Source organism: Pseudophryne corroboree, chromosome 1 (genome assembly GCF_028390025.1).
Source record: "Pseudophryne corroboree isolate aPseCor3 chromosome 1, aPseCor3.hap2, whole genome shotgun sequence".
NCBI lineage: Eukaryota > Metazoa > Chordata > Amphibia > Anura > Myobatrachidae > Pseudophryne > Pseudophryne corroboree.
The window spans coordinates 311338837-311483015 of record NC_086444.1 but is presented as its reverse complement, the minus strand read 5'-3'; the positions used below and the strand labels follow the sequence as shown (position 1 = coordinate 311483015).

At 48.8% G+C, this 144179-nt stretch overlaps 2 protein-coding genes across 4 annotated transcripts; one reads left to right on the top strand and one right to left on the bottom strand.

The window, feature by feature from the left end:
* Positions 1-31781: 31781 nt before the first annotated feature.
* On the bottom strand, positions 31782-116069 carry RILPL2 (Rab interacting lysosomal protein like 2). 3 transcript variants are annotated; one of them, XM_063964502.1, is made up of 5 exons: positions 115843-116069; positions 67764-68101; positions 53244-53395; positions 52904-53017; positions 31782-32605 (listed from the first exon to the last, which is right to left on the bottom strand). In XM_063964502.1, the coding sequence occupies exons 2-5, from the start codon at positions 68076-68078 to the stop codon at positions 32584-32586; spliced, it is 603 nt and encodes a 200-aa protein (XP_063820572.1). In that variant the 5' UTR covers positions 68079-68101; positions 115843-116069; the 3' UTR covers positions 31782-32583. The 3 variants fall into 3 exon arrangements, with proteins under 3 accessions (XP_063820572.1, XP_063820571.1, XP_063820573.1); XM_063964501.1 differs by having other exon boundaries at positions 115887-116066; XM_063964503.1 differs by having other exon boundaries at positions 67773-68101; positions 115887-116057.
* A 52-nt stretch (positions 116070-116121) lies between these two features.
* SNRNP35 (small nuclear ribonucleoprotein U11/U12 subunit 35) lies at positions 116122-139499 on the top strand. Its single transcript, XM_063964500.1, has 2 exons — positions 116122-116250; positions 137435-139499. Exon 2 carries the CDS (start codon positions 137438-137440, stop codon positions 138233-138235), a length of 798 nt encoding a protein of 265 aa, XP_063820570.1. The 5' UTR covers positions 116122-116250; positions 137435-137437; the 3' UTR covers positions 138236-139499.
* The last annotated feature ends 4680 nt before the right edge of the window (positions 139500-144179 follow it).

Here is a 144179-nt window from a genome sequence, read left to right as displayed (position 1 = left end):
TGGCACTATTAGGGGCATATGTGCATCTGGCACTGCACTACTGGCGGCATATCTGAATCTGGCACTATTGGAGGCATATGTGTATCTGGCACTAATGGGGTCATATGTGTATCTGGCACTGAACTATTGGGGGTGTATGTGTATATGGCACTGCAGTATTGGTGACATATGTGTATCTGGCCCCCCATATGTGTATCACGCCCCCATTTTTTATTGGCCACACCCATTTTTTGGAGCACACACACAGTACCATTAACACATTTTTTTCTACTTGCACAACTGTAAATATGTATATATAATATGTGGAAGGCCTCCTGAGCCTGGGATAACTGCTGGGGAGGGAGCGGGGAACACGCAGAGACCTGAAGCACAGGCAGCAAAATGCGTTTAGTGGTTCTCGGATTTCACTGAATTTTTTAATGTGGCCCACACTGTCTTAAAGGTTGAAGACCCCTGCCTTAAACCATAGTGTCTGGCAATACCTGGTGTGCCGAGCTGCCTGTGCATTGCCTGGGATGGAGGGCGGAGGCTCGCTCAGCAGGCAGGAGCTGGCACTGGTGTCCGGCACCACAATGCAGTACAGGGAAGAAACTGAAATTAAACTGCAATTCCCAGCCAGGCCAGGCACTGCTGATGTCTCCACAGTGTGCTAAGGATTACTATGTAGGCATGATGCGAAAAGGGAACTGCTACTGTGTGGGCATGATGTGTATAAGGGGTACTACTATGCAGCGTAATTTGATTAGGGGGTACTATTGTATAGTCATGCTCCTTTCCCACAAGATCATGACCCTTTTTTGCACATTTACCTTCCCTATTTAAAATATGGGGGCGCCAGTCCCATACTTTGCCAGGGGCACCTGGACCCCTAGATACACCTCTGAGAAACTGTGCCCAGGAGAGATGGACATTTCGAGGAAAGAATTTATGAACACGGTGAGTGTCATACCAGCTCACACCACGAACATACCGCAGAACGTGGCATTCAATAGAAAACCAGCCTACGGCATGAAAAAGACCCAGCCACATGCTGAGAGAACCTGTGTGCCAACACAACCAATAATAAGACACTGCATGCCATGGCATGAACCTCGCCAGCAACAGTCTGACAGAGAAGAAATACCACTAGAGTGTAACCAAAAGCAATAACTGCAGACACAGTACGCACTGGGACGGGCGCCCAGCATCCTCTACGGACTAAGAGAAAAGGATTTACCGGTAGGTACTAAAATCCTATTTTCTCATACGTCCTAGAGGATGCTGGGGACTCCAAAAGGACCATGGGGTCAATACCAAAGCTCCAGAACGGGCGGGAGAGTGCGGACGACTCTGCAGCAACGATTGAGCAAACAAAAGATCCCCCTTAACCAGGGTATCAAACGTGTAGAGCATAGCAAAAGCGTTTGAACCCGACCAAGTATCCACTCGGCAAAGTTGAACCGCCGAGACTCCTCGGGCATCCGCCCAAGAAGAGCCCATCTTCCCAGTATAATGGGCCTCCACCGACTTCGGTGATGGCAATCCATCCGTAGAACGAACCTGCCAAACCTCATCACAGATCCAGCAAGTAACCGACTGCATAACACAGTCACCCAACCCATGCTGGGAACATACCAGACAACAGAGCTCCTGTTTCTCCAATCTGAGCCAAACTGGCGACCTAAATATTCAAATCCCTGGCTACATAGAGAGAATTTTAATCAGCTAATGCCTAAGTAACCACCGCATCAAAAAAGGCCAATTTCTGCGATACCCAGAAACCACTCTTGGCAGAACTACTAACCGAGTTCTCAATTCCTCTTTATCCACATGAAAGATCAAACAAAGCTCTTGTGAGACAAAACCACCACTTCCGACACCCGCCTTGCGGATGTCAAAGCCAAGAGCATGACCACTTTCCAAGAGAGAAATGTTTGTAAAGAAATTATTAGGCCACACTGCACTGAAATGGAGCCCAACTTTAGGCTTGCATCCACACCGGTTTGTAAAGTATGGATAAGAACGACCTAGCTGAATGTCTTCTATAGGAGCCTTTCTGGATACACACCAAAACCCATAGTTACGCCAACTACGGTGGTAAAGCTTAGCCGTTACTTCTTTCTTAGCCTGAAGAATTGAGGAAATGACTTCACTGGGAACACCCTTTCGGCTTAGGATATGGCATTCAACCGCCACGACGTCAGACGCAGCCGCGGTAAGTCTTGAAACACGCCCTGATCTTGTTGCAACAGATCCTCACGTAGAGGAAGAGGGCCGGAATCTTCTATGAGTAAATCATGAAAAACTGGATAGCAAACCCTCCTTGGCTAGACCGGATCCAAGAGGATCGTGACTAAAAACACCCACGGTGTCACAAGGTTGTCCACTGCTACAGCTTGAGCGTCCCATGACCTGGAACCATATCCCTGAGGCCTCTCATTGAGGAGAGACGTCAACATATCCAATGCGACAATCCTCAAAGACTTGTCACGTCTGGGAAAACTTCTCGATGATGACTGAATTTCTCCCGGATGGAGATCGCGTCAGCAGAGGAAATCCATTTCTCCGTCGTTCACCTCCGGAACGAAGACTGCGAATACAGCGTTTACCAGACTCTCCACCCAACGGCAAACTTGTGCATCTTCTGCCATTGCCGCATTGCTCCTTGTTCCGCCATAGCGGTTTACTTACGCCACTGCTGACAAGCCGTCTAGCAGAACTAACACGGGCAGAACACGAAGAATACGTTTTGTCGAAACTAACTCTTAATTCAAGAAAGTTTATAGCAGACAAGCTTTCCAACTTGACCTTATCCGCTGGAAACACGTCCCTTGCAAGTACTGTTCCTCCGACTCGGAGATCTGTATGCATGGACACCAGGATCTACACCCGGAACCCGAACCTTCATCCCTCTAGAAGGAGAGAACCGAGCAGACACCACAGGAGCGATGTCCTGGCCGTTAGGATTATATTCAGGTGCATGTGCAGGTGAAACCCGGACCACATTTCCAACTGGTCTCTTGAAAATCACTCTGGCATTAGAGCCGCTCACCAAAAAAGGCCTCTCAGGTCGCACCCAACCGGTTACGTAACGGAACATCCTGATGAAGTGTCACAGTAAAGCCGATCCAACTCTGGATCTTCAGACCTCTTTTCACCTGGAAAAACACCGAACTTTAACCGGTCATTTTCTACTCTGAAACCCACCTCCGACATCTGTGTCGTTGGAAACAACAGCCAATCCCTGTGTCGAAGAACAGTCAGAGAGGAACAACGATTTGCACCTTTATACAGGGACAACCGGACAACGTCCTGATCCTGACGCACCTCTGTATGGCGTTGCGTACTATCTTTCCTTCCAGAGTGGAACGGCAAGAACTATTAGAAAAACAGTAAGGGCAAGCAACCGCAACTCAGAATGTTCCCCTTTGGATTCTATAAATAACCCACAGGTCCTAGTCTATTCCAGGACCAACTGAAAAATAGTAGACGAGTGCCCATCGGAGTGGGGACCAGCCCGATAGACTCAGCGACCAGTGGTGGATGTGGAGGAAACAGACAACGACATCCACTACTGCGAACCCAACAAGGCTGCAGAACTCTTACCTTTTCACCTTCCACTGTCTGCACAGAAAGGAAACGACTGCATCCCACAAAAGAATGCGTCACCAACCGTTGTGAAGGAGACTACCTCACGAAGTTAGACTTACCAGAGGAATCCGCCGAGATTAACGGACCATAGGGCACCAAACAGCTGTATACCTTCCTCCATCATCTCCCGGAGAGATCCTCCGCATTCTTCCGGTCACACCTCTGTCACGTGGCAGCCTGCTGCAATGTTATAAGGTAGAACAAACATAGACAAGCCTACCCACACTGGGTAGGGTAAATCTATCGGATGCCTACCCGAATAAAACACTCCCACAAGAGCATACAGCGCAACAAGGTCAAAGTATAGAAAATAAGAATTTACTCACCGGTAATTCTATTTCTCGTAGTCCGTAGTGGATGCTGGGACTCCGTAAGGACCATGGGGAATAGCGGCTCCGCAGGAGACTGGGCACAACTAAAAGAAAGCTTTAGACTACTGGTGTGCACTGGCTCCTCCCACCATGACCCTCCTCCAGACTTCAGTTAGGATACTGTGCCCGGAAGAGCTGACACAATAAGGAAGGATTTTGAATCCCGGGTAAGACTCATACCAGCCACACCAATCACACCGTATAACTCGTGATACAATACCCAGTTAACAGTATGATAACAACTGAGCCTCTCAACAGATGGCTCAACAATAACCCTTTAGTTAAACAATAACTATATACAAGTATTGCAGACAATCCGCACTTGGGATGGGCGCCCAGCATCCACTACGGACTACGAGAAATAGAATTACCGGTGAGTAAATTCTTATTTTCTCTGACGTCCTAAGTGGATGCTGGGACTCCGTAAGGACCATGGGGATTATACCAAAGCTCCCAAACGGGGCGGGAGAGTGCGGATGACTCTGCAGCACCGAATGGGCAAACTCAAGGTCCTCCTCAGCCAGGGTATCAAACTTGTAGAATTTAGCAAACGTGTTTGACCCCGACCAAGTAGCTGCTCGGCAAAGTTGAAGAGCCGAGACCCCTCGGGCAGCCGCCCAAGAAGAGCCCACCTTCCTCGTGGAATGGGCTTTTACCGATTTAGGATGCGGCAGTCCAGCCGCAGAATGTGCAAGCTGAATCGTACTACAGATCCAGCGAGCAATAGTCTGCTTTGAAGCAGGTGCACCCAACTTGTTGGGCGCATACAGGATAAATAGCGAGTCAGTCTTTCTGACTCCAGCTGTCCTGGAAACATAAATTTTCAGGGCCCTGACTACGTCCAACAACTTGGAAGCCTCCAAGTCTTTAGTAGCCGCAGGCACCACGATAGGTTGGTTCAGATGAAAGGCTGATACCACCTTAGGGAGAAATTGGGGACGAGTCCTCAATTCTGCCCTATCCATATGGAAAATCAGATAAGGGCTTTTACATGACAAAGCCGCCAATTCTGATACACGCCTGGCCGAAGCCAAGGCCAACAACATGACCACTTTCCACGTGAGATACTTCAATTCCACGGTTTTAAGTGGCTCAAACCAATGTAACTTTAGGAAATCCAACACCACGTTGAGATCCCAAGGTGCCACTGGAGGCACTAAAGGGGGCTGAATATGCAGCACTCCCTTAACAAAAGTTTGAACTTCAAGTAGTGAAGCCAGTTCTCTCTGGAAGAAAATCGATAGAGCCGAAATCTGGACCTTAATGGAACCCAATTTTAGGCCCATAGTCACCCCTGACTGTAGGAAGTGCAGGAAACGGCCCAGCTGAAATTCCTCCGTTGGGGCCTTCCTGGCCTCACACCACGCAACATATTTTCGCCATATGCGGTGATAATGGTTTGCGGTTACTTCTTTCCTAGCTTTAATCAGCATAGGAATGACTTCCTCCCGAATGCCCTTTTCCTTCAGGATCCGGTGTTCAACCGCCATGCCGTCAAACGCAGCCGCGGTAAGTCTTGGAACAGACAGGGCCCCTGCTGCAGCAGGTCCTGTCTGAGCGGCAGAGGCCATGGGTCCTCTGAGATCATTTCTTGAAGTTCCGGGTACCAAGCTCTTCTTGGCCAATCCGGAACAATGAGTATAGTTCTTACTCCTCTTCTCCTTATTATCCTCAGTACCTTTGGTATGAGAGGAAGAGGAGGGAACACATAAACCGACCGGTACACCCACGGTGTCACTAGAGCGTCCACAGCTATCGCCTGCGGGTCCCTTGACCTGGCGCAATATCTTTCTAGCTTTTTGTTTAGGCGGGACGCCATCATGTCCACCTGTGGCCTTTCCCAACGGTTTACAATCAGTTGGAAGACTTCTGGATGAAGTCCCCACTCTCCCGGGTGGAGGTCGTGCCTGCTGAGGAAGTCTGCTTCCCAGTTGTCCACTCCCGGAATGAACACTGCTGACAGTGCTAACACGTGATTTTCCGCCCATCGGAGAATCCTTGTGGCTTCTGCCATCGCCGTCCTGCTTCTCGTGCCGCCCTGTCGGTTTACATGGGCGACCGCCGTGATGTTAAGAATATTTAATAAGAATATACTGATGAATCAGTATATTCTTTCGCCGGGCGCTTTAACAGGGCTGTTTTCCCAAAGCAGCTGTTAAATAAAGGTGATAGTCAGTCACCACATAAACAAACAAAAACAATAAATAAACAGCGCTATCAGGTGCTGGTATTTAAAACAATGAATACATTTAATAAGATTGAATCAATAACATAAACACATGTTAAAATCAGATAAATCGAACAAGCCTCATAAGCCAGTGGTACGACCAATGAAAACCTTCTATGGACTCGTGTAAAGGCCAATTGGCAATAGGATTGTTCCAATGCTTTAGTGTATCTTATCCTGCACGGATGACCATAAGATAGTTACCAGATCCTGAGTGGAAGATGGCAGGGTATTCCACCTAGCGCGGTGATGATGATTCTGTCCTGCGCAAATGAGAATGGTGGTTCTCCCTTTTTATTCAATGTCCACATGTATGGATCGGTCTCTGGATACGTGGATGTTGGATGGGTCAGAGCTCTGAAGACCACTAAGGGTCGTCCCAACACTTGTATATCCAATTTTCAGGAAAGGCAATGGGTGGTAAATTCCATAGATTCACTGGCCTTGGCGATGTCCTGGTCGTAGGCTGGCAACCTAACGCGTTTCACTGTCTGTTTGGCAGCTTTATCAAAGGTAGTGTACTAGAGGCTCACTTCCCCTTATATAGGGGATTTAATAAAACAATAACCAGCACCTGGATAAACATTGATTATGTAATTTTATTTAAAACAGTCCCAAATTATCTAGGGAGCAGCAGGAGAACAGACTATAAAGTAATCATATATTTTAATTAAAAAACGAAGTTCATAAACTACTAGAAAAGTGCTTTTTTATCAAACATATTCAAACATGCGATCATGTGATCTTAAACACATGACCGCTCTATCCCTTATTATTGGCTCTTATGCACAACAAATCCGGTCGCTATAGTAACTGTGGAATCCCCAATCAGGCTCCCGGATATTTACGCCCATATTAGGAAATCCGGCGACGTCAAACTTCCGGTCACGTGTCTATAATCACGTGATCGGACCCATTGATATAGCTAATATGTGATCCCCGTTCTAACTTCCGGATGTCTATAATCCTACTCAGGCGTCCGATGACCTCATCTTTCCGGTCACGTGTCCGTGACCACGTAATCTAACCACGCCTTGCAGCGCCCAGATCCCGATAATGACGTCTCCATTTCTGCCCCGAGTATACAGAACACAGACATCATATCCCCGATCACGTGGGCCTAGTAACATGATCGGATAAAGACCCATGATGTCACTATAATCACGTGATTGAGCCGCAATACATAACAGAAAAAGAAACGGAGAGAAGAAGAGAAGAAAGCCCTTGTTTTTGTTTACCGCCGTGATGTTGTCTGACTGGATCAGTACCGGCTGGTTTTGAAGCAGGGGTTTTGCCTGACTCAGTTCCAGAATATTTATGTGTAGGGAAGTCTCCTGACTTGGCCATAGTCCTTGGAAGTTTCTTCCCTGTGTGACTGCCCCCCAACCTCGAAGGCTGGCATCCGTGGTCACCAGGACCCAGTCCTGCATGCCGAACCTGCGGCCCTCTTGAAGATGAGCACTCTGCAGCCACCACAGCAGAGACACCCTGGTCCTTGGAGACAGGGTTATCCGCCGATGCATCTGAAGATGCGATCTGGACCACTTGTCCAACAGGTCCCACTGAAAGGTTCTTGCATGGAACCTGCCGAATGGAATTGCTTCGTAGGAAGCTACCATCTTTCCCAGGATCCGCGTGCAGTGATGCACCGACACCTGTTTCGGTTTTAGGAGGCCTCTGACTAGAGATGACAGCTCCTTGGCCTTCTCCTCCGGGAGAAACACTTTTTCCTGTTCTGTGTCCAGAACCACCCCCAGGAACAGTAGACGTGACGTAGGGACCAGCTGTGACTTTGGAATATTTAGAATCCAGCCGTGCTGTTGTAGCTCCTCCCGAGATAGTGCTACCCCGACCAACAACTGCTCCCTGGACCTCGCCTTTATCAGGAGATCGTCCAAGTACGGGATAATTAAAACTCCCTTCTTTCGAAGGAGTATCATCATTTCGGCCATTACCTTGGTAAAGACCCTCGGAGCCGTGGATAGACCGAACGGCAACGTCTGGAATTGGTAATGACAATCCTGTACCACAAATCTGAGGTACTCCTGGTGAGGATGGTAAATGGGGACATGCAGGTAAGCATCCTTGATGTCCAGTGATACCATGTAATCCCCCTCGTCCAGGCTTGCAATAACCGCCCTGAGCGATTCCATCTTGAACTTGAATTTTTTTATATATGTGTTCAAGGATTTCAAATTTAAAATGGGTCTCACCGAACCGTCCGGTTTCGGTAGCACAAACATTGTGGAATAGTAACCCCGTCCTTGTTGAAGTAAGGGCACCTTTACTATCACCTGCTGGGAATACAGCTTGTGAATTGCCTCTATCACTGCCTCCCTGCCTGAGGGAGTTGTTGGCAAGGCAGATTTGAGGAAACGGCGGGGGGGGACGTCTCGAATTCCAGCTTGTACCCCTGAGATACTACTTGAAAGATCCAGGGATCCACCCGTGAGCGAGCCCACTGATCGCTGAAATTTTTGAGACGGGCCCCCACCGTACCTGGCTCCGCCTGTGGAGCCCCAGCGTCATGCGGTGGACTTAAGAGGAAGCGGGGGAGGACTTTTGCTCCTGGGAACTGGCTGTATGCTGCAGCTTTTTCCCTCTACCTCTGCCTCTGGGCAGAAAGGACGCGCCTTTAACCCGCTTGCCCTTATGGGGCCGAAAGGACTGTACCTGATAATACGGTGCTTTCTTTGGCTGTGAGGGAACATGGGGTAAAAATGCAGACTTCCCAGCAGTTGCTGTGGAAACGAGGTCCGAGAGACCATCCCCGAACAACTCCTCACCTTTATAAGGCAAAACTTCCATGTGCCTTTTTGAGTCTGCATCACCTGTCCACTGCCGAGTCCATAACCCTCTCCTGGCAGAAATGGACATTGCACTTATTTTAGATGCCAGCCGGCAAATATCCCTCCGTGCATCTCTCATGTATAAGACTGCGTCTTTAATATGCTCTATGGTTAGCAATATAGTGTCCCTGTCTAGGGTATCAATATTTTCCGACAGGGAATCTGACCACGCAGTTGCAGCACTGCACATCCATGCTGACGCAATAGCTGGTCTCAGTATAATACCTGTGTGTGTATATACAGACTTCAGGATAGCCTTCTGCTTTCTATCAGCAGGTTCCTTTAGGGCGGCCGTATCCGGAGACGGTAGTGCCACCTTTGACAAGCGTGTGAGCGCTTTATCCACCCTAGGGGATGTTTCCCAACGTGACCTATCCTCTGGCAGGAAAGGGTACGTCATTAGAAACCTTTTAGAAATTACCAGTTTCTTATCGGGGGAAGCCCACGCTTCTTCACACACTTCATTTAATTCCTCAGATGGAGGAAAAACTACTGGTAGTTTTTTCTCTCCAAACATAATACCCTTTTTTGTGGTACCGGGGGTAACATCAGAAAATAAGAATTTACTTACCGATAATTCTATTTCTCGTAGTCCGTAGTGGATGCTGGGAACTCCGTAAGGACCATGGGGAATAGCGGCTCCGCAGGAGACTGGGCACAAAAAGTAAAAGCTTTAGACTAGCTGGTGTGCACTGGCTCCTCCCCCTATGACCCTCCTCCAAGCCTCAGTTAAGATACTGTGCCCGGACGAGCGTACATAATAAGGAAGGATCTTGAATCCCGGGTAAGACTCATACCAGCCACACCAATCACACCGTACAACTCGTGATCTGAACCCAGTTAACAGTATGATAACCGTAGGAGCCTCTGAAAAGATGGCTTCCAACAATAAACAACCCGATTTGTTTGTAACAATAACTATATACAAGTATTGCAGACAATCCGCACTTGGGATGGGCGCCCAGCATCCACTACGGACTACGAGAAATAGAATTATCGGTAAGTAAATTCTTATTTTCTCTGACGTCCTAGTGGATGCTGGGAACTCCGTAAGGACCATGGGGATTATACCAAAGCTCCCAAACGGGCGGGAGAGTGCGGATGACTCTGCAGCACCGAATGAGAGAACTCCAGGTCCTCCTCAGCCAGGGTATCAAATTTGTAGAATTTAGCAAACGTGTTTGCCCCTGACCAAGTAGCTGCTCGGCAAAGTTGTAAAGCCGAGACCCCTCGGGCAGCCGCCCAAGATGAGCCCACCTTCCTTGTGGAATGGGCTTTAACAGATTTTGGCTGTGGCAGGCCTGCCACAGAATGTGCAAGTTGAATTGTACTACAAATCCAACGAGCAATCGTCTGCTTAGAAGCAGGAGCACCCAGCTTGTTGGGTGCATACAGTATAAACAGCGAGTCAGATTTTCTGACTCCAGCCGTCCTGGAAACATATATTTTCAGGGCCCTGACTACGTCCAGCAACTTGGAGTCCTCCAAGTCCCTAGTAGCCACAGGTACCACAATAGGTTGATTCATGTGAAACGCTGAAACCACCTTAGGGAGAAATTGAGGACGAGTCCTCAATTCCGCCCTATCCGAATGAAATATCAGGTAAGGGCTTTTATAGGATAAAGCCGCCAATTCTGATACGCGCCTGGCTGAAGCCAGGGCCAACAGCATTACCACTTTCCATGTGAGATATTTCAAATCCACTGTGGCAAGTGGTTCAAACCAATGTGATTTTAGGAACCCTAAAACTACATTGAGATCCCAAGGTGCCACTGGAGGCACAAAAGGAGGCTGTATATGCAGTACCCCTTTGACAAACGTCTGAACTTCAGGCACTGAAGCCAGTTCTTTTTGGAAGAAGATAGACAGGGCCGAAATTTGAACCTTAATGGATCCTAATTTTAGGCCCATAGACAATCCTGCTTGCAGGAAATGTAGGAAACGACCCAGTTGAAATTCCTCCGTAGGGGCCTTCTTGGCCTCACACCACGCAACATATTTTCGCCAAATGCGATGATAATGTTTTGCAGTTACATCCTTCCTGGCCTTGATCAGGGTAGGGATGACTTCATCTGGAATGCCTTTTTCCTTCAGGATCCGGCGTTCAACCGCCATGCCGTCAAACGCAGCCGCGGTAAGTCTTGGAACAGACAAGGTCCCTGCTGGAGCAGGTCCTTCCTTAGAGGTAGAGGCCACGGGTCCTCCGTGAGCATCTCTTGCAGCTCCGGGTACCAAGTTCTTCTTGGCCAATCCGGAGCCACGAGTATCGTTCTTACTCCTCTCCTTCTTATGATTCTCAGTACTTTTGGTATGAGAGGAAGAGGAGGGAACACATATACCGACTGAGACGGGACGCCATCATGTCCACCTTTGGTTTTTCCCAACGGTTTACAATCACTTGGAAGACTTCTGGATGAAGTCCCCACTCCCCCGGGTGGAGGTCGTGTCTGCTGAGGAAGTCTGCTTCCCAGTTGTCCACTCCCGGAATGAACACTGCTGACAGTGCTATCACATGATTTTCCGCCCAGCGGAGAATCCTTGCAGCTTCTGCCATTGCCCTCCTGCTTCTTGTGCCGCCCTGTCTGTTTACGTGGGCGACAGCCGTGATGTTGTCCGACTGGATCAATACCGGTTGACCCTGAAGCAGAGGCCTTGCTTGACTTAGGGCATTGTAAATGGCCCTTAGCTCTAGGATATTTATGTGAAGAGACGTTTCCATGCTTGGCCACAAGCCCTGGAAATTTCTTCCCTGTGTGACTGCTCCCCAGCCTCTCAGGCTGGCATCCGTGGTTACCAGCATCCAATCCTGAATGCCGAATCTGCGGCCCTCTAGAAGATGAGCCTTCTGTAACCACCACAGGAGAGATACCCTTGTCCTTGGAGATAGGGTTATCCGCTGATGCATCTGAAGATGCGATCCGGACCATTTGTCCAGCAGATCCCACTGAAAAGTTCTTGCATGGAATCTTCCGAATGGAATCGCTTCGTAAGAAGCCACCATTTTTCCCAGGACTCTCGTGCACTGATGCACTGACACTTGTCCTGGTTTTAGGAGGTTCCTGACTAGCTCGGATAACTCCCTGGCCTTCTCCTCCGGGAGAAACACCTTTTTCTGGACTGTGTCCAGAATCATCCCTAGGAACAGTAGACGTGTTGTTGGAATCAGCTGTGATTTTGGGATATTTAGAATCCACCCGTGCTGACGTAGCACTACCTGAGATAGTGCTACTCCGACCTCTACCTGTTCCCTGGACCTTGCCCTTATCAGGAGATCGTCCAAGTAAGGGATAATTAATACGCCTTTTCTTCGAAGAAGAATCATCATTTCGGCCATTACCTTGGTAAAGACCCGTGGTGCCGTGGACAATCCAAACGGCAGCGTCTGAAACTGATAATGACAGTTTTGTATCACAAACCTGAGGTACCCTTGGTGAGAAGGGTAGATTGGGACATGGAGATAAGCATCCTTGATGTCTAGAGATACTATATAGTCCCCTTCTTCCAGGTTCGCTATCACTGCTCTGAGTGACTCCATCTTGAATTTGAACCTTTTTATGTAAGTGTTCAAAGATTTTAGATTTAAAATTGGTCTCACCGAGCCGTCCGGCTTCGGTACCACAAACAGCGTGGAATAATACTCCTTTCCTTGTTGTAGGAGGGGTACCTTGATTTTCACCTGCTGGGAATACAGCTTGTGAATAGCTTCCAATACTGCCTCCCTGTCGGAGGGAGACGTTGGTAGAGCAGACTTCAGGAACCGGCGAGGGGGAGACGTCTCGAATTCCAATTTGTACCCCTGTGATACTACCTGCAGGATCCAGGGGTCCACTTGCGAGTGAGCCCACTGCGCGCTGAAATTCTTGAGACGGCCCCCCACCGTGCCCGAGTCTGCTTGCAGAGCCCCAGCGTCATGCTGAGGACTTGGCAGAAGCGGGGGAGGGCTTCTGCTCCTGGGAAGAGGCTGCATGGTGCAGTCTTTTTCCCCTTCCTCTGCCCTGGGGCAGGAATGAGCGGCCTTTTTCCCTCTTGCCCTTATAGGGACGAAAGGACTGGGTTTGAAAAGACGGTGTCTTTTTCTGCTGAGAGGTGACCTGGGGTAAAAAGGTGGATTTTCCAGCCGTTGCCATGGCCACCAGGTCCGATAGACCGACCCCAAATAACTCCTCCCCTTTATACGGCAATACTTTCATATGTCGTTTGGAATCCGCATCACCTGACCACTGTCGCGTCCATAACGTTCTTCTGGCAGAAATGGACATCGCACTTACTCTAGATGCCAGGGTGCAAATATCCCTCTTTGCATCTCGCATATATAGTAATGCATCCTTTAAATGCTCTATAGTTAATAATATACTGTCCCTATCCAGGGTATCAATATTTTCAGTCAGGGAATCCGACCAAGCCACTCCAGCGCTGCACATCCAGGCTGAGGCGATCGCTGGTCGCAGTATAACACCGGTATGTGTGTATATACCTTTTAAGATATTTTCCAGCCTTCTATCAGCTGGTTCCTTGAGAGCGGCCGTATCAGGAGACGGTAACGCCACTTGTTTTGATAAGCGTGTGAGCGCCTTATCTACCCTAGGGGGTGTTTCCCAACGCGCCCTAACCTCTGCCGGGAAAGGGTATAGTGCCAATAATTTATTAGAAATCAGCAGTTTTTTATCGGGGGAAACCCACGCTTTATCACACACCTCATTTAATTCATCTGACTCAGGAAAAACTACTGGTAGTTTTTTCACACCCCACATAATACCCTTTTTTGTGGTACTTGTAGTGTCAGAAATGTTCAATGCCTCCTTCATTGCCGTGATCATGTAACGTGTGGCCCTACTGGACATTACGTTTGTCTCGTCACCGTCGACACTGGATTCAGTATCCGTGTCAGGGTCTGTGTCGACCATCTGAGGTAACGGGCGTTTTAGCGCCCCTGACGGTGTCTGAGACGCCTGAACAGGCACTAATTGATTTGTCGGCTGTCTCATGTCGTCAACAGTTTTTTGCAAAGTGCTGACATTGTCACGTAATTCTTTAATTACTACCATCCAGTCAGGTGTCGACTCCCTAGGGGGTGACATCACTAACACAGGCAATTGCTCTGCTTCCACATCATTTTCCTCCTCATACATGTCGACACAATCGTACCGACACCCAGCACACACACAGGGAATGCTCTGATAGAGGACAGGACCCCACTAGCCCTTTGGGGAGACAGAGGGAGAGTTTGCCAGCACACACCAGAGCGCTATATATATACAGGGATAACCTTATATAAGTGTTACTCCCTTTATAGCTGCTGTATTATATATTAGCTGCCAATAGTGCCCCCCCTCTCTTCTTTTACCCTGTTTCTGTAGTGTAGTCTGCAGGGGAGAGTCAGGGAGCCGTCCTTCCAGCGGAGCTGTGAAAGAAAATGGCGCTCGTGTGCTGAGGAGAAAGGCTCCGCCCCCTTCACGGCGGCCTTTTCTCCCGCTTTTTTCAGGAAACTGGCAGGGGATAAATGCATCCATATAGCCCAGGAGCTATATGTGATGCATTTTTTTTAGCCATATAAGGTTTTTATATCGTTTTTATTGCGTCTCAGGGCGCTCCCCCCCAGCGCCCTGCACCCTCAGTGACCGGAGTGTGAAGTGTGCTGAGAGCAATGGCGCACAGCTGCAGTGCTGTGCGCTACCTTATTTGAAGACAGGAACGTCTTCTGCCGCCGCTTTCTCCGGACCTCTTCGCTCTTCTGGCTCTGTAAGGGGGCCGGCGGCGCGGCTCCGGGACCCATCCAGGCTGAACCTGTGATCGTCCCTCTGGAGCTAATGTCCAGTAGCCAAGAAGCCCAATCCACTCTGCAGTCAGGTGAGTTCGCTTCTTCTCCCCTTAGTCCCACGATGCAGTGAGCCTGTTGCCAGTAGGACTCACTGAAAATAAAAAACTATTTAAACTTTTACTTCTAAGCAGCTCAGGAGAGCCACCTAGCTTGCACCCTTCTCGTTCGGGCACAAAAATCTAACTGGGGCTTGGAGGAGGGTCATAGGGGGAGGAGCCAGTGCACACCAGCTAGTCTAAAGCTTTTACTTTTTGTGCCCAGTCTCCTGCGGAGCCGCTATTCCCCATGGTCCTTACGGAGTTCCCAGCATCCACTAGGACGTCAGAGAAATGTGCAACACATTTTTCATTGCCTCAATCATGTAACGTGTGGCCCTATTGGAAGTTACATTAGTCTCATCGTCGTCGACACTGGAGTCAGTATCCGTGTCGACATCTGTGTCTGCCATCTGAGGTAGCGGGCGTTTTAGAGCCCCTGATGGCTTTTGAGACGCCTGGGCAGGCACAGGCTGAGAAGCCGGCTGTCCCATATTTGGTATGTCGTCAAACCTTTTATGTAAGGAGTCGACACTGTCACGTAGTTCCTTCCACATAACCATCCACTCAGGTGTCGGCCCCGCAGGGGGTGACATCACATTTATAGGCATCTGCTCCGCCTCCACATAAGCCTCCTCATCAAACATGTCGACACAGCCGTACCGACACACCACAAACACACAGGGAATGCTCTGACAGAGGACAGGACCCCACAAAGCCCTTTGGGGAGACAGAGAGAGAGTATGCCAGCACACACCAGAGCGCTATATAACACAGGGATCCCACTATAAATGAGTGTTTTTTCCCTTATAGCTGCTTATATTATATATACTGCGCCTAAATTTAGTGCCCCCCCTTCTCTTTTTTACCCTTATGTAGCTTGACACTGCAGGGGAGAGCCAGGGAGCGTCCTTCCAGCCGAGCTGTGAGGGAAAAATGGCGCCAGTGTGCTGAGGGAGATGCCCCTTTTCCGGCGGACTTCTCCCGCTTTTTCTGGAATTCTGGCAGGGGTATTTTTACACCTATATAGCCTTCCTGACTATATATGGTGTAGATTTGCCAGCCAAGGTGTATTATATTGCCCTCAGGGCGCCCCCCCCCCCAGCGCCCTGCACCCATAAGTGACCGGAGTGTGAGGTGTGCATGAGTAGCAATGGCGCACAGCTGCAGTGCTGTGCGCTACCTTGTTGAAGACAGAAGTCTTCTGCCGCCGATTTTCCGGAACACTTCTTGCTTCTGGCTCTGTAAGGGGGCCGGCGGCGCGGCTCCGGGACCGAACGATCGAGGTCGGGTCCTGTGTTCGATCCCTCTGGAGCTAATGGTGTCCAGTAGCCTAAGAAGCCCAAGCTACCTCCAGTCAGGTAGGTTCGCTTCTTCTCCCCTTAGTCCCTAGCTGCAGTGAGTCTGTTGCTAGCAGATCTCACTGTAAAATAAAAAACCTAACATATACTTTCTTTCTAGGAGCTCAGGAGAGCCCCTAGTGTGCATCCAGCTCAGCCGGGCACAAGATTCTAACTGAAGTCTGGAGGAGGGTCATAGTGGGAGGAGCCAGTGCACACCAGTAGTCTAAAGCTTTCTTTTAGTTGTGCCCAGTCTCCTGCGGAGCCGCTATTCCCCATGGTCCTTACGGAGTCCCAGCATCCACTTAGGACGTCAGAGAAATAAAATTTCACTTAGCTGCCGGCGTATGATCTCTTGCGACCGGGCTCTGCGTCGGCCAGGAGTTGACTGTCATAATTTTCTCCCCGCGATGTGAAGAGAAGAATATTCGGACTCCTTGAGAGGATCGAATCAACTCGTCACGGCTAATCTAGAGCTTAATCAACAGGGCGACCAGTACATGATAAGAATACCATTATTTCAGCATTCATGTATATACATCACGTAATACACAATAAAACACATATATCCTAACCATGCATATATAAACCTATATCTACACATATACACATATAGATATAACCTATACGCAAGTGGATTGTCCAGACCTGTCAGGTCCCTAGTGACAGTAATGTGTTGTGAATGTGTATGACCATGCACTGACATAGCCCCGATGTGGATCTACTAGGAACGTTAAGGTCGACAGAAACTTAGTAAATGTCGACAGCAAGGAATAGTAAGCGGGCAAAAAATAATCACGGAACCCCGAAGGGTCCGAGGGAAGGATACAAATACAATTCTGATAACACTCCCCCCACATATACCCATAAAAATATATATATATATACATATATATAATAAGATTTTACTTACCGATAAATCTATTTCTCGTAGTCCGTAGTGGATGCTGGGGACTCCGTCAGGACCATGGGGAATAGCGGCTCCGCAGGAGACAGGGCACAAAACTAAAGCTTTAGGATCAGGTGGTGTGTACTGGCTCCTCCCCCTATGACCCTCCTCCAAGCCTCAGTTAGGATACTGTGCCCGGACGAGCGTACACAATAAGGAAGGATATTGAATCCCGGGTAAGACTCATACCAGCCACACCAATCACACCGTATAACTTGTGATCTAAACCCAGTTAACAGTATGACAACCGTAGGAGCCTCTGAACAGACGGCTCACAACAATAACAACCCGATTTTTTTGTAACAATAACTATGTACAAGTATTGCAGACAATCCGCACTTGGGATGGGCGCCCAGCATCCACTACGGACTACGAGAAATAGATTTATCGGTAAGTAAAATCTTATTTTCTCTGACGTCCTAAGTGGATGCTGGGGACTCCGTCAGGACCATGGGGATTATACCAAAGCTCCCAAACGGGCGGGAGAGTGCGGATGACTCTGCAGCACCGAATGAGAGAACTCCAGGTCCTCTTTAGCCAGGGTATCAAATTTGTAGAATTTTACAAACGTGTTCTCCCCCGACCACGTAGCAGCTCGGCAGAGTTGTAATGCCGAGACCCCCCGGGCAGCCGCCCAGGATGAGCCCACTTTCCTTGTGGAATGGGCCTTGACAGATTTAGGTTGTGGCAAGCCTGCCACAGAATGTGCAAGTTGAATTGTGCTACAAATCCAACGAGCAATCGTCTGCTTAGAAGCAGGAGCACCCAGCTTGTTGGGTGCATACAATATAAACAGCGAGTCAGACTTTCTGACTCCAGCCGTTCTTGAAATATATATTTTCAATGCCTGGACCACGTCCAACAACGTGGAATCCTCCAAATCGTTAGTAGCCGCAGGCACCACAATAGGCTGGTTCAGGTGAAACGCTGATGCCACCTTAGGCAGAAAATGAGGACGCGTCCGCAGTTCTGCCCTGTCCGAATGGAAAATCAGATATGGGCTCTTATATGATAAAGCCGCTAATTCTGATACTCTCCTGGCTGAAGCCAGGGCCAGTAGCATGGTTACTTTCCATGTAAGATATTTCAACTCCACCGATTTGAGTGGCTCAAACCAATGGGATTTGAGAAAATCCAAAACTACATTAAGATCCCACGGTGCCACTGGAGGCACAACCGGGGGCTGTATATGTAGTACTCCTTTTACAAAAGTCTGGACTTCAGGAACTGAAGCCAATTCTTTCTGGAAGAAAATCGACAGGGCCGAAATTTGAACCTTAATGGACCCCAATTTGAGGCCCATAGACAATCCTGTTTGCAAGAAATGCAGGAATCGACCCAGTTGAAATTCCTCCGTGGGGGCCTTCCTGGCCTCACACCACACAACATATTTTCTCCAAATGCGGTGATAATGTTGTGCAGTCACCTCCTTCCTGGCTTTTACCAGTGTAGGAATGACCTCTTCCGGAATGCCTTTTTCCCTTAGAATTCGGCGTTCAACCGCCATGCCGTCAAACGCAGCCGCGGTAAGTCTTGGAATAGACACGGTCCCTGCTGAAGCCGGTCCCGTCTTAGAGGTAGAGGCCACGGATCCTCCGTGAGCATCTCTTGAAGTTCCGGGTACCAAGTTCTTCTTGGCCAATCCGGAGCCACGAGTATCGTTCTTACTCCCCTTTGCCGTATAATTCTCAGTACTTTTGGTATGAGAGGCAGAGGAGGAAACATATACACTGACTGGAACACCCACGGTGTTACCAGAGCGTCCACAGCTATTGCCTGAGGGTCTCTTGACCTGGCGCAATACCTGTCCAGTTTTTTGTTGAGGCGGGACGCCATCATATCCACCTTTGGTTTTTCCCAACGGTTCACAATCATGTGGAAGACTTCTGGATGAAGTCCCCACTCTCCCGGGTGTAGATCGTGTCTGCTGAGGAAGTCTGCTTCCCAGTTGTCCACTCCCGGAATGAACACTGCTGACAGTGCTATCACATGATCTTCCGCCCAGAGAAGAATCCTTGCAGCTTCTGCCATTGCTGTCCTGCTTCTTGTGCCGCCCTGTCTGTTTACGTGGGCGACTGCCGTGATGTTGTCTGACTGGATCAACACTGGCTGACCCTGAAGCAGGGGTTTTGCCAGACTTAGAGCATTGTAAATCGCTCTTAGCTCCAGTATATTTATGTGAAAAGACATCTCCAGGCTTGACCATACTCCCTGGAAGTTTCTTCCCTGTGTGACCGCTCCCCAGCCTCTCAGACTGGCATCCGTGGTCACCAGGACCCAGTCCTGTATGCCGAATCTGCGGCCCTCTAACAGATGAGCACTCTGTAACCACCACAGAAGAGACACCCTTGCCCGTGGTGATAAGGTTATCCTCTGGTGCATCTGCAGATGCGATCCGGACCATTTGTCCAACAGATCCCACTGAAAAGTTCGTGCGTGGAATCTGCCGAATGGAATCGCTTCGTAAGAAGCCACCATCTTTCCCAGGACTCTTGTGCATTGATGCACAGACACTTTTCCTGGTTTTAGGAGGTTCCTGACAAGTTTGGATAACTCCTTGGCTTTCTCCTCCGGAAGAAACACCTTTTTCTGAACCGTGTCCAGAATCATTCCCAGGAACAGCAGACGTGTTGTCGGTGTCAACTGAGATTTTGGAAAATTCAGAATCCACCCGTGTTGTTGCAGCACTAGTTGGGCTAGTGCTACTGCGTCCTCCAGCTGTTCTCTGGACCTTGCCCTTATCAGGAGATCGTCCAAGTAAGGGATAATTAATACGCCTCTTCTTCGAAGAAGAATCATCATTTCGGCCATTACCTTGGTAAAGACCCGAGGTGCCGTGGACAATCCAAACGGCAGCGTCTGAAACTGATAATGACAGTTTTGCACCACGAACCTGAGGTACCCTTGATGTGAAGGGCAAATTGGGACATGCAGGTAAGCATCCTTTATGTCCAGGGACACCATAAAGTCCCCTTCTTCCAGATTCGCTATCACTGCTCTGAGTGACTCCATCTTGAACTTGAATTTCTGTATGTACAGGTTCAAAGATTTCAGATTTAGAATAGGTCTTACCGAGCCGTCCGGCTTCGGTACCACAAATAGCGTGGAGTAATACCCTTTTCCCTGTTGTAGGAGGGGTACCTTGACTATCACCTGCTGAGAAAACAGCTTGTGAATGGCTTCCAATACCGTCGCCCTGTCTGAGGGAGACGTTGGCAAAGCAGACTTTAGGAACCGGCGAGGGGGAGACTTCTCGAATTCCAACCTGTAACCCTGAGATACTACCTGCAGGATCCAAGGGTCCACCTGTGAGCAAGCCCACTGTGCACTGAAATTCCTGAGTCGACCCCCCACCGCTCCTGAGTCCGCTTGTACAGCCCCAGCGTCATGCTGAGGGCTTTGCAGAACCCTGGGAGGGCTTCTGTTCCTGGGCAGGGGCTGCTTGCTGCCCTCTCTTACCCCTTCCTCTGCCCCGGGGCAGATATGACTGTCCTTTTGCCCGCTTGTTCTTATAGGACCGAAAGGACTGCGGCCGAAAAGACGGTGTCTTTTTCTGTTGGGAGGGGGTCTGAGGTAAAAAGGTGGATTTTCCGGCAGTTGCCGTGGCCACCAGATCCGATAGACCTACGCCAAATAATTCCTCCCCTTTATACGGCAATACTTCCATATGTCGTTTGGAATCCGCATCACCTGACCACTGTCGCGTCCATAAACTTCTTCTGGCAGATATGGACATCGCACTTACTCTCGATGCCAGAGTGCAAATATCCCTCTGAGCATCTCGCATATAAAGAAAAGCATCCTTTAATTGCTCTATAGTCAATAAAATACTGTCCCTATCCAGGGTATCAATATTTTCAGTCAGGGAATCCGACCAGACCACCCCAGCACTGCACATCCAGGCTGAGGCGATGGCTGGTCGCAGTATAACACCAGTATGTGTGTATATACTTTTTAGGGTAGTTTCCAGCCTCCTATCAGCTGGATCCTTGAGGGCGGCCGTATCAGGAGACGGTAACGCCACTTGTTTTGATAAGCGTGTGAGCGCCTTATCCACCCTAGGGGGTGTTTCCCAGCGCGCCCTAACCTCTGGCGGGAAAGGGTATAATGCCAATAACTTTTTTGAAATTAGCACTTTTCTATCTGGGTTAACCCACGCTTCATCACATACATCATTCAATTCCTCTGATTCAGGAAAAAATAAGATTTTACTTACCGATAAATCTATTTCTCGTAGTCCGTAGTGGATGCTGGGAACTCCGTAAGGACCATGGGGAATAGCGGCTCCGCAGGAGACTGGGCACATCTAAAGAAAGCTTTAGGACTAGCTGGTGTGCACTGGCTCCTCCCCCTATGACCCTCCTCCAAGCCTCAGTTAGGATACTGTGCCCGGACGAGCGTACATAATAAGGAAGGATATTGAATCCCGGGTAAGACTCATACCAGCCACACCAATCACACCGTACAACTTGTGATCTGAACCCAGTTAACAGTATGATAACAACGAAGGAGCCTCTGAAAAGATGGCTCACAACAACAATAACCCGATTTAGTTAACAATAACTATGTACAAGTATTGCAGACAATCCGCACTTGGGATGGGCGCCCAGCATCCACTACGGACTACGAGAAATAGATTTATCGGTAAGTAAAATCTTATTTTCTCTGACGTCCTAGTGGATGCTGGGAACTCCGTAAGGACCATGGGGATTATACCAAAGCTCCCAAACGGGCGGGAGAGTGCGGATGACTCTGCAGCACCGAATGAGAAAACTCCAGGTCCTCCTCAGCCAGGGTATCAAATTTGTAGAATTTAGCAAACGTGTTTGCCCCTGACCAAGTAGCTGCTCGGCAAAGTTATAAAGCCGAGACCCCTCGGGCAGCCGCCCAAGATGAGCCCACTTTCCTTGTGGAATGGGCTTTTACAGATTTTGGCTGTGGCAGGCCTGCCACAGAATGTGCAAGCTGAATTGTACTACAAATCCAACGAGCAATAGTCTGCTTTAGAAGCAGGAGCACCCAGCTTGTTGGGTGCATACAGGATAAACAGCGAGTCAGACTTTCTGACTCCAGCCGTCCTGGAAACATATATTTTCAAGGCCCTGACCACGTCAAGTAACTTGGAGTCCTCCAAGTCCCTAGTAGCCGCAGGCACCACAATAGGTTGGTTCATGTGAAAAGCAGAAACCACCTTAGGGAGAAATTGAGGACGAGTCCTCAATTCTGCCCTGTCAGAATGAAACATTAAGTAAGGGCTTTTATATGATAAAAGCCGCCAATTCTGACACACGCCTGGTTGAAACCAGGGCTAACCGCATCGTCACCTTCCATGTGAGATATTTTAAGTCCATAGTGGTGAGTGGTTCAAACCAATGTGACTTAAGGAACCTCAAAACAACATTGAGATCCCAAGGTGCCACTGGAGGCACAAAAGGAGGTTGTATATGCAGTACCCCTTTTACAAATGTCTGAACTTCAGGTACTGAAGCCAGTTCTTTCTGGAAGAAAATCGACAGGGCCGAAATTTGAACCTTAATGGACCCTAATTTTAGGCCCATAGACAGTCCTGTCTGCAGGAAATGGAGGAAACGACCTAGTCGAAATTCCTCTGTAGGGGCCTTCTTGGCCTCACACCACGCAACATATTTTTGCCAAATGCGGTGATAATGTTTTGCGGTTACATCCTTCCTGGCTTTGACCAGGGTAGGGATGACTTCATCTGGAATGCCTTTTTCCTTCAGGATCCGGCGTTCAACCGCCATGCCGTCAAACGCAGCCGCGGTAAGTCTTGGAACAGACAAGGCCCCTGCTGGAGCAGGTCCTTTCTTAGAGGTAGAGGCCACGGGTCTTCCGTGAGCATCTCTTGAAGTTCCGGGTACCAAGTCCTTCTTGGCCAATCCGGAACCACGAGTATCGTTCTTACTCCTCTCCTTCTTATGATTCTCAGTACTTTTGGTATGAGAGGCAGAGGAGGGAACACATACACTGACTGGTATACCCACGGTGTCACCAGAGCGTCCACCGCTATTGCCTGAGGGTCCCTTGACCTTGCGCAATATCTGTCCATTTTCTTGTTAAGACGGGACGCCATCATGTCCACCTTTGGTTTTTCCCAATGGTTTACAAGCAGTTGGAAGACTTCTGGGTGAAGTCCCCACTCCCCCGGGTGGAGGTCATGCTGAGGAAGTCTGCTTCCCAGTTGTCCACTCCCTGAATGAACACTGCTGACAGTGCTATCACATGATTTTCCGCCCAGCAGAGAATCCTTGCAGCTTCTGCCATTGCCCTCCTGCTTCTTGTGCCGCCCTGTCTGTTTACGTGGGCGACAGCCGTGATGTTGTCCGACTGGATCAATACCGGTTGACCCTGAAGCAGAGGCTTTTCTTGACTTAGGGCATTGTAAATGGCCCTTAGTTCCAGGATATTTTTTGTCTCCAGGCTTGACCATAAGCCCTGGATATTCCTTCCGTGTGTGACTGCTCCCCAGCCTCGCAGGCTGGCATCCGTGGTCACCAGGACCCAGTCCTGAATGCCGAATCTGCGGCCCTCTAGAAGATGAGCACTCTGCAACCACCACAGGAGGGACACCCTTGTCCTTGGTGACAGGGTTATCCGCTGATGCATCTGAAGATGCGACCCGGACCATTTGTCCAGTAGGTTCCACTGGAAAGTTCTTGTGTGGAATCTGCCGAATGGGATTGCTTCGTAGGAAGCCACCATTTTTACCCAGAACCCTTGTGCATTGATGCACTGAGACTTGGTTCGGTTTTAGGAGGTTCCTGACTAGCTCGGATAACTCCCTGGCTTTCTCCTCCGGGAGAAACACCTTCTTTCTGGACTGTGTCCAGGATCATCCCTAGGAACAGAAGACAAGTCGTCGGAACCAGCTGCGATTTTGGAATATTGAGAATCCACTCGTGCTGCCGCAACACTACCTGAGATAGTGCTACACCGACCTCCAACTGTTCTCTGGATCTTACCCTTATCAGGGAATCGTCCAAGTAAAGGATAACTAAAATTCCCTTCCTTCGAAGGAATATCATCATTTCGGTCATTACTTCAGTAAAGACCCGGGGTGCCGTGGACCATCCCTACGGCAGCGTCTGAACTGATAGTGACAGTTCTGTACCATAACCTGAGATACCTTTGGTGAGAAGGGTAAATTTTGACATGAAGGTAAGCATCCTTGATGTCCCGAGACATCATGTAGTCCCCTTCTTCCAGGTTTGCAATCACTGCTCTGAGTGACCCAATTTTGAATTTGAACCTCTGTATGTAAGTGTTCAAAGATTTTAGATTTTAAAATCGGTCTCACCGAGCCGTCTGGCTTCGGTACCACAATAGTGTGGAATAATACCCCGTTCCCTGTTGCAGGAGGGGTACCTTTAATATCACCGGCTGGGAATACAGCTTGTGAATGGCTTCCAAAACTGCCTCCCTGTCAGTGGGAGACGTCGGTAAAACAGACTTTTGGAAACGGCGAGGGGAATACGTCTCGAATTCCAATTTGTACCCCTGAAATATTACCTGAAGGATCCAGGGGTCTACTTGCGAGTGAGCCCACTGCGCACTGAAATTCACTGAGAACGGGCCCCCACCGTGCCTGAACTTGTAAAGCCCTAGCGTCATACTGAGGGCTTGGCAGCGGTGGAAAAGGGTTTCTGTTCCTGGGAACTGGCTGATCTCTGCAGCCATTTTCCTCTCCCTCTGTCACGAGCAGAAAAGAGGAACCCTTTTGTCCGCTTGCCAACCAGGACTGCGCCTGATAATACGGCGTCTTATTTTGAGAGGCGACCTAGGGTACATCCCCTTTTTTAAGGCAATACTTCCAAATGCCGTTTGGAATCCCTGACCACTTTACTAGAATACAAAACACTTATACTTGATGCCAGTCGGGAAATATTCCGCTGTGCATCATGCATATATAGAAAAGCATCTTTTAATTGCTCTATAGGCAATAATATACTGTATCTAGGATATCAATATTTCCAGTCAGGGAATCCGACCACGCCACCCAGCACTGCACATCCAGGCTGAGGCGATTGCTGGTCGCAGTATAACACCAGTATGTGTGTAAATACATTTTAGGATACCCTCCTGCTTTTTATCAGCAGGATCCTTAAGGGCGGCCATCTCAAGAGAGGGTAGAGCCCTTGTTCTTACAATCGTGTGAGCGCCTTATCCCCTGTAGGGGGTGTTTCCCAACGCACCCTAACCTCTGGCGGGAAAAGGTATACTGCCAATAACTTTTTAGAATTATCAATTGTTATCGGAGGAAAACCCACGCATCATCACACACCTCATTTTATTTTTCAGAGTCAGGAAAACTATAGGAAGTTTTTCCTCACCAAACATAATACCCCTTTTTTGGTGGTATTCATATTATCAGAAAAGTGTAAACATTTATCATTGCCTCAATCATGCAATGTGTGGCCCTATTGGAAATCACGGTTGTCTCTTCACCGTCGACACAGGAGCCAGTATCCGTGTCGGCGTCTGTATCTGAGGTAACGGGCGCTTTAGAGCCCCTGTATGAGACGTCTGGACAGGCACAAGCTGAGTAGCCGGCTGTCTCATGTCAACCACTGTCTTTTATACAAAGCTGACACTGTCACGCAATTTCAACAGTACATCCACTCAGGTGTCGACCCCCTAGGGGGTGACAACACTATTACAGACACTCTACTCCGTCTCCACATCATTTTTCTCCTCATACATGTCGACACAAAAGTACCGACACACAGCACACACACAGGGAATGCTCTGATAGAGGACAGGACCCACTAGCCCTTTGGGGAGACAGAGGGAGAGTTTGCCAGCACACACCAGAGCGCTATATATATATACAGGGATAACCTTATATAAGTGTTTTTCCCTTTATAGCTGCTGTATTGTTAATACTGCGCCTAATTTGTGCCCCCCTCTCTTTTTTAACCCCTTTCTGTAGTGTAGTGACTGCAGGGGAGAGCCAGGGAGCTTCCCTCCAACTGAGCTGTGAGGGAAAATGGCGCCAGTGTGCTGAGGAGATAGGCTCCGCCCCTTTCTCGGCGTCCTTATCATCCGTTTTTTATATGTTTTGGCAGGGGTTAAATGCATCCATATAGCCCAAGAGTTATATGTGATGCATTTATTTTAGCCATATAAGGTTTTATCGATTTATTGCGTCTCAGGGCGCTGCCCCCCCAGCGCCCTGCACCCTCAGTGACCGGAGTGTGAAGTGTGCGGAGAGCAATGGCGCACAGCTGCGGTGCTGTGCGCTACCTTATCTGAAGACAGGATCGTCTTCTGCCGCCGATTTCACCGGACCTCTTCGCTCTTCTGGCTCTGTAAGGGGGACGGCGGCGCGGCTCCGGTGACCCATCCAGGCTGAACCTGTGATCGTCCCTCTGGAGCTAATGTCCAGTAGCCTAAGAAACCCGATCCACTCTGCACTCAGGTGAGTCCGTTTCTTCTCCCCTTAGTCCCACGATGCAGTGAGCCTGTTGCCAGCAGGTCTCACTGAAAATAATAAACCTAAACTAAAACTTTCACAAAGAGCTCAGGAGAGCCCCTAGTGTGCACCCTTCTCGTCGGGCACAGAAATCTAACTGAGGCTTGGAGGAGGGTCATAGGGGGAGGAGCCAGTGCACACCAGCTAGTCCTAAAGCTTTCTTTAGATGTGCCCAGTCTCCTGCGGAGCCGCTATTCCCCATGGTCCTTACGGAGTTCCCAGCATCCACTAGGACGTCAGAGAAACTACAGGTAGTTTTTTCACCCCCCACATAATACCCCTTTTTGTGGTACTTGCAGTATCAGAGATATGCAAAGCCTCCTTCATTGCCGTGATCATATAACGTGTGGCTCTACTTGAAAATACGTTTGTTTCTTCACCGTCGACACTAGATTCAGTGTCCGTGTCTGGGTCTGTGTCGACCGACTGAGGTAAAGGGCGTTTTACAGCCCCTGACGGTGTCTGAGACGCCTGGGCAGGTACCAACTGGTTTTCCGGCCGTCTCATGTCGTCAACTGATTTTTGTAATGTGCTGACATTATCACGTAATTCCATAAACAAAGCCATCCATTCCGGTGTCGACTCCCTGGGGGGTGACATCACCATTACCGGCAATTGCTCTGCCTCCACACCAACATCGTCCTCATACATGTCGACACACACGTACCGACACACAGCAGACACACAGGGAATGCTCTTATCGAAGACAGGACCCCACTAGCCCCTTTGGGGAGACAGAGGGAGAGTTTGCCAGCACACACCCAAGCGCTATAATATATATGGGAACAACCTTATATAAGTGTTGTATCCTTATAGCAGCTTAAATATATAAAATATCGCCAAAAAAAGTGCCCCCCCTCTCTGTTTTACCCTGTTTCTGTAGTGCAGTGCAGGGGAGAGTCCTGGGAGCCTTCCTCACAGCGGAGCTGAGCAGGAAAATGGCGCTGTGTGCTGAGGAGAATAAGCCCCGCCCCCTATTCCGGCGGGCTTTTCTCCCGGAGTTTGTAATATCTGGCAGGGGTTAAATACATCCATATAGCCTCAAGGGCTATATGTGATGTATTTTTTAGCCATAAAAGGTATTATACATTGCTGCCCAGGGCGCCCCCAGCAGCGCCCTGCACCCTCCGTGACCGTTGTTGTGAAGTGTGTGACAACAATGGCGCACAGCTGCAGTGCTGTGCGCTACCTTCATGAAGACTGAAAAGCCTTCTGCCGCCGGTTTCTGGACCTTCAATCTTCAGCATCTGCAAGGGGGGTCGGCGGCGCGGCTCCGGGACGAACCCCAGGGTGAGACCTGTGTTCCGACTCCCTCTGGAGCTAATGGTGTCCAGTAGCCTAAGAAGCCAATCCATCCTGCACGCAGGTGAGTTGAACTTCTCTCCCCTAAGTCCCTCGATGCAGTGAGCCTGTTGCCAGCAGGACTCACTGAAAATAAAAAACCTAAAAACTTTTTCTAAGCAGCTCCTTAAGAGAGCCACCTAGATTGCACCCTGCTCGGACGGGCACAAAAACCTAACTGAGGCTTGGAGGAGGGTCATAGGGGGAGGAGCCAGTACACACCACCTGATCCTAAAGCTTTAGTTTTGTGCCCTGTCTCCTGCGGAGCCGCTATTCCCCATGGTCCTGACGGAGTCCCCAGCATCCACTTAGGACGTCAGAGAAATATATATATATATATATATATATATATATACATACATACATACATACACACACACACACAGGTACAAGGCAATAACAGCCTGACCATTTTTTTCCCCAGGAAATACCGTTGATGCCGACAGGGCATCCCCAAACAACTGTATCTCCCCTATCGTGTTTACTGTTTTAATCACACAAACACCAATACTGCTAATACTGAATTTCCCGAAAAAAGTACTGCCATGCGCCGGCGAAGCCGACAGTTATCCCCTTTTTTGACAGCAGGGATTAGTAACCCGGCAAAATTACCATCTTGCTACCCCAGGCGGTCCGAGGGAAGCAACGTACAACTGTATATACAAGGTATAAGTCAGATACCGCATGTCCATTTACCCTGGCGACAACCGACGGTGCCGACAGGGTCACCCATTCCATAAAATATTTACTTTTTATGTTGGAGCGAGTACTCACGTGCATCGGCGATGCCGACAGGGAACCCCATAGGATTTTATAACAGAACACTCTCACCTGCTGACACAAGTGTACCAAAATGGGTATATCTGAGAGGGGGCACACAGACATTACACACAAGAATGAATTCATGGACATTCTCAACTCAATTAGTGGTATGTAAGTGCAACATAACACTATAACACTATGCCCCCCCCCCCCCCCCCCTTGTTTGTGCCTGACAAACTTCTTGGCGGGGACAGAAGGGAAAATGGCGCTGACTCTATGTGTGAGGCTATGCCCCGCCCCCCTCGGCGTGCTATAGCTCCCCTATATACTAAAAAGCCAGGTCGAGCACCATATAAAAACACTATACACTTACAGAAACCAATGCTGCCCAGGGCGCCTCCCCCCCCCCCGGCGCCCTGCACCCATGGAAGCCGGCGGGGGGAGAATGGCGCGCAGTGCGCTATAACGCGCCGGCGGGGGTCTGTATACGGAGCCACGGCAGCACACGCTTGTCAGTTTAAGAAAGAAAAAAAAAAAACTAACTCGCTGCCCAGGGCGCTCCCCCCCCCCCCGCGCCCTGCACCCGTGTAAGCGGCGGCGGCAGATCTAAGGCGCGTAGCGCTAAACCACGCTGGCGGGGGAATGAAACACGGTGCTCAGGCACCGAAATGCTTTTAATGCCAGACTCAATAAGAAAACCAGTAACTTGCTGCCCAGGGCGCTCCCCCTTCAGCGCCCTGCACCCTGTGAGTGCGTTGGTGTGTGGGAGCATGGAGGGTAGCACGATCGCCGCATGTTACTTCCGTTACTGAAGTCTTCTGCCGTCACTGAAGTCTTCGGTTCTTCACATACTCACCCGGCTTCTGTCTTCTGTGAGGGGGTGACGGCGGGCTCCGGGAACAAGCAGCTATGCGCACCAAGTGATCGAACCCTCTGGAGCTAATGGTGTCCAGTAGCCGAGAAGCAGAGCCTTTAAACTAAGAAGAAGTAGGTCTGACTTCTCTCCCCTCACTCCCACGCTGCAGGGAGCCTGTAGCCAGCAGGTCTCCCTGAAAATAAAAAACCTAACAAAGTCTTTTAGAGAAACTCAGTAGAGCTCCCCTAGTGTGTGACCCATCACTCCTGGGCACAAAGTCTAACTGAGGTCTGGAGGAGGGTCATAGAGGGAGGAGCCAGTTCACACCCAGTTTAAGTCTTTATAGTGTGCCCAAGCTCCTGCGGATCCGTCTATACCCCATGGTCCTTTTGGAGTCCCCAGCATCCTCTAGGACGTATGAGAAATCTATTGACCCTGGTCTGTATGATGGATTTTGCCATTGGATTACTGCCTGGACTGACTCTCTCTCATTTACTGGACTTTGTTATTATACAGTATTAGTGCTTGGATTACAGCAGTTGCCTGTAAACCAGACTCTGCTGTCTGGTGTTACCCCCAACTTCAGCTTTAGTATTGCTTGGTTATTGTGCCTTCTATGTCTGCCTTAGGTTTCTCTGAACATTACTACAAGTTCAGTTACAATTTTTTTTCCTTTCCAGATACTCCTAGTTTCCATACACCTGTTGTTGTACTTGGTGCTGAGATAAAATTACTATTGAAATTTTGGGGACAAACAAGTACCATGGAATACACTGCGTCCCAGGGAAGGGGGGTTCTAAAAAGGTAAGGCCTTATTAAGACTGGTTATAATAAATTTAGCACATAAGGAAATATAACAGCTGTCTCGAAGTAACGAGTCTGGGAAATAAACAAAACTAACAAAAGTTTAAAAGAGAAAAAGCATCTTTAATTCCAAAATTACCATTTATCATGATTGGCAAGGCAAATTTTATAAATTAAACAATCCTCTGCCACCACTTTCTCTATAATATTATCATTGCATGGCAGTGGTGGACCAACAACCACCATTGAAAAGGACATCAGCCATCTTATTGTACAGAGCTTGTACTTCCCCACTCCCAGGTGGTGATAGTGAATGGGCATGAGGTGTGAAAACTAGAGGGATGCCCTGCCGTACCCTTCTCGCTCCCACTGGCTGCCTGCCAGAACTGATACTTCCCCTGGATAAGGAAGGTCTGCCGCCTCCCAGCTCCCCAAGAACATCCTATACCGTTCTGTTGGTGGAGATGGTTGAACCAGGCACTCTTTCCTGTCCCCAGGAGTGGTTCTGCGACTCAGTACTCCAGAAACCAGTGATACAGGACATGAGAGATCATGATAGCACAGACCTTGAGACCAGCAAACAGCTTCACGGTAACATAAAAGGTTGCAAATTCACAAAATAGGATCCACTGTAACACCAGAAAATATCTGACACAATATAATAAACAATCAACCTGCAAAAGACTCCAAGTGCTGCAGCACAACATACTGACTTACCATAAACAGTATCTACTGTATGTAAATAATGTGCTGTAGTGTTTGTGCCTATAAGTATTTGCTTTTCTAGAACACAGTCACTGATTGTGAACCCAAATAGTCTGACTATTGGTTACGTGTTAAATGTGTTCCTCTAAGCATAACTCTGTGTATACACATTTAAAGGATTCAGTAAGATTTACCTACAGGCAGGATGATGGCTGTCAATATCCCGACAGCGGCATCGCACCCGCCAGAATACCAGCAGCGGTGCAAATGCAAAGAGTCTCTTCGTGGACACCCACAAGTGGGAATAGTCCTGTTGCATGGGATTCCAGCTGGCGGCATCGTCGGCTGTAGGGATTCCGGCATCGGTATCCTGACCAACGGGATCCCAACAGCTGGCAACTTAAACGCATCCCAATTAGTGGAAGTGTAGAGAGCAATTTCATAGCTACAACAGCCCCAATCTTTCCAGAATTCTCCGTAGAAACTTCCAGTGTTATTTCTGATAAAGCCCATAGTGCCGGTCATATCCTCTCTATTCTGCATGCAAGGCCACGCTGACAGTGCCAGCACTATAACATACAGTAGGTAAATCATTTGGACACAGTTTGAAAATTCCACTTTTATTGGCAGTAGAGGAATAATTTAAGGCATATTCATAAAAATATTCTGAAAAATGAATGGTTGGCTGTATATGAAAGCAAAGGTGTCTGAAAATATAGATTTCATAGGTATATTAAATGTTCTGGACACCTTATACATTATACCTTATACCATGTACAATGTCATGGTGAATAGCAATTTAAGTCACATTCATCACTTCAACAGTAACACTATTACATATAGAGAAACATTGTAGGCATATCTGGTCACATACAGGTTTTAAAAACTGTAAATTAAAAGGATCAAGCAAGTTCATAGCCAAATAATGGTTGAATGAGCCGCTGTAAATATACAGCGTCAAGCTGTGCATAGCCGATAGTCCAAACCGGTTTTCTTAAATGTGCCGTTTAGGACTTAATGTCTTGGTCCACTTTTGGTAACAAAAAATAACATACATGTACCCGCACACTTACATTTTATCAGGAGATGGTAATACAAACTAGCGCCTGTGCGCTACATCTGTCTCCAACACCTTTGGTCATGAAGTCTGCATACAATCTTCTGCCATACACTAGTGTATCATGTAAGAAACATAACATTTCTTCCAAGGTTACGGTTATCTCCTCTCTCCAGCTTCATATTATATAATTTATAGAAATGTGCATATATTGTATAGAAAGCTTTTATAAGTCCAAAGTAAAATCCAGTTTCTGGAATCATTTCAGTAAGAGAAATCACAACTATTTTACATTCATCTCTAAAAGAATACGCAAGGCAATAGACAGAGGAAAACATGAATGCGCTTCTTACACTTGTTTAAAGGAAAACCTGTTTGGGGAAGAACAAAAAAGAAATCACAATTATACTAAAGAAAAGACAAATGTGACAATCTCCAGACGACATTCACAGTTTTATTCTTAGATCATTAGAGTGACTTGGTCATTACTGTAACCATGGTCCTGTTGTTTTACTATAGTAACTGGATATTATTACAGGATGTTTAGTAACAGAGCAGCTAAGTAGCATTATGATATTTAGCTGTATGATATAATTTGTTGTATTCCATGTTCATAAGGTGTAATTGTTTGGTTTAGAACTTATAAGGGAATGCTTAATCGGTGCGCATATTGGGGGTCATTCCGAGTTGTTCGCTCGTTGCCGATTTTCGCAACGGAGCAATTAAGGCAAAAATACGCATGCGCATGGTACGCAGTGCGCATGCGGTTAGTATTTTAGCACAAAACTTAGTAGATTTACTCACGTCCGAACGAATAATTTTCATCGTTGAAGTGATCGGAGTGTGATTGACAGGAAATGGGTGTTTCTGGGCGGAAACTGACCGTTTTCTGGGAGTGTGCGGAAAAACGCAGGCGTGCCAGGATAAAACGCAGGAGTGTCTGGAGAAACGGGGGAGTGGCTGGCCGAACGCAGGGCGTGTTTGTGAAGTCAAACCAGGAACTAAACGGCCTGAACTGATCGCAATCTGTGAGTAGGTCTGGAGCTACTCAGAAACTGCTAAGAATTTTCTAATCGCAATTCTGCTAATCTTCGTCCGCTATTCTGCTAAGCTAAGATACACTCCCAGAGGGCGGCGGCCTAGCGTGTGCAATGCTGCTAAAATCTGCTAGCGAGCGAACAACTCGGAATGACCCCCATTGGGGGTAATTCTGAGTTGATCGCAGCAGCAAGTTTGTTAGCAATTGGGCAAAACCATGTGCACTGCAGGGGGGGCAGATATAACATTTGCAGAGAGAGTTAGATTTGGGTGGGTTATTTTGTTTCTGTGCAAGATAAATACTAGCTGCTTTATTTTTACACTGCAATTTAGATTTCAGTTTAAATACACCCCACCAAAATCCAACTCTCTCTGCACATGTTATATCTGCCCCCCCTGCAGTGCACATGGTTTTGCCCAACTGCTAACAAATTTGCTGCTGCGATCAACTCAGAATTAGGCCCATTATCTGGTTATAATGGAATAAATCATAGCTGTCAAAGTAGTTCTGTAGATAGGGCTGCCTTCCTGTTCTATCTCATTCATTTGAGCAGCAACAGCTAACGACATCCCCCGTTAGTCCTGCATGTAGGGCCGACAGAGGATGTCACTGACGACCCGCAGGAGCGTGCATCATCAGCGTCATAGTGGGTAAACATTAGACGATGTGCCCGATATGTTGGTCCGATCTGCTGGATCAGACGACATATAGGGCCTAATTCTGAGTTGATCGCAGAAGCAACTTTGTTAGCAATTGGGCAAAACCATGTGCACTGCAGGGGGGGCTGATGTAACATGTGCAGAGAGTATTAGATTTGGGTGGGGTGTATTCAAACTGAAATCTAAATTGCAGTGTAAAAACAAGCAGCCAGTATTTACCCTGCACAGAAACAATATAACCCACCCAAATCTAACTCTCTCTGCACATGTTATATCTGCATCCCCTGCAATGCACATGGTTTTGCCCAATTGCTAACAAACTTGCTGCTGCGATCAACTCAGAATTACCCCCATAGTCTAGTGTCGTCCAGCTTACCTCTACTGACTCTTACAGGCCATGCATTACACTGTGTATACACACAGTCGCAGATACAACTAAGATGCACGGTATTACAATTGTCTTTAAGATGTGATGGGTGTTCCTGTGCGGTGACTGGGAGGTGGCTATTCAGACGCATGGAAATAATCCGTCTTATGGATGTGTAAAAGGAGTGTCGCAAGCGTGTCACTGGTGGTTGTGTACACAGACGTTTAATCGCTCACACTGAAGGCCATACACTTGTACACTAGGGGAAGGGCTGATACTGGCATTAGCGTATAGTCAAAGACACACAGCTGTACCCCAGGGGAAGGGCTGATACTGGCATTATCATATAGTCACAGACACACAGCTGTACACCAGGGGAAGGGCTGATACTGGCATTAGTATATAGTCACAGACACACAGCTGTACACCAGGGGAAGGGCTGATACTGGCATTATCATATAGTCACAGACACACAGCTGTACCCCAGGGGAAGGGCTGATACTGGCATTATCATATAGTTACAGACACACAGCTGTACCCCAGGGGAAGGGCTGATACTGGCATTATCATATAGTCACAGACACACAGCTGTACCCCAGGGGAAGGGCTGATACTGGCATTAGTATATAGTCACAGACACACAGCTGTACACCAGGGGAAGAGCTGATACTGGCATTATCATATAGTCACAGACACACAGCTGTACCCCAGGGGAAGGGCTGATACTGGCATTATCATATAGTTACAGACACACAGCTGTACACCAGGGGAAGGCTGATACTGGCATTAGCATATAGTCACAGACACACAGCTGTACACCAGGGGAAGAGCTGATACTGGCATTATCATATAGTCACAGACACACAGCTGTACCCCAGGGGAAGGGCTGATACTGGCATTATCATATAGTTACAGACACACAGCTGTACACCAGGGGAAGGCTGATACTGGCATTAGCGTATAGTCAAAGACACACAGCTGTACCCCAGGGGAAGAGCTGATACTGGCATTATCATATAGTCACAGACACACAGCTGTACCCCAGGGGAAGGGCTGATACTGGCATTATCATATAGTTACAGACACACAGCTGTACCCCAGGGGAAGGGCTGATACTGGCATTATCATATAGTCACAGACACACAGCTGTACCCCAGGGGAAGGGCTGATACTGGCATTAGTATATAGTCACAGACACACAGCTGTACACCAGGGGAAGAGCTGATACTGGCATTATCATATAGTCACAGACACACAGCTGTACCCCAGGGGAAGGGCTGATACTGGCATTATCATATAGTTACAGACACACAGCTGTACACCAGGGGAAGGCTGATACTGGCATTAGCATATAGTCACAGACACACAGCTGTACCCCAGGGGAAGAGCTGATACTGGCATTATCATATAGTCACAGACACACAGCTGTACCCCAGGGGAAGGGCTGATACTGGCATTATCATATAGTTACAGACACACAGCTGTACCCCAGGGGAAGGGCTGATACTGGCATTATCATATAGTCACAGACACACAGCTGTACCCCAGGGGAAGGGCTGATACTGGCATTAGTATATAGTCACAGACACACAGCTGTACACCAGGGGAAGAGCTGATACTGGCATTATCATATAGTCACAGACACACAGCTGTACCCCAGGGGAAGGGCTGATACTGGCATTATCATATAGTCACAGACACACAGCTGTACCCCAGGGGAAGGGCTGATACTGGCATTATCATATAGTTACAGACACACAGCTGTACCCCAGGGGAAGGGCTGATACTGGCATTAGTATATAGTCACAGACACACAGCTGTACACCAGGGGAAGGGCTGATACTGGCATTAGTATATAGTCACAGACACACAGCTGTACACCAGGGAAAGGGCTGATACTGGCATTAGCGTATAGTCACAGGCACACAGCTGTACACCAGGGAAAGGGCTGATACTGGCATTAGCGTATAGTCACAGACACAGAGCTGTACACCAGGAGAAGGCCGATACTGGCATTATCATATAGTCACAGACACACAGCTGTACACCAGGGGAAGGGTGAAACAGGCATTATCATATAGTCACAGACACACAGCTGTACACCAGGGGAAGGCTGATACTGGCATTAGCATATAGTCACAGACACACAGCTGTACGCCAGGGAAAGGCTGATAATAAGATTTTACTTACCGATAAATCTATTTCTCGTAGTCCGTAGTGGATGCTGGGACTCCGTAAGGACCATGGGGAATAGCGGCTCCGCAGGAGACAGGGCACAAAATAAAAGCTTGAGATATCAGGTGGTGTGCACTGGCTCCTCCCCCTATGACCCTCCTCCAAGCCAGTTAGGATACTGTGCCCGGACGAGCGTACATAATAAGGAAGGATATTGAATCCCGGGTAAGACTCATACCAGCCACACCAATCACACCGTACAACTCGTGATCTGAACCCAGTTAACAGTATGATAATTTTAAAGGAGCCTCTGAAAAGATGGCTCAACAATAATAACCCAAATTTTTTGTAACAATAACTATATACAAGTATTGCAGACAATCCGCACTAGGGATGGGCGCCCAGCATCCACTACGGACTACGAGAAATAGATTTATCGGTAAGTAAAATCTTATTTTCTCTAACGTCCTAAGTGGATGCTGGGACTCCGTAAGGACCATGGGGATTATACCAAAGCTCCCAAACGGGCGGGAGAGTGCGGATGACTCTGCAGCACCGAATGAGAGAACTCCAGGTCCTCCTCAGCCAGGGTATCAAATTTGTAGAATTTAGCAAACGTGTTTGCCCCTGACCAAGTAGCTGCTCGGCAAAGTTGTAAAGCCGAGACCCCTCGGGCAGCCGCCCAAGATGAGCCCACTTTCCTTGTGGAATGGGCTTTTACTGATTTTGGCTGTGGCAATCCTGCCACGGAATGTGCAAGCTGAATTGTACTACAAATCCAACGAGCAATCGTCTGCTTTGAAGCAGGAGCACCCAGCTTGTTGGGTGCATACAGGATAAACAGCGAGTCAGTTTTCCTGACTCCAGCCGTCCTGGAAACATATATTTTCAAGGCCCTGACAACGTCCAGCAACTTAGAGTCCTCTAAGTCCCTAGTAGCCGCAGGTACCACAATAGGTTGGTTCATGTGAAATGCAGAAACCACCTTAGGTAGAAATTGAGGACGAGTCCTCAATTCCGCCCTGTCAGAATGAAAATTTAGGTAAGGGCTTTTACATGATAAAGCCGCCAATTCTGACACACGCCTAGCTGAAGCCAAGGCCAACAGCATCGACACCTTCCACGTGAGATATTTTAAATCTACCGTAAACAATGGTTCAAACCAGTGTGATTTTAGAAATCTCAACACAACATTGAGATCCCAAGGTGCCACTGGAGGCACAAAAGGAGGCTGTATGTGCAGCACCCCTTTCACAAATGTCTGAACTTCAGGTACTGAAGCCAGTTCTTTCTGGAAGAATATCGACAGGGCCGAAATTTGAACCTTAATGGACCCTAATTTTAGGCCCATAGACAGTCCTGTTTGCAGGAAATGCAAGAAACGACCCAGTTGAAATTCCTGTGTAGGGGCCTTCTTGGCCTCACACCACGCAACATATTTACGCCAAATGCGGTGATAATGTTTTGCGGTTACTTCCTTTCTGGCTTTTACCAGAGTAGGGATGACTTCTTCTGGAATGCCCTTGTCCTTCAGGATCCGGCGTTCAACCGCCATGCCGTCAAACGCAGCCGCGGTAAGTCTTGGAACAGACAAGGCCCCTGCAGTAGCAGGTCCTGTCTTAGAGGTAGAGGCCACGGTTCGTCCGTGAGCATCTCTTGAAGTTCCGGGTACCAAGACCTTCTTGGCCAATCCGGAACCACGAGTATAGTTCTTACTCCTCTCCTTCTTATGATTCTCAATACTTTCGGTATGAGGGGCAGAGGAGGGAATACATACACTGACTGGTACACCCACGGCGTTACCAGAGCGTCCACTGCTATTGCCTGAGGGTCCCTTGACCTGGCGCAATATCTGTCCAGTTTTTTGTTTAGACGTGACGCCATCATGTCCACCTTTGGTCTTTCCCAACGGTTTACAATTTGGTGGAAGACTTCTGGGTGAAGTCCCCACTCTTCCGGGTGAAGGTCGTGTCTGCTGAGGAAGTCTGCTTCCCAGTTGTCCACTCCCGGAATGAACACTGCTGACAGTGCTATCACATGATTTTCCGCCCAGCGAAGAATCCTTGCAGTTTCTGCCATTGCCCTCCTGCTTCTCGTGCCGCCCTGTCTGTTTATGTGGGCGACTGACGTGATGTTGTCCGACTGGATCAACACCGCCTGACCCTGAAGCAGAGGTTTTGCTTGAATTAAGGCATCGTAAATGGCCCTTAGTTCTAGAATGTTTATATGAAGAGATGTTTCCATGCTTGACCACAAGCCCTGGAAATTCCTTCCCTGTGTGACTGCTCCCCAGCCTCTCAGGCTGGCATCCGTGGTTACCAGGATCCAATCCTGAATGCCAAATCTGCGGCCCTCTAGTAGATGAGCCCTCTGAAGCCACCACAGGAGAGAGACCCTTGTCCTTGGCGACAGGGTTATCCGTTGATGCATCTGAAGATGCGATCCGGACCATTTTCCCAGTAGATCCCACTGAAAAGTTCTTGCATGGAATCTTCCGAATGGAATCGCTTCGTAAGAAGCCACCATTTTTCCCAGGACCCTTGTGCACTGATGCACTGAGACCTGTCCTGGTTTTAGGAGGTTCCTGACTAGCTCGGATAACTCCCTGGCCTTCTCCTCCGGGAGAAACACCTTCTTCTGGACAGTGTCCAGAATCATTCCTAAGAACAGTAGACGTGTCGTTGGAATCAGCTGCGATTTTGGAATATTTAGAATCCATCCGTGCTGACTTAGCACTACCTGAGATAGTGCCACTCCGACTTCTAACTGTTCCTTGGTTCTTGCCCTTATCAGGAGATCGTCCAAGTAAGGGATAATTAAGATGCCTTTTCTTCGTAGAAGAATCATCATTTCGGCCATTACCTTGGTAAAGACCCGAGGCGCCGTGGACAATCCAAACGGCAGCGTCTGAAACTGATAATGACAGTTTTGTACTACAAACCTGAGGTACCCTTGGTGAGAAGGATATATTGGGACGTGGAGATACGCATCCTTGATGTCCAGCGACACCATATAGTCCCCCTCTTCCAGGTTCGCTATCACCGCTCTGAGTGACTCCATCTTGAATTTGAACCTTTTTATGTAAGTGTTCAAAGATTTTAGATTTAATATTGGTCTCACCGAGCCGTCCGGCTTCGGTACCACAAATAGTGTGGAATAATACCCCTTCCCCTGTTGTAAGAGGGGTACCTTGATTATCACCTGCTGGGAGTACAGCTTGTGAATGGCTTCCAGAACTGCCTCCCTGTCGGAGGGAGACTTTGGTTTTGTCTGAGTCTGCTTGTAAAGCCCCAGCGTCATGCTGAAGACTTGGCAGAAGCAGGGGAGGGCTTCTGCTCCTGGGAAGCGGCTGCATGGTGCTGCCTTTTTCCTCTTCCTCTGCCCTTGGGCAGAAAAGAGTGACCTTTTGCTCACTTGTACTTATGGGAACGAAAGGACTGAGTTTGAAAAGACTGTGTCTTTTTCTGTTGATGTGAAGTAACCTGGGGTAAAAAGGTGGATTTTCCAGCCGTTGCCGTGGCCACCAGGTCTGTTAGACCAGCCCCAAATAACTCCTCCCCCTTATACGGCAATACTTCCATGTGCCGTTTGGAATCTGCGTCCCCTGACCACTGTCTGGTCCATAATGCTCTTCTGGCAGAGATGGACATTGCGCTTACTCTTGATGCCAGGGTACAAATATCCCTCTGCGCATCACGCATATATAGCAATGCATCCTTTAAATGTTCTATAGTTAACAGAATATTGTCCCTATCCAGGGTATCAATATTCTCAGTCAGGGAATCCGCCCATGCGACTCCAGCACTGCACATCCAGGCTGATGCGATTGCTGGTCGCAGTATAACACCAGTATGTGTGTATATACTTTTCAGGATATTTTCCAGCCTCCTATCAGCTGGTTCTTTGAGGGTGGCCGTATCAGGGGACGGTAACGCTACTTGTTTAGATAAACGTGTGAGCGCCTTATCTACCCTAGGGGGTGTTTCCCACCGTGCCCTAACCTCTGGCGGGAAAGGGTATAGTGCTAATAACTTATTAGAAATTAGCTGTTTTTTATCGGGGGAAACCCACGCTTTATCACACACCTCATTTATTTCCTCAGACTCAGGAAAACTATTGGCAGTTTTTTCACACCCCACATAATACCCGCCTTTGAGGTATTTGTAGTGTCAGAAAGGTTCAATGCCTCTTTCATTGCCGTGATCATGTAACGTGTGGCCCTACTGGACATTACGTTTGTCTCGTCACCGTCGACACTAGATTCAGTATCTGTATCTGGATCCGTGTCGACCCACTGAGGTAGCGGCCGTTTTAGGGCCCCTGAGGGTGTCTGAGACGCCTGAACAGGCACTAATTGATTTGCCGGCTTTCTTATGTCGTCAACAGTTTTTTGTAAATTGCTGACATTATCACTTAATTGCTTAAACACAATCATCCAGTCAGGTGTCGACTCCCTAGGGGGTGACATCACTAACACAGGCAACTGCTCCGCCTCCACCTCATTTTCCTCCTCATACATGTCGACACACGCGTACCGACACACAGCACACACACCGGGAATGCTCTGATAGAGGACAGGACCCTACTTAGCCCTTTGGAGAGACAGAGGGAGAGTCTGCCAGCACACACCCAGCGCTATATATATACAGGGATAACCTTATATAAGTGTTAATCCCCTATAGCTGCTGTTAATCTAGTTATTTGCTGCCAAAATGCCCCCCCTTCTCTTTTTTACCCTGAATCAGATGCAGTACTGCAGGGGAGAATCAGGGAGCCGTCCTTCCAGCGGAGCTGTGAGGGAATAATGGCGCCAGTGTGCTGAGGAGATAGGCCCCGCCCCTTCACGACGTCCTTAACTCCCGCTTTTTTGTGTAAAATGGCAGGGGAAAAAATACATCCATATAGCCCTGGAGCTATATGTGATGTATTCCTTTTGCCAGCTAAGGTATATGTGTGTTATATTGCGTCTCAGGGCGCTCCCCCCCAGCGCCCTGCACCCTCAGTGACCGGAGTGTGAAGTGTGCTGAGAGCAATGGCGCACAGCTGCGGTGCTGTGCGCTACCTTAGTCTTGAAGACAGGATGTCTTCTGCCGCCGCTTTCACCGGACCTTCGTCTCTTCTGGCTCTGTAAGGGGGACGGCGGCGCGGATCCGGTGACCCATCCAGGCTGAACCTGTGATCGTCCCTTTGGAGCTAACGTCCAGTAGCCTAAGAAGCCCAATCCACTCTGCACTCAGGTGAGTTCGCTTCTTCTCCCCTTAGTCCCACGATGCAGTGAGCCTGTTGCCAGCAGGACTCACTGAAAATAAAAAAACCTAACTAAACTTTTATTCTAAGCAGCTCTGGAGAGCTACCTAGTTTGCACCCTTCTCGGCCGGGCACAAAAATCTAACTGGCTTGGAGGAGGGTCATAGGGGGAGGAGCCAGTGCACACCACCTGATATCTCAAGCTTTTATTTTGTGCCCTGTCTCCTGCGGAGCCGCTATTCCCCATGGTCCTTACGGAGTCCCAGCATCCACTTAGGACGTTAGAGAAACTGGCATTATCATATAGTCACAGACACACAGCTGTACACCAGAGGAAGGGCTGATACTGGCATTATCATATAGTCACAGACACACAGCTGTACCCCAGGGGAAGGGCTGATACTGGCATTAGTGTATAGTCACAGATACAGGGCAGGATGTACTATAATTAATCGCCGCCCCCCGCAGCGATGCTAATCGCATATGTACTAACATATGCGATTAACATTGCAATGCGGTATAGGAGGCCCCCTGCGATGATGTCTGCGGGGGTCTCCGTCCCCTCCCAGACCCGGGAGGTGATGTGTGCAGGGAGTCCCCGGGCTCCTCCTCCTTCCCCCTTCAGCTGGAAGGAGACAAGGCTGTGCTGTGAGGGAGAAGGAGGAGGGGGGCCGCAGCAGCAGCATGTTACTGGACACACAGGTATGCCGGGGGAGGGAAGTAGGACTGAGCGGCGCGGGGCGGCAGCGGTAAGAAGCCCATAGGCTTCTATAGGGTATCGCCATAAAAAGATGGCGATACCCTAAGGGCCGAAAACGCGGCGGCCGGGGGTTAGTACATATGAAATTGCGGTAAAACAGGGTTTTTACCGCATTTTCCCTTTAGTACATCCCGCCGACACAGCTGTACCCCAGGGGAAGGGCTGATACTGGCATTAGCATACAGTCACAGACACACAGCTGTACCCCAGGGGAAGGGCTGATACTGGTATTAGCGTATAGTCACAGACACACAGCTGTAGCCCAGGGGAAGGGCTGATACTGGCATTATCATATAGTCACAGACACACAGCTGTACCCCAGGGGAAGGGCTGATACTGGCATTATCATATAGTCACAGACACACAGCTGTACACCAGGGGAAGGGCTGATACTGGCATTATCATATAGTCACAGACACACAGCTGTAGCCCAGGGAAAGCTGATACTGGCATTAGTATATAGTCACAGACACACAGCTGTACACCAGGGGAAGAGCTGATACTGGCATTAGCGTATAGTCACAGACACACAGCTGTACACTAGGGGAAGGCTGATACTGGCATTATCATATAGTCACAGACACACAGCTGTACCCCAGGGGAAGGGCTGATACTGGCATTATCATATAGTCACAGACACACAGCTGTACACCAGGGGAAGGCGGATACTGGCATTAGCACATAGTCACAGACACACAGCTGTACACCAGGGGAAGGGCTGATACTGGCATTATCATATAGTCACAGACACACAGCTGTACACCAGGGGAAGGGCTGATACTGGCATTATCATATAGTCACAGACACACAGCTGTACCCCAGGGGAAGGCAGATACTGGCATTAGCACATAGTCACAGACACACAGCTGTACACTAGGGGAAGGCTGATACTGGCATTAGCGTATAGTCACAGACACACAGCTGTACACCAGGGGAAGGGCTGATACTGGCATTATCATATAGTCACAGACACACAGCTGTACACCAGGGGAAGGGCTGATACTGGCATTATCATATAGTCACAGGCACACAGCTGTACACCAGGGGAAGGGCTGATACTGGCATTATCATATAGTCACAGACACACAGCTGTACACCAGGGGAAGGGCTGATACTGGCATTATCATATAGTCAAAGACACACAGCTGTACCCCAGGGGAAGGCAGATACTGGCATTAGCGTATAGTCACAGACACACAGCTGTACACCAGGGGAAGGGCTGATACTGGCATTATCATATAGTCACAGGCACACAGCTGTACACCAGGGAAGGCTGATACTGGCATTATCATATAGTCACAGACACACAGCTGTACCCCAGGGGAAGGGCTGATACTGGCATTAGCATATAGTCACAGACACACAGCTGTACCCCAGGGGAAGGGCTGATACTGGCATTATCATATAGTCACAGGCACACAGCTGTACCCCAGGGAAAGGGCTGATACTGGCATTATCATATAGTCACAGACACACAGCTGTACCCCAGGGAAAGGGCTGATACTGGCATTATCATATAGTCACAAGCACACAGCTGTACCCCAGGGAAAGGGCTGATACTGGCATTATCATATAGTCACAGGCACACAGCTGTACCCCAGGGGAAGGGCTGATACTGGCATTAGCGTATAGTCACAGACACACAGCTGTACCCCAGGGGAAGGGCTGATACTGGCATTAGTATATAGTCACAGACACACAGCTGTACGCCAGGGGAAGGCTGATACTGGCATTATTATATAGTCACAGACACACAGCTGTACCCCAGGGGAAGGGCTGATACTGGCATTATCATATAGTCAAAGACACACAGCTGTACCCCAGGGGAAGGGCTGATACTGGCATTATCATATAGTCACAGACACACAGCTGTACACCAGGGGAAGGGCTGATACTGGCATTATCATATAGTCACAGACACACAGCTGTACACCAGGGGAAGGCTGATACTGGCATTAGCGTATAGTCACAGACACACAGCTGTACACCAGGGGAAGGCTGATACTGGCATTAGCGTATAGTCACAGACACACAGCTGTACGCCAGGGGAAGGGCTGATACTGGCATTAGCGTATAGTCACAGACACACAGCTGTACGCCAGGGGAAGGGCTGATACTGGCATTAGCATATAGTCAAAGACACACAGCTGTACGCCAGGGGAAGGCTGATACTGGCATTAGCGTATAGTCACAGACATACAGCTGTACACCAGGGGAAGGCTGATACTGGCATTAGCATATAGTCAAAGACACACAGCTGTACGCCAGGGGAAGGCTAATACTGGCATTAGCGTATAGTCACAGACACACAGCTGTACCCCAGGGGAAGGGCTGATACTGGCATTAGCATATAGTTACAGACACACAGCTGTACCCCAGGGGAAGGGCTGATACTGGCATTAGCGTATAGTCACAGGCACACAGCTGTACCCCAGGGGAAGGGCTGATACTGGCATTATCATATAGTCACAGACACACAGCTGTACACCAGGGGAAGGGCTGATACTGGCATTATTATATAGTCACAGACACACAGCTGTACACCAGGGGAAGGCTGATACTGGCATTAGCGTATAGTCACAGACACACAGCTGTACACCAGGGGAAGGGCTGATACTGGCATTAGCATATAGTCACAGACACACAGCTGTACACCAGGGGAAGGGCTGATACTGGCATTAGCGTATAGTCACAGACACACAGCTGTACACCAGGGGAAGGCTGATACTGGCATTATCATATAGTCACAGACAAACAGCTGTACACCAGGGGAAGGGCTGATACTGGCATTAGCGTATAGTCACAGATACAGGGCAGGATGTACTATAATTGATCGCCGCCCCTCGCCGCCTACCGCAGCGATGCTAATCGCATATGTACTAACATATGCGATTAAAATTGCAATGCGGTATAGGAGGCCCCCTGCGATGATGTCTGCGGGGGTCTCCGTCCCCTCACAGACCCGGGAGGTGATGTGTGCAGGGAGTCCCCGGGCTCCTCCTCCTCCCCCCTTCAGCTGGAAGGAGACAAGGCTGTGCTGTGGGGGAGAAGAAGGAGGAGGGGGGCCACACCAGCAGCATGTTACTGGACACACAGGTATGCCGGGGGAGGGAAGTAGGACTGAGCGGCGCGGGGCGGCAGCGGTAAGAAGCCCATAGGCTTCTATAGGGTATCGCCATAAAAAGATGGCGATACCCTAAGGGGCGAAAACGCGGCGGCCGGGGGGTTAGTACATATGAAATTGCGGTAAAACAGGGTTTTTACCGCATTTTCCCTTTAGTACATCCCGCCGACACAGCTGTACCCCAGGGGAAGGGCTGATACTGGCATTAGCATACAGTCACAGACACACAGCTGTATCCCAGGAGAAGGGCTGATACTGGTATTAGCGTATAGTCACAGACACACAGTTGTACACCAGGGGAAGGCTGATACTGGTAGTCACAGACACACAGCTGTACACTAGGGGAAGGGCTGATACTGGCATTATCATATAGTCACAGACACACAGCTGTACACCAGGGGAAGGCTGATACTGGCATTAGCGTATAGTCACAGACACACAGTTGTACACCAGGGGAAGGCTGATACTGGCATTAGCGTATAGTCACAGACACACAGTTGTACACCAGGGGAAGGGCTGATACTGGCATTATCATATAGTCACAGACACACAGCTGTACACCAGGGGAAGGCTGATACTGGCATTAGCGTATAGTCACAGACACACAGCTGTACACCAGGGGAAGAGCTGATACTGGCATTAGCGTATAGTCACAGACACACAGCTGTACACCAGGGGAAGGCAGATACTGGCATTAGCGTATAGTCACAGACACACAGCTGTACCCCAGGGGAAGGGCTGATACTGGCATTATCATATAGTTACAGGCACACAGCTGTACATCAGGGGAAGGCTGATACTGGCATTAGCGTATAGTCACAGGCACACAGCTGTACACCAGGGGAAGGGCTGATATTGGCATTAGCATATAGTCACAGACACACAGCTGTACACCAGGGGAAGAGCTGATACTGGCATAGCGTATAGTCCCAGACACACAGCTGTACACCAGGGGAAGGCTGATACTGGCATTAGCATATAGTCACAAGAGTACCCTTGTGCACCAGGGGAAGGGCTGATACTAGCGTTATCATACTGTCACAGACTCACACTTGTAAACCAGGGGAAGGACTGATACTAGCATATACTCACAGGCGCGACTTAGCAAATGATGCTAAAGCGGTCGTAGCAGCGTCCAACTAGGAATCAGCCCCTAAGTATTTGCATTTTCACATTAAAATAAGAATTTACTTACCGATAATTCTATTTCTCGGAGTCCGTAGTGGATGCTGGGGTTCCTGAAAGGACCATGGGGAATAGCGGCTCCGCAGGAGACAGGGCACAAAAAAGTAAAGCTTTACTAGGTCAGGTGGTGTGCACTGGCTCCTCCCCCTATGACCCTCCTCCAGACTCCAGTTAGGTACTGTGCCCGGACGAGCATACACAATAAGGGAGGCATTTTGAATCCCGGGTAAGACTCATACCAGCCACACCAATCACACCATACAACTTGTGATCTAAACCCAGTTAACAGTATGACAACAGAAAGGGCCTCTTAAAGATGGCTCCTTAACAATAACCCGAATTAGTTAACAATAACTATGTACAAGTATTGCAGATAATCCGCACTTGGGATGGGCGCCCAGCATCCACTACGGACTCCGAGAAATAGAATTATCGGTAAGTAAATTCTTATTTTCTCTATCGTCCTAAGTGGATGCTGGGGTTCCTGAAAGGACCATGGGGATTATACCAAAGCTCCCAAACGGGCGGGAGAGTGCGGATGACTCTGCAGCACCGAATGAGAGAACTCCAGGTCCTCCTTTGCCAGGGTATCAAATTTGTAAAATTTTACAAACGTGTTCTCCCCCGACCACGTAGCTGCTCGGCAGAGTTGTAATGCCGAGACCCCTCGGGCAGCCGCCCAAGATGAGCCCACCTTCCTTGTGGAGTGGGCTTTTACAGTTTTAGGCTGTGGCAGGCCTGCCACAGAATGTGCAAGTTGAATTGTGTTACAAATCCAACGAGCAATCGACTGCTTAGAAGCAGGTGCGCCCAACTTGTTGGGTGCATACAATATAAACAGCGAGTCAGATTTTCTGACTCCAGCCGTCCTTGCAATGTATATTTTTAAGGCTCTGACAACGTCCAACAACTTGGAGTCCTCCAAGTCGCTAGTGGCCGCAGGCACCACAATAGGTTGGTTCAGATGAAATGCTGATACCACTTTAGGGAGAAAATGCGGACGAGTCCGCAGTTCTGCCCTATCCGAATGGAAGATTAGATAAGGACTTTTATAAGATAAAGCCGCCAATTCAGATACTCTCCTGGCAGAGGCCAGGGCTAGTAACATAGTCACTTTCAATGTGAGATATTTCAAATCCACCTTTTTCAATGGTTCAAACCAATGGGATTTGAGGAAATCTAAAACTACATTTAGATCCCACGGTGCCACCGGAGGCACCACAGGAGGCTGTATATGCAGTACTCCCTTGACAAAAGTCTGGACCTCAGGGACAGAGGCCAATTCTTTTTGGAAGAATATTGACAGGGCCGAAATTTGAACCTTAATGGATCCCAATTTGAGACCCATAGATAATCCTGATTGCAGGAAATGTAGGAAACGACCCAGTTGGAATTCCTCCGTCGGAACCCTCCGATCCTCGCACCACGCTACATATTTTCGCCAAATGCGGTGATAATGTTTCACGGTGACTTCCTTCCGTGCCTTAATCAAGGTAGGAATGACTTCTTCTGGAATGCCTTTCCCTTTTAGGATCTGGCGTTCAACCGCCATGCCGTCAAACGCAGCCGCGGTAAGTCTTGAAAAAGACAGGGACCCTGCTGTAGCAGGTCCCTTCTCAGAGGTAGAGGCCACGGTTCGTCCGTGAGCATCTCTTGAAGTTCCGGATACCAAGTCCTTCTCGGCCAATCCGGAACCACTAGTATTGTTCTTACTCTTCTTTGCCGTATGATCTTCAATACCTTTGGTATGAGCGGCAGAGGAGGAAACACATACACTGACTGGTACACCCAAGGAGTTACCAGTGCGTCCACAGCTATTGCCTGTGGATCTCTTGACCTGGCGCAATATTTGTCCAGTTTCTTGTTGAGGCGAGACGCCATCATGTCTACAATTGGTCTTTCCCAACGGTCTATTAACATGTTGAAGACTTCTGGATGTAGACCCCACTCTCCCGGATGAAGATCGTGTCTGCTGAGGAAGTCTGCTTCCCAGTTGTCCACGCCCGGGATGAACACTGCTGACAGTGCTATCACGTGATTCTCCGCCCAGCGAAGAATCTTGGCAGCTTCTGCCATTGCACTCCTGCTTCTTGTGCCGCCCTGCCTGTTTACATGGGCGACCGCCGTGATGTTGTCCGACTGAATCAACACCGGCTTTCCTTGCAGGAGAAGTTCCGCCTGGCTTAGAGCATTGTAGATTGCTCTTAGTTCCAGAATGTTTATGTGAAGAGACTTTTCCAGACTCGTCCATACTCCCTGGAAGTTTCTTCCTTGTGTGACTGCTCCCCAGCCTCTCAGGCTGGCGTCCGTGGTCACCAGGATCCAATCCTGAATGCCGAATCTGCGGCCTTCTAATAGGTGAGCCTTCTGCAACCACCACAGAAGTGACACCCTTGTCTTTGGTGACATGGTTATTCGCAGGTGCATCTGCAGATGCGACCCTGACCATTTGTCCAACAGATCCCTTTGGAATATTCTTGCATGGAATCTGCCGAATGGAATTGCTTCGTAAGAAGCCACCATTTTTCCCAGGACTCTTGTGCATTGATGTACTGACACTTTTCTTGGTTTTAGGAGGTTCCTGACCAGATCGGATAACTCCTTGGCTTTTTCCTCTGGAAGGAAAACCTTTTTCTGAACCGTGTCCAGAATCATTCCTAGGAACAGCAGACGAGTTGTCGGGATTAAATGGGATTTTGGAATATTCAGAATCCACCCGTGTTGTCTTAGCACCTCTTGAGATAGTGCTAAAGCTGTCTCCAGCTGTTCTCTGGACCTTGCCCTTATTAGGAGATCGTCCAAGTATGGGATAACTAATACGCCTTTTCTTCGAAGAAGAATCATCATCTCGGCCATTACCTTGGTAAAGACCCGAGGCGCCGTGGACAATCCGAACGGCAGCGTCTGAAACTGATAGTGACAGTTTTGAACAATGAACCTGAGGTACCCCTGGTGTGCGGGGTAAATCGGAACGTGTAGATACGCATCCTTGATGTCCAAGGATACCATAAAGTCCCCTTCTTCCAGGTTCGCTATCACTGCTCTGAGTGACTCCATCTTGAACTTGAACTTTTTTATGTAGAGGTTCAAGGACTTCAGATTTAGAATAGGCCTTACCGAGCCATCCGGCTTCGGTACCACAAATAGAGTGGAATAATACCCCTTTCCTTGTTGTAATAGGGGTACTTTGACTATCACCTGCTGAGCGTACAGCTTGTGAATGGCTTCCAACACCCTCTCCCTTTCGGAAGAGACTGTTGGTAAGGCAGACTTCAGGAAACGATGAGGAGGATCCGTCTCTAATTCCAACCTGTACCCCTGAGATATTATCTGCAGGATCCAGGGGTCTACCTGCGAGTGAGCCCACTGCGCGCTGTAATTTTTGAGACGGCCCCCCACTGTCCCCGAGTCCGCTTGAGAGGCCCCAGCGTCATGCTGAGGTTTTTGCAGGAGCCGGGGAGGGCTTCTGTTCCTGGGAAGGAGCTGCCTGTTGGTGTCTCTTCCCTCTTCCTCTGCCTCGTGGCAGGTACGACAAGCCCTTTGCTCTCTTATTTTTGTAGGAGCGAAAAGGCTGCGGTTGAAAGGTCGGTGCCTTTCTCTGTTGGGGAGTGACTTGAGGTAAAAAAGTGGATTTCCCGGCAGTAGCCGTGGCCACCAAGTCTGATAGACCAACTCCAAATAACTCCTCCCCTTTATACGGCAAAACCTCCATGTGACGTTTTGAATCCGCATCGCCTGTCCACTGTCGTGTCCATAAGGCTCTTCTGGCTGAAATGGACATAGCACTCACCCGAGATGCCAGTGTGCAAATATCCCTCTGTGCATCACGCATATAGATAAATGCATCCTTTATTTGTTCTAACGACAGTAAAACATTGTCCCTATCTAGGGTATCAATATTTTCAATCAGGGATTCTGACCAAACTACTCCAGCACTGCACATCCAGGCAGTTGCTATAGCTGGTCGTAGTATAACACCTGCATGTGTGTATATATTCTTTTGAATAACTTCCATCTTTCTATCTGATGGATCCTTAAGTGCGGCCGTCTCAGGAGAGGGTAACGCCACTTGTTTGGATAAGCGTGTGAGCGCCTTGTCCACCTTAGGGGGTGTTTCCCAGCGCGCCCTAACCTCTGGCGGGAAAGGGTATAATGCCAATAACTTTTTTGAAATTATCAACTTTTTATCAGGAGCAACCCACGCTTCATCACACACGTCATTTAATTCTTATGATTCAGGAAAAACTGTTTGTAGTTTTTTCACACCATACATAATACCCTGTTTTACGGTATCTGTAGTATCAGCTAAATGTAACGTCTCCTTCATTGCCAAAATCATATAACGTGTGGCCCTACTGGAAAATACGTTTGAATTTCTACCGTCGTCACTGGAATCAGTGCCCGTGTCTGGGTCTGTGTCGACCGACTGAGGCAAAGGGCGTTTTACAGCCCCTGACGGTGTTTGAGGCGCCTGGACAGGCATTAATTGATTGTCCGGCCGCCTCATGTCCTCAACTGACTGTTTAAGGGAAGATAAACCATCACGTAATTCCACAAATAAAGGCATCCATTCTGGTGTCGACCCCCTGGGGGGTGACATCTGCATATTTGGCAATTGCTCCGCCTCCACACCAATATCGTCCTCATACATGTCGACACCACGTACCGACACACACCGCAAACTCACAGGGAATGCTCTAATGAAGACAGGACCCACTAGCCCTTTTGGGGAGACAGAGGGAGAGTCTGCCAGCACACACCACAAAGCGCTATATATACAAGGGATATCCTTATATTAAGTGCTCCCTTATAGCTGCTTTAATATATATATATATAGCCATTAATGTGCCCCCCCTCTCTGTTTTACCCTGTTTCTGTAGTGCAGTGCAGGGGAGAGACCTGGGAGCCGTTCTGACCAGCGGAGCTGTGACAGAAAATGGCGCCGTGTGCTGAGGAGATAGGCCCCGCCCCTTTTTCGGCGGGTTCTTCTCCCGCTATTTTTCCAGTCAGGCAGGGGTTAAATATCTCCATATAGCCCCTATGGGCTATATGTGAGGTATTTTTAGCCTTGTATAAGGTTTATATTTGCCTCTCAGAGCGCCCCCCCCCAGCGCTCTGCACCCTCAGTGACTGCCCAGTGAAGTGTGCTGAGAGGAAAATGGCGCACAGCTGCAGTGCTGTGCGCTACCTTATGAAGACTGAGGAGTCTTCAGCCGCCGGTTTCCGGACCTCTTCACGCTTCAGCATCTGCAAGGGGGTCGGCGGCGCGGCTCCGGGACCGGACTCCACGGCTGGGCCTGTGTTCGATCCCTCTGGAGCTAATGGTGTCCAGTAGCCAAGCAGCAAATCCACTCTGCATGCAGGTGAGTTTACTACTTTCCCCCTAAGTCCCACGTTGCAGTGATCCTGTTGCCAGCAGGACTCACTGTAAAGAAAAAAACCTAAACTAAACTTTCTCTAAGCAGCTCTTTAGGAGAGCCACCTAGATTGCACCCTTCTCGTTCGGGCACAAAATCTAACTGGAGTCTGGAGGAGGGTCATAGGGGGAGGAGCCAGTGCACACCACCTGACCTAGTAAAGCTTTACTTTTTTGTGCCCTGTCTCCTGCGGAGCCGCTATTCCCCATGGTCCTTTCAGGAACCCCAGCATCCACTTAGGACGATAGAGAAATTATATATATATATATCTACACATATTTTTGTGAAGTTGCCCACTAACATGATAGGTTCTTTAGGGATAGACCATTGAATCTAATATTCTAGAACACCTGATTTCATAACTAAAAACAGGTCCTCAGAAGTCTTCCATACTTGTCACTAGGCTGCGGCCTGGGTGGTTAGGTTTAGGCTGCGGGGAGCAGGGGTTAGGTATAGGCACCCTCAGGGAGGGTTAGGGTTAGGCTTTGGCTCTACCGGGGAGGATTAGGTTTAGGCTGCTAGAAGGATTAGGTGGCCAGTGGGGAAAGGTATATATACTTACCGTCCCCTGTCAGGATTCTGATCACCGGGATGCCACGGTTGGTATTCTGATCGCCGGCATCCCAACCGCCGGCATTTCAATGCCGACCCCTGTTATAGTATGTGCAATATCTGGTGTAATATAAAGATACTTACAGGCTTTTTATTGATGATTTTTCTTTACTGCTTTCACTTGACCTCGGAGAGCTGGTGATTATGGATTCATCTTCCAGTGTCACAATATGATCCTCCGTTGGAGGAATTATACCACTGTTGGAGAGAAGGTTTCCTATTACTACTAATCAGCAGGTTGGCAATAGCAGTGTGATTGCAGTTTTCCAGATGTACTGCAATACATTAGAACATCATTTTGTTCCTGTCTTTTTCACTGCGTTTATTCCGGTAGGATTGCAGTGGACAGGAAGATTTGCGAACACCTTCATCTCGAATTACAAAGAGGTATGTTATTCCATAGAGGAAAGCATGGGAGTATTACCTTTTATAGCACTGCAACTCATCTTGGGCAACCAAAAGCTGAATCTTCAGCTTGTTCCGCTCCTGTAACACATCCCTTAGCTCCTGCAGGGTAAACCGTGGTCGATTTGGGTCTGTGAGATCTATAATCATTTTATCAGGTCCAAGGTCTGTCTGGAAAATGGAATAGATGGTGCTTTACTACACATATGGTATCCAAAATGCCCAAACCCAAATTAGACAGAGGGCTGAACTCAGTGGGTAAATAACAAAGAGGTACGAGTGGTCAGTAAGAGGAAATCCCACATACAAAGACTTTCTCTCTCATCATCATTAAGATGCAAAATATGTATTGTTTACGTCATTGCAATGCAACATGATACATTTCCACCGCAGTTTAAAATAAGAATTTACTTACCGATAATTCTATTTCTCATAGTCCGTAGTGGATGCTGGGACTCCGTAAGGACCATGGGGAATAGCGGCTCCGCAGGAGACTGGGCACAAAAGTAAAAGCTTGAACTAGCTGGTGTGCACTGGCTCCTCCCCCTATGACCCTCCTCCAAGCCTCAGTTAGGATACTGTGCCCGGACGAGCGTACATAATAAGGAAGGATATTGAATCCCGGGTAAGACTCATACCAGCCACACCAATCACACCGTACAACCTGTGATCTGAACCCAGTTAACAGTATGATAAACGAAGGAGCCTCTGAAAAGATGGCTCACAACAATAATAACCCGAATTTTGTAACAATAACTATATACAAGTATTGCAGACAATCCGCACTTGGGATGGGCGCCCAGCATCCACTACGGACTATGAGAAATAGAATTATCGGTAAGTAAATTCTTATTTTCTCTAACGTCCTAAGTGGATGCTGGGACTCCGTAAGGACCATGGGGATTATACCAAAGCTCCCAAACGGGCGGGAGAGTGCGGATGACTCTGCAGCACCGAATGAGAGAACTCCAGGTCCTCCTCAGCCAGGGTATCAAATTTGTAGAATTTAGCAAACGTGTTTGCCCCTGACCAAGTAGCTGCTCGGCAAAGTTGTAAAGCCGAGACCCCTCGGGCAGCCGCCCAAGATGAGCCCACCTTCCTTGTGGAATGGGCTTTTACAGATTTTGGCTGTGGCAGGCCTGCCACAGAATGTGCAAGCTGAATTGTACTACAAATCCAACGAGCAATCGTCTGCTTAGAAGCAGGAGCACCCAGCTTGTTGGGTGCATACAGGATAAACAGCGAGTCAGATTTCCTGACTCCAGCCGTCCTGGAAATATATATTTTCAGGGCCCTGACTACGTCCAGTAACTTGGAGTCCTCCAAGTCCCTAGTAGCCGCAGGCACCACAATAGGCTGGTTCACGTGAAACGCTGAAACCACCTTTGGGAGAAATTGAGGACGAGTCCTCAATTCTGCCCTATCCGTGTGAAAAATCAGGTAAGGGCTTTTATAAGATAAAGCCGCCAATTCTGAGACACGCCTGGCTGAAGCCAGGGCTAACAGCATTACCACCTTCCATGTGAGATATTTTAATTCCACAGTGGTGAGTGGTTCAAACCAATGTGATTTTAGGAACCCCAAAACCACATTGAGATCCCAAGGTGCCACCGGGGGCACAAAAGGAGGCTGTATATGCAGTACCCCTTTGACAAACGTCTGGACTTCAGGCACTGAAGCCAGTTCTTTTTGGAAGAAAATCGACAGGGCCGAAATTTGAACCTTAATGGACCCTAATTTTAGGCCCATAGACAGTCCTGTTTGCAGGAAATGTAGGAAGTGACCCAGTTGAAATTCCTCTGTAGGGGCCTCTTTGGCCTCACACCACGCAACATATTTTCGCCAAATGCGGTGATAATGTTTCGCGGTTACATCCTTCCTGGCCTTTATCAGGGTAGGGATGACTTCTTCTGGAATGCCTTTTTCCTTCAGGATCCGGCGTTCAACCGCCATGCCGTCAAACGCAGCCGCGGTAAGTCTTGGAACAGACAAGGTCCCTGCTGGAGCAGGTCCTTTCTTAGAGGTAGAGGCCACGGGTCCTCCGTGAGCATCTCTTGAAGTTCCGGGTACCAAGTCCTTCTTGGCCAATCCGGAACCACGAGTATAGTTCTTACTCCTCTCCTTTTTAGGATTCTCAGTACTTTTGGTATGAGAGGCAGAGGAGGGAACACATACACTGATTGGTACACCCATGGTGTTACCAGAGCGTCCACCGCTATTGCCTGAGGGTCCCTTGACCTGGCGCAATATCTGTCCAGTTTTTTGTTGAGACGGGACGCCATCATGTCCACCTTTGGTTTTTCCCAATGGTTTACCATCTCTTGGAACACTTCTGGATGAAGTCCCCACTCCCCCGGGTGAAGGTCGTGTCTGCTGAGGAAGTCCGCTTCCCAGTTGTCCACTCCCGGAATGAACACTGCTGACAGTGCTAACACATGATTCTCCGCCCAGCGAAGAATCCTTGCAGCTTCTGCCATCGCCCTCCTGCTTCTCGTGCCGCCCTGTCTGTTTACGTGGGCGACTGACGTGATGTTGTCCGATTGGATCAATACCGCCTGATCCTGAAGCAGGGGTTTTGCTTGACTTAGGGCATTGTAAATGGCCCTTAGTTCCAGAATGTTTATATGAAGAGATGTTTCCATGCTTGACCACAAGCCCTGGAAATTTTGTCCCTGTGTGACTGCTCCCCAGCCTCTCAGGCCGGCATCTGTGGTCACCAGGATCCAATCCTGAATGCCGAATCTGCGGCCCTCTAGTAGATGAGCACTCTGCAGCCACCACAGAAGAGACACCCTTGTCCTTGGCGACAGGGTTATCCGCTGATGCATCTGAAGATGCGATCCGGACCATTTGTCTAGAAGATCCCACTGAAACGTTCTTGCATGGAATCTTCCGAATGGAATCGCTTCGTAAGAAGCCACCATTTTTCCCAGGACCCTCGTGCACTGATGCACTGACACCTGGCCTGGTTTTAGGAGATTCCTGACTAGCTCGGATAACTCCCTGGCCTTCTCCTCTGGGAGAAACACCTTTTTCTGGACTGTGTCCAGAATCATTCCTAGGAACAGGAGACGTGTCGTTGGAATCAGCTGCGATTTTGGAATATTTAGAATCCACCCGTGCTGACGTAACACTAACTGAGATAGTGCTACTCCGACTTCTAACTGTTCCCTGGACCTTGCCCTTATCAGGAGATCGTCCAAGTAAGGGATAATTAAAACGCCCTTTCTTCGAAGAAGAATCATCATTTCGGCCATTACCTTGGTAAAGACCCGAGGTGCCGTGGACAATCCAAACGGCAGCATCTGAAACTGATAATGACAGTTTTGTACTACAAACCTGAGGTACCCTTGGTGAGAAGGGTAGATTGGGACGTGGAGATAAGCATCTTTGATTTCCAGAGACACCATATAGTCCCCTTCTTCCAGGTTTGCTATCACTGCTCTGAGTGACTCCATCTTGAATTTGAACCTCTTTATGTAAGTGTTCAAGGATTTTAGATTTAAAATTGGTCTCACCGAGCCGTCCGGCTTCGGTACCACAAACAGCGTGGAATAATACCCCTTTCCCTGTTGTAGGAGAGGTACCTTGATTATCACCTGCTGGGAATACAGCTTGTGAATGGCTTCCAAAACTGCCTCCCTGTCGGAGGGAGACTTTGGTAGAGCAGACTTCAGGAACCGGCGAGGGGGAGACGTCTCAAATTCCAGTTTGTACCCCTGTGATACTACCTGCAGAATCCAGGGGTCCACTTGCGAGTGAGCCCACTGCGCGTTGAAATTTTTGAGACGGGCCCCCACCGTGTCCGAGTCCGCTTGTAAAGCCCCAGCGTCATGCTGAAGACTTGGCAGAAGCAGAGGAGGGCTTCTGCTCCTGGGAAGAGGCTGCCTGGTGCAGTCTTTTTCCTCTTCCTCTGCCCCGGGGCAGAAATGAGTGGCCTTTTGCCCGCCTGTACTTATGGGAACGAAAGGACTGAGTTTGAAAAGACGGTGTCTTTTTCTGCTGAGAGGTGACCTGGGGTAAAAAGGTGGACTTTCCGGCCGTTGCCGTGGCCACCAGGTCCGATAGACCGGCCCCAAATAACTCCTCCCCTTTAAACGGCAATACTTCCATATGTCGTTTGGAATCCGCATCCCCTGACCACTGTCGCGTCCATAACGCTCTTCTGGCAGAAATGGACACAGCACTCACTCTTGATGCCAGGGTGCAAATATTCCTCTGTGCATCACGCATATATAGTAATGCATCCTTCAAATGCTCTATAGTTAGTAATATACTGTCCCTATCCAGGGTATCAATATTTTCAGTCAGGGAATCCGACCACGCAACTCCAGCACTGCACATCCAGGCTGATGCGATTGCTGGTCGCAGTATAACACCAGTATGTGTGTATATACCCTTCAGGATATTTTTCAGCCTTCTATCCGCTGGTTCTTTGAGGGCGGCCGTATCAGGAGACGGTAACGCTACTTGTTTAGATAAACGTGTGAGCGCTTTATCTACTCTAGGGGGTGTTTCCCAACGCGCCCTAACCTCTGGCGGGAAAGGGTATAGTGCCAATAATTTATTAGAAATTAGCACTTTTTTATCGGGGGAAACCCACGCTTTATCACACACCTCATTTAATTCATCTGACTCAGGAAAAGCTACTGGTAGTTTTTTCACTCCCCACATAATACCCTTCTTTGTGGTACTTGTAGTGTCAGAAATTTTCAATGCCTCCTTCATTGCCGTGATCATGTAACGTGTGGCCCTACTGGACATTACGTTTGTCTCTTCACCGTCGACACTGGACTCAGTATCCGTGTCTGGGTCTGTGTCGACCCACTGAGGTAACGGGCGTTTTATCACCCCTGACGGTGTCTGAGACGCCTGGACAGGCACTAATTGATTTGTCGGCTGTCTCATGTCGTCAACAGTTTTTTGTAAAGTGCTGACATTGTCACGTAGTTCTTTAAATACAACCATCCAGTCAGGTGTCGACTCCCTAGGGGGTGACATCACTAATACAGGCAATTGCTCTGCTTCCACATTATTTTCCTCCTCATACATGTCGACACAATCGTACCGACACCCAGCACACACACAGGGAATGCTCTGATAGAGGACAGGACCCCACTAGCCCTTTGGGGAGACAGAGGGAGAGTTTGCCAGCACACACCAGAGCGCTATATATATCTATAGGGATAACCTTATATAAGTGTTACTCCCTTTATAGCTGCTGTTTATAATTTAGCTGCCAATAGTGCCCCCCCTCTCTCGTTTTTACCCTGATTCTGTAGGGACTGCAGGGGAGAGTCAGGGAGCCGTCCTTCCAGCGGAACTGTGAGGGAAAATGGCGCTTGTGTGCTGAGGAGATAGGCTCCGCCCCTTCACGACGGCCTTATCTCCCGCTTTTTTCTGGAAAACTGGCAGGGGTTAAATACATCCATATAGCCCAGGAGCTATATGTGATGTATTTCTTTTGCCATCCTAAGGTATTTCTGTTTTTATTGCGTCTCAGGGCGCTCCCCCCCAGCGCCCTGCACCCTCAGTGACCGGAGTGTGAAGTGTGCTGAGAGCAATGGCGCACAGCTGCAGTGCTGTGCGCTACCTTAGTTGAAGACAGGAACGTCTTCTGCCGCCGATTTCACCGGACCTCTTCGTTCTTCTGGCTCTGTAAGGGGGCCGGCGGCGCGGCTCCGGGACCCATCCAGGCTGAACCTGTGATCGTCCCTCTGGAGCTAATGTCCAGTAGCCTAAGAAACCCAATCCACTCTGCACGCAGGTGAGTTCGTTTCTTCTCCCCTTAGTCCCACGATGCAGTGAGCCTGTTGCCAGCAGGACTCACTGAAAATAAAAAACCTAAAATAAACTTTTACTCTAAGCAGCTCAGGAGAGCCACCTAGCATGCACCCTTCTCGTTCGGGCACAAAAATCTAACTGAGGCTTGGAGGAGGGTCATAGGGGGAGGAGCCAGTGCACACCAGCTAGTTCAAGCTTTTACTTTTGTGCCCAGTCTCCTGCGCAGCCGCTATTCCCCATGGTCCTTACGGAGTCCCAGCATCCACTTAGGACGTTAGAGAAAATGAAATACCTCAAAACATTATCTGATCTGTTAATCTAGCTAGTAAATGTGAAATATACACTTACAACTGATATAGAACAAATTCCATATGTAAAGGCTGCTAATAGGTTACAAAGGGGACACAGTCACCATCTTGACATTCAACATGTCAACAACAGAATCTGCAGAATGTCAACATATTCACAATGTCGGCATCTGAACTGCAGACATGTGAAATGCTGACGTTTCGCAGAATGCAGACCTTTGGGTTAGGCTGCAGAGTAACGGTTAGGATTAGCAATAGAGGTTTGTGTAATCACCAAAATAAACTGATGGATCACCTGACACAGCTGGACCCGTACGATACCGCCGCAGCTTCGTGACCTACTGTTTTGTCAATATTCTGAGAATGTCAATATTTCTTCAGTGTCGACATTCTCATGTCAACAAAATATACAGAACCCATTACAAATTGCCAAAGGACAATCTACAGTATTCAGATTATTTGGGGGATTATTTCTATGTGAATGAATCAACACTGAACGCAAATCAGTCTATTAACTAACTTGTTATCTTTCACACTAAATTGTATGTTAACATTGTGGAGTGGCTACTTTAAGTTTAAATCTTTATCTTACTATTATTATTATTTTTATATAAACTAAGGGGTGTATTCAATTGGTGCTGGTATTTCCGACAGCCGGAAATACCGGCACTTTTCGACAGGAATACCTATTCAATGAAAGTGCACTTTTTTCCGACTGGAAAAACCGGCACTTGTCGAAAAACACCTGGATCGGCGGATTAGCAGCGGATCCACGTGTTTCTGTCGAAAACACGTCTGTTTTCAACAGTTTTAGGGTAATGCAAATTCGACATTTGAATCTGCATTGTCGGAATGCTGGCCGTTTCCGGCCAGCATTGAATAGTGAATTGTTGGATCCTCTCCGTAGGAGAGGATCCGACATTCATTGAATACACCCGTATATTGCAAAAAATAAGAATTTACTTACCGATAATTCTATTTCTCATAGTCCGTAGTGGATGCTGGGAACTCCGTAAGGACCATGGGGAATAGCGGCTCCGCAGGAGACTGGGCACAAAAGTAAAAGCTTTATGACTAGCTGGTGTGCACTGGCTCCTCCCCCTACGACCCTCCTCCAAGCCTCAGTTAGGATACTGTGCCCGGACGAGCGTACATAATAAGGAAGGATCTTGAATCCCGGGTAAGACTCATACCAGCCACACCAATCACACCGTACAACTTGTGATCTGAACCCAGTTAACAGTATGATAAACGTAGGAGCCTCTGAAAAGATGGCTCACAACAATAAACAACCCGATTTTTGTAACAATAACTATATACAAGTATTGCAGACAATCCGCACTTGGGATGGGCGCCCAGCATCCACTACGGACTATGAGAAATAGAATTATCGGTAAGTAAATTCTTATTTTCTCTGACGTCCTAGTGGATGCTGGGAACTCCGTAAGGACCATGGGGATTATACCAAAGCTCCCAAACGGGCGGGAGAGTGCGGATGACTCTGCAGCACCGAATGAGAGAACTCCAGGTCCTCCTCAGCCAGGGTATCGAATTTGTAAAATTTAGCAAACGTGTTTGCCCCTGACCAAGTAGCTGCTCGGCAAGTTGTAAAGCCGAGACCCCTCGGGCAGCCGCCCAAGATGAGCCAACCTTCCTTGTGGAATGGGCTTTTACAGATTTTGGCTGTGGCAGGCCTGCCACAGAATGTGCAAGCTGAATCGTACTACAAATCCAACGAGCAATCGTCTGCTTAGAAGCAGGAGCACCCAGCTTGGTGGGTGCATACAGGATAAACAGCGAGTCAGATTTTCTGACTCCAGCCGTCCTGGAAACATATATTTTCAGGGCCCTGACTACGTCCAGCAACTTGGAGTCCTCCAAGTCCCTAGTAGCCGCAGGCACCACAATAGGCTGGTTCATGTGAAACGCTGAAACCACCTTAGGGAGAAATTGAGGGCGAGTCCTCAGTTCTGCCCTGTCTGAATGAAAAATTAGGTAAGGGCTTTTATATGATAAAGCCGCCAATTCTGAGACACGCCTGGCTGAAGCCAGGGCTAACAGCATGACCACTTTCCATGTGAGATATTTTAATTCCACAGTGGTGAGTGGTTCAAACCAATGTGACTTTAGGAGACTCAACACTACATTGAGATCCCAAGGTGCCACTGGAGGCACAAAAGGAGGATGTATATGCAATACCCCTTTGACAAACGTCTGAACTTCAGGCACTGAAGCCAGTTCTTTTTGGAAGAATATTGACAGGGCCGAAATTTGAACCTTAATGGACCCTAATTTTAGGCCCATAGATAGTCCTGTTTGCAGGAAATGCAGGAAACGACCCAGTTGAAATTCCTCTGTAGGGGCCTTCTTGGCCTCACACCACGCAACATATTTTCGCCAAATGCGGTGATAATGTTTCGCGGTTACATCCTTCCTGGCCTTGATCAGGGTAGGGATGACTTCATCTGGAATGCCTTTTTCCTTCAGGATCCGGCGTTCAACCTCCATGCCGTCAAACGCAGCCGCGGTAAGTCTTGGAACAGACAAGGTCCCTGCTGGAGCAGGTCCTTTCTTAGAGGTAGAGGCCACGGGTCCTCCGTGAGCATCTCTTGAAGTTCCGGGTACCAAGTCCTCCTTGGCCAATCCGGAGCCACGAGTATAGTTCTTACTCCTCTCCTTCTTATGATTCTCAGTACTTTGGGTATGAGAGGCAGAGGAGGGAACACATACACTGACTGGTACACCCTCGGTGTTACCAGAGCGTCCACCGCTATCGCCTGAGGGTCCCTTGACCTGGCGCAATATCTGTCTAGTTTCTTGTTGAGACGAGACGCCATCATGTCCACCTTTGGTTTTTCCCAACGGTTTACAATCACGTGGAAGACTTCTGGGTGAAGTCCCCACTCCCCCGGGTGGAGGTCGTGTCTGCTGAGGAAGTCTGCTTCCCAGTTGTCCACTCCCGGAATGAACACCGCTGACAGTGCTGTCACATAATTTTCCGCCCAGCGAAGAATTCTTGCAGCTTCTGCCATTGCCCTCCTACTTCTTGTGCCGCCCTGTCTGTTTACGTGGGCGACTGCCGTGATGTTGTCCGATTGGATCAATACCGACTGACCCTGAAGCAGAGGCCTTGCTTGACTTAGGGCATTGTAAATTGCCCTTAGTTCCAGGATATTTATGTGAAGAGACGTTTCCATGCTTGACCACAATCCCTGGAAATTTCTTCCCTGTGTGACTGCTCCCCAGCCTCTCAGGCTGGCATCCGTGGTCACCAGAATCCAGTCCTGAATGCCGAATCTGCGGCCCTCTAGAAGATGAGCACTCTGCAACCACCACAGGAGAGACACCCTTGTCCTTGGAGATAGGGTTATCCGCTGATGCATCTGAAGATGCGATCCGGACCATTTTTCCAGCAGATCCCACTGAAAAGTTCTTGCATGGAATCTTCCGAATGGAATCGCTTCGTAAGAAGCCACCATCTTTCCCAGGACCCTTGTGCATTGATGCACTGACACTTGTCCTGGTTTCAGGAGGTTCCTGACTAGCTCGGATAACTCCCTGGCCTTCTCCTCCGGGAGAAACACCTTTTTCTGGACTGTGTCCAGAATCATCCCTAGGAACAGTAGACGTGTTGTTGGAATCAGCTGCAATTTTGGAATATTTAGAATCCACCCGTGCTGACGTAGCACTACCTGAGATAGTGCTACTCCGACCTCTAACTGTTCCCTGGACCTTGCCCTTATCAGGAGATCGTCCAAGTAAGGGATAATTAAGACGCCTTTTCTTCGAAGAAGAATCATCATTTCGGCCATTACCTTGGTAAAGACCCGTGGTGCCGTGGACAATCCAAACGGCAGCGTCTGAAACTGATAATGACAGTTTTGTACCACAAACCTGAGGTACCCTTGGTGAGAAGGGTAGATTGGGACATGGAGATATTTAAAATCGGTCTCACCGAGCCGTCCGGCTTCGGTACCACAAACAGCGTGGAATAATACCCCTTTCCCTGTTGTAGGAGGGGTACCTTGATTATCACCTGCTGGGAATACAGCTTGTGAATAGCTTCCAATACTGCCTCCCTGTCGGAGGGAGACGTTGGTAGAGCAGACTTCAGGAACCGGCGAGGGGGAGACGTCTCGAATTCCAATTTGTACCCCTGTGATACTACCTGCAGGATCCAGGGGTCCACTTGCGAGTGAGCCCACTGCGCGTTGAAATTTTTGAGACGGGCCCCCACCGTGCCTGAGTCCGCTTGTAAAGCCCCAGCGTCATGCTGAAGACTTGGCAGAAGCGGGGGAGGGCTTCTGATCCTGGGAAGAGGCTGCCTGCTGCAGTCTTTTTCCCCTTCCTCTGCCCCGGGGCAGAAATGAGTGGCCTTTTGCCCGCTTGCCCTTATGGGGACGAAAGGACTGAGTTTGAAAAGACGGTGTCTTTTTCTGCTGAGAGGTGACCTGGGGTAAAAAGGTGGATTTCCCAGCCGTCGCCGTGGCCACCAGGTCCGATAGACCGACCCCAAATAACTCCTCCCCTTTATACGGCAAAACTTCCATATGTCGTTTGGAATCCGCATCACCTGACCACTGTCGTGTCCATAAACTTCTTCTGGCAGAAATGGACAGCGCACTTACTCTTGATGCCAGGGTGCAAATATCCCTCTGTGCATCTCGCATATATTGTAATGCATCCTTTAAATGCTCTATAGTCAATAATATACTGTCCCTATCCAGGGTATCAATATTTTCAGTCAGGGAATCCGACCAAGCCACTCCAGCGCTGCACATCCAGGCTGAGGCGATTGCTGGTCGTAGTATAACACCAGTATGTGTGTATATACCCTTTAGGATATTTTCCAGCTTTCTATCAGCTGGTTCCTTGAGGGCGGCCGTATCAGGAGACGGCAACGCCACTTGTTTTGATAAGCGTGTGAGCGCCTTATCTACCCTAGGGGGTGTTTCCCAACGCGCCCTAATCTCTGGCGGGAAAGGGTATAATGCCAATAATTTATTAGAAATCAGCAGTTTTTTTATCGGGGGAAACCCACGCTTTGTCACACACCTCATTTAATTCATCTGATTCAGGAAAAACTATGGGTAGTTTTTTCACACCCCACATAATACCCCTTTTTGTGGTACTTGTAGTATCAGAAATGTTCAAAGCCTCCTTCATTGCCGTGATCATGTAACGTGTGGCCCTACTGGACATTACGTTTGTCTCGTCACCGTCGACACTGGAGTCAGTATCCGTGTCTGGGTCTGTGTCGACCATCTGAGGTAACGGGCGCTTTAGAGCCCCTGACGGTGTTTGAGACGCCTGGACAGGCACTAACTGATTTGCCGGCTGTCTCATGTCGTCAACAGTTTTTTGCAAAGTGCTGACACTGTCACGTAATTCCTTCCATACGACCATCCAGTCAGGTGTCGACTCCCTAGGGGGTGACATCACTATTACAGGCAATTGCTCCGCCTCCACATCATTTTCTTCCTCATACATGTCGACACAATCGTACCGACACACAGCACACACACAGGGAATGCTCTGATAGAGGACAGGACCCCACGAGCCCTTTGGGGAGACAGAGGGAGAGTTTGCCAGCACACACCAGAGCGCTATATATATACAGTAATAACCTTATATAAGTGTTTCTCCCTTCTATAGCTGCTGTATTTGTATTATCTGCCAATTAGTGCCCCCCCTCTCTTGTTTTACCCTGATTCTGTAGCAGGACTGCAGGGGAGAGTCAGGGAGCCGTCCTTCCAGCGGAGCTGTGAGGGAAAATGGCGCTTGTGTGCTGAGGAGATAGGCTCCGCCCCCTTTTCGGCGGCCTTTTCTCCCGCTTTTTTTAGGAAAACTGGCAGGGGTTAAATGCATCCATATAGCCCAGGAGCTATATGTGATGCATTTCTTTAGCCATATAAGGTTTAAAACGTGTTTTATTGCGTCTCAGGGCGCTCCCCCCCAGCGCCCTGCACCCTCAGTGACCGGAGTGTGAAGTGTGCTGAGAGCAATGGCGCACAGCTGCAGTGCTGTGCGCTACCTTATTGAAGACAGGAACGTCTTCTGCCGCCGATTTTTCCCGGACCTCTTCGCTCTTCTGGCTCTGTAAGGGGGCCGGCGGCACGGCTCCGGGACCCATCCAGGCTGAGCCTGTGATCATCCCTCTGGAGCTAATGTCCAGAAGCCAAGAAGCCCAATCCACTCTGCATGCAGGTGAGTTCGCTTCTTCTCCCCTTAGTCCCACGATGCAGTGAGCCTGTTGCCAGCAGGTCTCACTGAAAATAAAAAACCTATTTAAACTTTTACTCTAAGCAGCTCAGGAGAGCTACCTAGCATGCACCCTTCTCGGCCGGGCACAAAAATCTAACTGGGGCTTGGAGGAGGGTCATAGGGGGAGGAGCCAGTGCACACCAGCTAGTCATAAAGCTTTTACTTTTGTGCCCAGTCTCCTGCGGAGCTGCTTTTCCCCATGGTCCTTACGGAGTTCCCAGCATCCACTAGGACGTCAGAGAAACCTGTATTTATTCCTCTATAATGTAATAAAGTTCACTATTTCCTATCTAAAACTACCACTAAAACTCTCCTATATGATCTCATTCTACCTCACCAGGACAACTGTAACCTGCTGGATCGTATGAGCCATTTCCTTACACTGCAAGAAGTTCTGTGGAAAAGCTGTATCATGGTCATATAGCGATTTTTGGTTTTACTATTGATAATAAAAGTGTACACATATATTTTTAGCTAGCTGTATCTTTTGTTAATAATGTTTATAATTTAGTATCTTAATTATTGCTGTCTCAATATCCATTTCTTTCAACTGTTACCAGTCTTAACCCTTTACAGGAGCACTTATTTCTCCACAAGTCTATAGAAGATTTCCACTGTCCTCTTAAAGCTGCATCTTCTTAACACAATTATTTAACACTGCTGTAATACACCAAAAAACACTTGTGGATTGCACCTCACCTCTGGATCCATAACCCTCCACCTCCGTCACCGTCTCAAACACATCTCTATCAAAAGCAAAACCAATACAAAATTCCACCTCCTAAAATGACAGCATTGCTGCAATCTCCTGCCTAAAAGCTAGATACACCCTAAAGGATAGTGTGTGCCGATCTGATAAACGTTCCGATATCGAAAATGGGATCGAGAGAATACAGCCTGGGCAGCACATGCTATATCGTTCTTTTGATCAGGGGCGTTTTGACATTTATTGTCGGAAAACACTCTAACGTTCCTGCATACACACCATAAAATTATCGGTTTGATCAGTCAATTTTGGGCTTATCGGCCCAATAATTGTATAGTGTGTACCTAGCTTAAGGATGTGCATAATTAATCTATATTAAACTGCCTTTTTCCTCCTTATAGGCCCTACACACTGGCCGATTTTCTGAAAGATATGAACGATCTCGTTCATAAATGAACGAGAACTCGTTCATATCTTTCAGTGTGGAGACTCCAGCGATGAACGATGCGCGGCCCCGCGCTCGTTCATCGCTGGTCTCCCGTCGGCTGAGCATGCAGGCCAATATGGACGATCTCGTCCATATTTGCCTGCACTTCAATGCAGCCGCGTGACGGGGGGAGTGAAGAAACTTTACTCCCCCCGTCACTGCCCCCCCGCCGCCGGGTCGCTCGTCGGCCGTTTCGGCCGTCGGGCACCTCGGCGGCGCATCGTCAAATGTGTAGGGCCCCTTACTATAAGCTCTTGGACCAGAGTTCTTTGATTAACTGTAATAATTAAATTAAAAGGATATTACCATCACTCTGGAAATTCTAATTGATTAGAGTTGGGGGTTGGTGGAAGCCAACATTCCCTAATTCATTAAAATTGGAAACCATACTGCATTTCACAGAATGTTCTCTGCTGAAGCTCAAAAATAAGACTGGAAATATATTATAGGATTCCTGAACATGGCCGCCCTTTACACATTTATACATAAAGAAATATTTCATTTTAACACTATCCAGGTATGCCTGACTAATTGAAAACTAACCATATAGTAATTCCATTCAAAACAAACATAAATGACACAGATTCTATGAAACTCAATATGATGTAATGACCAGAGAAGTGCTCTACTCGGGTTCCGGTATGTAATAGCGCCAGCCTGGATGCTGAATGTCACTATCCCGAGATCGGCATAACGAGCGCTGTTAAGCCGGCAGGGTGGCGAGGGTAACGAAGCGCCTTGCAAGCTGAGTGGCGTGCTACGTTTTCTACAGGTTCTATTCTCCCTCTATGGGTGTCGTGAATCACCTAACTCGCCTATATACCGGCGGCGGTATAGTGCCCCCGTCGGGATCCAGACAGTCGGTATGCTAACCGCATACCCTCTGCTCTACTTTACTAGTATTAATGATGTGAGAAAACTAGATTTACATATCAATAACAAGAACGTGCCAACAAGATAAAAGTAAAACAACTCTTGCTAAAATAACACCTGGGATACCTGACCAGCTGGTGGACTTTCTCTCATTAGCCTGTCAACCTCTGTCTTTAGGTTATCTCGTTCCATCGTCAGCTCTTCAGTGACAAGACTTGACTGGTTCACCAGAGTCTCCAGAACCTCGAGAACACGAACAATCTTAAATTGAAGATCAGCCACAATGTCTGATACACCACGTGCCTCTCTGCTGATCTTCAGGAGATCCTTGCCTATTACATGTGAAATATCATACACATCCTCCACTGTCATTTGGAATGGATCCTTATCCAATGCCGTGTCTGGCGACATGTCCTCTGGTTCATTTTCCATGTTCTCTGTGCTTCACACACTCCCTGACAAAGACACAAACAAAATGCTACCATTCAAACTGCGTGATTAGGAAATAAGTGCATATATAGTAGCATAAAAAAAGGCAATAAAAACCAAAAGACCTAAATCATTTTGAAGGTTGTGCAGGATTTAAAACAAATGGTAACAACAGTTACACGCTATTTACCCATGATTGTGTGTCTTCCTCTGATAGTGTGCAAAATTTGTGGATGACAAAGCAGTCATTGGATTAATTTCTGGTGAGAATGAGGCGAGTTATTGAAGGGAAAATAAGAATTTACTCACCGGTAATTCTGTTTCTCGTAGTCCGTAGTGGATGCTGGGAACTCCGTAAGGACCATGGGGAATAGCGGGCTCCGAAGGAGGCTGGGCACTCTAGAAAGATCTTAGACTACCTGGTGTGCACTGGCTCCTCCCACTATGACCCCCCTCCAAGCCTCAGTTAGGTACTGTGCCCGGACGAGCGTACACAATAAGGAAGGATTTTGAATCCCGGGTAAGACTCATACCAGCCACACCAATCACACCGTACAACTCGTGATATGAAACACAGTTAACAGTATGAAACAATAGAGCCTCTCAACAGATGGCTCAACAATAACCCGATTTAGTTAACAATAACTATGTACAAGTAATGCAGATAAACCGCACTTGGGATGGGCGCCCAGCATCCACTACGGACTACGAGAAACAGAATTACCGGTGAGTAAATTCTTATTTTCTCTAACGTCCTAGTGGATGCTGGGAACTCCGTAAGGACCATGGGGATTATACCAAAGCTCCCAAACGGGCGGGAGAGTGCGGATGACTCTGCAGCACCGAATGAGAGAACTCCAGGTCCTCCTCAGCCAGGGTATCAAATTTGTAGAATTTTGCAAACGTGTTTGCCCCTGACCAAGTAGCTGCTCGGCAAAGTTGTAAAGCCGAGACCCCTCGGGCAGCCGCCCAAGATGAGCCCACCTTCCTTGTGGAATGGGCATTGACAGATTTTGGCTGTGGCAGGCCTGCCACAGTATGTGCAAGCTGAATTGTACTACAAATCCAACGAGCAATAGTCTGCTTAGAAGCAGGAGCACCCAGCTTGTTGGGTGCATATAGGATAAACAGCGAGTCAGATTTTCTGACTCCAGCCGTCCTGGAAACATATATTTTCAGGGCCCTGACAACGTCTAGCAACTTGGAGTCCTCCAAATCCTTAGTAGCCGCAGGCACCACAATAGGCTGGTTCAGGTGAAACGCTGACACCACCTTAGGGAGAAACTGGGGACGAGTCCTCAATTCTGCCCTATCCATATGGAAAATCAAATAAGGGCTTTTACAAGACAAAGCCGCCAATTCTGATACTCGCCTGGCAGAAGCCAAGGCCAATAACATAACCACCTTTCATGTGAGATATTTCAGATCCACGGTTTTTAGTGGTTCAAACCAATGTGATTTTAAGAAAAACTCAACACCACGTTGAGATCCCAAGGTGCCACAGGAGGCACAAACGGGGGCTGACTATGCAGCACTCCTTTTATAAATGTCTGAACTTCAGGTACTGAAGCTAGTTCTTTTTCTGAAAGAAAATCGACAGAGCCGAGATCTGTACCTTAATGGAACCCAATTTTAAGGCCCATAGTCACTCCTGCTTGCAGGAAATGCAGAAATCGACCTAGTTGAAATTCCTCTGTTGGGGCCCTTTCGGCCTCACACCATGCAACATATTTTCGCCATATGCGGTGATAATGAGTTGCTGTAACCTCTTTCCTGGCTTTAGTAAGCGTAGGAATTACTTCCTCCGGAATGCCCTTTTCCTTCAGGATCCGGCGTTCAACCGCCATGCCGTCAAACGCAGCCGCGGTAAGTCTTGGAACAGACAGGGCCCCTGCTGCCGCAGGTCCTGACTGAGTGGCAGAGGCCATGGGTCCTCTGATATAAATTCTTGAAGTTCTGGGTACCAAGCTCTTCTTGGCCATCCACGAGTATCGTACTTACTCCTCGCCTTCTTATTATTCTCAGTACCTTTGGTATGAGAGGCAGAGGGGAGAACACCTAAACCGACTGGTACACCCACGGTGTTACCAGAGCGTCCATAGCTATCGCCTGAGGGTCCCTTGATCTGGAGCAATATCTTTTATAGCTTTTTGTTAAGGCGGGACGCCATCATGTCCACCTGTGGCCTTTCCCAATGGTGTACAATCCTATTGGAAGACTTCTGGAGGAAGTCCCCATTCTCCCGGGTGGAGGTCGTGTCTGTTGAGAAGATCTGCTTCCCAGTTGTCCACTCCGGGAATGAACACTGCTGACAGTGCTAACACATGATTTTCCGCCTATCGGAGAATCCTTGTGGCTTCTGCCATCGCCATCCTGCTTTTTGTGCCGCCCTGTTGTTTACATGGGCGACTGCCGTGATGTTGTCTGATTGGATCAGTACCGGCTGGTTTTGAAGCAGAGGCCTTGCTGGCCTCAGGGCATTGTAAATGGCCCTCAGATCCAGAATATTTATGTGTAGGGAAATAAACTGACTTGACCAAAGTCCCTGGAAGTTTCTTCCCTATGTGACTGCCCCCCAGCCTCAAAGGCTGGAATCCATGGTCACTAGGACCTAGTCCTGTATGCCGAACCTGCGGCCCTCTTGAAGATGGGCACTCTGCAGCCACCACAGTAGAGATACCCTGGTCCTTGGAGACAGGGTTATCAGCCTATGCATCGGAAGATGCGATCCGGACCACTTGTCCAACAGGTCCCTCTGAAAAGTTCTTGTATGGAACCTGCCTAATGGGATTGCTTCGTAAGAAGCTACCATTTTTCCCAGGACTCGCGTGCAATGATGCACCGCTACCTATTTTGGTTTCAGGAGGTCTCTGATTTAGAATCCACCTATGCTGTTGTAGCACTTTCCAAAATAGTGCTACCCCGACTACCAACTGCTCCTTGGACCTCGCCCTTATAACGAGATTGTCCAAGTACGGGATAATTACAACTCCCTTTTTTTTGAAGGAGTATCATCATTTCGGCCATTACCTTGATAAAACGCCCTCGGTGCCATGTACAGTCCAAACGGCAGTGTCTGGACTTGGTAATGGTAATCCTGTACCACAAATCTGAGGTACTCCTGGCGAGGATGGTAAATGGGGACATGCAGGCAAGCATCCTTGATGTCCCGGGATACCATGTAATCCCCCTCGTCCAGGCTTGCAATAACCGCCCTGAGCGATTCCATCTTGAACTTGAATTTTTTTATGTTCAAGGATTTTAAATATAAAATGGGTCACACCGAACCATGCGGTTTCGGTACCCCAACCCGAGTGGAATAGTAACCCCGTCCTTGTTGAAGTAGGGGCACCTTGAGTATTACCTGCTGGGAATACTGCTTATTAATTGCCTCTAGCACAGCCTCCCTGCCTGAGGGAGTTGTCAGCAAGGCATATTTTAGGAAACGGCTGGGGGGAGACATCTCTAATTCCAGCTTGTACCCCTGAAATACTACTTGGAAGAAACAGGGATCCACCTGTGAGCGAGCCCACTAATTGCTGAAATTTTTAAGGCGGCCCCCCACCGTACCTGGCTACACCTGTGGAGCACCCGCGTCATGGTGTGTACTCACAGGAGGCGGGGGAAGAATCTTGATTCTGGGAACAGGCTGACTGGTGCAGCTTTTTCCCTCTACCCTTGTCTCTGTACAGAAAGGAAGCGCCATTTGACCCGTTTGCTTTTCTGAAGCCGAAAGGACTGTACCTTTTTCTGTGAGGAAACCTGAGGTAAAATTATTTCTTCCCAGCAGTTGCTGTGGATACGAGGTCCCAGAGACCATCCCCAAATAATTCCTCACCCTTATAAGGCTCTCTATGCGCTTTTTAAGTCAGCATCACCTGTCCAGTGACAGGTCTCTAATACCCTCCTGACAGAATGGACATTACATTTATTTTGGATGCCAGCCGGCAAAATATCCCTCTGTGCATCCTCCATATATAAGACAACGTCTTTAATATGTTTTTATGTTTGCCAACTATTATCCCTGTTTGACAGGGTCACCAACCACGCTGCAGCAGCACTATCTGCAGGTCTCAGTCTAGTACCTGAGTGTGTAAATACAGACTTCAGGATAGCCTCCTGTTTTTTATCAACAGGTACCTATTAAAGTGGCCGTATCCTAAGACGGCAGTGCCACCTTTTTTGACAAACGTGTGAGCGCCTTATCCACCCTAGGGGATATCTCCCAGCGTAACTTATCCTCCTGGCGGGAAAGGGTACGCCATCAGTAACTTTTTTATAAATTACCAGTTTCTTAACGGGGGAACCCACGCTTTTCACACACTTCATTTATTCATCTGATGGGGGAACAAAACACTGCCTGTTTTTTCTCCCCAAACCTAAAACCCATTTATAGAGGTTAAAGTCAGAAATGTATAACACATTTTTTATTGCCGGGATCAAGTCCCGGATTGGATTGTGTATATGTCTCCACCTTGTCGACACTGGAGTCAGACTCCGTGTCGACATCTGTGTCTGCCATCTGAGAGAGCGGGCGTTTTTGAGCCCCTGATGGCCTTTGAGACGCCTGGGCAGGCGCGGGCTGCGAAGCCGGCTGTCCCACAGCTGTTACGTCATCCACCCTTTTATGTAAGGAGTTGACACTGTCGGTTAATACCTTTTACCTCTCTATCCACTCTGGTGTCGGCCCCACAGGGGGCGACATCACATATATCGGCCTCTGTTCCGTCACCATATAAGCCTCCTCATTCAACATGTCGTCACAGCCGTACCGACACACCGCCGACACACAGGGAATGCTCTAAACGAGGACAGGACCCACAAAAGCCCTTTGGGGGGACAGAGTGAGAGTATGCCAGCACACACCAGAGCGCTATATACTGCAGGGACTAACTGAGTTATGTCCCCTATAGCTTTATATCTATATATATAATGTATACTGCGCCTAAATTTAGTGCCCCCTCTCTCTTTTTTTAACCCTTGTAGACTGCAGGGGAGAGCCAGGGAGCTTCCCTCCAACGGAGCTGTGAGGGAAAATGGCGCCAGTGTGCTGAGGAGATAGGCTCCGCCCCTTTTTCGCGGCCTATTCTCCCGTTTTTTATGGACTTCTGGCAGGGGTATTTACCTCATATATAGCCCCTGGGGCTATATATTGAAATATTTTTGCCAGCCAAGGTGTTTTTATTGCTGCCTCAGGGCGCCCCCCCCCCAGCGCCCTGCACCCTCAGTGACCGGAGTATGAAGTGTGTGAGAGGAGCAATGGCGCACAGCTGCAGTGCTGTGCGCTACCTTGGTGAAGACTGAGTCTTCATGCCGCCGATTTTCCGGACCATCTTCTTGCTTCTGGCTCTGTAAGGGGGACGGCGGCGCGGCTCCGGGACCGAACATCAAGGCTGGGCCTGCGGTCGATCCCTCTGGAGCTAATGGTGTCCAGTAGCCTAAGAAGCCCAATCCGGCTGCAAGCAGGCGAGTTCGCTTCTTCTCCCCTTAGTCCCTCGCTGCAGTGAGCCTGTTGCCAGCAGGTCTCACTGAAAAGAACAAATTCTAAGACTATAACTTTCTAAGAGCTCAGGAGAGCCCCTAGTGTGCATCCAACCTCGGCCGGGCACGAAATCTAACTGAGGCTTGGAGGGGGGTCATAGTGGGAGGAGCCAGTGCACACCAGGTAGTCTAAGATCTTTCTAGAGTGCCCAGCCTCCTTCGGAGCCCGCTATTCCCCATGGTCCTTACGGAGTTCCCAGCATCCACTAGGACGTTAGAGAAATTGAGAATTTGGTGGCCTGGAGTGAGGTTAATCACTGGTTAAGTAACTGGTGATGGATGTCAGGCGTAGTTGTGATTTCTCACTACTCCCAGTATCTATAAACAGGTTAAATATTGAGGTTGTTCATTCTTTTAAATTCTTAGGCATCCATGTTTCCCCCAGTTTATCGTGGGTGGTTAATACTCAGGCAATAGTTAAAAAGATACACCAACGCTTATTTTTCCTTCGCCGTCATAAGGCTGCAGGCTTGGGCGTTGGTACGTTAATGAATTTTTATAGATGTGCTATTGAGAGTGTTTTAACCTATGGAATTATAGTTTGGTACGGAAACTGTACCACCCATGAGCAAGGAGAGTTGGAGCGCTTGGTTCGCTCAGCTGGTAAAATTATTGGGGTCCAGCTGCACACTGTTAAAGATCTCTTTGCAGCAAGATTGATAAATAGAGCTAGGAGTATACTGTCTGATTCTAGCCATCCGTCTGCTTATCTTTTTACTAAGTTACCCTCTGGTAAGCGTTTTAGATCTTTGAAGGCACGCACAAATCATCTACGGAACAGCTGCTTTCCAACTGCCGTGCACACTCATTGTGAATAATGTGTGCTATTGTGTGCTCTTTTATACCTTTTTTATTATCAGTTGGTGTGTTGTACAAATTGAATTTCGTTGTCAACTTTTGTTTGATAATGATAATAAATGTATCGTATCGTAGATCATGTTGGGCGTTAATCGAGCATATTAGTGTTAGGGTGCTAGGATTTTACATAAATACCAGTGTAAGTAACGAGCTCCAGAACTCCAGAGTGCTGAGATAAGCAGGCGTGTAAAGCACCCAAATGTCACTAGCCTTAGGTCACATGTGTTATTTCTAGCATGTTTAACACATTTTTTAGATATTACATAAATACATTAAAATGGTGACAGAATTTCAGGCGTGATCCTATAGGCTCCTTCATCGCTGTCAACACTTCTATTATGGTCCATTTTGACCTTTGAAATAATAATAATAACACTGAATGTACCCGAACTTTGAAACACATCTACAAAAATATATACAACCTCATGTTTTTTAAAATAAAAACACTTACATACAAACTATATAACTATATATCTAAACACAAATGTAGTACCGATATAATACAAACATTATAAGGTTTGTTTATGCTGGTGCAGTAATTGCATGACAGTAAACAATATTTTAGTTTTTTTTATTACGGCTGTTTGATAACCAAAATGAAATACAAAATGTAAACAAACACTATGGGGTGTATTCAATAAGAGTCGGATCCATTCCGACATGCATTTGTCGGAATTGATCCGACATGCCCTATTCAATGAGAAGCCAAATCTGTCGGATTTGGCCGTTCCTTGTGCCCTGCCTCTGCTGCTGCTGTCAGCAGCTCCCCGTGTGTGATTTCACAGGGAGCCGCTGGAGGGAGCCTTGGGAGGAGCTGCCCGCCGGTACTCTCTCTCCCTGCCTCGCACTGCTCCCCGTTTCCCCACCTTAATCTGACTTTGTTAAAAGTCGGATTGAGGTTGTTGGAAACGGGGCCAAATCCTGTCGGATTTGGCCCCATTTCCGACAGAAGCACGCAGATTGGCAGCTATTCCGCCGATCCACGCGTTTTCGGACAAGTCGGGAATCCAGACTTGTCGGAAAAAATCAGCCCCTACTGAATAGGGTGGAACCCCTTCTGACCTAAATCAGTCGGAAGCTGCCGTCTTTCCGACAAGATGGCAGCTTCTGACTCTTATTGAATAAACCCCTATATAATAAATTCACTTGCCATGATAAATTGAAAAAAAAAAAAAAAAATTATAGGTTTAACCAGGACATAGCCAATTTGGTGAAAGTAGCCATAAAATGAAGTACCCTTGATAACTACAAAATTAAAAGAAATAGTTAACAAGTAGAGAATATGTTATTTTTTATCTAACATGGACTCCATCGCTGACAAATGGTTAATCATCTGGAAAATAAGATTTTACTCACCGGTAAATCTATTTCTCGTAGTCCGTAGTGGATGCTGGGGACTCCGTAAGGACCATGGGGAATAGACGGGCTCCGCAGGAGACTGGGCACTCTATAAGAAAGATTTGGTACTATCTGGTGTGCACTGGCTCCTCCCTCTATGCCCCTCCTCCAGACCTCAGTTAGGATACTGTGCCCGGAAGAGCTGACACAATAAGGAAGGATTTTTGAATCCCGGGTAAGACTCATACCAGCCACACCAATCACACCGTATAACTCGTGATATTATACCCAGTTAACAGTATGAAATATAACTGAGCCTCTCAACAGATGGCTCAACAATAACCCTTTAGTTAGGCAATAACTATATACAAGTATTGCAGACAATCCGCACTTGGGATGGGCGCCCAGCATCCACTACGGACTACGAGAAATAGATTTACCGGTGAGTAAAATCTTATTTTCTCTAACGTCCTAGTGGATGCTGGGGACTCCGTAAGGACCATGGGGATTATACCAAAGCTCCCAAACGGGCGGGAGAGTGCGGATGACTCTGCAGCACCGAATGAGAGAACTCCAGGTCCTCCTCAGCCATGGTATCAAATTTGTAGAATTTTGCAAACGTGTTTGCCCCTGACCAAGTAGCAGCTCGGCAAAGTTGTAAAGCCGAGACCCCTCGGGCAGCCGCCCAAGATGAGCCCACCTTCCGTGTGGAATGGGCTTTTACTGATTTAGGCTGCGGTAAGCCTACCGCAGAATGCGCCAGCTGAATAGTGCTACAAATCCAGCGCGCAATCGACTGCTTAGAAGCAGGAGCACCTATCTTGTTGGGTGCATACAGGACAAAAAGCGAGTCAGTCTTTCTGACTCCAGCCGTCCTGGAAACATAAAGTTTCAAGGCCCTGACTACATCCAGTAACTTGGAATCCTCCAAGTCCCCAGTAGCCGCAGGCACCACAATAGGTTGGTTCAAGTGAAAAGCAGATACCACCTTAGGGAGAAACTGGGGACGGGTCCTCAATTCTGCCCTATCCATATGAAAAATCAGATACGGGCTTTTACAAGACAAGGCCGCCAATTCTGACACACGCCTGGCCGAAGCCAAGGCCAATAGCATGACCACTTTCCACGTGAGATATTTCAGATCCACAGTTTTAAGTGGTTCAAACCAATGTGATTTTAGGAAACTCAACACCACATTGAGATCCCAAGGTGCCACAGGAGAGACAAAAGGGGGCTGAATATGAAGCACTCCCTTTACAAAAGTCTGAACTTCAGGCAGTGAAGCCAGTTCTTTCTGGAAGAAAATCGACAGGGCCGAAATCTGGACTTTAATGGAACCCAATTTTAGGCCCATAGTCACTCCCGACTGTAGGAAGTGTAGAAAGCGACCCAGCTGAAATTCCTCTGTTGGGGCCTTCCTGGCCTCACACCACGCAACATATCTCCGCCAAATACGGTGATAATGGTTTGCGGTTACTTCTTTCCTGGCTTTTATTAGCGTAGGAATGACTTCCTCCGGAATGCCCTTTTCCTTTAGGATCCGGAATTCAACCGCCATGCCGTCAAACGCAGCCGCGGTAAGTCTTGGAACAGACAGGGCCCCTGCTGCAGCAGATCCTGTCTGAGCGGTAGAGGCCATGGGTCCTCTGATATCATTTCTTGAAGTTCCGGGTACCAAGCCCTTCTTGGCCAATCCGGAACCACGAGTATCGTTCTTACTCCTCGCCTTCTTATTATTCTCAGTACCTTTGGTATGAGAGGCAGAGGAGGGAACACAAACCGACTGGTACACCCACGGTGTCACTAGAGCGTCCACAGCTATCGCCTGAGGGTCCCTTGACCTGGCGCAATATCTCTTTAGTTTTTTGTTGAGGCGGGACGCCATCATGTCCACCTGTGGCCTTTCCCAACGGTTTACCAACAGTAGGAAGACTCCTGGATGAAGTCCCCACTCTCCCGGGTGTAGGTCGTGTCTGCTGAGGAAGTCTGCTTCCCAGTTGTCCACTCCCGGAATGAACACTGCTGACAGTGCTAGTACGTGATTTTCCGCCCATCGGAGAATCCTTGTGGCTTTCGCCATCCTGCTTCTTGTGCCGCCCTGTCGGTTCACATGGGCGACTGCCGTGATGTTGTCTGACTGGATCAGTACCGGCTGGCTTTGAAGCAGGGGTCTTGCCTGACTTAGGGCCTTGTAAATGGCCCTTAGTTCCAGAATATTTATGTGTAGAGAAGTCTCCTGACTTGACCATAGTCCTTGGAAGTTTCTTCCCTGTGTGACTGCTCCCCAGCCTCGAAGGCTGGCATCCGTGGTTACCAGGACCCAGTCCTGTATGCCGAATCTGCGGCCCTCTAGAAGATGAGCACTCTGCAACCACCACAGTAGAGACACCCTGGTCCTTGGAGACAGGGTTATCATTTGATGCATCTGAAGATGCGATCCCGACCACTTGTCCAAGAGGTCCCACTGGAAGGTCCTTGCATGGAACCTGCCGAATGGAATTGCTTCGTATGAAGCCACCATTTTTCCCAGAACTCGTGTGCAGCGATGCACCGATACCCGTTTTGGTTTTAGGAGGTCTCTGACTAGAGATGACAGCTCCTTGGCTTTCTCCTGCGGGAGAAACACTTTTTTCAGTTCTGTGTCCAAAATCATCCCCAGGAACAGTAATCGAGTGGAAGGAACCAGTTGTGACTTTGGAATGTTTAGAATCCAGCCATGCTGTTGTAGCACTTCCCGAGATAGTGCTACTCCGACCAGTAACTGCTCCCTGGACCTCGCCTTTATAAGGAGATCGTCCAAGTACGGGATAATTAAAACTCCCTTTTTTCGAAGGAGTATCATCATTTCTGCCATTACCTTGGTAAACACCCTCGGTGCCGTGGACAGTCCAAACGGTAGTGTCTGGAATTGGTAATGGCAATCCTGTACCACAAATCTGAGGTACTCCTGGTGAGGAAGGTAAATAGGGACATGCAGGTAAGCATCCTTGATGTCCAGGGATACCATGTAATCCCCCTCGTCCAGGCTTGCAATAACCGCCCTGAGCGATTCCATCTTGAACTTGAATTTTGTTATGTAAGTGTTCAAGGATTTCAAATTTAAAATGGGTCTCACCGAACCGTCTGGTTTCGGTACCACAAACAGTGTGGAATAGTAGCCCCGGCCTTGTTGAAGTAGGGGTACCTTGACTATCACCTGCTGGGAAAACAGCTTGTGAATGGCCTCTAGCACAGCCTCCCTGCCCGATGGAGTCGTCGGTAAGGCTGATTTGAGGAAACGGCGGGGGGGAGGCGCCTCGAATTCCAACTTGTACCCCTGAGATACTACTTGAAAGATCCAGGGATCCACCCGTGAGCGAGCCCACTGATCGCTGAAATTCTTGAGGCGGCCCCCCACCGTACCGGGCTCCGCCTGTGGAGTCCCACCGTCATGCAGCGGATTTGGAAGAAGCGGGGGAGGACTTTTGGTCCTGGGAACCTGCTGTGTGTTGCAGCTTTTCCCCCCTTCCTCTGCCTCTAGACAGAAAGGACCCGCCTTTTCCCCGCCTGTTTTTCTGGGGTCGAAAGGACTGTACTTGGTAATACGGTGCTTTCTTAGGCTGTGAGGGGACATGGGGCAAAAATGCAGACTTCCCAACCGTTGCTGTGGAAACAAGGTCTGAGAGACCGTCCCCGAATAACTCCTCACCCTTATAAGGCAAAACTTCCATGTGCCTTTTAGAATCTGGTTAGCAATATAGTGTCTCTGTCTAGGGTGTCAATATTTTCCGACAGGGAATCTGACCAAGCAGCAGCAGCACTGCACATCCAGGCTGAAGCAATAGCTGGTCTCAGTATAACACCAGTGTGTGTGTAAATAGATTTTAGGATAGCCTCCTGCTTTCTATCAGCAGGTTCCTTTAGGGCGGCCGTATCCAGAGACGGTAGTGCCACCTTTTTAGACAAACGTGTGAGCGCTTTATCCACCCTAGGGGGAGTTTCCCAACGTGACCTATCCTCTGGCGAGAAAGGGAACGCCATTAGTAATTTTTTTAAATCACCAATTTTTTATCGGGAAAAGCCCACGCTTCTTCACACACCTCATTCAACTCCTCAGATGGGGGAAAAACTATAGGTAGTTTTTTCTCCCCAAACATAATACCCTTTTTTGAGGTACCTGGATTTATATCAGTAAGGTGCAATACCTCTTTCATTGCCTCAATCATGCCACAAATGGCCCTAGTGGACATTAAATTTGACTCATCGTCCTCGACACTTGCATCAGTATCCGTGTCGACATCTGTGTCTGCCATCTGAGGTAGTGGTCGTGGCCTTTGAATCGTCTGGGCAGGCACGAGCTGAGAAGCCGGCTGTCCCGCATTTGGCATGTCGTCAATTTTTTTATGTAAGGAGTCGGCACTTGCACGTAATTCCTTCCATAAATCCATCCACTCAGGTGTCTGCCCCGCAGGGGGTGACATCACATTAATAGGCATCTGCTCCGCCTCCACATAAAGTCTCCTCATCAAACATGTCGACACAGCCGTACCGACACACACACACACACACACACACACACACACACACACACACACACACACACACACACACACACACACACACGGAATGCTCTTACAAGGAGACAGGACCCCACAAAAGCCCTTTGGGGAGACAGAGAGAAAGTATGCCAGCACACACCAGAGCGCTATAATAATACAGGGACTAACTGAATTATGACCCTTTATAGCTGCTTATTATATTAAACTGCGCCCAATTTTAGTGCCCCCCTCTCTTTTTTACCCTTTCTGTAGTGTAGACTGCAGGGGAGAGTCAGGGAGCTTCCTTCCAGCGGAACTGTGAGGGAATAATGGCGCCAGTGTGCTGAGGGAGAAGGCTCCGCCCCTTTTTCGGCGGCCTTTCTCCCACTTTTTTCTGTAATCTGGCAGGGGTAATTACCACATATATAGCCTCTGGGGCTATATAATAAGAATTTACTTACCGATAATTCTATTTCTCGGAGTCCGTAGTGGATGCTGGGGTTCCTGAAAGGACCATGGGGGGATAGCGGCTCCGCAGGAGACAGGGCACAAAAGTAAAGCTTTTACAGGTCAGGTGGTGTGTACTGGCTCCTCCCCCTATGACCCTCCTCCAGACTCCAGTTAGGTACTGTGCCCGGACGAGCGTACACAATAAGGGAGGATTTTGAATCCCGGGTAAGACTCATACCAGCCACACCAATCACACCGTACAACTTGTGATCTAAACCCAGTTAACAGTATGATAACAGAGGAGCCTCTGAAAGATGGCTTCCTAAACAATAACCCGAATTAGTTAACAATAACTATGTACAAGTATTGCAGATAATCCGCACTTGGGATGGGCGCCCAGCATCCACTACGGACTCCGAGAAATAGAATTATCGGTAAGTAAATTCTTATTTTCTCTATCGTCCTAAGTGGATGCTGGGGTTCCTGAAAGGACCATGGGGATTATACCAAAGCTCCCAAACGGGCGGGAGAGTGCGGATGACTCTGTAGCACCGAATGAGAGAACTCCAGGTCCTCCTTTGCCAGGGTATCAAATTTGTAAAAATTTACAAACGTGTTCTCCCCTGACCACGTAGCTGCTCGGCAGAGTTGTAATGCCGAGACCCCTCGGGCAGGCACCCAAGATGAGCCCACCTTCCTTGCGGAATGGGCCTTAACAGATTTAGGCTGTGGCAGGCCTGCCACAGAATGTACAAGTTGAATTTTGTTACAAATCCAACGAGCAATCGACTGCTTAGAAGCAGGTGCACCCAACTTGTTGGGTGCATACAGTATAAACAGCGAGTCAGATTTTCTGACTCCAGCCGTCCTTTAAATGTATATTTTTAAGGCTCTGACAACGTCCAACAACTTGGAGTCCTTCAAGTCGTCTGTAGCCGCAGGCACTACAATAGGCTGGTTCAGGTGAAACGCTGATACCACCTTAGGGAGAAAATGCGGACGCGTCCGCCGCTCTGCCCTATGTCGAATGGAAAATTAAATAAGGGCTTTTATAAAACAAAGCCGCCAGTTCAGATACTCTCCCGGCCGAAGCCAGGGCCAGTAACATAGTCACTTTCCATGTGAGATATTTCAAATCCACATTCTTTAGTGGTTCAAACCAATTGGATTTGAGGAAATCTAAAACTACATTTAGATCCCACGGTGCCACCTTAGGCACCACAGGAGGCTGTATATGCAGTACTCCTTTGATAAAAATCTGGACCTCAGGGACTGAGGCCAATTCTTTTTGGAAGAATATTGATATGGCCGAAATTTGAACCTTAATAGATCCCAATTTGAGACCCATAGACAATCCTGATTGCAGGAAATGTAGGAAAACGACCCAGTTGAAATTCCTCCATCGGAGCACTCCGCTGCTCGCACCACGCAACATATTTTCGCCAAATACGGCGATAATGCTTCGCGGTGACTTCCTTCCTTGCCTTTATCAAGGTAGGAATGACTTCTTCCGGAATGCCTTTTCCTTTTAGGATCTGGCATTCAAACGCCATGCCGTCAAACGCAGCCGCGGTAAGTCTTGAAAAAGACAAGGACCCTGCTGAAGCAGGTCCCTTCTCAGAAGTAGAGGCCACGGATCGTCCGTGACCATCTCTTGAAGTTCCGGGTACCAAGTCCTTCTTGGCCAATCCGGAGCCACTAGTCTTACTCCTCTTTGCCGTATAATCCTCAATACCTTTGGTATGAGAGGCAGAGGAGGAAACACATATACCGACTGGTACACCCAAGGTGTTACCAGCGCGTCCACAGCTATTGCCTGCGGATCTCTTGACCTGGCGCAATATCTGTCCAGTGTTTTGTTGAGGCGAGACGCCATCATGTCCACCATTGGTTTTACCCAACGGTTTAATAGCATGTGGAAAACTTCTGGATGAAGTCCCCACTCTCCCGGGTGAAGGTCGTGTCTGCTGAGGAAGTCTGCTTCCCAGTTGTCCACGCCCGGGATGAATACTGCTGACAGTGCTATCACGTGATTCTCCGCCCAGCGAAGGATCCTGGCAGCTTCTGCCATTGCCCTCCTGCTTCTTGTGCCGCCCTGTCTGTTTACATGGGCGACTGCCGTGATGTTGTCCGACTGGATCAACACCGGTCTTCCTTGAAGCAGAGGTTCCGCCTGGCTTAGAGCATTGTAGATTGCTCTTAGTTCCAGAATGCTTATGTGAAGAGACTTTTTCAGGCTCGACCACACTCCCTGGAAATTTCTTCCCTGTGTGACTGCTCCCCAGCCTCTCAGGCTGGCATCCGTGGTCACCAGGATCCAATCCTGCATGCCGAATCTGCGGCCCTCCAATAGATGAGCCTCCTGCAACCACCACAGAAGGGATACCCTTGTACTCGGCGACAGGGTTATCCGCAGGTGCATCTGAAGATGCGACCCTGACCATTTGTCCAACAGATCCCTTTGCATGGAATCTGCCGAAAGGGATTGCTTCGTAAGAAGCTACCATTTTTTCCCAGGACTCTTGTGCATTGATGTACAGACACCTTTCCTGGTTTTAGGAGGTTCCTGACCAGGTCAGATAACTCCTTGGCTTTTTCTTCGGGAAGAAAAACCTTTTTCTGAACTGTGTCCAGAATCATCCCCAGGAACAGCAGACGAGTTGTCGGCATTAATTGGGATTTTGGAATATTCAGAATCCATCCGTGCTGCTTTAGCACCTCTTGAGATAGTGCTAAACCCATCTCTAGCTGTTCTCTGGACCTTGCCCTTATTAGGAGATCGTCCAAGTATGGGATAATTAATACGCCTTTTCTTCGAAGAAGAAATATTATCTCGGCCATTACCTTTGTAAAGACCCGAGGTGCCGTGGACAAACCAAACGGCAGCGTCTGAAACTGATAGTGACAGTTTTGTACAACGAACCTGAGGTACCCCTGGTGTGAGGGGTAATTGGAACGTGGAGATACGCATCCTTGATGTCCAAGGATACCATAAAGTCCCCTTCTTCCAGGTTCGCTATCACTGCTCTGAGTGACTCCATCTTGAACTTGAACTTCTTTATGTACAGGTTCAAGGACTTCAGATTTAGAATAGGCCTTACCGAGCCATCCGGCTTCGGTACCACAAAAAGAGTGGAATAATACCCCTTCCCTTGTTGTAGAAGAGGTACCTTGACTATCACCTGCTGAGAATACAGCTTGTGAATGGCTTCCAAAACCGTCTCCCTTTCTGAGGGGGACGTTGGTAAAGCAGACTTCAGGAAACGGCGAGGTGGCTCTGTCTCTAATTTCAACCTGTACCCCTGAGATATTATCTGCAGGATCCAGGGATTTACCTGCGAGTGAGCCCACTGCGCGCTGTAATTCTTGAGACGACCGCCTACCGCCCCCGAGTCCGCTTGCGAAGCCCCAGCGTCATGCTGAGGCTTTTGTAGAAGCCGGGGAGGGCTTCTGTTCCTGGGAAGGAGCTGCCTGTTGCTGTCTCTTCCCTCGTCCTCTGCCTCGTGGCAGATATGAATAGCCCTTTGCTCTCTTATTTTTAAAGGAACGAAAGGGCTGCGGTTGAAAGGTCGGTGCCTTTTTCTGTTGGGGAGTGACTTGAGGTAGAAAGGTGGATTTCCCGGCCGTAGCCGTGGCCACCAAATCCGATAGACCGACCCCAAATAACTCCTCTACGCATCGCCTGTCCACTGTCGTGTCCATAAAGCTCTTCTGGCCGAAATGGACATAGCACTTACCCGTGATGCCAGTGTGCAGATATCTCCCTGTGCATCACGCATATAAAGAAATGCATCCTTTATTTGTTCTAACGACAGTAAAATATTGTCCCTGTCCAGGGTATCAATATTTTCGATCAGGGACTCTGACCAAACTACCCCAGCACTGCACATCCAGGCAGTCGCAATAGCTGGTCGTAGTATAACACCTGCATGTGTGTATATACCTTTTTGGATATTTTCCATCCTCCTATCTGATGGATCTTTAAGTGCGGCCGTCTCAGGAGAGGGTAACGCCACTTGTTTTGATAAGCGTGTTAGCGCTTTGTCCACCCTAGGAGGTGTTTCCCAGCGCTCCCTAGCCTCTGGCGGGAAAGGGTATAAAGCCAATAACTTCTTTGAAATTAGCAGTTTTTTATCGGGGCACCCCACGCTTCATCACACACGTCATTTAATTCTTCTGATTCGGTAAAAACTACTGGTAGTTTTTTCACACCCCACATAATACCCTGTTTAGTGGTACCTGTAGTATCAGCTAAATGTAACATCTCCTTTATTGCCAAAATCATATAACGTGTGGCCCTACTGGAAAATACGGTTGATTCGTCACCTTCACCACCGGAACCAGTGCCTGTGTCTGGGTCTGTGTCGACCGACTGAGGCAAGGGGCGTTTTACAGCCCCTGACGGTGTTTGAGGCGCCTGGACAGGCACTAATTGAGTGTCCGGCCGCCTCATGTCGGCAAACGACTGCTTAAGCGAGTTGACGCTATCCCGTAATTCCACAAATAAAGGCATCCATTCTGGTGTCGACCCCCTAGGAGGTGACATCCTCATATTTGGCAATTGCTCCGCCTCCACACCAATAACGTCCTCATACATGTCGACACACACGTACCGACACACAGCAGACACACAGGGAATGCTCTATACGAAGACAGGACCCACTAGCCCTTTGGGGAGACAGAGGGAGAGTCTGCCAGCACACACCAAAAAGCGCCATATATGACAGGGATAGCCTTATGATTAAGTGCTCCCTTATAGCTGCTTTTATATTAATATATATTGCCATTTATTTTGCCCCCCCTCTCTGTTATACCCTGTTTCTGTAGTGCAGTGCAGGGGAGAGACCTGGGAGCCTTCCTGACCAGCGGAGCTGTGACAGAAAATGGCGCCGTGTGCTGAGGAGATAGGCCCCGCCCCTTTTTCGGCGGGCTCGTCTCCCGCTATTTAGTACATTTAGGCAGGGGTAAATATCTCCATATAGCCTCTGGGGCTATATGTGAGGTATTTTTAGCCTTTTTAAAGGTTTTCATTTGCCTCCCAGGGCGCCCCCCTCCCAGCGCCCTGCACCCTCAGTGACTGCCGTGTGAAGTGTGCTGAGAGGAAAATGGCGCACAGCTGCAGTGCTGTGCGCTACCTTAAGAAGACTGCAGGAGTCTTCAGCCGCCGATTCTGGACCTCTTCTTGCTTCAGCATCTGTGAGGGGGCCGGCGGCGTGGCTCCGGTGACCATCCAGGCTGTACCTGTGATCGTCCCTCTGGAGCTTCATGTCCAGTAGCCAAGAAGCCAATCCATCCTGCACGCAGGTGAGTTCACTTCTTCTCCCCTCTGTCCCTCGTTGCAGTGATCCTGTTGCCAGCAGGAATCACTGTAAAATAAAAAACCTAAGCTAAACTCTCTAAGCAGCTCTTTATGAGAGCCACCTAGAATTGCACCCTTCTCGGCCGGGCACAAAAATCTAACTGGAGTCTGGAGGAGGGTCATAGGGGGAGGAGCCAGTACACACCACCTGACCTGTAAAAGCTTTACTTTTGTGCCCTGTCTCCTGCGGAGCCGCTATCCCCCCATGGTCCTTTCAGGAACCCCAGCATCCACTTAGGACGATAGAGAAATTGTGGTTATTTTGCCAGCCAAGGTGTTTTTATTGCTGCTCAGGGCGCCCCCCCCAGCGCCCTGCACCCTCAGTGACCGGAGTGTGAAGTGTGTAATGAGGAGCAATGGCGCACAGCTGCAGTGCTGTGCGCTACCTTGGTGAAGACTGATGTCTTCTGCCGCCGATTTACCGGACCATCTTCATGCTTCTGGCTCTGTAAGGGGGACAGCGGCGCGGCTCCGGGAACGAACACCAAGGACGGGTCCTGCGGTCGATCCCTCTGGAGCTAATGGTGTCCAGTAGCCTAAGAAGCCCAAGCTAGCTGCAAGCAGGTAGGTTCGCTTCTTCTCCCCTTAGTCCCTCGATGCAGTGAGCCTGTTGCTAGCAGGTCTCACTGTAAAATAAAAAACCTAATTTTAAACTTTCTTTCTAGAAGCTCAGGAGAGCTCCTAGTGTGCATCCAGCTCGGGCCGGGCACAGAAATCTAACTGAGGTCTGGAGGAGGGGCATAGAGGGAGGAGCCAGTGCACACCAGATAGTACCAAATCTTTCTTATAGAGTGCCCAGTCACCTGCGGAGCCCGTCTATTCCCCATGGTCCTTACGGAGTCCCCAGCATCCACTAGGACGTTAGAGAAAAGAGGACAATGAAACATGAAAGAGTTCCCCATAATTAGATACTCTTGTTCTGTTAATGTAGGTAAACAGTTTGGTGGCAGCAGCAGTAGCCACCCCGCCTTCATTTATGTAAAGAAAGTGGTCTAACCCAACAAGGCTTTTGTTTATTTTGGTTTTCTTTAACTCTAGGGCAGTGATGGGGAACCTTTGGCACTCCAGCTGTTGTTGAACTATACCTCCCAGCATGCCCTGCTACAGTTTTAGCATGGCCAAATAGCTGGGATGTGTAGTTCAACAACAGCTGGAGTGCCAGAGGTTCCTCATCATTGCTCTAGAGCAGGGGTGGGCAATTATTTCAGCTGAGGGGCCACTTGACACTTTCCTGTCAGTTTTCGAGGGCCGCACACAAAATAGCAGCTCCCCTATGTGCCAAAAATATAGGGACGTGGCTTCATGTGGAAGGGGTGTGGCCAAAAAAAATACAGATTCATTTTAGGCTGCACAATAGTCTCCATTATTCAAATTACGCCACACAGTAGCGCCACTTACACACATTACTCCAGGTAGAGCCCCTGTCACACATTACGCCAGGTAGAGCTCTCTTTTACACATTACAGCAGGTAGAGCCCCCTTTTACACATTATGGCAGGTAGAGCCCCCTTTTACACATTAACATTTTATTTGGGATAATCATTGCACAGCAAGCAAATTATCCAGTGTCTTATGGCCCCTGGGGAAAGGTGTGGCACAGTGACAGAACACAGGGGTGGGACACGGTGATGGAACACAGGTTATGACACGGTGACAGAACACGGGGGGGATGACACGGTGACAGAACACGGGGGGGATGACACGGTGACAGAACGCGGGGGGGGTGACACGGTGACAGAACGCGGGGGGGGTGACACGGTGACAGAACGCGGGGGGGGGGGTGACACAGTGACAGAACACGGGAGGTGACACGGTAACAACACGGCGGGGTGACACAGTGACAGAACACGGGGGGGGGGTGACACAGTGACAGAACACAGGGGGGTGACACAGTGACAGAACACGGGGGGGGGGTGACAGTGACAGAACACGGGGGGGGGGGGGGTGACACAGTGACAGAACACAGGGGAGTGACAGTGACAGAACACGGGGGGGGGCTGACAGTGACAGAACACAGGGGGGTGACTGTGACAGAACACAGGGGGGTGACACAGTGACAAAACACGGGGGGTGACACAGTGACAAAACACGGGGGGTGACACGGTAACAACACGGTGGGGTGACTTAGTGACAGAACACGGGGGGGGGGGGGTGACAGTGACAGAACACGGGGGGGTGACACAGTGACAGAACACGGGGGGGTGACACAGTGACAGAACACGGGGGGGGGTGACAGTGACAGAACACGGGGGGGTGACACAGTGACAGAACACGGGGGGGTGACACAGTGACAGAACACGGGGGGGGGGGGTGGCAGTGACAGAACACGGGGGGGGGGGGGGGTGACAGTGACAGAACACGGGGGGGGGTGACAGTGACAGAACACGGGGGGTGACACAGTGACAGAACATGGGAGGTGACACGGTAACAACACGGCGGGGTGACACAGTGACAGAACACGGGGGGGGGGGGGGGGGGTGACAGTGACAGAACACGGGGGGGTGACGCAGTGACAGGACACGGGGGGGTGACAGTGACAGAACACGGGGGGGGGGTGACACAGTGATAGAACACGGGGGGGTGACACAGTGACAGAACATGGGAGGTGACACGGTAACAACACGGCGGGGTGACTTAGTGACAGAACACGGGGGGGGGGGTGACAGTGACAGAACACAGGGGGGTGACACAGTGACAGAACACGGGGGGGGGGTGACACAGTGACAGAACACGGGGGGGTGACACAGTGACAGAACATGGGAGGTGACACGGTAACAACACGGCGGGGTGACTTAGTGACAGAACACGGGGGTGACACAGTGACAGAACACGGGGGGGTGACACAGTGACAGAACACGGGGGGGTGACACAGTGACAGAACACGGGGGGGTGACACAGTGACAGAACACGGGGGGGTGACACAGTGACAGAACACGGGGGGGGGGGTGACACAGTGACAGAACACGGGGGGGGGGTGACACAGTGACAGAACACGGGGGGGGGGTGACACAGTGACAGAACACGGGGGTGACACAGTGACAGAACACGGGGGGGTGACACAGTGACAGAACACGGGGGGGTGACACAGTGACAGAACACGGGGGGGTGACACAGTGACAGAACACGGGGGGGTGACACAGTGACAGAACACGGGGGGGTGACACAGTGACAGAACACGGGGGGGTGACACAGTGACAGAACACGGGGGGGGGGGGTGACACAGTGACAGAACACGGGGGGGGGGTGACACAGTGACAGAACACGGGGGGGGGGTGACACAGTGACAGAACACGGGGGGGGGTGACACAGTGACAGAACACGGGGGGGGGGGTGACACAGTGACAGAACACAGGGGGGTGACACAGTGACAGAACACGGGGGGGGGGGGTGACACAGTGACAGAACACGGGGGGGGGTGACACAGTGACAGAACACGGGGGGGGGGGTGACACAGTGACAGAACACAGGGGGGTGACACAGTGACAGAACACGGGGGGGGTGACACAGTGACAGAACACGGGGGGGTGACACAGTGACAGAACACGGGGGGGTGACACAGTGACAGAACACGGGGGGGGTGACACAGTGACAGAACATGGGAGGTGACACGGTAACAACACGGCGGGGTGACTTAGTGACAGAACACAGGAGTGACACAGTGACAGAACACGGGGGGGGGGGGGGGGGGGGGAATGACACCGTGACAGAACATGGGGGGGCTGACTCAGTGGCAGAACACAGGGGTGACACAGTAACAGAACGCGGGGGGGGTGACACGGTGACAGAACACAGGGGTGACAGAACACGGGAGGTGACACGGTAACAACACGGGGGGGTGACTTAGTGACAGAACATGGGGGGTGACACAGTGAAAGAATCCAGGGGAGGGGGGGAGGGTTGGGGGGTGGTACAGCAAGCGTTAAAGATCTCCCCCCTAACCTAAAAACAGTCTGACGCCACTGCCCGCACACACAAACATATACACACACACTCTCATATACACACACACTCATACAGACACACACACACACACACACACACACACACACACACACACACACACACACACACACTTTCTTTCCCTCACTTTTTCCATTAACTTACTGATCTGTGTCTGGCTGGCAGTGGCAGGAAGGATGGATCTGTAGCAGTGGCTTATGTCCCATGTAGCCCCGCCCCCTCGTCTCCACCTAGCTCCGTCCCCTTTTTGTCTGATCGCTGCCTTTGTCAATGGGGACTCTGGAGGATGAGTGTGTCAGGCGCCGTGCAGCAGCAGCAGGGGAGACAGGCGCCGGCAGCTTGGAGTACTGCAGAGCAATGACAAGCAGCTCAGTCAGTCAAGCCGCTTGTCATTGCATGCTGGGGGGAAGCAGTGGGCCGGTCAGGATCGGTTTGCGGGCCGCATCCGGCCCGCGGGCCGTATTTTGCCCACCCCTACTCTAGAGGATATATTTACGAAAGTGCAGGTTTCTAGAGTGGAGATGTTACCCATAGCAACCAATCTGATTTTGGCTATTATCTTATAAAAGGTGCTAGATAAATAATAAGATTTTAAACCTACCGGTAAATCTATTTCTCCTAGTCCGTAGAGGATGCTGGGGACTCCGTAAGGACCATGGGGTATAGACGGGCTCCGCAGGAGATAGGGCACCTAAAAAGAACTTTGACTATGGGGGTGCACTGGCTCCTCCCTCTATGCCCCTCCTCCAGACCTCAGTTAGAGAACTGTGCCCAGAGGAGATGGACACTACAAGGCAGGATTTAGAAATCCAAGGGCAAGATTCATACCAGCCCACACCAAGCATACCACGTAACCTGGATCATACAAAACCAGTTAACTGTATGAACAATAACAGCAACGGTCCAAGACCGATGTCAACTGTAACATAACCCTTATTTAAGCAACAACTATATACAAGTCTTGCAGAGTTTCCGCACTGGGACGGGCGCCCAGCATCCTCTACGGACTAGGAGAAATAGATTTACCGGTAGGTTTAAAATCTTATTTTCTCTTACGTCCTAGAGGATGCTGGGGACTCCGTAAGGACCATGGGGTTTATACCAAAGCATCCAATCGGGCGGGAGAGTGCGTATGACTCTGCAGCACCGACTGAGCAAACGCTAGGTCCTCATCAGCCAGGGTATCAAACTTGTAGAATTTAGCAAAAGTGTTTGACCCCGACCAAGTCGCCGCTCGGCAAAGTTGTAATGCCGAGACACCTCGGGTAGCCGCCCAAGAAGAGCCCACCTTCCTAGTGGAATGGGCCTTAACCAAATTTGGTACCGGCAATCCAGCCGTAGAATGAGCCTGCTGAATCGTATTACAGATCCAGCGAGCAATAGTCTGCTTCGAAGCAGGTGCGCCAATCTTATTGGCCGCATACAGGACAAACAGAGCCTCTGTTTTCCTAATTCTAGCCGTCCTGGCTACATAAATCTTTAAGGCCCTGACTACGTCCAGGGATCTGGAATCCTCCAGGTCACTTGTAGCCACAGGCACCACAATAGGTGGATTCACGTGGAATGAAGAAACCACCTTAGGCAAAAATTGCGGACGTGTCCTCAATTCAGCTCGATCCACATGAAAAATCAAGTAGGGGCTTTTGTGTGACAAAGCCGCCAATTCTGACACTCGCCTTGCTGATGCCAAGGCCAACAACATGACCACCTTCCAAGTAAGAAATTTCAACTCAACCTTGTTAAGCGGTTCAAACCAGTGTGATTTTAGGAACTGCAACACCACGTTGAGGTCCCACGGTGCCACTGGAGGCACAAAAGGAGGCTGGATGTGCAGCACTCCCTTTACAAACGTCTGGACTTCTGGAAGAGAAGCCAACTCCTTCTGAAAGAAAATCGAGAGGGACGAAATCTGTACCTTAACAGAGCCTAATTTCAGGCCCATATCCACTCCTGTCTGTAGGAAGTGGAGAAAACGACCCAGATGAAAATCTTCCGTAGGTGCATTCTTGGTTTCACACCAAGACACATACTTTCGCCAGATACGGTGATAATGCTTAACCGTCACCTCCTTCCTAGCCTTTATTAAAGTAGGGATGACCTCTTCCGGAATCCCCTTTTTCGCTAGGATTCGGCGTTCAACCGCCATGCCGTCAAACGTAACCGCGGTAAGTCTTGAAATACACAGGGCCCCTGTTGCAACAGGTCTTCCCTCAGAGGAAGAGGCCAGGGATCTCCTGTGAGCATCTCTTGTAGATCTGAGTACCAGGCCCTTCGAGGCCAGTCTGGGACAACGAGTATCGTCTGTACTCTTCTTTGCCTTATGATCCTCAACACTTTTGTGATGAGAGGAAGAGGAGGAAACACGTAGATCGATTTGAACACCCACGGTGTTATTAGAGCGTCTACAGCCACTGCCTAGGGGTCCCGAGACCTGGCACAATACCTCTGAACTTTTTTGTTGAGGCGTGACGCCATCATGTCTATTTGAGGAGTTCCCCAAAGACGTGTTATGTCTGCAAGGACTTCTTGATGAAGTCCCCACTCTCCTGGATGGAGATCGTGTCTGCTGAGGAAGTCTGCTTCCCAGTTGTCCACTCCCGGAATGAAGACAGCCGACAGAGCGCTTACATGATTTTCCGCCCAGCGAAGAATCCTGGTGGCTTCCGCCATCGCGACTCTGCTTCTTGTCCCGCCTTGGCGGTTCACATGAGCCACTGCTGTGACATTGTCTGATTGAATCAGAACCGGTAGGTTTCGAAGAAGACTCTCCGCTTGTCGAAGGCCGTTGTAAATGGCCCTGAGTTCCAACACATTGATGTGTAGACAGGACTCCTGGTCTGACCAAAGACCCTGAAATTTTTTTCCTTGTGTGACCGCTCCCCATCCTCGGAGGCTCGCGTCCGTGGTAACCAGGATCCAATCCTGAATTCCGAACCTGCGACCCTCCAGCAGGTGAGCACTTTGCAACCACCACAGGAGAGACACTCTGGCTCCTGGGGACAGAGTTATTTTCCGATGTAAGTGCAGATGGGACCCGGTCCACTTGTCCAGAAGGTCCCATTGAAAAGTCCTTGCATGGAACCTTCCGAAGGGAATGGCCTCGTAGGCCGCCATCATTTTTCCCAGAACTTGAGTGCATTGGTGAACTGACACCCTTTTCAGTTTTAGCAGGTCTCTGACCATGTTCTGGATGTCCTGGGCTTTCTCTATTGGGAGGAAGACTTTCATTTGTTCCGTATCCAGTATCATACCTAGGAACGGTAGTCGAGTTGTCGGAATCAACTGTGACTTCGGTAGATTTAGAATCCAACCGTGTTGCTGGAGCACTCTCAGAGAGAGCGCCACACTGCTCAGCAATTTCTCTCTTGATCTCGCTTTTATCAGGAGATCGTCCAAGTATGGGATAATTGTGACTCCATGCTTGCGCAGGACCACCATCATTTCCGCCATTATCTTGGTGAAAATCCTCGGGGCCGTGGAAAGTCCAAACGGCAACGTCTAAAATTGGTTATGACAATCCTGTACAGCGAATCTCAGGTATTCCTGATGGGGGGCATATATGGGGACATGAAGGTACGCATCCTTTATGTCCCGAGACACCATAAACTCCCCCTCCTCCATGTTGGCTATTATCGCTCTGAGTGATTCCATTTTGAATTTGAATCTTTTTATGTACAGATTTAGGGATTTCAGATTCAAAATAGGTCTGACCGAACCGTCTGGTTTCGGGACCACAAATAGGGTTGAGTAGCAACCTCTTCCCTGCTGGTGCAGGGGAACCTTGATTATCACTTGCTGTATACACAGCGTTTGAATTGCAGCTAACACTACATCCCTTTCCGATGTGGAAGCTGGTAGGGCCGATTTGAAAAATCGGCGCGGGGGCACCTCCTCGAATTCCAGTTTGTAACCCTGGGAAACTATTTCCAACACCCAGGGATTCAGGTCTGATCTGACCCAGGCCTGACTGAAAAGTCGAAGACGTGCCTCCACCGGTGCGGACTCCCTCAGGGGAGCCCCAGCGTCATGCTGTGGGTTTTGGAGCAGCCAGGAAGGACTTTTGTTCCTGGGCACCTGCCGAAGCAGGTGCTCTTTTGCCTCTGCCCTTACCTCTGGCAAGGAAAGAGGATCCCCGACCTCTTCTGGACTTGTGCGACCGAAAGGACTGCATCTGATAGGGTATTACTTTCTTTTGCTGTTGGGGAATATATGGTAAAAAATTTGATTTACCTGCTGTAGCTGTGGAAACCAGGTCCGTCAGCCCATCCCCAAACAATACATCTCCCTTATAGGGTAGTACTTCCATATGTTTTTTGGAATCCGCATCACCCGTCCATTGGCGAGTCCATAAGGATCTTCTCGCCGAGATAGACATAGCATTGGCCCTAGAAGCTAGCAATCCAATGTCCCTTTGAGCATCCCTCATAAATAAGACTGCGTCTTTTATATGGGCTAGAGTTAAGAATATAGTATCCTTATCCATATTATCAAAGTGATCTGTCAGCTCATCTGTCCAAGCTGCAATTGCGCTACACACCCATGCCGACGCAATTGTCGGTCTTAGCACAGCACCCGTATGAGAATAAATACACTTTAAGGTAGTTTCTTGCCTGCGATCTGCAGGGTCCTTAAGGGCCGCTGTGTCAGGAGACGGTAGCGCCACTTTCTTGGACAAGCGAGTCAGGGCCTTGTCCACAGTGGGGGGTGATTCCCAAATCTCCCTGTCCTGTTTAGGGAAGGGGTATGCCATATAAATCCTTTTGGGGATCTGCGGTCTCTTTTCCGGAGTCTCCCAAGCTATTCCAAAGAAATCATTTAATTCATGAGATGTGGGAAAAATAAGAATTTACTCACCGGTAATTCTATTTCTCGTAGTCCGTAGTGGATGCTGGGACTCCGTAAGGACCATGGGGAATAGCTGCTCCGCAGGAGACTGGGCACAACTATAAAGAAAGCTTTAGACTACTGGTGTGCACTGGCTCCTCCCACTATGACCCTCCTCCAGACTTCAGTTAGGATACTGTGCCGGAAGAGCTGACACAATAAGGAAGGATTTTGAATCCCGGGTAAGACTCATACCAGCCACATCAATCACACCGTATAACTCGTGATACAATACCCAGTTAACAGTATGATAACAACTGAGCCTCTCAACAGATGGCTCAACAATAACCCTTTAGTTAAACAATAACTATATACAATATTGCAGACAATCCGCACTTGGGATGGGCGCCCAGCATCCACTACGGACTAGGAGAAATAGAATTACCGGTGAGTAAATTCTTATTTTCTCTGACGTCCTAAGTGGATGCTGGGACTCCGTAAGGACCATGGGGATTATACCAAAGCTCCCAAACGGGCGGGAGAGTGCGGATGACTCTGCAGCACCGAATGGGCAAACTCTAGGTCCTCCTTAGCCAGGGTGTCAAACTTGTAGAATTTAGCAAATGTGTTTGACCCCGACCAAGTAGCTGCTCGGCAAAGTTGTAGAGCCGAGACCCCTCGGGCAGCCGCCCAAGAAGAGCCCACCTTCCTCGTGGAATGGGCTTTCACTGATTTAGGATGCGGCAGTCCAGCCGCAGAATGTGCAAGCTGAATCGTACTACAGATCCAGCGAGCAATAGTCTGCTTTGAAGCAGGTGCACCCAACTTGTTGGGCGCGTACAGGATAAATAGCGAGTCAGTCTTCCTGACCCCAGCTGTCCTGGAAACATAAATTTTCAGGGCCCTGACTACGTCCAACAACTTGGAAGCCTCCAAGTCTTTAGAAGCCGCAGGCACCACGATAGGTTGGTTCAGATGAAACGCTGATACCACCTTAGGGAGAAATTGGGGACGAGTCCTCAATTCTGCCCTATCCATATGGAAAATCAGATAAGGGCTTTTACATGACAAAGCCGCCAATTCTGATACACGCCTGGCCGAAGCCAAGGCCAACAACATGACGACTTTCCACGTGAGATATTTCAATTCCACAGTCTTAAGTGGCTCAAACCAATGTGACTTTAGGAAATCCAACACCACGTTGAGATCCCAAGGTGCCACTGGAGGCACAAAAGGGGGCTGAATATGCAGCACTCCCTTTACAAAAGTTTGAACTCCAGGTAGTGAAGCCAGTTCTCTCTGGAAGAAATCGATAGAGCCGAAATCTGGACCTTAATGGAACCCAATTTTGGGCCCATAGTCACCCCTGACTGTAGAAAGTGCAGGAAACGGCCCAGCTGAAATTCTTCCGTTGGGGCCTTCCTGGCCTCGCACCACGCAACATATTTACGCCATATGCGGTGATAATGGTTTGCGGTTACTTCTTTCCTAGCTTTAATCAGCGTAGGAATGACTTCCTCCGGAATGCCCTTTTTCTTCAGGATCCGGTGTTCAACCGCCATGCCATCAAACGCAGCCGCGGTAAGTCTTGGAACAGACAGGGCCCCTGTTGCAGCAGGTCCTGTCTGAGCGGCAGAGGCCATGGGTCCTCTGAGATCATTTCTTGAAGTTCCGGGTACCAAGCTCTTCTTGGCCAATCCGGAACAATGAGTATAGTTCTTACTCCTCTTCTCCTTATTATCCTCAGTACCTTTGGTATGAGAGGAAGAGGAGGAACACATAAACCGACCGGTACACCCACGGTGTCACTAGAGCGTCCACAGCTATCGCCTGCGGGTCTCTTGACCTGGCGCAATACTTTTCTAGCTTTTTGTTGAGACGGGACGCCATCATGTCCACCTGTGGCCTTTCCCAACGGTTTACAATCATTTGGAAGACTTCTGGATGAAGTCCCCACTCTCCCGGGTGGAGGTCGTGCCTGCTGAGGAAGTCTGCTTCCCAGTTGTCCACTCCCGGAATGAACACTGCTGACAGTGCTAACACGTGTTTTTCTGCCCATCGGAGAATCCTTGTGGCTTCTGCCATCCCCGTCCTGCTTCTCGTGCCACCCTGTCGGCTTACATGGGCGACCGCCGTGATGTTGTCTGACTGGATCAGTACCGGCTGGTTTTGAAGCAGGGGTTTTGCCTGACTTAGGGCATTGTAAATGGGCCTTAGTTCCAGAATATTTATGTGCAGGGAAGTCTCCTGACTTGACCATAGTCCTTGGAAGTTTCTTCCCTGTGTGACTGCCCCCCAGCCTCGAAGGCTGGCATCCGTGGTCACCAGGACCCAGTCCTGTATGCCGAATCTGCGGCCCTCTTGAAGATGAGCACTCTGCAGCCACCACAGCAGAGACACCCTTGTCCTTGGAGACAGGGTTATCAGCCGATGCATCTGAAGATGCGATCCGGACCACTTGTCCAACAGGTCCCACTGAAAGGTTCTTGCATGGAACCTGCCGAATGGAATTGCTTCGTAGGAAGCTACCATCTTTCCCAGGATCCGCGTGCAGTGATGCACCGACACCTGTTTTGGTTTTAGGAGGCCTCTGACTAGAGATGATAGCTCCTTGGCCTTCTCCTCCGGGAGAAACACTTTTTTCTGTACTGTGTCCAGAACCATCCCCAGGAACAGTAGACGTGTCGTAGGGACCAGCTGTGACTTTGGAATATTTAGAATCCAGCCGTGCTGTTGTAGCACCTCCCGAGATAGTGCTACCCCGACCAACAACTGCTCCCTGGACCTCGCCTTTATCAGGAGATCGTCCAAGTACGGGATAATTAAAACTCCCTTCTTCCGAAGGAGTATCATCATTTCGGCCATTACCTTGGTAAAGACCCTCGGAGCCGTGGATAGACCGAACGGCAACGTCTGGAATTGGTAATGACAATCCTGTACCACAAATCTGAGGTACTCCTGGTGAGGATGGTAAATGGGGACATGCAGGTAAGCATCCTTGATGTCCAGTGATACCATGTAATCCCCCTCGTCCAGGCTTGCAATAACCGCCCTGAGCGATTCCATCTTGAACTTGAATTTTTTTATATATGTGTTCAAGGATTTCAAATTTAAAATGGGTCTCACCGAACCGTCCGGTTTCGGTACCACAAACATTGTGGAATAGTAACCCCGTCCTTGTTGAAGTAGGGGCACCTTTACTATCACCTGTTGTGAATACAGCTTGTGAATTGCCTGTAACACTGCCTCCCTGCCTGAGGGAGTGGTTGGTAAGGCAGATTTGAGGAAACGGCGGGGGGTGGGGGGGGGAGAGACGTCTCGAATTCCAGCTTGTACCCCTGAGATACTACTTGAAAGATCCAGGGATCCACCCGTGAGCGAGCCCACTGATTGCTGAAATATTTGAGACGGGCCCCCACCGTACCTGGCTCCGCCTGTGGAGCCCCGGCGTCATGCTGTGGACTTAGAGGAAGCGGGGGAGGACTTTTGCTCCTGGGAACTGGCTGTATGCTGCAGCTTTTTCCCCCTACCTCTACCTCTGGGCAGAAAGGACGCGCCCTTAACCCGCTTGCCCCTATTGGGCCGAAAGGACTGTACCTGATAATACGGTGCTTTCTTTGGCTGTGAGGGAACATGGGGTAAAAATGTAGACTTCCCAGCTGTTGCTGTGGAAACGAGGTCCGAGAGACCATCCCCGAACAACTCCTCACCCTTATAAGGCAGAACTTCCATGTGCCTTTTGGAATCTGCATCTCCTGTCCACTGCCGAGTCCATAACCCTCTCCTGGCAGAAATGGACATTGCACTAATTTTAGATGCCAGCCGGCAAATATCCCTCTGTGCATCCCTCATGTATAAAAGTGCGTCTTTAATATGCTCTACGGTTAGCAATATAGTGTCCCTGTCTAGGGTATCAATATTTTCCGACAGGGAATCTGACCATGCAGCTGCAGCACTGCACATCCATGCTGAAGCAATAGCTGGTCTCAGTATAACACCTGTGTGTGTATATATAGACTTCAGGATAGCCTCCTGCTTTCTATCAGCAGATTCCTTCAGGGCGGCCGTATCCAGAGACGGTAGTGCCACCTTCTTTGACAAGCGTGTGAGCGCTTTATCCACCCTAGGGGATGTTTCCCAACGTGCCTTATCCTCTGGCGGGAAAGGGTACGCCATTAGTAACCTCTTAGAAATTACCAGTTTCTTATCAGGGGAAGCCCACGCTTCTTCACACACTTCATTTAACTCCTCAGATGGAGGTCACACACTTCATTTAACTCCTCAGATGGAGGAAAAGCTACTGGTCGTTTTTTCTCTCCAAACATAATACCCTTTTTTGTTGTACCGGGGGTAACATCAGAAATGTGCAACACATTTTTCATTGCCTCAATCATGTAACGTGTGGCCCTACTGGAAGTTACATTAGTCTCATCGTCGTCGACACTGGAGTCAGTATCCGTGTCGACATCTGTGTCTGCCATCTGAGGTAGCGGGCGTTTTAGAGCCCCTGATGGCTTTTGAGACGCCTGGGCAGGCACAGGCTGAGAAGCCGGCTGTCCCACATTTGGTATGTCGTCAAACCTTTTATGCAAGGAGTCGACACTGTCGCGTAATTCCTTCCACAGCACCATCCACTCAGGTGTCGACCCCGCAGGGGGTGACATCACATTTATAGGCATCTGCTCCGCCTCCACATAAGCCTCCTCATCAAACATGTCGACACAGCCGTACCGACACACCGCATACACACAGGGAATGCTCTGACAGAGGACAGGACCCCACAAAAGCCCTTTGGGGAGACAGAGAGAGAGTATGCCAGCACACACCAGAGCGCTATATAACACAGGGATCCCACTATAAATGAGTGTTTTCCCTTATAGCTGCTTATTTTATATATACTGCGCCTAAATTTAGTGCCCCCCCTGTTTTTTTTACCCTTGTGTAGGTTGACAACTGCAGGGGAGAGCCAGGGAGCGTCCTTCCAGCGGAGCTGTGAGGGAAAAATGGCGCCACTGTGCTGAGGGAGATGGCCCCGCCCCTTTTCCGGCGGACTTCTCCCGCTTTTTCTGGAATTCTGGCAGGGGTATTTTTACACCTATATAGCCTTCCTGACTATATATGGTGTAGATTTGCCAGCCAAGGTGTCTTATATTGCCCTCAGGGCGCCCCCCCCCCAGAGCCCTGCACCCATCAGTGACCAGAGTGTGAGGTGTGCATGAGGAGCAATGGCGCACAGCTGCAGTGCTGTGCGCTACCTTGTTGAAAACTAAAGTCTTCTGCCGCCGATTTTCCGGAACACTTCTTGCTTCTGGCTTTGTAAGGGGGCCGGCGGCGCGGCTCCAGGAACGAACACCAAGGTCGGGTCCTACGGTCGATCCCTCTGGAGCTAATGGTGTCCAGTAGCCTAAGAAGCCCAAACTGCCACCAGTTAGGTCGGTTTGCTTCTTCTCCTCTTAGTCCCTCGCTGCAGTGAGTCTGTTGCCAGCAGATCTCACTGTAAAATAAAATATACTTTCTTTCTAGGAGCTCAGGAGAGCCCCTAGTGTGCATCCAGCTCTGCCGGGCACAAGATTCTAACTGAAGTCTGGAGGAGGGTCATAGTGGGAGGAGCCAGTGCACACCAGTAGTCTAAAGCTTTCTTTATAGTTTTATAGTTGTGCCCAGTCTCCTGCGGAGCCGCTATTCCCCATGGTCCTTACGGAGTCCCAGCATCCACTTAGGACGTCAGAGAAATTAATAATCTGTTTCTTTCCCTTAAACATGTGTACCCTTGTGTCGGGGACCGAGGGTTCATCCTCAATATGCAACACATCCCTTATTGCCACAATCATACACTGAATGGTTTTAGTCACCCTAGGGTGCAATTTTACTTCGTCATAGTCGACACTGGAATCAGAATCCGTTTCGGTAGTAGTGTCTTGTGTTAAGGGACGCTTTTGAGACCCCGACGGGCCCTGTGAGTCGGTCCAATCCGAGGATTGACCCCCTGATGTCCCCCCTAATTTAGCCTTATCAAGCCTTTTATGTAAAGATGCCACACTTGCATTCAACATATGCCACATGTCCATCCAATCCTGAGTCGGCACAACCGACGGGGACACACCACTCATTTGCTCCACCTCCTCCTTGGAGAAGCCTTCCGCCTCAGACATGTCGACACACACGTACCGACACCCCACACACACAGGGATTAACCTATAAGGGGACAAAACCCCAACCAGGCCCTTAGGAGAGACAGAGAGAGAGTATGCCAGCACACACCCAGCGCTTAAAAACACTGGAATATATATGACCAGATAGCGCTTTTTATATATATAACCTTAATTCCAACTCACTGCGTCGCCAAAGTGCCCCCCTCCTCTTTTTTCCAGCCTGTGAATTTCAGCAGGGGAGAGATCAGGGAGCCAGCGTATCCTCGTGCAGTTTCTGTGGAGAAAATGGCGCTGGTTAGTGCTGAGGATCAAGCCTCGCCCACCCGACGGCGGGCTTCGGTCCCAGTAATTCTATATAAACAATGGCGGGGGATTTTAGGTTTTACTGTCCCACAGCCTAATCCTGCTTTATATTGCCAAAAAATGAGGAAACTTGCTGCCCAGGGCGCCCCCCCTGCGCCCTGCACCCTTCAGTGCCTGCTTGTGTGTGTGTACTGGGAGCAATGGCGCGCAGCATACCGCTGCGCGCTTACCTCATGAAGATCTGATGTCTTCTGCCGCCTGATGTCTTCTTTGCCTTCTCATACTCACCTGGCTTCTATCTTCGGCATCTGTGAGGAGGACGGTGCGCGGCTCCGGGACGAACCCCAGGCGAGACCTGTGTTCAGACTCCCTCTGGAGCTAATGGTGTCCAGTAGCCTTAGAAACAGTGCCCAACTTGACAAGCCAGCTCTGCTTCTCTCTCCTCAGTCCCACGATGCAGGGAGCCTGTTGCCAACAGGACTCCCTGAAAATAAAAAACCTAACAAATTCTTCAAAACAGAAAACTCTGGAGAGCTCTCTGCATTGTGCCCTTTCTCCTCTGGGCACAGAATCTAACTGAGGTCTGGAGGAGGGGCATAGAGGGAGGAGCCAGTGCACACCCATAGTCAAAGTTCTTTTTTGGTGCCCTATCTCCTGCGGAGCCCGTCTATACCCCATGGTCCTTACGGAGTCCCCAGCATCCTCTAGGATGTAAGAGAAAAGTAGAATCTGATTGGTTGCTGTGGGCAACCACACTCTCTACAGACTGATCACGGACCTAGGTGCCCTCCGCGGTGTATAATGGTACAAACAGAGGTAATTACCCTTGACACGCCTTGACAAAGGGGCTACGGGTCCCGAAAGGTTGGTGTGACGATTTTTGAATAAATTTTTTATTCAAGTTTATACTAAATCCTGGAGTGTCGCTGCTTTATTACCTCTATATATAAATATATATCAGTGATCGCAAAAACGCGCTATAGCGCATATTTTACCCCAATATTGATGGTGGGGACAAAAAAATAAAAAAACGCTGGGTCCCTCAGGACACGCTCTGACCCGCAGCGCTGTCCGTCACTCAGGTCTCCACAACAACAGAGGGAGGAACTTGGGAGGGGCGGGGACCATGAAGAGTGTGATCTCCTGCCCTCCCCTCATCCTCTGCACCGCATGCCCCCCGATTCCCCACGAATAACAGCTGCAGGTGCCCTCCAAGCAGCAAGTAGCGTGACCGTGACTCAACCGCTGCTCCATGGCAGCCCACTGGACCCCCGTCCGGGTGACTCCGCTTCTGCATATACCCAGGTGGGGGCAGTTCAGTCCCCGTGACCCCGCTCTCCGCGCTAATTCCCCTCTTCACCCTCCCCAACCAGGCGGCCGGCCCCTCCGTGTTTTCCGCTCCCCCCGGCCGCATCCTCTGACTCCAGGCTGGCTTAGGCCGATCCCCGGACTGCCCTAATGAGTGCTGCGGCGCGGCCTGCCTGAGTCCTGCGGGGCCGAGCTCCGGGCACCGGGATGGAGAGAGACGAGCTGGCCAGGGAAGGTGAGGGATCCACAGTGCGTATTCTTCTCCAATACCCCCCGGCTTGACTCTGCTGCTGGCAGTGTCCATGAAGGAGCCCGGAGTGTTCTTTTTACAGGTACGCGGTGGGGACCTGGTCCCTGGAGGGTGTTGGTATGGTGGTGCTCCCCAATGGGGGTTCCAGGCTGCACTCTCTCCTGACTCTCTGTCCCTACTCCCTGCTACCTGTCCCTACTCCCTGGTGCCTCTCTCTGTCCCTACTCCCTGGTGTCCCTCTCTGTCCCTAATCCCTGGTGCCTCTCTCTGTCCCTACTCCTTGGTGCCTCCCTCTGCCCCTACTCCCTGGTGCCTCTCTCTGTCCCTACTCCCTGCTACCTCTGTCCCTACTCCCTGGTGCCTCTCTCTGTCTCTATTCCCTCGGTCCCTACACCCTGATGCCTCTCTCTGTCCCTACTCCCTCTGTCCCTACACCCTCTGTCCCTACATCCTCTGTCCCTACACCCTGGTGGCTCTGTCCCTACTCCCTGATGCCTCTCTCTGTCCCTAATCCCTGGTGCCTCTCTCTGTCCCTAATCCCTCTGTCCCTACTTCCTGGGGCCTCCCTCTGTCCCTACTCCCTGCTACCTCTGTCCCTACTCCGTGGTGCCTCTCTCTGTCCCTATTCCCTCGGTCCCTACACCCTGATGCCTCTCTCTGTCCCTACTCCCTGGTGCCTCTCGCCCTACTCCCTGGTGCCTCTCTCTATCCCTACTCCCTGGTGCCTCTCTCTGTCCCTACTCCCTGGTGCCTCTCTCTGTCCCTACTCCCTGGTGCCTCTGTCCCTGCTCCCTGGTGCCTCTCTCTGTCCCTATTCCCTCGGTCCCTACACCCTGATGCCTCTCTCTGTCCCTACTCCCTCTGTCCCTAAACCCTGGTGCCTCTCTCCCTACTCCCTGGTGCCTCTCTCTATCCCTACTCCCTGGTGCCTCTCTCTATCCCTACTCCCTGGTGCCTCTCTCTGTCTCTACTCCCTGGTGCCTCTCTCTGTCCCTACTCCCTGCTACCTCTGTCCCTACTCCCTCTGTCCCTACACTCTGGTGCCTCTCTCTGTCCCTACTCCCTGCTACCTCTGTCCCTACTCCCTGGTGCCTCTCTCTGTCCCTACTCCCTCTGTCCCTACACCCTGGTGCCTCTCTCTGTCCCTGCTACCTCTGTCCCTACTCCCTGGTGCCTCTCTCTGTCCCTACTCCCTCTGTCCCTACACTCTGGTGCCTCTCTCTGCCCCTACGCCCTGCTACCTCGGTCCCTACTCCCTGGTGCCTTTCTCTGTCCCTACTACCTGGTGCCTCTCTCTGTCCCTACTACCTGCTACCTCTGTCCCTACTCCCTGCTGCCTCTCTCTGTCCCTACTCCCTGGTGCCTCTCTCTGTCCCTACTCCCTGCTACCTCTGTCTCTACTCCCTGGTGCCTCTCTCTGTCCCTACTCCCTCTGTCCCTACTTCCTGGTGCCTCTCTCTGTCCCTACTCCCTGGTGCCTCTCTTTGTCCCTACTCCCTCTGTCCCTACTCCCTGGTGCCTCTATCTGTCCCTACTCCCTGCTACCTCTGTCCCTACTCCCTGGTGCCTCTCTCTGTCCCTACTCCCTGGTGCTTCTCTCTGTCCCTACCCCTTTCTGCCTCTCTCTGTCCCTACTCCCTGTTGCCTCTCTCTGTCCCTACTCCCTGGTGCATCTATCTGTCCCTACTCCCTGGTGCCTATCTCTGTCCCTACTCCTTGCTGCCTCTCTATGTCCCTACTCCCTGGTGCCTCTCTGTCTCCACTCCCTGGTGCCTCTCTCTGTCCCTACTCCCTGGTGCCTCTCTCTGTCCCTACTCCCTGGTACCTCTCTCTGTCCCTACTCCCTGGTGCCTCTCTCTGTCCCTACTCCCTGGTGCCTCTCTCTGTCCCTACTCCCTGGTGCCTCTCTCTGTCCCTACTCCCTGGTGCCTCTCTCTGTCCCTACTCCCTGGTGCCTCTCTCTGTCCCTACTCCCTGCTACCATATAAAACGTGTATAACATGTTCTACCTGGTGCAATGTGTATAGGACACTAACTGGCAAAATGTGTATAATGTGCTCTACCTGGTGGAATGTGTATAACATGCTCTACCTGGAGCAATGTGTATAGAACACTAACTGGCGCAATGTGTATAATGTGCTCTACCTGGTGCAATGTGTATAACATGCTCTACCTGGCGCAATGTGTATAGAACACTAACTGACGCAATGTGTATATTGTGCTCTACCTGGTGCAATGTGTATAACGTGCTCTACCTGGTGCAATGTGTGTAACGTGCTCTACCTGGTGCAATGTGTGTAACGTGCTCTACCTGGTGCAATGTGTGTAACGTGCTCTACCTGGTGCAATGTGTGTAACGTGCTCTGCCTGGTGCAATGTGTGTAACGTGCTCTGCCTGGTGCAATGTGTGTAACGTGCTCTGCCTGGTGCAATGTGTATAACGTGCTCTACCTGGTGTAATGTGTATAACGTGCTCTACCTGGTGCAGTGTGTATAGGGTGTTCTAACTGGCGAAATGTGTATAGGGTGTTCTAACTGGTGCAATGTGTGTAACATGCTCTACCTGGCGAAATGTGGATAACGTGCTCTACCTGGTACAATGTGTATAACTTGCTCTACCTGGTGCAATGTGTATAACGTGCTCTACCTGTGTGGTGTAATGTGAAATGGTACTATTATGTTGCCATGCTCTTTCCCCATGAAGCCACACACCTACATTTTTTGGTGCGCACTGTGCCTGACTAGAAATATGGGAGGGGGAGCACCAATTTACTTTCTGCCAAAGGGCACCGAAATGTCTAGTTACAGCTCTGCTGCAGAGTGTCCTGTATGCTACACAGCCCAGCAGCATTGTCATCCCCTCCCTCCCCCTTGCAACACTTCATCAGATGAAGTCCTGGTGATGAAACCAGTAGGGGCGTGGCTTATGGATGGACGCTGAACAAGGCAACATGCAGTGGTGAATCCATCTTGTATCTTTGATTTTAAAACGAATGTATCAGCGGTGATTATACCGCCATCTTTGGTACGCTTACATTTTTAGACCTGTGTTTTATGATGTGTCAATAAATTGTCATCTTTTAATGCACTATTGGCGCCCCCCATTATTCTATCTTCTCTAGACAAAATATTTCCCCGTTGGGAGACGGGAGAACGGGGTGGACGACAGCTGATCTAAACGGCAGTGTGCAGCCAGATTGTCTTCTGGAGACTTTACCTGTTTCAATTTGGATCTAACAATCTGGACTTGGACTTGTAGTTCCACAGACATTCTCCATTTAAACCCGGTTTGCGCTCACACCTCCAATTTCTTTTTATATATATATATATATAAAATAAGAATTTACTTACCGATAATTCTATTTCTCGTAGTCCGTAGTGGATGCTAGGAACTCCGTAAGGACCATGGGGGGGGGGGGGGGGGGGTAGCGGCTCCGCAGGAGACTGGGCACAAAAGTAAAATCTTTAGGACTAGCTGGTGTGCACTGGCTCCTCCCCCCATGACCCTCCTCCAAGCCTCAGTTAGGATACTGTGCCCGGACGAGCGTACACAATAAGGAAGGATTTTGAATCCCGGGTAAGACTCATACCAGCCACACCAATCACACCGTACAACCTGTGATCTGAACCCAGTTAACAGCATGATAACAGAGGAGCCTCTGAAAAGATGGCTCACAACAATAATAACCCGATTTTTGTAACAATAACTATGTACAAGTATTGCAGACAATCCGCACTTGGGATGGGCGCCCAGCATCCACTACGGACTACGAGAAATAGAATTATCGGTAAGTAAATTCTTATTTTCTCTGACGTCCTAGTGGATGCTGGGAACTCCGTAAGGACCATGGGGATTATACCAAAGCTCCCAAACGGGCGGGAGAGTGCGGATGACTCTGCAGCACCGAATGAGAGAACTCCAGGTCCTCCTCAGCCAGGGTATCAAATTTGTAGAATTCAGCAAACGTGTTTGCCCCTGACCAAGTAGCTGCTCGGCAAAGTTGTAAAGCCGAGACCCCTCGGGCAGCCGCCCAAGATGAGCCCACCTTCCTTGTGGAATGGGCTTTTACAGATTTTGGCTGTGGCAGGCCTGCCACAGAATGTGCAAGCTGAATTGTACTACAAATCCAACGAGCAATAGTCTGCTTAGAAGCAGGAGCACCCAGCTTGTTGGGTGCATACAGGATAAACAGCGAGTCAGATTTTCTGACTCCAGCCGTCCGGGAAACATATATTTTCAGGGCCCTGACTACGTCCAGCAACTTGGAGTCCTCCAAGTCCCTAGTAGCCGCAGGTACCACAATAGGCTGGTTCAAGTGAAACGCTGAAACCACCTTTGGGAGAAATTGAGGACGAGTCCTCAATTCTGCCCTGTCCGTATGAAAAATTAGGTAAGGGCTTTTATAGGATAAAGACGCCAATTCTGAGACACGCCTGGCTGAAGCCAGGGCTAACAGCATTACCACTTTCCATGTGAGATATTTTAAGTCCACAGTGGTGAGTGGTTCAAACCAATGTGATTTTAGGAACCCCAAAACTACATTGAGATCCCAAGGTGCCACTGGAGGCACAAAAGGAGGCTGTATATGCAGTACCCCCTTGACAAACGTCTGAACTTCAGGAACTGAAGCCAGTTCTTTCTGGAAGAAAATCGACAGGGCCGAAATTTGAACCTTAATGGACCCTAATTTTAGGCCCATAGACAGTCCTGTTTGCAGGAAATGCAGGAAACGACCCAGTTGAAATTCCTCTGTAGGGGCCTTCCTGGCCTCACACCACGCAACATATTTACGCCAAATACGGTGATAATGTTGCACGGTTACATCCTTCCTGGCTTTGATCAGGGTAGGGATGACTTCATCCGGAATGCCTTTTTTCTTCAGGATCCGGCGTTCAACCGCCATGCCGTCAAACGCAGCCGCGGTAAGTCTTGGAACAGACCGGGTCCTTGCTGGAGCAGGTCCTTTCTTAGAGGTAGAGGCCACGGGTCCTCCGTGAGCATCTCTTGAAGTTCCGGGTACCAAGTCCTTCTTGGCCAATCCGGAGCCACGAGTATAGTCCTTACTCCTCTCCTTCTTATGATTCTCAGTACCTTGGGTATGAGAGGCAGAGGAGGGAACACATACACTGACTGGTACACCCACAGTGTTACCAGAGCGTCCACAGCTATTGCCTGAGGGTCCCTTGACCTGGCGCAATATCTGTCTAGTTTTTTGTTGAGGCGGGACGCCATCATGTCCACCATTGGTTTTTCCCAACGGTTCACAATCATGTGGAAGACTTCTGGGTGAAGTCCCCACTCCCCCGGGTGGAGGTCGTGTCTGCTGAGGAAGTCTGCTTCCCAGTTGTCCACTCCCGGAATGAACACTGCTGACAGTGCTATCACATGATTTTCCGCCCAGCGAAGAATCCTTGCAACTTCTGCCATTGCCCTCCTGCTTCTTGTGCCGCCCTGTCTGTTTACGTGGGCGACTGCAGTGATGTTGTCCGACTGGATCAACACCGGCTGACCCTGAAGCAGAGGCCTTGCTTGACTTAGGGCATTGTAAATGGCCCTTAGTTCCAGGATATTTATGTGAAATGACGTTTCCATGCTTGACCACAAGCCCTGGAAATTTCTTCCCTGTGTGACTGCTCCCCAGCCTCTCAGGCTGGCATACGTGGTCACCAGGACCCAGTCCTGAATGCCGAATCTGCGGCCCTCTAGAAGATGAGCACTCTGCAACCACCACAGGAGAGACACCCTTGTCCTTGGAGACAGGGTTATCCGCTGATGCATCTGAAGATGCGATCCGGACCATTTGTCCAGCAGATCCCACTGAAAAGTTCTTGCGTGGAATCTGCCGAATGGAATCGCTTCGTAAGAAGCCACCATTTTTCCCAGGACCATTGTGCATTGATGCACTGACACTTGGCCTGGTTTTAGGAGGTTCCTGACTAGGTCGGATAACTCCCTGGCTTTCTCCTCCGGGAGAAACACCTTTTTCTGGACTGTGTCCAGAATCATCCCTAGGAACAGCAGACGTATCGTCGGAATCAGCTGCGATTTTGGAATATTTAGAATCCACCCATGCTGTCGTAGTACTACTTGAGATAGTGCTACTCCAACCTCTAACTGTTCCCTGGACCTTGCCCTTATCAGGAGATCGTCCAAGTAAGGGATAATTAAGACGCCTTTTCTTCGAAGAAGAATCATTATTTCGGCCATTACCTTGGTAAAGACCCGGGGTGCCGTGGACAATCCAAACGGCAGCGTCTGAAACTGATAGTGACAGTTCTGTACCACAAACCTGAGGTACCCTTGGTGAGAAGGGCAAATTGGGACATGGAGGTAAGCATCCTTGATGTCCAGAGACACCATATAGTCCCCTTCTTCCAGGTTCGCTATCACTGCTCTGAGTGACTCCATCTTGAATTTGAACCTTTGTATGTAAGTGTTCAAGGATTTCAGATTTAAAATAGGTCTCACCGAGCCGTCCGGCTTCGGTACCACAAACAGCGTGGAATAATACCCCTTTCCCTGTTGTAGGAGGGATACCTTGATTATCACCTGCTGGGAATACAGCTTGTGAATGGCTTCCAATACCGCCTCCCTGTCGGAGGGAGACGTTGGTAAAGCAGACTTCAGGAACCGGCGAGGGGGAGACGTCTCGAATTCCAATTTGTACCCCTGAGATACTACCTGCAGGATCCAGGGGTCCACTTGCGAGTGAGCCCACTGCGCGCTGAAATTCTTGAGACGACCCCCCACCGTACCTGAGTCCGCTTGTAAGGCTCCAGCGTCATGCTGAGGACTTGGCAGAAGCGGGGGAGGGCTTCTGTTCCTGGGAAGAGGCTGCCTGCTGCAGTCTTTTTCCCCTTCCTCTGCCCCGGGGCAGAAATGAGTGGCCTTTTGCCCGCTTGCCCTTATGGGGACGAAAGGACTGAGCCTGAAAAGACGGTGTCTTTTTCTGCTGAGAAGTGACCTGGGGTAAAAAGGTGGATTTCCCAGCCGTTGCCACCAGGTCCGATAGACCGACCCCAAATAACTCCTCCCCTTTATACGGCAATACTTCCATATGCGGTTTGGAATCCGCATCACCTGACCACTGTCGCGTCCATAACCCTCTTCTGGCAGAAATGGACAGCGCACTTACTCTTGATGCCAGAGTGCAAATATCCCTCTGTGCATCTCGCATATATAGAAATGCATCCTTTAAATGCTCTATAGTCAATAATATACTGTCCCTGTCCAGGGTATCAATATTTTCAGTCAGGGAATCCGACCAAGCCACCCCAGCACTGCACATCCAGGCTGAGGCGATTGCTGGTCGCAGTATAACACCAGTATGTGTGTATATACTTTTTAGGATATTTTCCAGCTTCCTATCAGCTGGCTCCTTGAGGGCGGCCGTATCAGGAGACGGTAACGCCACTTGTTTTGATAAGCGTGTGAGCGCCTTATCTACCCTAGGGGGTGTTTTCCAACGCGCCCTAACCTCTGGCGGGAAAGGGTATAATGCCAATAATTTTTTAGAAATTAGCAGTTTTTTATCGGGGGAAACCCACGCTTCATCACACACCTCATTTAATTCATCTGATTCAGGAAAAACTACGGGTAGTTTTTTCACACCCCACATAATACCCTTTTTTGTGGTACTTGTAGTATCAGAAATGTTCAAAACCTCCTTCATTGCCGTGATCATGTAACGTGTGGCCCTACTGGAAATCACGTTTGTTTCCTCACCGTCGACACTGGAGTCAGTGTCCGTGTCGGGGTCTGTGTCGACCATCTGAGGTAACGGGCGCTTTAGAGCCCCTGACGGTGTTTGAGACGCCTGGACAGGTACTAACTGATTTGCCGGCTGTCTCATGTCGTCAACAGTCTTTTGTAAAGTGCTGACGCTATCACGTAATTCCTTCCATAAGACCATCCAAGTCAGGTGTCGACTCCCTAGGGGGTGACATCACTATTACAGGCAATTGCTCCGCCTCCATACCATTTTCCCCCTTATACATGTCGACACAAACGTACCGACACACAGCACACACACAGGGAATGCTCTGATAGAGGACAGGACCCCACTAGCCCTTTGGGGAGACAGAGGGAGAGTTTGCCAGCACACACCAGAGCGCTATATATATACAGGGATAACCTTATATAAGTGTTTTTCCCTTATATAGCTGCTGTATTGATTAATCTGCCAAATTAGTGCCCCCCCTCTCTTGTTTTACCCTGTTTCTGTAGTGCAGGACTGCAGGGGAGAGTCAGGGAGACGTCCTTCCAGCGGAGCTGTGAGGGAAAATGGCGCTTGTGTGCTGAGGAGATAGGCTCCGCCCCCTTCTCGGCGGCCTTTCTCCCGCTTTTTTAAGGAAAACTCGCAGGGGTTAAATGCATCCATATAGCCCAGGAGCTATATGTGATGTATTTTTCGCCATCTAAGGTGTTTTTATTGCGTCTCAGGGCGCCCCCCCCCAGCGCCCTGCACCCTCAGTGACCGGAGTGTGAAGTGTGCTGAGAGCAATGGCGCACAGCTGCGGTGCTGTGCGCTACCTTATCGAAGACAGGACGTCTTCTGCCGCCGATTTCCCGGACCTCTTCTGTCTTCTGGCTCTGTAAGGGGGCCGGCGGCGCGGCTCTGGGACCCATCCATGGCTGGGCCTGTGATCGTCCCTCTGGAGCTAATGTCCAGTAGCCTAAGAAGCCCAATCCACTCTGCACGCAGGTGAGTTCGCTTCTTCTCCCCTTAGTCCCTCGGTGCAGTGAACCTGTTGCCAGCAGGACTCACTGAAAATAAAAAACCTATACTTAAACTTTTTCACTAAGCAGCTCAGGAGAGCCACCTAGTGTGCACCCTTCTCGTTCGGGCACAAAAATCTAACTGAGGCTTGGAGGAGGGTCATGGGGGGAGGAGCCAGTGCACACCAGGTAGTCCTAAAGCTTTTACTTTTGTGCCCAGTCTCCTGCGGAGCCGCTACCCCCCCCCCCCATGGTCCTTACGGAGTTCCCAGCATCCACTAGGACGTCAGAGAAATATATGTGTGTGTGTGTGTGTGTGTATATATATATATATATATGCACATATACATGTGTAATAAAAGTATAGCGCCACCTGGGGAGTGCCTAATATACACACTTTATAATTTCATACCACATTGAGGAAGTAATACTCCGGCGCCAGTTTTATCAATCTTTGTGTGTATGTGTATATATATATATATATGTATAACGAGTAGCAGTAAAGCAGTCAGCGGCACTCAGGGTCTTAGAAAAACAAGTGTATTAAATTCACTCCAAGGTTTCCAACGTTTCGGGACGCGCAGGTCCCTTTGTCAAGGTTACTCACCTTGACAAAGGGACCTGCGCGTCCCGAAACGTTGGAAACCTTGGAGTGAATTTAATACACTTGTTTTTCTAAGACCCTGAGTGCCGCTGACTGCTTTACTGCTACTCGTTATATTCAATTATACCAGAGGGCACCAGGGCTCATTATTCCTCTACAGTGGGAGTGCCAGTCCAAACTATTTATTTATATATATATATATATATATATATATATATATATATATATATACACACACACACATATACACACATATACACACACACACACACACACTATATTTTTCTGCCATATTCAGATACAGTATTGATTGGAATTAGGCAGTTTATAAATCTGGCCAGACAAAGTCCATGGGGGAAATGTAATATCCTGTGAGAAGAAGGAAGTGCAAGACTTTGTGCGAGTTCTCCCACACGGCAAAACCAGGTTGATTTTGCCGTGTCTAGCACAAAGTCTCGAATTTCCTGCTTCTCGCAGTCTATTATATCCCCCTCACACATCTTAAATTGGACATGGTCATCAGCTGACTTCATTAACTGTGCCTTTTATGATTTGGTCCACATACCTAGAGCCTGATTCAGAGAGGTAAGCTAATGCAGCTGCAAGTGCGATTTTATATGCAACGCAACTGCATATATCAGCAAATGAAGCTGCCACCCAGAAATATAAAGGGACACCCACCGGAGCTACTGAAACTCATTTGCAATTGCATACACATATAGAGCCTATAGGAACATTGGGCTAAAGGACAGACCTATGGCTACGCAGACTGGACCCTACAGTAGTCACTCCCCGCTAACAATTCCTGTCAAACACTTTGGAATTCTCATTGTGTGCCGGTTTGCAGCAGCACTTGACGCATGCGCAGTGTGCAGATAATCGCTTAGTTCCGTGGAACATCGGCTTTGCGTACTTCTCTGAATCAGTCCCTTAGTCATTATAATCTTTCAGATTTGGTCAGACATACTTATGTATGTATACATGTGGTACAGTCTGACAGACGTCTGCTGGCCGTCAGGCAAAGTATCAACATACAAGCAGAGCAGCTGAGCAATTTAGGTGTTGAGGTACACTGCAAAAACAGTTACACGCAGAGAATATGATCTTCTTGAAGAGTTGATCTGCTGCTACTGCATTAAACCATCATCATCATGTACATTTACTGGCAGGGAAGTGGTTTTAGTTTGTAGACTTCAGTTTATAACTTCCCAGCATGAACTAAACTGGAGTTAGCCTTTAATGGGTATTATAATCTGTATAATATGTATCTGTGTGGAGTGTGCATACTCTCCCAGTGTTTGCATGGATTATCCCTGAGTACGCCAGTTTCTTCCTATAATCCAAAGACATACTGGTAGACTAATTGGTTTCTAACAAAAATAACACTAGTGTGTATATCATACTTGCCTACCCTCCCGGAATGGCCGGGAGGCTCCCGAAAATCGGGTGACCCTCCCGGCCCCCCGGAAGAACAGGAAAGTCTCCCGATTACAGGGGTCCCCCCCTGCCCGGCTGCCCACTTAGCGAGTGAAGTGGGCGGTCCCGGCAGGCGATGACGCGATTCTTGTTGAATCGCGTCATGCAAGCTACGCCCCCCACTGTATAATGCCGGTAATTGCGGCATTACACAGTGGGGGCGTGGCTTGCATGACGCGATCCAGCAGCCACGCCCCGTCCCTCCTCTGGCCCGCCCCCGTGCCGCCTCCGGCCCGCCCCCCTCCTCACATCAGCTCACTGCCCGCCCCCCTGCTGAGCCGACTGGCTGCTCTCTCCCGGAGAGAGCAGCCCAAAAGTCGGCAACTATGGTGTATATATGTGTCCACTTGATAGAATATACAGATTGTAAGGTCCACTGGGGTCCATACGGGCTGATGTGAATGACTATTCTCTGCAAAACGCTGCCTAATGTGTGCACTAAGGGGGTAATTCCAAGTTGATCGCAGCAGGAATTCTGTTAGCAATTGGGCAAAACCATGGGGGTCATTCCGAGTTGTTCGCTCGTTATTTTTTTCTCGCAACGGATCGATTAGTCGCTAATGCGCATGCGCAATGTCCGCAGTACGACTGCGCCAAGTAAATTTGCTATGCAGTTCGGAATTTTACTCACGGCATTACGAGGTTTTTTCTTCGTTCCGGTGATCGTAATGTGATTGACAGGAAGTGGGTGTTTCTGGGCGGAAACTGGACGTTTTATGGGAGTGTGTGAAAAAACGCTACCGTTTCTGGGAAAAACGCGGGAGTGGCTGGAGAAACGGAGGAGTGTATGAGCGAACGCTGGGTGTGTTTGTGACGTCAAACCAGGAACGACAAGCACTGAACTGATCGCACTGGAAGAGTAAGTCTCGAGCTACTCAGAAACTGCACAGAGAAGTCTTTTCGCAATATTGCGAATCTTTCGTTCGCAATTTTGATAAGCTAAGATTCACTCCCAGTAAGCGGCGGCTTAGCGTGTGCAAAGCTGCTAAAAGCAGCTTGCGAGCGAACAACTCGGAATGAGGGCCCATGTGCACTGCAGGGGAGGCAGATATAACATGTGCAGAGAGAGTTAGATTTGGGTGTGGTGTGTTCAATCTGCAATCTAATTTGCAGTGTAAAAATAAAGCAGCCAGTATTTACCCTGCACAGAAATAAAATAACCCACCCAAATCTAACTCTCTCTGCAAATGTTATATCTGCCTCCCCTGCAGTGCACATGGTTTTACCCAACTGCTAAAAAATTTCCTGCTGCGATCAACTTGGAATTACCCCCTAAATAAATTAATAAATAACTGAGTTCACAAGGTATTAGACAAAGCTTATATTATACACGGCTATTAATGCTTACATGGACACACAATCTGCACAGATGGAGTCTGTATGGGCAAGTTCTGATATCAGATTCATCACTATGCATCAAATTCCTTCTGATGTAACATAGTTTGTATTTTATGATGTAAAGGTATGGGTAGTTGCAGTAAATTTCTCCCTATATATTCCTGTACTAGACCCCCATATAATAACCAGGACTCTTTGCATAGCATCTATCATGCTGACACATATTGTTTCCAATAATAGGTAGAATGCTGTTTGACATAATTATTAGTATCACTTTAGTTAATTTGTAAATCTCCATAGTGCCCTGCAGCACTGGCCAGTAGGGAACACAGAGCAAGCACACTAAGTAATTACTTATGGTAAAGAGGTGCCTGAGACACAGACCAGAGCAGTAGTGTAGCTCTAAGTGTGTATATTGGGACAGTAGTAAATGGGGTAAATTTATTAAGACTGGAGTTCTATTTAAGATGGGACGTTGCTCATAGCAACCAATCAGATTTTACTTCTCATTTATCTAGCACATTCTAGGAGATAATATCTGGAATCTGATTGGTTGCTATGGGCAACATCCCATCTTACATAGAACTCCCATCTTAGTAAATGTACCCCTATGTGTGCTAGTGGGAGCAGCATATATGATGAGACTAGGGTAGGCCCTAGTACTGAGGTGGCTATTCTGAGAGTTTGGGGACAGAAGATATAACTCCCCACTGATCACACATCAGTTATTATATAGTGCACAGCTACATACTATCACGAAGCACATATACCTAGAACATGCTGTATACTGATTTATTTCACGAACGTCTCTCACCAAGGAATGTCGCCACCGAGGCCTCTGCGTTGTCGCCAATCACTTCCTTAAATTACTTTGCAGTTACTCTACGGATGACTCTTCAGGCAGTTTCCATGGAGACAACATTCTTCCCCTCTCATCTCACGTGAGCCCTTTACAGGTGTACAGCCAATCACCATCCGCGCATCGTCTGACGTCATGAGTTTCAAGCCTCACCATGAGCTATCCAATACAGGTTCCTGTTGAGATTGAAGTCAGGAGCTGATTGGTTAACGCATTTCATGAGCGACACGTTACAATAGTAGAGTACTAACCTATACCTGCCATACTTAACTCTGTTCCCCACAACAAAGTCGGAAGTCTGAGTTGGTGATCGTCGCATGTAAGTATCCCAATGACGGGTTACCGCATGATGACTGAGTAGTAGACCACAGTAACTGTTGCAGACAGTGTCGGGGTTACTCGCATCCGAGCATGAGAAGTGATGAGAATGTCTGTACAAGGCTGAAGTTTTTGCTTCTTTGGGGGTCATTCCGAGTTGTTCGCTCGGTATTTTTTTCTCGCAACGGAGCGATTAGTCGCTAATGCGCATGCGCAATGTCCGCAGTGCGACTGCGCCAAGTAAATTTGCTATGCAGTTAGGAATTTTACTCACGGCATTACAAGGTTTTTTCTTCGTTCTGGTGATCGGGGTGTGATTGACAGGAAGTGGGTGTTTCTGGGCGGAAACAGGCAGTTTTATGGGAGTGTGTGAAAAAACGCTACCGTTTCTGGGAAAAACGCGGGAGTGGCTGGAGAAACGGAGGAGTGTCTGGGCGAACGCTGGGTGTGTTTGTGACGTCAAACCAGGAACGACAAGCACTGAACTGATCGCAGATGCCGAGTAAGTCTGGAGCTACTCAGAAACTGCTAAGAAGTGTCTATTCGCAATTCTGCTAATCTTTCGTTCGCAATTTTGATATGCTAAGATTCACTCCCAGTAGGCGGCGGCTTAGCGTGTGCAAAGCTGCTAAAAGCAGCTTGCGAGCGAACAACTCGGAATGACCCCCCTTGTTCGGCCAGCTTCTTATTCATATCATTCAGGTTTGCAAGGGTTAATGAGTCTTGGCCAACAAATTTGACACATGAAAACAACAGAGTAGGGTCCCTTGCATATGATCCACGTGTACTTTGCCTTGCCCAATGCTAGTTTGGGCATGAAATACGATGGCAAAGTGGGCACAAACATCAAAAATTACCATTTTGAATAAGTAGCTGTAGTTTTGCAAGGGTTAACGAGTCTCGTGCAGCAAATTTGAATCCTAAAATCAACAGCGGGGGATCACTTGCATATGATCCACATGGCTTTTGCCTTGCCCAACACTGGTTTGGCCATGAAATATACAGGTAAAGTGGGCATATACACCATCATTTTCTATTTTGAATAAGTAGCTGTAGTTTTGCAAGGGTTAATGAGTCTCGGGCAACAAATTTGACACCTGAAATCAACAGAGTGGGGTTACTTGCATATGGCCCACATGTATTTTGCCTTGCTCAACGCTAGTTTAGACATGAAATATTCTGGCAAAATAGGCATATACACCATAATATTACCATTTTGAATAAGTAGCTGTAGTTTTGCAAGGGTTAATGAGTCTCGGGTAACAAATTTGACACCTGAAATCAACAGAGTGGTGTCTTTTGCATATGACCCACATGTATTTTGCCTTGCCCAACACTGGTTTGGGCATGAAATACGCTGGCAAAGTGGGCACTTAACTTTTTCCACATTTTGTTATGTTACAGCCTTATTCCATAATGGAATAAATTCATTTCTTCACACTATACCCCATAATGACGTGAAAACATTTTTTTTAGATTTTTGCAAGTTTATTAAAAATAAAAAACTTAGAAATAACATGTACGCAAGTTTTCACATCGTTTGCTCAATACTTTGTTGATGCACCTTTGGCAGCAAATACAGCTTCAAGTGTATTTTAATATGATGCCACAAGCTTGGCACACCTATCTTTGGGCAGTTTCGCCCATTCCTCTTTGCAGCACCTCTCAAGCTCCATCAGGTTGGATGGGAAGCGTCGGTGCACAGTAATTTTCAGATCTTTCCAGAGGTGTTCAATCAGATTCAAGTCTGGGCTCTGGCTGGGCCACTCAAGCATATTCACAGAGTTGTTCTGAAGCCACTCCTTTGCTATCTTGGCTGTGTGCTTAGGGTCGTGGTCCTGCTGAAAGATGAACCATTGCCCCAGCCTGAGGTCAAGAGCACTCTGGAGTAGGTTTTCATCCAGGATGTCTCTGTACATTGCTGCATTCATCTTTCACTCTATCGTGACTAGTCTCCCAGTTCTTGTCGCTGAAAAACATCTCCACAGCATGATGCTGCCACCACCATGCTTCACTGTAGGCATGATATTGGCCTGGTGATGAGCGGTGTGTGCTTTACTCCAAACATGACGCCTGGCATTCACGCCAAAGAGATCAATCTTTGTCTCATCAGACCAGAGAATTTTGTTTCTCATGGTCTGAGAGTCCTTCAGGTGCATTTTGTCAAACTCCGGGGATCCCCCGATTGTTCATTTTAGACGGCTGGCCAGCTCTAGGAAGAGTCCTGGTGGTTCCGAACTGCTTCCATTTAAAGAAGATGGAGGCCATTGTGCTCATTGGGACCTTCAAAGCAACAGATATTTCTCTGACGTCCTAGTGGATGCTGGGACTCCGTAAGGACCATGGGGAATAGCGGCTCCGCAGGAGACAGGGCACAAAATAAAAGCTTAAGGATCAGGTGGTGTGCACTGGCTCCTCCCCCTATGACCCTCCTCCAAGCCTCAGTTAGATTTTTGTGCCCGGCCGAGAAGGGTGCAATCTAGGTGGCTCTCCTGAGCTGCTTAGAATAAAAGTTTAGTTTAGGTTTTTTTTTTTTTTTCAGTGAGTCCTGCTGGCAACAGGCTCACTGCATCGTGGGACTAAGGGGAGAAGAAACGGACTCACCTGAGTGCAGAGTGGATCGGGTTTCTTAGGCTACTGGACATTAGCTCCAGAGTGACGATCACAGGTTCAGCCTGGATGGGTCACCGGAGCCGCGCCGCCGTCCCCCTTACAGAGCCAGAAGAGACGAAGAGGTCCGGTGAAATCGGCGGCAGAAGACATCCTGTCTTCAGACTAAGGTAGCGCACAGCACCGCAGCTGTGCGCCATTGCTCTCAGCACACTTCACACTCCGGTCACTGAGGGTGCAGGGCGCTGGGGGGGAGCGCCCTGAGACGCAATATAACAGTATATACCTTAGGTGGCAAAAAGAATACATCACATATAGCTCATGGGCTATATGGATGTATTTTAACCCCTGCCATTTTTACACAAAAAAGCGGGAGATAAGGACGTCGTGAAGGGGCAGAGCCTATCTCCTCAGCACACAAGCGCCATTTTCCCTCACAGCTCCGCTGGAAGGACGGCTCCCTGACTCTCCCCTGCAGTCCTGCTTCAGAATCAGGGTAAAAAAGAGAAGGGGGGGCATTTTTGGCAGCAAATAACGATAATAACAGCAGCTATAAGGGAATAACACTTATATAAGGTTATCCCTGTATATATATATAGCGCTGGGTGTGTGCTGGCAGACTCTCCCTCTGTCTCTCCAAAGGGCTAAGTGGGGTCCTGTCCTCTATCAGAGCATTCCCGGTGTGTGTGCTGTGTGTCGGTACGTGTGTGTCGACATGTATGAGGAGGAAAATGATGTGGAGGCGGAGCAGTTGCCTGTGTTGGTGATGTCACCCCCTAGGGAGTCGACACCTGACTGGATGATTGTATTTAAACAATTAAGTGATAATGTCAGCAATTTGCAAAAAACTGTTGACGACATGAGGCAGCCGGCAAATCAATTAGTGCCTGTCCAGGCGTCTCAGACACCGTCAGGGGCGCTAAAACGCCCGTTACCTCAGTGGGTCGACACAGACCCTGACACAGATACTGAGTCTAGTGTCGACGGTGACGAGACAAACGTAATGTCCAGTAGGGCCACACGTTACATGATCACGGCAATGAAAGAGGCATTGAACCTTTCTGACACTACAAGTACCACAAAGAAGGGTATTATGTGGGGTGTGAAAAAACTACCAATAGTTTTTCCTGAGTCAGAGGAAATAAATGAGGTGTGTGATAAAGCGTGGGTTTCCCCCGATAAAAAACAGCTAATTTCTAAAAAATTATTAGCATTATATCCCTTCCCGCCAGAGGTTAGGGCGCGTTGGGAAACACCCCCTAGGGTAGATAAGGCGCTCACACGTTTATCTAAACAAGTAGCGTTACCGTCTCCTGATACGGCCACCCTCAAAGAACCAGCTGATAGAAGGCTGGAAAATATCCTAAAAAGTATATACACACATACTGGTGTTATACTGCGACCAGCAATCGCCTCAGCCTGGATGTGCAGTGCTGGAGTCGCATGGTTGGATTCCCTGACTGAGAATATTGATACCCTGGATAGGGACAATATTTTGTTAACTATAGAACATTTAAAGGATGCATTACTATATATGCGTGATGCACAGAGGGATATTTGCACCCTGGCATCAAGAGTAAGTGCTATGTCCATCTCTGCCAGAAGAGCGTTATGGACGCGACAGTGGTCAGGGGATGCGGATTCCAAACGGCACATGGAAGTATTGCCGTATAAAGGGGAGGAGTTATTTGGGGCTGGTCTATCGGACCTGGTGGCCACGGCAACGGCTGGAAAATCCACCTTTTTACCCCAGGTCACTTCACATCAGCAGAAAAAGACACCGTCTTTTCAAACTCAGTCCTTTCGTTCCCATAAGTACAAGCGAGCAAAAGGCCACTCCTTTCTGCCCCGGGGCAGAGGAAGAGGAAAAAGACTGCACCATGCAGCCGCTTCCCAGGAGCAGAAGCCCTCCCCTGCTTCTGCCAAGTCTTCAGCATGACGCTGGGGCTTTACAAGCAGACTCAGATATGGTGGGGGCCCGTCTCAAGAATTTCAACGCGCAGTGGGCTCACTCGCAAGTGGATCCCTGGATTCTACAGGTAGTATCGCAGGGGTACAAACTGGAATTCGAGGCGTTTCCCCCTCGTCGGTTCCTGAAGTCTGCTTTACCAAAAGTCTCCCTCCGACAGGGAGGCAGTTTTGGAAGCCATTCACAAGCTGTATTCCCAGCAGGTGATAATCAAGGTACCCCTCCTGCAACAAGGAAAGGGGTATTATTCCACGCTGTTTGTGGTACCGAAGCCGGACGGCTCGGTGAGACCAATTTTAAATCTGAAATCCTTGAACACTTACATAAAAAGGTTCAAATTCAAGATGGAGTCACTCAGAGCAGTGATAGCGAACCTGGAAGAAGGGGACTATATGGTGTCTCTGGACATCAAAGATGCTTATCTCCACGTCCCAATATACCCTTCTCACCAAGGGTACCTCAGGTTTGTAGTACAAAACTGTCATTATCAGTTTCAGACGCTGCCGTTTGGATTGTCCACGGCACCTCGGGTCTTTACCAAGGTAATGGCCGAAATGATGATTCTTCTACGAAGAAAAGGCATTTTAATTATCCCTTACTTGGACGATCTCCTGATAAGGGCAAGATCCAGGGAACAGTTAGAAGTCGGAGTAGCACTATCTCAGGTAGTGTTACGTCAGCACGGGTGGATTCTAAATATTCCAAAATCGCAGCTGATTCCAACGACACGTCTACTGTTCCTAGGAATGATTCTGGACACAGTCCAGAAGAAGGTGTTTCTCCCGGAGGAGAAGGCCAGGGAGTTATCCGAGCTAGTCAGGAACCTCCTAAAACCAGGCCAGGTCTCAGTGCATCAGTGCACGAGGGTCCTGGGAAAAATGGTGGCTTCTTACGAAGCGATTCCATTCGGAAGATTCCATGCAAGAACGTTTCAGTGGGATCTACTGGACAAATGGTCCGGATCGCATCTGCAGATGCATCAGCGGATAACCTTGTCGCCAAGGACAAGGGTGTCTCTCCTGTGGTGGCTGCAGAGTGCTCATCTACTAGAGGGCCGCAGATTTGGCATTCAGGATTGGATCCTGGTAACCACGGATGCCAGCCTGAGAGGCTGGGGAGCAGTCACACAGGGAAGGAATTTCCAGGGCTTGTGGTCAAGCATGGAAACATCTCTTCATATAAGCATTCTGGAACTAAGGGCCATTTACAATGCCCTAAGTCAAGCAAAACCTCTGCTTCAGGGTCAGGCGGTGTTGATCCAATCGGACAACATCACGTCAGTCGCCCACGTAAACAGACAGGGCGGCACGAGAAGCAGGAGGGCAATGGCAGAAGCTGCAAGGATTCTTCGCTGGGCGGAAAATCATGTGATAGCACTGTCAGCAGTGTTCATTCCGGGAGTGGACAACTGGGAAGCAGACTTCCTCAGCAGACACGACCTTCACCCGGGAGAGTGGGGACTTCACCCAGAAGTCTTCCACCTGATTGTAAACCGTTGGGAAAAACCAAAGGTGGACATGATGGCGTCACGTCTAAACAAAAAACTGGACAGATATTGCGCCAGGTCAAGGGACCCTCAGGCAATAGCAGTGGACGCTCTGGTAACGCCGTGGGTGTACCAGTCAGTGTATGTGTTCCCTCCTCTGCCTCTCATACCAAAAGTACTGAGAATCATAAGAAGGAGAGGAGTAAGAACTATACTCGTGGTTCCGGATTGGCCAAGAAGGACTTGGTACCCGGAACTTCAAGAGATGCTCACGGACGAACCATGGCCTCTACCTCTAAGAAAGGACCTGCTACTGCAGGGGCCTTGTCTGTTCCAAGACTTACCGCGGCTGCGTTTGACGGCATGGCGGTTGAACGCCGGATCCTGAGGGAAAAAGGCATTCCAGAAGAAGTCATCCCTACTCTGGTCAAAGCCAGGAAGGACGTAACCGCAAAACATTATCACCGCATTTGGCGTAAATATGTTGCGTGGTGTGAGGCCAAGAAGGCCCCTACAGAGGAATTTCAACTGGGTCGTTTCCTTCATTTCCTGCAAACAGGACTGTCTATGGGCCTAAAATTAGGGTCCATTAAGGTTCAAATTTCGGCCCTGTCGATTTTCTTCCAGAAAGAACTGGCTTCAGTACCTGAAGTTCAGACATTTGTAAAAGGGGTGCTGCACATACAGCCTCCTTTTGTGCCTCCAGTGGCACCTTGGGATCTCAATGTGGTGTTGAGTTTTCTAAAGTCACATTGGTTTGAACCACTTTCCACTGTGGACTTAAAATATCTCACATGGAAGGTGTCGATGCTGTTAGCCTTGGCTTCAGCCAGGCGTGTGTCAGAATTGGCGGCCTTATCATATAAAAGCCCTTACTTAATTTTTCATTCTGACAGGGCGGAATTGAGGACTCGTCCTCAATTTCTACCTAAGGTGGTTTCTGCATTTCACATGAACCAACCTATTGTGGTACCTGCGGCTACCAGGGACTTAGAGGACTCTAAGTTGCTTGACGTTGTCAGGGCCTTGAAAATATATGTTTCCAGGACGGCTGGAGTCAGAAAATCTGACTCGCTGTTTATCCTGTATGCACCCGACAAGCTGGGTGCTCCTGCTTCTAAGCAGACGATTGCTCGTTGGATTTGTAGTACAATTCAGCTTGCACATTCTGTGGCAGGATTGCCACAGCCAAAATCAGTAAAAGCCCATTCCACAAGGAAAGTGGGCTCATCTTGGGCGGCTGCCCGAGGGGTCTCGGCTTTACAACTTTGCCGAGCAGCTACTTGGTCAGGGGCAAACACGTTTGCTAAATTCTACAAATTTGATACCCTGGCTGAGGAGGACCTGGAGTTCTCTCATTCGGTGCTGCAGAGTCATCCGCACTCTCCCGCCCGTTTGGGAGCTTTGGTATAATCCCCATGGTCCTTACGGAGTCCCAGCATCCACTAGGACGTCAGAGAAAATAAGATTTTACTTACCGATAAATCTATTTCTCGTAGTCCGTAGTGGATGCTGGGCGCCCATCCCTAGTGCGGATTGTCTGCAATACTTGTATATAGTTATTGTTACAAAAATTCGGGTTATTATTGTTGTGAGCCATCTTTTCAGAGGCTCCTTTGCGTTTATCATACTGTTAACTGGGTTCAGATCACAAGTTGTACGGTGTGATTGGTGTGGCTGGTATGAGTCTTACCCGGGATTCAATATCCTTCCTTATTATGTACGCTCGTCCGGGCACAGTATCCTAACTGAGGCTTGGAGCAGGGTCATAGGGGGAGGAGCCAGTGCACACCACCTGATCCTTAAGATTTTATTTTGTGCCCTGTCTCCTGCGGAGCCGCTATTCCCCATGGTCCTTACGGAGTCCCAGCATCCACTACGGACTACGAGAAATAGATTTATCGGTAAGTAAAATCTTATTTTTTCTGTACCTGTTAGGATCTCCTGCTCTGTGCTGCCACGTCGCCATGGCAACCGGGAGGCAAGTGTTAGCGAAGTAACCTGAGCGCAGCTGATACTCCGGTCCGGGTTTTTTCTGTGTAGTGGTTACAGGCTCTGTGCACGGCAGGGAATCCGAATCCGGCGCTGGTTTTGTGCTCACAGTCTGTGAGGTCTGAGTGGGGCGTGGACAGCACCTGCTATATAAACCATCCTCTCAGGCTAGGCAAATGCTGCTGAATCTTTGTTTGTTAGTCAGTTCCAGAGAGTTAGCTAGTACTGTGTGACTTTGTATTTACTTGTTGCTTACTGCGAATAGGCCTTGGGATTCGGTACTTCATTCTGCCAATCCGGACCTAGCAGTAAGACTGGAGTCAGTTGTTTGACCTGCCGGGGTTCTTTTGCTATTCTGTGAACCCAGCAGGTTTGCGGCTGTACTCTCAGACCTGCTTGTTAATCCTCCCTCACTGTGCAGGGCGTCCAGGTGTCAGTTTAGTGGCAGTAAGCTGAACCTGTGCCCTGCAAGTGGGGGTTAGGATTGTGGATACTCTCCTTGTGTCTATTTTTCTATCTCTGACCAAGGAGTTTATTCCCACACCCGTTGGTAACCCTTTGGGGTTTTTTCTGTTGCTTTTAGCAACATCATTTCAGGTGCTCCACATGTTAAATCACTACACATCGCTTCATTGTCCGCTCTATTCCATCTGAGCATTCCTGACACTAGGGAGACACCCAATTCCTGAGCCTTTGGGCTTCTCCGTTCACTTTGTGTTTATTAGTTATTCCATCACCTCCTGTGTATGTTATGTTATACTGTCTGTGAGTTTGTTTGCTTCGCTTCCCTCTCTGTTCATACACCGGTATACTCCTGTTAGCACTGGTGTGCGTAACATATTCAGCAGCCTTACGCCTGTTGAAATTTTGTGGGAATATGGAGCATACCCCTCAAAATACTTTGCAACAGGTGGTCGATCAGGTGCAGGTCCTGACTCGACAATTTAATGAGATGTCCATTAAAATGAACACCCCGCAGGCCGCTAGCAAAGCTCCCGCAGCAGCAGCGGCAAGTTCAGGGGTTAAGGAGCCGAAAGTAAATCTCCCGGATCGTTTTTCTGGAGATCGCTCGCAGTTCTTTTGTTTCAAGGAGAGCTGTAAGCTATATTTCAGGCTTAGGCCCCAGTCTTCTGGGTCGGAGATTCAGCGGGTGGGCATGGTGATTTCCTTGCTACAAGGAGACCCACAGGTCTGGGCATATGGGTTACAGCCTGACTGTCCGTCGCTTAAAAGTGTTGATGCTTTTTTTTACGGCACTGGGCATTTTGTATGATGACCCTGACAAGATGGCTTCAGCCGAGGCTCAGATTACGGTTCTTAAGCAAGGGCAACGGCCAGCTGAGGTTTATAGTACGGCGTTTCGGAGGTTGGCTCATGATACCCAGTGGAATGACCCAGCCCTGAGAAACCAGTACCGAAGGGGCCTTTCTGACCAGATAAAGGACCAACTGGTACAATATCCCTCGCCTGATAGCTTAGATCAGCTCATGCAGTTATCCATCCGGGTGGATAGACGGCTGAGAGAGCGTAGGCTTGAAAGGGAGACCGCAGTTTCCTTTTTTCCCAAGGGAACCTCAGACTCTGAGGAATATTCCAAGGAGCCTATGCAGATTGGGGCTACCCGCCTCTCCTCGCGTGAGAAGACGCGGAGGAGACAGCAGGGTTTGTGTTTGTACTGTGGGAATAAAGGTCATGTTGTAGTATCATGCCCAGAAAAACCGGAAAACTTCAGGGCCTGAGGGTGATGGGAAATATCCTGTCAGGCCAGAAGTCAGAATTTCCTAAAAAGACTTTTCTCATTCTGGTGACTTTGGAGATCCTCGGTCAAACTGTCAAGACTGAGGCCTTTGTTGACAGTGGGGCCGATGGGGTTTTCATGGACCGTCAATTCGCCCTGGAACACTCTGTTCCCTCAGTACCTTTGGCATCAGAGATTGAGATCTGTGGGTTAAACGGGGAACCATTGTCCCAGGGTAAAATTACCTCCTGCACCAGCCAAATTCCTTTGTTTATTGGAGCCACACACTCTGAAAAATTGTCTTTTTATGTGACTGTCTGTTCTTTTGCCCCATTGGTTTTGTGGTTACCCTGGTTAAGGGCCCATAACCCTCAATTTGACTGGGTCTCTGGGGAGATTCTTAGTTGGGGTAGTGATTGTTTCAGGAGTTGCTTGAGCCTTCCAGTCAGGCTCTCGCAGCTAAGTTTGCCAGGATTGCCAGGATGTTATGCAGATTTTGCGGATGTGTTCTCCAAAAAAGTTGCGAAGGTACTACCTCCCCATCGCCCCTATGACTGTGCCATTGATTTGTTGCCAGATGCTAGGCTTCCCAAGAGCAGGTTGTACTCCCTGTCACGTCCTGAGACTCAGGCTATGGCAGAGTACATTCAGGAGAACTTGGCTAAGGGATTTATCAGACCCTCACAGTCCCCAGTTGGGTCGGGGTTCTTTTTCGTGGGTAAAAAGGACGGTTCGTTGCGACCCTGCATCGACTTCAGGGAATTGAACCGTATCACGATTAAAAACTCGTACCCACTGCCTCTCATTTCGGTTTTGTTTGACCAGCTTCGTACTGCCACCATTTTTTCTAAGATTGACCTACGCGGTGCTTACAATCTAATCCGAATAAGAGAGGGGGATGAATGGAAGACTGCCTTTAATACCCACTCAGGGCATTATGAATATTTGGTGATGCCTTTTGGGCTCTCTAATGCCCCGGCAGTCTTCCAGGAATTCATGAACGATGTGCTCAGGGAATATTTGGATAGATTCTTAGTTGTTTATCTAGATGACATCCTAATCTTCTCTCATTCCCTGGAGGAACATCGGAAGCATGTACGCTTAGTCCTCCAGAAACTCAGAGACCACCAGCTTGGGGTGAAGCTGGAGAAGTGCGAGTTTGAAGTCCAGCAAATCGCATTTCTAGGGTATATTATCTCCTCAGAAGGTTTCCAAATGGAGGGTTCTAAGGTACAGGCAGTCCTGGATTGGGTGCAGCCCACTAGTTTGAAGGCGCTTCAGCGTTTTCTGGGCTTTGCGAATTTTTATAGACGGTTTATCGCTGGATTTTCGTCTATAGTGGCCCCCTTGGTGGCACTCACTAAGAAAGGGGCGGATGTTGCTCACTGGTCTTGTGAGGCCAAAGCGGCCTTTGCCCGTCTCAAAAGGGCATTTGTCTCGGCCAAGGTGCTGCGACACCCAGATCCAGAGCGTCCTTTTGTGGTAGAAGTGGATGCCTCTGAGATAGGTATTGGGGCAGTGCTCTCTCAGATGGGGGTGTCTGATAATCGCCTTCATCCCTGTGCTTACTTTTCCCGTATATTTTCGTCTGCCGAGATGAATTATGATGTGGGTAACCGGGAATTGTTGGCTATAAAGGATGCACTCGGGGAGTGGAGACACTGGCTTGAGGGGGCTAAGTTTGTGGTCTCAATTCTCACCGACCATAAGAATCTGGCATATTTAGAGTCAGCGAAGCGGCTCAATGCCAGGCAGGCACGATGGGCTTTGTTTTTTGCTCGCTTTAATTTTTTGATAACATATCGCCCTGGGTCAAAAAACATCAAGGCTGATGCGCTCTCGCGGAGTTTTGCTCCAGTTCAAGAGACCACCGAGGAGCCATTGCCCATTGTGTCCCTATCATGTATTAAAGTGGGCATTACCCAGGACCTCTTGTCATTAGTCCTTAGAGCACAGGAGCAGGCTCCTCCAGACCTTCCGGTAGGTCTCTTGTTTGTGCCTCCTAGGTTAAGACAGCGAGTGTTCCTGGAATTCCATGCCAAGAGGTCGGCAGGGCATCCGGGTATTGCCAGAACTCGGGAGTTGCTGTCTAGGGCGGTGTGGTGGCCCTCGGTGGCTAGGGATGTGGATCAGTGGGTTCGGGCATGTGACGTTTGTGCCCGAAATAAAACTCCTAGAGGGGTTCCTGTCGGCCCATTACATCCACTCTCTATTCCGTCTAAGCCATGGACCCACATTTCCATGGATTTAGTGGTGGACTTGCCCAAATCCTCGGGGATGACAGCCATTTGGGTTGTCGTCGACAGGTTTTCGAAGATGGCGCATTTCGTTTCACTGGTTGGGTTGCCATCGGCCAGACGCCTGTCTGAGTTATTTATGCAGCATGTTGTGCGCCTCCACGGGTTGCCACTTGATGTGGTCTCTGACCGTGGATCCCAGTTTGTGGCCAAATTCTGGAGGGCATTTTGTTCTGATCTCCAGATTTCTGTGAGCTTGTCGTCAGGCTACCATCCACAGTCTAATGGGCAGACTGAGAGGGTGAACCAGTCCTTGGAGCAGTTCCTCAGGTGTTATGTCTCCAAGTGTCATACTGACTGGGTTGCTCATCTGTCCATGGCTGAGTTTGCCTATAACAACGCGGCTCACTCTGCTACAGGGATCTCTCCCTTCCTTTGTGTGTTTGGGCATCATCCTAAGGCCAATTCTTTTGACCCCCTGGATTCCACATCTGGTGGTTCCTCTGTTGTTTCGGTCCTTAGGGGTATTTGGAGGAAAGTGAAGAAAGCCCTTGTGTCTGTGTCATTAGTGACCAAAAGGGTTTTTGATAAGCGGAGAAGACCCTGCAGCTTCAAATTAGGAGACTTCGTCTGGTTGTCCACCAAGAATTTGAAGTTGAGACAGCCATCTCATAAGCTTAGCCCCCGGTTCATCGGCCCTTATAAGATCACCAGGGTTATCAATCCGGTGGCATTTCAGTTAGATCTGCCCCGTTCATTGGGTATCAATAAAACATTTCATTGTTCCCTTTTAAAACTGGCGGTTAGTAATCCTTCTTCCAGTGGAAGACCTTCTCCTCTTCTGATAAGGGGTCAGAGGGAGTTTGTGGTTGAAAGGGTTCTTGACTCCAAGATGGTTCGGGGTCGGCTGTCATTTTTGGTGCACTGGAAGGGGTATGGCCCGGAGGAGCGGTCATGGGTGCGCAGTTGTGATCTTCATGCCCCTAGACTGATACGCTCTTTCTTCTCGCAGTTCCCCGATAAACCCGGTGGTAGGGGTTCTTTGACCCCTCGTCAGAGGGGAGGTACTGTTAGGATCTCCTGCTCTGTGCTGCCACGTCGCCATGGCAACCGGGAGGCAAGTGTTAGCGAAGTAACCTGAGCGCAGCTGATACTCCGGTCCGGGTTTTTTCTGTGTAGTGGTTACAGACTCTGTGCACGGCAGGGAATCCGGCGCTGGTTTTGTGCTCACAGTCTGTGAGGTCTGAGTGGGGCGTGGACAGCACCTGCTATATAAACCATCCTCTCAGGCTAGGCAAATGCTGCTGAATCTTTGTTTGTTAGTCAGTTCCAGAGAGTTAGCTAGTACTGTGTGACTTTGTATTTACTTGTTGCTTACTGCGAATAGGCCTTGGGATTCGGTACTTCATTCTGCCAATCCGGACCTAGCAGTAAGACTGGAGTCAGTTGTTTGACCTGCCGGGGTTCTTTTGCTATTCTGTGAACCCAGCAGGTTTGCGGCTGTACTCTCAGACCTGCTTGCTTAATCCTCCCTCACTGTGCAGGGCGCCCAGGTGTCAGTTTAGTGGCAGTAAGCTGAACCTGTACCCTGCAAGTGGGGGTTAGGATTGTGGATACTCTCCTTGTGTCTATATTTCTATCTCTGACCAAGGAGTTTATTCCCACACCCGTTGGTAACCCTTTGGGGTTTTTTCTGTTGCTCTTAGCAACATCATTTCAGGTGCTCCACATGTTAAATCACTACACATCGCTTCATTGTCCGCTCTATTCCATCTGAGCATTCCTGACACTAGGGAGACACCCAATTCCTGAGCCTTTGGGCTTCTCCGTTCACTTTGTGTTTATTAGTTATTCCATCACCTCCTGTGTATGTTATGTTATACGGTCTGTGAGTTCGTTTGCTTCGCTTCCCTCTCTGTTCATACACCGGTATACTCCTGTTAGCACTGGTGTGCGTAACAGTACCCTCCCCCAGATTTGTGCTTTGAAACAATCCTGTCTAGGAGGTCTACAGACAATTCCTTTGACTTCATGCTTGGTTTGTGCTCAGACATGCACTGTCAAGTGTAGGACATTATATAGACAGGTGTGTGCCTTTCCCAATCATGTCCAATCTACTGAATTTACCACAGGTGAACTCCAATTAAGCTGGAGGAACATCTCAAGGATGATCAGTGGAAACAAGATGCACCTGAGCTCAATGGCAAAGGCTGTGAATACTTATGTACATGTAATTTCTTAGGTTTTTTTTAATAAATTTGCAAAAATCTAAAAAAAAAACGTATTTCACAGGGGAGTGGCCTGGACAGCTCTAAGGACAGACGTGTTCTCCCAGAGCTCCTGATCCTGCGGGTCCTTCCACCCTCTGTACCGAACTGCAAGCACCCTCTGTTCCCTCACAGTGTGCCCCACACCTCCCCCACACCCAAATTCAGTAGGCTTGGTCACGGAGCCGGGGGATCTGAATACAGGTCCCTGCAGGTTGTGGTCTTCCCTGCTGCCTGGAGCCACGGCCTCCCGTGCTACTGCTTTCATCCTGCTGGTCCCCTGTGTGGCAGCTGACGTGACCCGTGGCAGGACCCGGCTACCGGAAGTCACCAACAATCTTCAGCGGGAACCCTGCCTGCCGCCTCCCTCCTCTCCTGACCCCAGGACCGGGCTGTTTGGTGCCGTGGCCTCCCGTGCAGCAAATGTCCAGAGCGGCGCCTGCGGGACCCGGCGTCCAGATTTCACACACGACCTTCAGCGGGAGCCCCTCCTGGCACCTCCCGTCTGGACCCCGGGACTCTGCCTCATTACCAGCCTCGCAGGGGCCATGCCGCCGCTCTGTGGCCCGGTGGCTACCTATGATGCTCCACTGAAGACTCTGCGAGCTAAAGCGGTAAGGAGCAGTGGGGCTGAAGTTACTTTGTTTCCCCCAACCCTCCCCCTGGCGATTGGGCTTCTGGTGCCCCGCACACTTCCACCTACAGAGGGTTTGGGACTTGGGACACGACCAACAGCGCTGGCCTGCACTACCATACCCAGTGTACTTCCTCCAGTACAGGGACCGGTGTTGTACCCCTTATCCCTTTACTACACCTTCCACACGCTGTGCGCTGTGTTCTGCGGAGCCCGGTGTCGATGCTGTGCTATCCCCCTGACAACGGAGTGTCCAAATTGGTGCCCCATCTGATTCTGTGGTGCAGCAGGGGAGCATAGGTTTCCAAGTAGCCTGTATCCTGTGTGTACTGACGGCTCTTACATTTGGCTTCCCATAAGGTTCTGACCAGTACAGGTTCATTACACGTATATGGGGAAAGAGAAGACAAAAGAATTCCTTTTTGGGAGCACTCTTACAGGTTCATGCAGGAGCGGAGCAAGGATCCTTGCTATTATGTGATAGCCATGTGCATGTTTTGATACCCCTTTCACTCCATGCCCCACTATTGGTGAATTATTGTGGATTCTTATCACAGGGATATACATATAGCATCGTCCTCACCACTATTTGGCCTGAGTGCCTCGTTATAATATACAATTTTTCCGTACAAGGCTGCCTAAACATCAGAAAGAACAGTCTGGGGTTCACCCAGTGAGCCTTTTCAAGAACCCTTCTTTCGCGCAAGGAGGTAGAAGTACTGCTTCTTCTGACAATAATCACAAATCCCTGACTGCGCTCAGTGCCTCTTTCGAGCCCTTAACCTCCACTTCTCCTGTATCAGCGGCCATGGGTGATGATGCCTCATTGATGGTTGGCTCTATGAAGCAGCTATTGGCGAAGTTTAAAGCGGACATCTCCCAAGAGTTCAAGTCGGCCTTACAGGTTTCCCAACAATCCATTGATGTCGTGGGTAAATGCACGGATCATTTGGAGAATAAATTGGAGGAGGTTGTTAAGTCTGACAATGACCTCATCACACTCCATGAGGAGCTTCAGATGGAAGTCACGGCGCTCCGAAGTAAAGTCGGTGATCTTGAAGTTCGATCTCGCAGGAACAATATCAAGGTTAGAGGTATTCCGGAATCTGTGCCTAACTCCGAACTGAAGGGCTTTGTTACTAATCTCTTTATGAAGCTTCTTCCCACAGTTACCATGGTGGAATTCCTGCCCGACCGTATACACCATGTTCCTAAGGCAAGGATTGCCCCTACGGCTGCGCCTCAGTATAGCTTGATGAGGTTTCACTACTACCATGTGAAGGAACAGGTGCTTCGTGCGGCCCAACCTTCGGATGCTACCGATGCTATCCTGGGAAACTTACAAATCTTTGGAGACCTCTCAGCCTCTGCTCTTGCAGCTCATAGATCTTTTTACCCTGTCACTAAAGCCGTCAGGAAGGCGCACATTCCTTACCGGTGGGGGTTTCCTACCAAATTGCTTATTAAGCGTAATGGATCTACAAATGTTGTTACCTCTCCTGCACCTGGTACTCAACTTCTTGCTTCTTGGAACCTGAAAGATGTGGTTGCCGAGGGTCCTAGTGGCTCTAGGATCTCCCAGGACTGGTCGACCGTGAGCCTTTCTTCCTAACTGTGATGTATATTGTTTCCTTGTCAACCTTCTTTATCAACTGTCATAATCTTGGTTGGTTGATTGTTTTGGTTAGGGCTTGTGTGCACTGTTCTGTGCAGTGGGGTGTTTTGGTTTATTAACTGGTTGCTCTCCTCCGCAGACCATGCATGGGCTGTTTAACGACTTTATATTTTCCCCTGTGTTACTCAATGGTTATTACTGTGTTTATTTATTTTTTTTCTTGTGTTTTTTTTTTTTGTTTCAGAAGTTTGAGGTCAACCTTTCCTCGGTTCTCACTGTTTACTTTCCTTAATTCTCATTTTGTTGTTTGATGTTTTTCCCTTTGAAGTGTTAGGGGTAGAACTTACTCCCACATACCCCAATGTGCCGCCTCGATGGGTGGCCCCATGCAGAACCCCTGTGGTGCGCTGTCTGTTCTTTCTCTGCTTTTTCTTGCCTTCTTTGGTCGAGTCAGTAATCTGCACTACCGATCAATGTCCTGGAACTCAGGGCAACATACAATGCCCTTCTTCAAGCTTCCTATCTTCTCCAGGATCAAGCCATCCAAGTTCAGTCTGACAATGCCACGGCGGTGGCGTACATAAACTGACAGAGAGGAACAAGAAGCAGAGCAGCAATGCGAGAAGTGTCAAAGATACTCCTCTGGGCAGAGGCCAACGCAAGGGCCATCTCAGCCATATTCATTCCAGGAGTGGACAACTGGGAAGTGGACTTCCTCAGCAGGCACGACCTCCATCCGAGGGAATGGGGCCTTCATCCTCAGGTGTTTCAACAATTGATTCACTGGTGGGGTTGTCCGCAGATAGACCTGATGGCTTCTCGTCTTAACAAGAAGCTACGCCGTTACTGTTCCATAACGAGGGAGCCGCAGGCCATGGCAGTGGAGGCGCTGCTGGCCCCATGGCCTTACCAGTTTGTTTACCTGTTCCCTCCAATCCCGCTCATTCCAAAAGTTCTAAAATGACCCAAAAGGAAAGCATTCAGGCAGTTCTAATTGCCCCGAATTGGCCTCGAAGGGCCTGGTACACGGACCTCCTGACCATGTCTCTGGAGGAACCCTGGCCTCTGCCACTTCTAAAGGATCTTCAGCAAGAACCATTCGTCTACCCAGACTTACAGCGGCTACGTTTGATGGCTTGGAAGTTGAGAGGGAGATTCTAGCCAGAAAGGGTCTCCCTTCCAAGGTTGTTTCCACTATGGTACAGGCCCGGAAGGTGGTTACATCGATACACTACCACCGTATCTGGAAGAAATAGGTTTCTTGGTGTGAGGGAAGAAAAGTTTCTCCTGTTGATATGGGCCTACGGTTGGGCTCCATTACAGATTTTGTCTCTATTTTCTTCCAGAAGCAACTTGCGTTGTTTACGGAGGTGCAGACTTTCTTGAAAGGAGTTCTTCATATGCAGCTACCCTTCGTCCCTCCCACGGCTCCGTGGGATCTAAATGTGGTTTTGTCCTTTCTTCACTCGGATTGGTTTGAACATTTACAGAAGGTGGAATTGAAATTTCTTACTTGAAGACTGTCATGTTGCTGGCTTCTGCAAGACAGGTTTCAGAATTGGGGGTCTTGTCCTGTAAGAGTCCGTACTTGATTCTTCATGAAGATAGGGCTGAGCTCAGGACCCGGCCTCAGTTTCGCCTAAACTAGTGTCAGCATTTCACGTGAATCAGCCGATTGTGGTTCCGGTGTTGGCTGAGTCCTTGGATGTGGTGAGGGCTCTGAGGATTTATGTCAAAAGGACAGCTCATCTTTGGAAATCTCACTCGCTGTTTATCCTTTATGATGCCACCAAGATTGGTAGGCCAGCTTCTAAGCAATCTATTGCTTGTTGACTTAGGTTAAGTGTTCAACAGGCCTATACTTCGGAGGCTCTGCCTTTTGCCGACGTCTATTCAGGCCCACTCGACAAGGTCGGTGGGTTTTTCCTGGGCGGCTGCCCGGGGTGTTTTTCGGCTTTACAGTTGCGCCGAGCGGCTACTTGGTCTGGTTCAAACACGTTTGTGAAGTTCTACAGGTCCGACACCTTGGCCAAGGATGACCTTCAGTTTGGTCAGGCGGTTTTAAAGGGGTCTCAGCACTCTCCCACCCGTTTTGGGAGCTTTGGGACTTCCCCCACGGTACTAAAGTACAGTTCCCCAGTATCTACTAGGACGTAAGAGAAAATAGGAATTTAATACCCACCGGTAATTCCTTTTCTCGTAGTCCGTAGTGAATACTGGGCGCCCGCCTCCGTGCTTCGTATCCTGTTTACTGATGCGAGTGTTGGTTGAGCCGCAGTTGCGGCCCCTTTGCTATGTGGAATTAGCTTTGCTGTCCTTGTTATGTTGGTTGTCGCTATCCTCTGTTCGTTTAGTGCTCCTGTTTCGTTGGGTTGTGTGTTGGCTTGTTGCCTCACCGCTATTGTATATGTTTCTTCTCTCATGGTATGTCCGTCTCCTCGGGCACAGTTTTCCTAGACTGAGTCTAGTAGGAGGGGCATAGAGGGAGTCCAGCACACACATAAGGTTTTAAAGTGCCAGGCTCCAGTGGACCCGATCTATACCCCACGGTACTAAAGTACAGTTCCCCAGTATCCACTATGGACTACGAGAAAAGGAATTACCGGTAGGTATTAAATTCCTATTATTTGTTATGTTTCTTTTATAGCGCAGCAAATTCCGTTGCGCTACACAATTGGCACAATGATAACACAAAACTGGGTAATAAACAGTCAGAGGTATGAAGGCCCTGCACGCAAGCTTACAATCTATAGGGAAATAGGCATTGATATACAAGGATAGGTGTTATCTATTGCATATTTGTCCACTGGATTGCAAAGGTTCTAGGTGGGTTGCATGATATCACATCACAGCAGTGATGAACCATGGTCAGAAACAAGAGAAAGTGAAGAAAGAGAAAATATGTGGAGGATATGTGCGGACTGTACAGTGGGGATATAATCGGATAGGAAAGCTTATGAAGGTTGGGTGAGCGGTTCTGGAATGTGATAAGCTTGCCTGAAGAGGTGAGTTTTCAGGGAATGATTGGAGACTAGGGGAGGGTCTTATTGTGCGTGGTAGGGCATTCCACAGAGTGGGTGCAGCCCAAAGAAAGTCCTGCAATCATGCATGAGAGCAAGTAATAGATCTTGTGAAGAACGGAGAGGTCGGGTTGGGAGATATTTTGAGATGAGCGAAGAGATGTACATTGGTGTAGTATGGTTAATGGCCTTATGTGTGAGTAAAAGCATTTTAAATTCAATACGGTAGAATACAGGTAACCAGTGGAGGGACTGACAGAGCGAATCTGCAGACGATGAACGTCTAGCAAGGAAGATTAGCCTCGCAGATACATTCAGAATGGATTGTAGTGGTGAGAGTCTCTTTTTGGTAAGACCAGTAAGAAGACTATTGCAATAATCAATGTGGGAGATAATGAGAGCATGGATTAGAGTTTTTGCTGTGTCTTGTGTAAGGTATGGTCGTATTTTAGATATGTTTTTTTAGATGCATGTAACATGATCTTGAGACAGATTGAATGTGGGGAGCAAATGACAGTTCTGAGTCAAGTATGATGCATAGGCAGCGAGCTTGTGGGGTAGGGTTGATTGTTGAGTTCTCAACAGTGATAGAGATATCAGGTTGGTAACTACTATTGGCCGGTGGAAATATAAGTAACTCTGTTTTGGAAATATTAAGTTTGAGGTGCAAGATGACATCCAAGATGAAACAGCTGAAAGGCATTTAGTGACCCTGACCAATACAGATGGTGACAAATCTAGGGAGGATAGGTAGATTTGAGTATCATCTGTATAGAGATGATACTGAAATCCAAACGAGCTGATTAGTTTACCAAGAGATGAGGTATAGATGGAGAAAAGCAGAGGACCTAAGACAGAGGCTTGTGGTACTCCAACTGAAAGAGGTAGCGAAGAAGAGGTGGATTCAGAGAAGCTAACACTGAAGGAGCGATTAGATTGGTAGGATAGGAACCAAGAGAGGGCTGTGTCTTGAAGACCTAGGGATTGTAGGATTTAGATGAGAAGAGAATGGTCAACAGTGTCAAAAGCAGCATAAAGATCTAGAAGAATAAGAAGCGAGTAATGGCCTTTGGACTTCGCAGTGACTAGATCATTCACTACTTTAGTCAGTGCTGTCTCTGTGGAGTGTTGGGAACGAAAACCCTGACTGAAGTGGGTCAAATAAATTGTGTGATTTAAGAAAGTGTGTGAGGCGAGTGTAGGCAAGTCTCTCAAGTAGCTTGGAGAGGCATGGGAGCTGAGAACTGGGACGGTAGTTTGAGAGTGATTTAGGGTCAGAATTTAGTTTTTTCAGAATGGGAGTAATCGGTGCATGCTTGAACAGTGAAGGAAAGATACCAGTAGAGAGAGAGAGGGATTACAGATGTTAGTTATCAATAATCCCAATGAATTACACACCATCCAGTTTCTTTAGCGGAAGATGGTTAGCAACAGAAGATACTTTGCATACAACTGCACAGTCAATTTAAATATATTGTCAATCATTTCAATTTTCTTTTAAACAATAGAACTTTTCCATGTGTATGTATGTTGATCTTTTGTATTAACTTGCATTTCAATCTTTAAATAATTAGATCACTTTTCTTTGCTTCATCATATATCTTTCTTTTTATCTAGAAAATGAATGAGTGGACACCCATAGCAAAGAAATATGACCCGCTTAAAGCTGGCAGTATCGACGGTACAGATGAAGAGCCTCATGACCGCGCTGTCCTCAGGGCAATGTTGGCTCGTTATGTTCCCAACAAAGGTGTTGTCGGAGACCCCCAATTAACTTTGTTTGTGTCTAGATTAAGCCAACAAACCAATGAGGAAAAATTAAAAGAGGTATTTTCTCGTTATGGAGATATACAGAGGATCCGTTTGGTTAGAGATTTCATAACTGGATTTTCAAAGGGTTATGCATTCATAGAATACAAACAAGAAAATGCAATAAAAAAAGCATACAGAGATGCCAACAAGTTGGTGATTGATCAAAGAGAAATATTTGTGGATTATGAACTGGAAAGAAATCTAAAAGGATGGATTCCACGCAGACTAGGAGGGGGGTTTGGTGGTAAAAAAGAATCTGGCCAGTTGAGGTTTGGAGGCCGAGATCGACCCTTTAGAAAGCCAATAAATTTGCCATTGTTTCAGAATATGCGCATGGAGGGATATGGAGAGAAAAGACACAGATCTCGTTCTAGAGAAAGACTTCAAGAGTGGAGAGGGAAGAAAGCAGATTATGCAAGGGATAGAGGAAGAGATGGTAGGTGGCAAGAGAAGCCACAGGCTCGACATGACAAAGAACCGACTGAAGAGAGACATTTCAAAGAAGAAAGGAACAGAGATCGGGAAAGAGATGACAAAGACAGACGAAGAAAGGAAGGCAGAAGGGACAGAAGCAGAGAGCGAGATCACAGGAAATTAAGAGATTAAGGAAATGTAATTTCTTAATCAAAATCCTTTTTAATTTATATAATTTGGACTGAGCAACTTCAGATATTCGGAATATATGTTTGCAGTTTGGAATTATGTATTATTGTAGTACTTCATCTGACTTTGTCCATAGTAACTCACAAACTAGCCTCAGATGCTATACCTATATTAGTACAAATTAATTAATATTACAGTATTTAGCAATTGGTATCTGTTGTTCACTCTCTGCGCATACACCTCTCCTTCACACAGAACCTCCTCCTATTTGGGTAAAAAGCCATACAGATAGTTTGTTTATTAGATGACAGTGATAAGGGAACCAGTTACTAATTATGGCCATGGCATCCCATATAATCAGAGCAGTTAGAAGTGCTGCTCATACTTCAACCAGTGGCACTGGGAGGGGAGGGGAGGGGGGGGGGGGATCTCTTTACCTGGGCTTGTTGGAAGGGCTTGGATCCCACTACCCCCCTTGCAGGGGTTTTGTGTGTGAGGGAGAGAGGGGACTGGCGGCTGCAGCAGCCTCTCTCCCCAGCACTGCACATGCTGCTGTGTACTGCGCTGGGAAGAGAGGCAGGAGTCAGTCCACTCTCCACTTGCGTTACGTGCGGGGGGGGGTGATGGTGAGCAAGTCTGCCACTGCTTCCTCATCCGCTCACCAATCACCACCTTAAGGGAAAATGTGCTAACCTGGTTTAAAGCTTACCAGCCACACTTATGGCTTTTTTTTTTTTAAAGGTAATACAGTTACCAACACAACTACACAACTATGCTTACCTGGTTTAAAGCTCACCTGCCAACTGGCTCCTGGCTTTCAACGTGAGACAGTCACCAACACAGCTAAACAGCAGCTGACTCAGGTTAAAAGTAAATGAGCTTAGGGGTGCATGAGAGAGAGAAAGATGATCACAAATGGGCCAATTAAAAATTAACCCTATTATACACATACAGGGATTTGAAAGCCAGGAGTCAGTTGGCAGGTGAGCTTTAAACCAGGTAAGCACACTTGTGTAGTTGTGTTGGTAACTGTCTTACCTTTTAAAAGCCATAAGTGTGGCTGGTAAGCTTTAAACCAGGTAAGCACATTTTCCCTTATGAGACAGCAGTAGCCAGGTCCCTTAAAAATCTATCTATGTGATAGAGTAGGACTTGCGGTGAAATGGGGTCCCGTGGAGTGGGCTGCAAGCTTACATGCATTGTACAATTCATAAACCAAAACCCCATTGTTTATTCAGATGTATACTAAAGGATTAAGGTGAATGAAGCTGCCAAAGAGAGTGCAGGGTTTTCTGTATATGTACATTTGAGTTAGGTGGTCACAGCCCACCGCACCCCAACCTAGGGGTGGGGAGTATGTGCACCCCTCTCCGGGGAATGGCGAGTGCAGTGGATCCCTGTGTGTGTGTGTGTGTGTGTGTGTGTGTGTGTGTGTGTGTGTGTGTGTGTGTGTGTATGTATGTATGTATGAGATGTATGTGATCTAAAGATTAAAAGATGTGTCCGCGTGTTTGCTCTAACGTCTAAGTAAGTGTATTATATTAATCGTTGATATCATTAATTACTGTATTTGTCTAGTCAGTGAACGATATCTCAAGGAGGCGTTAAAGGATATAAATGAGACAAATATAGATAATGTATTGTCGATTGTGTGACACTCTGTTCTAATGCTTAGGTGTATATATTATTATTATCCCGGGAAGGGAAACACCTTATTTATTTGGGACTTACGACACCTTAAGATAGTTCCAGATCGGTGGCTTGGATCGGAATGGAGTAGCAGTGTGCAGCTCTGGCTCTCCATAATAATCCTGCTCAAAAATCCTTTTTCCCCTAACCCGTGACTCCTGTGATCTACCTGCAGGCATAGGAAGGTGTGCTGCCCCTGCTGTCATCCGCGCTGGCCGGGAGCGTGAAGCGGCTCCTTATATCAGACCCCTCCAGTGTGCTGGCCCGGCTCCCTGCCTCTCTGCGTGCCGGAGCTCGAGGGAAGACGCGTAAGACACGCGACAGCGCTCCTGACGGCGGCCCTGCAGTGAGGCGGGGAGGAAAGCCCGGTAAACCGCCATCTTCTTTTCTTTTTTCTATTCTCCTTATGAGAAGCTTGTCTCTCAGCGCCATCTGGTGGTGCAGTACAGTGAATCGAGCTGTGGCTGGAGCTACCTCTCTATCTCCCTCCTGGGCTTAATAAATGATCAAAAGTGTGGTGACCCAACAAAACAAAACAAAAAAAAAAATATAAAATAAAAAAATATTACTCCCCCTACATCCATTGAGGAGTTCCTGAATATACAGAAGAAGGAAGGGAATAGAGGGCAATAATAAGGAAGGAAACAGCACAGTCCTTATATACTCCCTGCAAACCTGCAATAACCACATAGTTTTGCTCTTGTGCTGAACCAGCTAGTCTCCTATTCTCTGCATACAACCTATTTTGTGTTGTGCTCATAAGCCTGCTCTACTTTGCTACATTATTATTTATCATATCTGCCCGATCCGAGCGGCTCCAGCACCTGTGCTGACCTAATACTGCTCAGAGACTTTTTTGCTGTAATATCCTTGGGGTCCTGACTTCACGTCCAGTGCTGCAATGGTGAAAGGAGGTCAGAGCGCGGCGAGCGCCGCTGCAAAACTGGAGAAATTTGCTAGGTCGCAACAGGCAACTCATTCGGCAAAGCAGGGTGACACTGACCCATCCCCGCCTGCGGCTGAGGTCGCTGCCCTCGACCCCACTGAGCAGGTTCAGTCTACCCAGCAAATACTACAGGCCATTTTTGCGTCTGAGCAGAGGGTCACAGACAAGATTGGGCAAGTCCAGGCGGACGTCTCTCTCCTAAGACAGGATCTACAAAAAATCCGGGAAAGAGTGGGTGAAACTGAGCATCGGATATCAGCTCTGGAAGACACTACATCACCCTTACAATTGAAAGTGGCCGACCTGTCTACCCAGGTGATATCTATGCAGAGTAAAATGTCCGATATCGAGGGGAGACTACGGCGCAACAACGTTCGGTTTGTTGGGCTCCCTGAGAGGGCAGAGGGCACCTCCCCGGAATCCTTTCTGGAAAATTGGCTTATTAAATTATTTGGCAAAGAAGCATTTACCTCTCAATTCGCGGTGGAACGAGCGCACAGGCTCCCGCCTAGACCGCCACCACCCGGGGCTCCGGCTAGAACATTTATTGCTCGTTTCCTACATTTTAAGGACCGTGACGCTATACTCCGCATGGCCCGGACACAGGGCCCTATCCAACTAGATGGACATAATATATCCGTTTTCCCTGACTTTGCCCTGGAGGTGCAAAAGAGTAGATCACAGTTTCTGCATGTTAAGCGTCAACTCCGTGACCGCAATATACAATACTCTATGCTGTTCCCGGCCAAATTGAGGGTGGTGTCCGATAACACCACTCATTTCTTCTCCACTCCTCAAGATGCTGCTGCATGGTTGGAACGACAGCCTCGTCCTCCTCGTTGATGTATTATCATACATTTGTTGATTTGTTACTTTCTTATTGCTGGCTAAGACTAACTGTTTCAAATCATGTTACGCTAGTCATGCTGCGGATATATATGCAATGTACTAGGGGGGTAATGCTGAGCAGCCTAATGTTGATATTAATCTTTGTCTCGTTTTTATATGTTGGGGTACGCTGCTAGATATGTTTTTCTTTTTTTTCTTCCTTCCTTTTTTTTATTTTTCCAGGGTTAGGGTACTACTTCTACTGGTACTCTGTGGAGAGTTTATGCCGAAGATAGTGTAGGGGCATTTCTTTGGGATCTTAGTTAGGCCCCTATCCCTTAGCTTAGTTACTTTGGTGGGAGTTATGGGATCCAGGTATACCTTATGTTCGCAAGGTGATACAGGGTGGGTGTGGGGGGGGTTAGTCTGTTTTTTTTCATGCCATCAATTTTTGCCTATGTGTGTGTTCTGCTACACTGCGTTATTAGGTGATACAGGGTGGGTGCGGGGGGGGTTAGTTTATTTTTTTCCAAGCCATCACTTTTTAGTTCTGTGCGTATTTTGCAAAGACGCGTATTTTCTGCATTATGTTGCTTTGTGCTCTTATGCCGCCAGGAACGTAGGGGGACTGGTTATTCCTGTCCCTATGTACTGTTGGCTCAACGTTGCTATGCTACGATGCCAGGCTCTGCTATATGTCTCTTTAACCTATCCTGTTATCCCTCTCCGGTATGATTTCTATGTCTACTGTTTCTGAGGGGCTCCGTCTGCTCAGCTGGAACGTTCGGGGATTGAATGAAAAAATCAAAAGATCGTTAGTCCTGACTCAGGTTAAAAAATATCAGGCAGACATAATTTGTCTTTCTGAAACACATTTGCATGGAGGTAGAGTGTTGGCGCTTAGAAAACCATGGGTCAGTCACGTGTATCATTCCACCTTCTCTAGCAATGCAAGAGGCGTTTCTGTAATGATTAAAAAGTCCGTACAATTTCATATGGATGAATGTGAAACTGACCAATATGGCAGGTACGTCTTCCTACGAGCCCATATTAACAGCCGACTGTTTAATATATTAGCAGTATATGTCCCCCCGCCATATAACAATGAGGTCCTCCGGCACGCTGCCCGTTTTCTGGCCCGGTCCCCTGCTACCCCTGTGATATGTCTAGGAGATTTTAACAATGTCATGGATGGTGGCATGGACAGGTGGAGGGAGTCGGTTGCATCTTCCCCTCCCCTGGCGTCCCCTACCTCATTCGCAAGACTGGTGGGGGAGATGGGGCTGGTGGATATATGGAGATGTCGAAATCCCGCGGCCACTCAGTTCTCCTGTCAGTCCGCTACCCATCACGCTTTTTCTCGTATTGATTTGGTGTTGGTTTCCCATGGTTTGTCCCCGGACGTGCTGGCGGTGGATTATCTCCCTAGGGGCATATCGGATCATTCTCCTGTTTTGGTCACAGTTAACATAGGTTGGGAGCGGGGAGCAAAAATGTGGAAGCTTAATCCCTTTTGGTTGACTCTGCTGGGGAAGGGTGAGGATCTGATGGCCGCCTGGGAAGGGTTCCAGGAAGATAATTCACTATACAGTGTTCTGACAATGAAGCATGATGCCTTTAAGGCGTTTCTGCGGGGCTCCTGAAGTTAAAGCGTTCAGTAAAAGGGAGGAGATGCGGTTGGAATATTTGTGCCAGCAGTTGGAATCTCAATATCTTAATACCCATTTGCGGTCTGATGAATTGTTGTGGAAGAACGCGCAGAGTGAGTGGTCGGATTGTTTATTTGAGAAATCCAGACGCAGACTCCTTTTTGCGGGACATGAGCAGTATTTTCGGGCTGAGATGAATGGCAGCTATTTGGCCTTTTTGGCCCGATCTGATTCCCCTAGAACAGTAATTCAGTGTGTGAAAAACTCTGCTGGCCAAATGTGTTACTCTGGATCAAAGGTGGCGGAGACTTTCCGTAGTTACTATTCCTCGCTCTATGCCTCCCGAGCCGGTTACTCTGATGATCAGCTGGGGGATTTTTTGGCTCAGTTGACCTTGCCATGCTTGTCCCGGGAGGACTCTGGGGCTCTGGATGCGCCTATCACGGTGGAGGAGGTGGAGGCCGCGATCCTGTCTCTCCCGGCGTCTAAGGCACCGGGATCGGATGGACTCCCGGGCGAGGTCTATAAAAAATACATTACCTTTTTTGCCCCCTATCTCCTACAACTGTTTGAACTACTCTTAAAGGGTGGGGCCCTCCCGCGTTCTATGGCCGAGGCCAATATAATTGTCCTGCTGAAACCAGGGAAAGACCCCCTGCTCCCCGAGTCCTATCGACCCATTTCCCTCCTCAACACTGATGTAAAAATATTGGCAAAAATCTTGGCATTTCGATTGAATTTGGTAATTACAACGATAATTCATCCAGACCAGACGGGCTTTATGCCGGGTAAGTCCACGGCCCAAAATTTACGTAGATTGTTCTGTCATCTCCAG

Excerpts from the sequence above, each read along its gene's own strand:
- RILPL2 (XM_063964502.1), bottom strand. The coding sequence starts at position 68,078 with ATGGAAAATGAACCAGAGGACATGTCGCCAGACACGGCATTGGATAAG. Across the intron at positions 53,396-67,763 it reads CAGCTGGTCAGGTATCCCAG|ACAGACCTTGGACCTGATAA; the intron begins GTGTTATTTTAG and ends TCCATTTTCCAG. Across the intron at positions 32,606-52,903 it reads AAATCATCAATAAAAAGCCT|GTTTTCCTTTAAACAAGTGT; the intron begins GTAAGTATCTTT and ends TTCCCCAAACAG.
- SNRNP35 (XM_063964500.1), top strand. The coding sequence starts at position 137,438 with ATGAATGAGTGGACACCCATAGCAAAGAAATATGACCCGCTTAAAGCT.